This window comes from Strongylocentrotus purpuratus, unplaced genomic scaffold, assembly GCF_000002235.5.
Source record: "Strongylocentrotus purpuratus isolate Spur 01 unplaced genomic scaffold, Spur_5.0 spur5_scaffold_14, whole genome shotgun sequence".
In the NCBI taxonomy this organism is placed as follows: Eukaryota; Metazoa; Echinodermata; class Echinoidea; order Camarodonta; family Strongylocentrotidae; genus Strongylocentrotus; species Strongylocentrotus purpuratus.
The window spans coordinates 23,914,959-24,036,072 of record NW_022145599.1 but is presented as its reverse complement, the minus strand read 5'-3'; the positions used below and the strand labels follow the sequence as shown (position 1 = coordinate 24,036,072).

General features: G+C 38.2%; 8 protein-coding genes and 1 long non-coding RNA gene across 11 annotated transcripts; 6 read left to right on the top strand and 3 right to left on the bottom strand.

Annotated features, from left to right (window-relative positions):
• Positions 1–20,948: 20,948 nt before the first annotated feature.
• On the top strand, positions 20,949–22,549 carry LOC115923755 (fascin-like). The gene has a single exon (XM_030985051.1). The coding sequence runs from the start codon at positions 21,424–21,426 to the stop codon at positions 22,282–22,284; it is 861 nt and encodes a 286-aa protein (XP_030840911.1). The 5' UTR covers positions 20,949–21,423; the 3' UTR covers positions 22,285–22,549.
• On the top strand, positions 22,299–31,654 carry LOC575894. Its single transcript, XM_030985155.1, has 4 exons — positions 22,299–22,314; positions 22,703–22,889; positions 29,243–29,544; positions 29,836–31,654. The coding sequence occupies exons 1-4, from the start codon at positions 22,299–22,301 to the stop codon at positions 30,066–30,068; spliced, it is 738 nt and encodes a 245-aa protein (XP_030841015.1). The 3' UTR covers positions 30,069–31,654.
• Positions 31,655–37,274: 5,620 nt separating this feature from the next.
• On the top strand, positions 37,275–40,443 carry LOC575828 (lisH domain-containing protein FOPNL). The gene is made up of 5 exons (XM_776201.4): positions 37,275–37,365; positions 38,115–38,312; positions 38,874–38,958; positions 39,328–39,485; positions 40,040–40,443. Exons 1-5 carry the CDS (start codon positions 37,278–37,280, stop codon positions 40,102–40,104), a joined length of 594 nt encoding a protein of 197 aa, XP_781294.3. The 5' UTR covers positions 37,275–37,277; the 3' UTR covers positions 40,105–40,443.
• A 2,471-nt stretch (positions 40,444–42,914) lies between these two features.
• On the bottom strand, positions 42,915–55,337 carry LOC575758 (3-oxoacyl-[acyl-carrier-protein] reductase FabG). 2 transcript variants are annotated; one of them, XM_030984520.1, is made up of 9 exons: positions 55,262–55,337; positions 52,620–52,759; positions 51,453–51,545; positions 50,320–50,461; positions 49,849–49,889; positions 48,329–48,401; positions 45,750–45,786; positions 44,991–45,054; positions 42,915–43,184 (listed from the first exon to the last, which is right to left on the bottom strand). In XM_030984520.1, exons 2-9 carry the CDS (start codon positions 52,644–52,646, stop codon positions 43,035–43,037), a joined length of 627 nt encoding a protein of 208 aa, XP_030840380.1. In that variant the 5' UTR covers positions 52,647–52,759; positions 55,262–55,337; the 3' UTR covers positions 42,915–43,034. The 2 variants fall into 2 exon arrangements, with proteins under 2 accessions (XP_030840380.1, XP_781228.3); XM_776135.5 differs by lacking the exon at positions 55,262–55,337 and adding an exon at positions 54,949–55,055.
• Positions 55,338–55,939: 602 nt separating this feature from the next.
• On the top strand, positions 55,940–58,967 carry LOC115923557. The gene is made up of 4 exons (XR_004063966.1): positions 55,940–56,219; positions 57,695–57,788; positions 58,232–58,370; positions 58,928–58,967. It is a non-coding gene; the product is annotated as an uncharacterized LOC115923557 (long non-coding RNA).
• Positions 58,968–62,752: 3,785 nt separating this feature from the next.
• Positions 62,753–75,697, top strand: LOC575691 (mitochondrial glycine transporter B). 2 transcript variants are annotated; one of them, XM_030984516.1, is made up of 10 exons: positions 62,753–62,934; positions 66,502–66,639; positions 67,454–67,675; positions 67,992–68,062; positions 68,820–68,925; positions 69,870–69,939; positions 70,664–70,762; positions 71,477–71,637; positions 73,843–73,935; positions 74,793–75,697. In XM_030984516.1, exons 2-10 carry the CDS (start codon positions 66,568–66,570, stop codon positions 74,817–74,819), a joined length of 921 nt encoding a protein of 306 aa, XP_030840376.1. In that variant the 5' UTR covers positions 62,753–62,934; positions 66,502–66,567; the 3' UTR covers positions 74,820–75,697. The 2 variants fall into 2 exon arrangements, with proteins under 2 accessions (XP_030840376.1, XP_030840379.1); XM_030984519.1 differs by having other exon boundaries at positions 62,753–62,938.
• A 4,409-nt stretch (positions 75,698–80,106) lies between these two features.
• Positions 80,107–88,413, bottom strand: LOC575632 (ribosome biogenesis regulatory protein homolog). The gene is made up of 11 exons (XM_776018.5): positions 88,189–88,413; positions 87,279–87,351; positions 86,805–86,843; positions 86,222–86,260; positions 85,500–85,601; positions 84,831–84,909; positions 84,229–84,336; positions 83,483–83,595; positions 83,004–83,045; positions 82,291–82,389; positions 80,107–81,408 (listed from the first exon to the last, which is right to left on the bottom strand). Exons 1-11 carry the CDS (start codon positions 88,344–88,346, stop codon positions 81,253–81,255), a joined length of 1,008 nt encoding a protein of 335 aa, XP_781111.1. The 5' UTR covers positions 88,347–88,413; the 3' UTR covers positions 80,107–81,252.
• LOC373246 (60S ribosomal protein L18) lies at positions 88,410–94,358 on the top strand. The gene is made up of 6 exons (XM_030984515.1): positions 88,410–88,512; positions 88,637–88,723; positions 91,191–91,298; positions 91,682–91,904; positions 93,443–93,512; positions 94,180–94,358. The coding sequence occupies exons 1-6, from the start codon at positions 88,510–88,512 to the stop codon at positions 94,253–94,255; spliced, it is 567 nt and encodes a 188-aa protein (XP_030840375.1). The 5' UTR covers positions 88,410–88,509; the 3' UTR covers positions 94,256–94,358.
• Positions 94,359–98,294: 3,936 nt separating this feature from the next.
• Positions 98,295–101,476, bottom strand: LOC105443689. Its single transcript, XM_011677177.2, has 3 exons — positions 100,787–101,476; positions 100,261–100,342; positions 98,295–99,364 (listed from the first exon to the last, which is right to left on the bottom strand). The coding sequence occupies exons 1-3, from the start codon at positions 101,049–101,051 to the stop codon at positions 99,013–99,015; spliced, it is 699 nt and encodes a 232-aa protein (XP_011675479.2). The 5' UTR covers positions 101,052–101,476; the 3' UTR covers positions 98,295–99,012.
• Between the last annotated feature and the right edge of the window lie 19,638 nt (positions 101,477–121,114).

Sequence of the window (121,114 nt, the reverse complement as noted above, 5' to 3'; positions counted from 1 at the left end):
ATGGTCTGTGAGAGATATAGGGTAGTCCCATATACATCTTTCTGTGTATAGTGCTTGTAACTTTACGAAGAATTGGCCAAATTTCTTATCATTTTGATGATTCCAGAACCTTGCAGATGCTAGATGCTAGATGATCAACCTTTTCTGATCAATTCCACAACGTTTCTTTCACAATGCAATCGCAACCTTTAAGCATTACTTTGATTGTTGAGTCCATGATTCAAAGGCCCCAACCTGCGATAATAGGAGGTTGGAAGTATAGTGTGTTCTGACCAGGGACCTTTAAAGTGTTGATTGACAAATGTAGAAATTAATTCAAAAGTCCTCGGTAAGTCAATGTGAACTTCAATCATGACACCTTAGTTGAACTGAAGGTTTAGTATACACCTACGTGCCCCTACATAACAAAAAACTGTATGCTATTGTGTTTTGTATAATAATTGTAAATGCTCTTGAACTGATACAAATCAAGGGGCGTATGAGGCGAAGCCGCTGAGTGACGACAAATAGCAAACGTTTCTACAAAACGCATGTAATTGATCAATTATCAAGCTTAGAGCGTTTGGCAATCTCATTCGTGTTTACTTGGCATGACCAATAATAGTATGATTGTTTAAAGTGCAGAGGCAATTTAGTACAATACAAGTCAACTGGTAGTAAATAGATAATCTATATGACTTGATAACAATTTGAGCAGTAAAGATAATTCTTTTTCAGCGCAAACGAAGTGATTTCTGTAGTAGTCATGTAAGCATCCATCTTTGTACTTCTGAGGGGTACCTTGATTGTGTCTTACAACTAATCAAAGAAAATACACATTTGGAGTAGATTATCGCCAATTATTCTTATCTATATTATGGAACATGAAATGACATAAATATAAAAATGAGAAGTGTGCCTTCAGAGTATAGGATTTGGTGAGCTGAGCACCACTTAAAGGTACTATGTCCCATTTGCAGGCCAAAAAATGAAAAAGTTAAATTCCAACTGCATTTGAAAGATAATACTAATTTAGAACCTCCCTAAAAAAGATAGGGCTTAAAGATGTCTTCAAGTGGGAAAAAAAATGACTATTAGTTTTCAAACCGAATTTAGGGCTATAGAGCCCAAAAGTAATAGTCTTGATTTTCAGACAATTGTACTGAATGGTCATAAGTTTTATGCTGCGCAAAGATTCAATCAGCTTAATCTTGGCCATCACAAGAAGTGGGTTATTGATGTAGACAAATGCTCATGTACCCTTTACAACTCTTTTCATGCATGTTATTACCAAAGAAGAAAAAAGGCCAATCAGTCACTCTATAGTTTCTGACAGTGAAGTCTAGCAAGTAAACGGGTTTCCTTGCATAATTTGAATATGAGGACACTGCTAACATTTAAATTTCACAGATAGGACATACATGACATATTCATAATTCCTGCAAAGTTCTACAGAATTTGAGGTTGGCTGCAAAAGGGACATAGTACCTTTAAGAACGATGCCCTCAACCCATGATACCAGTGCCCCCCCCCCCCCACACCTGATATCTGGACCTACGCCAACATAACATTCACGAGAATGAACAACCGAAGTTCTTATCTCGTCAAAAATCACCATGTTCACAATCCTATGCTGTTAGACGACACTCCATCTGGAAAACCATCGGATAGTTCTATTAAATGTTCACGTGAGGTTAATATACCGGAAGTAACAGGTTACACATAGCGACTTCCTCCTAAGTGCCACGCCCATTTTGTGTTCTTCCCAAAAGATCTGAGTGTTAAGCCATCCGGCTTTTACTGTTCCTGAGCAAATGTTGACAATGTCTCTTGAGTTTAATGTTTTATGGACTTCCTGGTCTCACCAAACCTTCCAAAATTTAAAAAGAGGATATATTATTTTGTTCAGCACAAAGAATGCACCGACATTGGACGATATTAAGACTGGGCAGCAAGTTAAGATTAACAGGATTTATCAGTGTTACCCTTTCTAAAAAAATAGCACCCTTTTTAAGAATTTGAGAAAAACATCTATCATCGCACCAAAATTGATATGAAAACATTTAGTGTTGTTCTGTGTTTCTCTTTGGAATCGTTCATAACTAACACCGAATCCCTCTCTGTGTAAAAATAAAAAGACTGCCTCTCCATGCATTCTGATTCTGTGACAATTACGTGCGTCGTTTTTCACGGTTGGCCTCGCAGATCTTTTGTTCAAAACCAAGCCATTTCATTCTCCCATTCCAACCCTTTTGTCAAAGGGCTTCCAGGGTGCCCGTTTGCTTAATGTTACACCCCATGAAATCTGAAAGGACTTCTATTCTTATGCAAAATAGCTTTTTGGGTTCCCCGCCAGCTCGCCATTTGAGAAGAGAAATCACAACGGTAGTCGGGCTCCCATATTACTCATTCAAGAGAGCAAGGTACAAACCAACGTTCATAGCAGTACAGTGAACAAAACCAGGGGCGTTAACTTTGCAGCCCGACAATGCCTTTAAGTTCAATCGGTTTCTAATTAACAAATACTTAGTCCTTTACATAATCATTACCTATTTCAAAGACAATGAAGTATTAAAGGACGGAGGGATCAAGCATTCCCCTCTTCCAAATCAAAATAGACGATGTGACAACTATCAAATATGAATAAGAAAAAGAGTATGTTTAACTATATGTGCATATTAACACAATCACATTATAAAGGCATACGTAGAAGACAAAGATCTACTTTGCTGCCCTGGAATAATTAATCACCGCATTGTTTATCATCAATCTCTACAAATAACTATGAGATTACTGATCAAATAATAAGTAACAGTTGAATAAATAATAGATCAACAGAATGATCATCCTCTTTACTATGTCACTGCAAAATAAAATGTTGATGTAGGCATATATTATGTTGGAATGCCAATTACATGAAAAAAACCTCTACGTTATAATAGTAGTGAATGGTATTTCCAAGACAGAAAGGTGAAAGCTTTACAGGGCCATCTTAGAAAGCAGATTTATGAACTGAAGAGACTACCCTGTATAACGAGCCCCGAGTAATAAATAATTCAATAAAAGGGAAAGGAGCTGAACTATTAGGGGATACTGCATCAACACTATCGTATGTCCCTGGGTTGAAGCAAAGAGTTTTTTAGAAGAAAAAAATGAGTGAGGTGAAGGGGGAAACAACTGAAGACATTGGTTGTTGATTGACTTGGCACGTGGTAAAACCATACCAGGAAAGGAAAATATTTGTAATAAGATATCAACATAGTCACAGGGAAATAACAACACTTCCATGAGGATGTTTGTTATCAATAAATACAGCATAAACTCAAGATAATGATATCCTTTGTCACGTGGAGCAATATGTTTCATTTTCATTCCAGGGATACCGGGATAAAATATATGCCTTATTGATAAAAAGATTATATTACGCTAAATATAGTTCTGATGTGGCCCTTTAAACAAACCAGACAAAGCATGAATGTCTCCCCCAGACAGGCTTACACCACCATGGACCTACTACACAAACTAGGAGATTTCATCCATGCTAACCACAGCTAATAATTCACGCAAATATAGCGAAGGTCTTCACCTACAGCAAGCAGGTCGGCCATTTTAAAGGGAATATTGGAAACTCCTGCTTAAAGCGAAATACTTGATCAATTACTGAATGATTTCAACAACTCCGAAACTCATTATACATATTCATGTCCGAATTTCCATGACAGCAACATTATTCAAGCATAACATGTCACTGAGCAAAATAAGTCCCCCCCCCCCCCACCCCCTGCCTCTTCCACATATATTCGTAGTATTGATATAGCCTTGAGTACTATCATTACGTTCATTAGTTATCAGCCAGAGCGGAGTGATTATGCTAATCACTTCGAATACTGGGATTAAATGATGTTCATTTCGAGGGAGGGGTATAAAAAAAAACTTGTTTGGCCATATACCCCTCGCAAAAGTGCAAGCTATAGTGATAAACATCATCGTGCGAGGCAGATGGCACACTTTTAAAAGCGTTCTAGTCACGGGTATCCTCATTTAATGACTTTCATTTTGTGGAAGGGCATTTAGACCTCGTAAACTTTATAGGCGCAGACATCAGAATTTTACTTTGTTTACAATAATGCTGGTATGTTAAAGGTTATTAGAGTATAAATGTATAAATTACGAATAGATCCGGCATGGACATGCACCCTCGATTCCAAGAATGTTATTATACATCCAACATGAGAAGGGCACCAATCGACTGTATTATCATTCAATTAATAAGATTTACTCGATGATACTGCATATCGAATCGGCATAACGGTTTTTATATTGTGAATAGTCTGTTTTGTTGTTAATTATCCCCTTGAAATAATATTGCGTCGTCTATTTTTACTAAATACAGATATCATTTTTTTGATAATAATGAGTGCTCGAATAGCAAAACGTTGAATTTAAACGTTGAATTTGACCGATGATAGAACGTACAATACCGTCAGGATAAGGCCATTTAAAAATATATACATGTTTAGCGTCCCCGCCCGCTTCCTTTTTGGGGGCCGCTTCTATTTTCATTTTTTTTTTTTGTTGAAATTTTTGAAATTTTTTGAAATTTTGAAAAATAGCCAGACTGTCGGGAAAAATGTACCGAGCATTTTTTTTTTGCGCGGCCATTTTGAGCGGCCATTTTGAAAGAAGAAAAAAAAGGGCCTCCTCCTTCCTATTTTTCGAAAAAACAGGACGCTAAACATTTTTTTTTTAATTTGGCCTAAACGAGTACGCAATCCGACCATCCCTAACTGCAAAGGGGAATAGGAACAAGCTATAAAGTATAAACAAACAAAAATATAATAAATATTCAAGAAAAACTTCCCATATAGATACAGGATCATATGGCATATAAAAGAGAACCCAAATCTCACAATCATTATAATGTGGTAACTTCCCTGGTGGAGAAATACTACAGAACTGCTGATCCACGTTGATAAAGGAACAGGATGGCGAAATTTTGAGAGAGATCGGACCAGTAATATTAGACAGTTATATATGTTTGAAATATGAGATCTCTACCGCTATGCGATTATCTCAAATTTGCAATTTTGTCAGTGGGTTGTGACGTAGTGACGGACATCACTCCCGTTTACAAATACATCACGAATGTGTGTTTTTCTCCCATGTACATTCACCCTTAAGGCAATACTCAAAAAATTATGGAGAGTATATTATTACCTGTCTTCTATACAAAAACACATCTTTCTAGAGTCATAAATATGGAAAGAATAATAAAATGTTAGTCATTTTTTGTGTTAGAATAAATGGGCTTTCCTCTGAAGCATTTCCCTTTAAATTTTATAAAAGTTGGGTTGCACTTGGATTGCAATAATAATGAGTGGAAAGCTGAAACAGGTCCGGATTCAATAATTATGGTCACCGCACACATCTACATGACTTCATCTAACTCCAGGCTATCCACATACGCGCTCGTAACCGCGCTTGTAATCTCGTAGCCAGTGGTTGCCATGGTAATTGATACTTTAAGCAGACGACACATGCGCTGCTAATCTTGCGAACTCCTCACTCTCTTTTTACATTATTCGACAGCGCATGTCTACGAGCTTACGCGCTCCAATGAGAATCATGTGTCTGATGAGTAGGGAGTAATGTGTTTTCCAGGACGTTTCGCTTTGTAAGTATTGTGGGTTTCGGATCATAATTTCAGACAAAGAGTGACTAGCCCATATTTGCTAAAGATGGATATCAAACTGAAAGTTGAATAATGAGGGAATTTTTTTGGGTCAATCTCGGCCTTGAGTCTTCTCTGTGTAGTTGTACATTTATGTAGGCCTGTTAGTTCTAGATATTCACTCTGACATGTTTGATTTTTACAAGTGTAATTAATTTCTTAACAATATACAGAACACTGTATAGGCCCCTATATATTGTTGATCTGTACACGGTTCCACACTAAATTTAAGTAGAGCATAAACATAGTTAATGTTGTATCAAGACTTTTTGCGAAATAACAAATTTCTAAAATTCATCAGTTTATTACCCATAACTTTAATACATTTTGATTCAATAAACAAGCATCACAACTTCCTGAACCCCAATTTGGAAGGAAGCTTGAACGACTTTGAATGGATCACCTATTAGTATCATGAAGAACATTAATACCCATCCCCATCAAGGAGTTGGACAATCGGTTACTGAGAAGAAAATAAGTTGTAATTCCCAAATAATTCTGAATATCAGGAAAGAAAGAAAGCAAATAATTACTACATCATACATGATGTATGTTGAAGCTATAACTGAGCAGCGTCCATAGCTGGCATGCACTAGATAACATACAGCATGTTACGTGCACTGTAATGTGTAAAATGTATTTGTAGTCACAGTAGCACAGCTGGATTACGTAACAGGCGAGACGGGCGCGTACCGGAACACGCACCGTTCAATTCAAGATGAATAACGGGATAACATGGTTTCAATTATTGAACGGAGCGGCATGGCACACACACACGTCCATGATTATCGATATTGATTATATCAAACGGCTTGACAATAATACAGCACTCACACGAGTCACGATACACTCGCCAAGCATAATTAACAAGGCTCTTTCAAATTCAAAATGCCAGTAATTGCAATGCCATAGTTTGAAAGCCATTCAAACATTCAAACGAAACAGTGCATGAGACGAACCTCAAACTCAAAGGCTAGATTAACTATCGCTAAGAAGTAGTCACATTTTCGTACATCTGTAAATACTATGAATTACGTTAATTCGTGTACAATATATTTTCACTCAACAGAATTACACATTAACATACAACACATCTGCATACTTTCTCACAATATTATTGTCGATGGCAACTACGGATCCAGCAATTTGTGAAAACACCTGTTCGAAGTCAAGTCCCCCTTACTACACACAGAAGCCAAGTCAACTCTCTCCTGTGCTGTACATTGAAAGTAAAATTTTAAATGATTAATGGTAGAGGTACACGATTCTTGTCTTACCTGTAAAACAATGTTGTTTTGGTATCAGTCGATTTTAACCACTTTCAAGTTTAATGTAAGCTCCAAACGGCTAAGCCAACGTCAACGGTATCCTTAACTTGAGTTTCGGCTTGAAATTCCAATGTAACTATATAGTCCTCCGTCTCAATCTCCGCGCTGCCAAGACGCTAATGTACACGAATTGTATGTGTGCGTGCGGTACACACTTCCAATCGCGGTGGTTCGGCGGACACTACGCCAATATAATATGGCTATGGGGCTGTATAATTTGCAAAAGTAGGTGTGTTCGCTCTGCGTCGTGCGTCTAACAATTGTAGAAGAAATGGGCGGGGCGCCGGTATCGTCACGTGATCTAACTTATCGACGAGTCACTTTTCTTGAGTTTTTTTTGTAGAGAAAGAGATTTTTTTTTTTTAATAGAGGCGTGTACACATATACATAGGCCTATCGGAAAGAAGTATAACTGTGTGGTATGTTCTATTGCCAAATCATGTGATCTTTGAGGAAGTTCTTTTCCGATAATAGATCTCTTAGTGTGGACTATTTGTGCTTAATTGCCTTTTCCAAAACAAGAGCCCTCCTTCAATCTTTGTGTATATTATGCGTTGTATTTCAAGTTGATTTCACTGAGCCTTGACAAACTAATTCACAACTAAATTTTCTGGTCCTTATATACCCCCTGAATTCTTGTTATTTTTTTATTATTTGTTTATTCGTTCCTCCGTCGTCGGCCAGTAAGCGTTCCATATAAGGCAAGAACTCCGAAATGAATGAGTCAGTCACTAACCATGTAATTCACCTCCAGACATATTTTCAGTCCTAGATTACTCCGAAACCACCAATTATTACAATTATCCTTGACTTACAATCCGTTCCGAAAAGAGAGAAAATAATCTGACCCGGACGCAAACTTTTTACAAAAATAGAGCCCCTATTCATCAGCGATGACGTCATCGTGCGGCGCCCGGGAGCAACTGTTGAATGGGGAGGATTTGGGAGCCCCTATGGACATTATAACGTAATTCCGAAAGAATGTTAAAGTTGAAAAGGAGTGTCATGACCGTCTGACAGTGCTTGGTTAAAAGTCGTGAATTTTTCACTCAGCACCCGTGAAATGACTTGACATAATTTCGCCACCGCCGCGACTACACGATCAAAATTTGGGTGAATGCCCATTGGCGCAATGACGGCACGGGGGCATTTTCATCCCCCAGTCAGAGTATTTTCTTCCCCACCAATTCATCCCTGTTCAAGTGTCTTTGGAGATTCTTGCTCGTTTCTTAACATTATTTGTTGTTTGTTTGTTCGGAGAAGAAAATAAATCTACCTATTTTGTTTTAAAAACATAACACAATATACTTTGTCATCACGTCTGCAATATAGTTTCATCGTCTGTTTTCAATTTATTCGTTATTTCTATGTACGATGCAAGAAGAAGATATCCAGTGACTATATGTCCCTCATGGGCTATTACTAACAATGGCAAAACCAGAAATTGATTAAAAGAATGGGGCGGAATTGTATTTGGGCAACGTGCAACAGACTCATTGAGAGTTGTATTAATTTTTTTTTTCCTGGGAAATGGGAGGGGCGTACTTTAGCTTCCTCTTAGGCTGGATACGCCTGAAACCACAAAAGAAACAAAAATAAATCCTTTACCGAAGAGCGATGTAGGCCTATAAAATAATTAATTGTAAATAAGCCGCCGAAATCACACCAAAATGCGCATTCCTACACCAATTTGGGTAATGGAATATCATATTTCCAAACAGCAATCAACTCTTAATTTGAAACTAGATCCTCATTCGCATCTAGGGGGGAAACCAAGCATTCTATCAATACCACTCCAAAGCTCGTTCGTTGGATATCCCCTTACCATACCAGGCGAGCAATATTCATTAGTGTGGTAATATGTATTAATGGAGTAGACCTTGATCGTGCATTACCATCGTTTGGAAAAATCTAATTAAAAGTGACGAGATTAAAAACAGTGCTAAACGGATGCTCTTTTTCTTGTTGGTATATTATATATCGTGTGTATCCTGTGATATATAATTCAGATTATTTCGAGGTCAGGTACTGCCTAATAACAGTCGGAAAGAGATTATGACAGCGCATAAGGGGTGGGGTGAGAGACTGGGAATTTATAGATAAATAGAAAGCCACGATAGAGAGTATGGTTTGCTAAATTTACGCATTTACTTTAGGAGGAATGAGATATAATGCTAAGAAACGGATCATATTATATCGGGTTATCAGGTTCTCCTTTTGTTTTCACCCTCTCTCTCTCTCTCTCTCTCTCTCCCTCTCCCTCTTTCTCTCTCCCTCTCTCTCTGTCTCTCTAACTCTTCCTCAAACCCACCCTCCCCCTCTTTCTTTCTCTTACCCACCCCCCCCCCCTTCTCTCTTTTTCTGCCTATCCCCAACACAAAATGCAACCTTTATTTACAGGTACCTCTCTTCCTTTCAAAATATGAAACCCATGCAAACTGCATACCGCACTTACTAGATAATTCAGATTTTTAAACTTTACGAATGACTCTATAAATATCACAAACGGTATATGGGCTCTTTTCTTATCAGAAAAACCTCAATATTTGACCCTTTAATTGCATTGTAAACATACGCATGTATACATTTGGACACACCATCGAACAAACGCCAGTATGACGAAACAACAAGACGTCAACAACAAGTCGTCAACAACAAGTATAATATTGAGCATGACCAAATAAGGAATCGGCAAGGGACTACCGATTTGGGTCAGAACACAAAGAAGCTGAGATTTACTTAAACCTTTGTGATACCTTTGACTGTGTCAAGCGAACCGATTAAAGCTTGAAGAATAGAAAACCCGTCACAACCTAAGCTGCCATTTTGTGTTTTTTTTTCTCTATTACAAAGGCGGGGAGGGTGGAATAGGCACGTTGTCTGCATCGATTGTCGTTTAAACTAATACAGGTCGATGGACCTTATGATAGTTGCAGTGACAGGTGGCTTTAGGGGGAGGGGCACAACGCGCCCGTGTTCCCCGAAAAAAGAATTCGTTTCAAACAGTTTCTTCGTGTGATTATCGCTGACAAATAAATAAGTCCCATGTTTTAATAGGCTTACTCTGTAGGGAGATAAGCGCATGTACCTCTATATAGTGCTACGCAGGAATAGGCCCACACAATGATATCATAAGAATACTAGTACTCCAAATTGTATGGTTTACGGAGAACCGTGGGGTTGTAAATTAGAATATATTATTGCTAATCGTATGTTGGTGTTCCTATACAGGCTGGTACACGAGGGTAAAACAGCCCATCTGTTATATTCCTTATTTATAAATGAAATACATACCATGCCTTGGATTCAAAAGATTACAGGGCATCTTGATAATCTGAGTTTTACCAATACTAAGATCAATCAAGCAGAGAATATAACGATGTCCAATTTCAAGACAATCATGACACAGAGGTTGTTTGATGTTAGTAATGAAGATTGGCACAATGAGCCGAATTCTTACTCAGAGTCACAGTGCATATTATATGATATTTCAACACGAGTAATACTTGATTCATTTAATTCCTACTGACAGGAGCTTTTGTCGAATAAGGCACTGTCCCACGGTCACATGGCGTTACTCGAAGGCGCCAAGAGATGAAAGAAATAATCTGTGAAGATTGTTCTTAAGCTCAGGTTGGGGATGAGTTCCATAACTTGTTCCATTGTCCGCTCTATATGCAATTAAAGAGCATCTTTGGAGAAACCCAAATGTATTCAGAATGGATTCACTCTTTAACTATACTTCTTCAGAGGCATTTTAAAGGTTGGCCGAATTCTACAAGGTCATTGTTCAATATTTCGATAAATAGCACAAATTATTCTTGCCATGGAACACTTTACACGAAGAAACATGGACTAAATTCATAAGTATCCATCTTTGTATATGTTACTCCAACTTACTGTATTAATATTTATATGAATTTATATGTAAATAGTTCACAAACCCAATGAAGGCGATGTCTGTAACCTATTTGTACGTTTATAATTTACCTACATCGTGAAATGACATGTTCTTATCTTCACATTTTACTGTTTCTCTCATTTGATTAGAATCTACGATTGAGTTGTATAAAGTACTTTAAGGACTTTTGTCGATAACATTGTTACGTTCAAACCTGTCTCAGTGACCGCCTGTCTTTAGTGGCCATGTATTTTGTCTCCCTCTTTGTTTCAATTGCTTGGCCTTAACAGACTGGTTTGATGACGTTAATATTCATATTAAATAGTACATCACTGATGGTTCTTCATAATCACGAACAGTAACTTCCCACTCCGATATTTCCAATACATCAACATCCTTCAACAAATAACCAGCAGGCCATTTTATTTCTATCAGCCTCCGTGTTGATTCCAGATTACAATGCAATCAGTATCCTGAAGCGGGATGTGATATGGAAATTATATCTTAAAATGAGAAATATCGGTGAAATACAAGATTTGTTGTTTTCCTTTCTGGTATCGGTCTCGTTTGTTTTAAAGTAAAATAGTAAGTGATATAAGACATGCATGTATACGTCTGACAGCCATACGAATACAAGAATACATGTTTTCATTTATCTGTTCATGTTTGCTTATGATGAAGTGCAAGATGTTTTTCTTTCTTTTTGAATAAAAGTTACAGTAAGAATAGACATTGCAGCAATATACAAATGATTTTGTTTCCATTTATTTATTTATGTTTAAAACTAGCTGATTATTTACTTATACATGTATAAGAGAGGAATGCAAAATGTGTTTTGTTGTTGTAATTATTTGTGAAAGGCAGCAGTGAGTGACATTAGACAATAATGTATAACGCCTAACCATTTTTTTTTTTCGTTTCCATTTATCTTGTTAATTTTTCATCTTTAATCGCTACATATTTACACTGCATAGTTCATAAAGTGCAAATTGTTATTCCAAGAAAGCAGCTTTAAAATGTGGCATTATTCAGCAGCGATTATGATCACAATGTACTTCCTCGTTATTTTGGTATTTATAAGTACTAAACGTTAACGGTTATGGAAACAGGGGCGTAGAGAGACCATTATGAGTGGGAAGGTGTGTCGGACCTAATTTACCGACGAGGTAGCTGGACATTTTCAACAAAATGGAAGAAAAGAATAATTAAAAAAGAAGGGGAAAAACACACAACGAACTGAATGTTCATCAAATTCTGAGATTTGCAGACTGGTTTTTGTTAGTAGTAAGGCGGGGGATGGGGGTGGGTGGGTGGGGTCATATTCCCCATGCACTCCTAACCCGGGAGACGAGACGCTCTTGGTTGGAAAGCTGCGACAGACTATACCAAATTTCAATAACATCCTTCATTCATCCATTTCTATATACACATACCATCAATTCATTATGGTAATCAACCGTGAAACCACTGACAAGCATGTAAAGGCATACCCCCCCCCCCCCAAAAAAAAAGGAAAAACAGTTCATGCATAACATGTTTCAAAGGAGAACCTTTCATGCCGGTTTTCATGTCGATGGCAAAGCAATTGAGTGACATCAATTTGGCATTTACTTTATGATTATATTATACAGTCACGATTTTGTTCAATACAGATTTTTCTACACTCAACTAAAGGTTCACAAGGTATAGCTCATATGAGGTTATAGACAAGCGAACATAATGGACGATGGTGGAGTAATTGTGCAATACCTGTTGATATGAGCTTATTCATTATTCTAAAAAAAGCCCTCTCCAAAAAAGACAAATCAGTTCGACTTGCAGTGGGTCTGCATGCGGGGCTGCCGGAGGGAAATATAGATACCTTCCACCCCACCATCCCATCCAGAGAAGATTCCGCCCCTTTCTATAAAGTCTAAGAATAATGAATGGTGGTGAATATTCTCTACTGATTTAAGTCTATAATGTCATGTCTATCCCACATAATATTAATTATTTAGGGCGCCTCAAAATTGCTATCATTACCCATACCCCATTTTATAGCCCATCTAGGCAGCTACCCGAAGGCGCTGACAGCATTAACCAAATTACTTCCTCTATGTACTCCACACCCTCAAATGATACGAAATATAACCTTACAGTTACTTTGCAATAATAGTGATAATAGGGTCTGATTTATAATTTCAAGGCAATTTCGAAATACCTTTGAAATCTATAGAATTTAGGGTATTCAAACTCGCATCTTTTTAGCGCTCGTAGAAATATAAATACAGAATAATGCCATAATGGTTATTATTCTCAAGAATGAGAAAATATAAAAGAAAAGGAACTGAAGAAATTGGACTTTTCAATTATTCCACATCTCTTGTGATGCGTTGTCATGAAAACAGGCCACTTATAACAGCATGGTACGACAGAAGAGAATGATAACGATGTATTGTTGGAGTATCATTATTTTGTGAGATAAGATAGAAGCATTCTAGACAGTGTAACGAGTGTCATTATACATTACTAACGGGCGTCATTATGGCGTAGTGCGTGGATCCAGCCATTAGGGGACACCGGTGTAATACGTTAGGGGGCATAAGTCTTGAATGAGAAAGAGCATGACCTTAGTAGCTACGCCTCTACTAAAAAGGTTATAAATCCAAGTATATAATAAATAGACATGTTAACTTAACAACCCAAGTGTAGGATGGATTTTTAAAATGATTTTAGTTCATAGTCATATTTCGGTATAATAGTGTAATAGAGCAATAATGTGCAGTACATTTCATCTAATGGAGGTGCGATTTAGTTTAAGTAATAAAAAAAAAAAGTTTTAATCATAAATAAATTAAACAGGAAAAAAAAGACATTTAGACGGCCCATTAAATAAAAATGTAAATTTCCCTCGTCTGTGAAGATTATTAATTTCCTAATCGCTTCACAGGTCAATTTGTACAAACGTAATACATTTGCCCAGGATGATTAAGGTACAATCAAAATTCTAACTGTCTAATAGTATCTCACGAAACCGCTTCATATTGGATGATTACAAATTTCTCATTTAAAATTATAGACCATAACAAGCAATCGGTTTTAATACGACTTTTGACCTCTCCCTCATCCATTCCATGGAGTTACTAGCCTTAGTAAGTAACTCCATGTCCATTCTAATCCAAGATATTCAGTATTGGAGTCGGGAGCCGATAGACGCCGCCACGATCACAGGCAGGCGCGTACGCAGGGGGGGGGGGTGTTTGGGGGGGTTAAACCCCCCCCTTTGGTATTTTTATGTGTGTAAACCCCCCTAAAAAATCCCTAAAACCCCCCCCCCCCCCTTGGATTTTTTTTTTTTTTTTTTTTTTTTAATTATTAAAAAAAAAAATTAAAAAAAAAAAATTACCCCCATGGCTGACCTAAGAAAGGTGACCTTACCCCCCCCCCCTAACGGAGCAAAATGTCAAATTTTCAAATTTCGAGACCAAAAAAAAAAAAAAAAGTGTCCTCTTACCCCCCCCCCCCCCCCCCCCCCCCCCCCCCCCCCCCCCCACTGAGCGACTTTTTGGCCGGCGCGATTTTCAAATTTTCCTGAGTCGTTGCGAAATTCTGGACCCGATTTTAAACCCCCCCCCCCCCCCTTGAAAAAATCCTGCGTACGCCACTGTATCACAGGTAACGTGTGAGCCCCGACGAGAAAGGTGACATGATATATTACCAGTTCATTCTAAATCCAGCTGAGCCTTTTACCTTCTTGCATTTCGTCTTTCGGGATAATTTTTATGCACTCGGGCTTTTTATTTGTTTTCACACTTCTTGGTCGGCACACTGCCTTGAAATAGCTCAAATTCGAGTTACTGTTAAATGAACTGGAAGCACGTAGATTTTTATAGTGGCGGCGCTATACAAGTTAAAGGTCATACATCATTTTTTACCAAATCTGATATATTCTTATTTGTAATCGGATTTTTGTTCAAACTTTCACTGACCCGTTTCTCTCATTTTCTGCTTCTATTAAAACCAACTTCATATCAGGATACACTTACCCTTTAAGTCCTTAACCCTATATCTTGTATGTTAAAGTCAAATGCACAGTATGTAGATTCCGGAGAAATTAATGGGTAGGATTAAAAACGAATAACTTGACCTTTACACGAATTTGCAACGGCCATGATTTATACTGGTATAACGGTCTCAGGAAAAAAGATATCTCATGAGCACTTGGGTTATATCTCCATATGATATCTCCATGGTTATAGGACATACACCATTAATGATACAGTGATATTATTTCATTCTTTGCTTTCGAGTTTGTTCTCGGATCAGATTGACCAATAACACCAACTCGTTTTTTTTTGTTGGAGATGTTTATTAGAATGGTGAAAAGGATTTCATTATAATCAAGACAGCAAGGTGATGATGAAGAGGATGATGATGATGATGATGATGATGATGATGATGATGATGATGATGATGAAGATGATGATGATGATGATGAAGATGAAGATGATAATGATGATGATGATGATGATGATGATGAAGATGATGATGATGATGATGATAATGATGATGATGATGATGAAGATGATGATGATGATAATGATGAAGAAGAAGAAGATGATGACGATGATGACGATGATGATGATGATGATGATGATGAAATAAGCTTTCTGTATAAATATATACAAAATTTATATATTCGTTCATTATTACCACGTTGATTTGATGGGAGGGGGCGAAGCAGACAATAGAGGGTGCGACGCTGGTGAGGAAAGAGAAGGAAAAAAAACGGTAATACAAGAGATCTCCAAAAGAAGGAGAAATAAAGGGAAAGAAAGGGGCGATCGGGAGAACCATGGATACTAATAGAACACTAGAATGTGGAATATTATGACAGTTTGGGAAAGAGTGAGTGAGTGAGTGAGAGAGGGGAAGTGCAGAGAGAGAGAGAGAGAGAGAGAGAGAGAGAGGGGGGCAGAGTATGAGAAATAGGATGACGCCCAGTAAAAATGTAGTAAAAGCTTTCCGTTATAATTTATAAAGACTCCTTTCCTAAACATCTGGAGATGTATATCTCTCTGTTTTCGATAATGTACCAGCTGGTAATAATTGCGGCAGTCGTTTTATGCGGGATTCAAGGTGTCTGGATTAATTTGAGAGGTGTTAATTCGTTATCATCTGAGCCAAATGAGCGAAAGATAAAACCATTTAGTTAAATCGACCATTCAAGAAATACGAGACGGAAAGGGCGTTTATGTTTTATGATAAATATGAGCACGGGCGACGTACGCAAGAGGGAACGTTGGGGTGAGCGCATCTTTGCCCCCCCCCCCCCCCTTTTTTAATTTGGCTTTGATTTGTTGGAATCACCCTAATTGTTGTCGGCAAGTTTTAAAATCCATCTGAGTGCTCCTGAGGACCCCATCACAAACCCCTCTTGCATTTTTTTAGGGACCTTCAGCCCTTTATAAGAGGCTAAATAATTCAACTGTAAGGCACTCATGATTACATCAATGTGATACAAGAAGTAAAAGTGGTTTGAACCTGAATCTGATTCTGTTTCTTGTCGGAAAGTTTCAGTTCTCAAATGGGGGGGGGGGGGGGGGGGGGGGGGCTTATTGGATTTTTTTTTTTTTGGGGGGGAGGGGGGAGATAATAGGTACATTTTCCCTTCAACACTCCCTCTCCTCTCTTCAAAATGATCTACCGACGCCTCAGAAGGGGGTTTGAAAGAGGCATGGCAAACATGATACGAAGTGTCAGGAAATTAGAGAACAATTATTTTTTTCTAAAATAAGGCTTTGCTACTCTCCCGTATAAACATAAAATGCCACCATTGTAAATAAACAAAACGCCATGAATTGAGGAAAGGGTATATCATATTGGTGGACAATGGTACAAGATGAATTTAATAGATAATGGTTGTATCTTTTAGAGTCTTTTCCTTTTGTGTATAAAGCATCATTTTCCAACAAAATCTGCTAAATGAATAACAGACCTTATCCCAGAAAATATTCTATATGATTGTAAACATTCAAAGAAAAAGTTGTGTGTTTCTGCTGTTTGGCAGTTTCTTTTTCTTTTCCAGTAAACTATTATGAATGCATGAATGCAACGTTATACAATAAAGACTCAATCTTTTTTCTCCTTAGTCAATGTTTCAAGGAATATGCAAAATGTTGTTTAATATCTATATCGTGAAAGAAATAATAAAAATTAAAAGGTTTATTCACGTTTATAGGCATGGAACTTCAAGAAGTATGCATTTAGCAAATTGGTCATAATTTAAGCATCTTTAAATGACAATCGTCATGTTTGAAAGTGTTTGAAATGTTTCTTTATTTAATGAAAAAAACATTCACCTACTTTAACATGAATAAATGATTATGAAATATAATTCATTCATTAGATAGGCCTATTTGGTAAATTGCGAAAAATATAACATTTAAAAAATAAACCAAAAAATATTTGAAATTAAGGCTATTCGAAATTTCAACGAAACTAAAACAAAAACAACAACAGTATATCTACAACTTCTGTGTATCGAAGGTAAATTTTTATGGAACATTTCATGAATCAAAAGATATTTCATCTCCCATATTGTAATTGGCAGACATTTTGGTAGTTGTGTTAATAGATATTTTCATAACAGCCAATTGTAACATGGTTGTCCATACCCCCGTCCTCTCCCTATCGCCCTATACAACCACTTTGATTACGTTCTTGATAATCATAGATTTTATTTTCAGTCTCGCGCCATCACTCGGCTAGAATTAAGAAGTATTTCAACGAGATATAGGCTAGTTTCGTCACGAACTAAAAATCTATGCTACTTCGATAAAAGAGCATGAAGCAGATTAGAAGAAGGAAAAAAATAAAATCGGTCACATGGTAAATGTGAAAACAAACAAACAAACGAAGAGAGAGAGATAGAGAGATGGAGAGAGAGAGAGAGAGAGAGAGAGAGAGAGAGAGAGAGAAGGATGATCCCGAGATGATTTTCAAGGAGTAGGAAAGTAATCGACTTCTCCACTCAGCAAGGTCTCTAATGGATAACGAGCATTGTGGAAGTCGATGAGAGCGTAGTGGTAGTCGAAGAAGACGTTGATGAAGATGGGATAGGATGACCACGGTGCGACGTCTTATCTCGCGACTTTCACTTCGCCTCAAAGCTAATCATCCACTTCGGTTCTCAAGTAAGAAGTCATCCGAACTGAACGCCACTGGCCATGGTGGCATGGACTCGATCTCGAGACATGCAGGACGATGACCAAGGCAAAGACGAGGAGGTGATTGAGCAAGGCAAGATGACATGTCAGGACTCGGTGGTCATCGGAAAGCCACATAGAGTCAGTCGATACAGGACCGTGAGATATGTGTCAAGAGATTCCCATCTTAACTTAAAAAGATGCTGAATATATATAATTCATATCAATATTTTGAATGGACTTGCAATTTCAAAGTCCATGCAGAGCGACCTATTATAATTTTGATATAAACTGAGATCATTCATTAAGTTCATAGTTCTTGCTGATTGTTTTATTTAGTAATTGATGATGGTGATGAGATGACGATGATGCAAATGATGATGTTGATAATGCTTGATAATCTGATGATTGTGAGACGGAGAGAATGGAAAGAGGGGGATGAGACTAAAGAGGAGAGAGAGGGGAGAGGGGAGAGAGAGTGAGAGTGAGGGAGAGAGGGAGAGAGAGAGAGAGATAGGGTGAGAGAGAGAGAGAGAGAGAGAGAGAGAGAAGCATTATACGGGGAGCTCGGTTATCCAAATTGGAAAATGAAGCTCGACTCCATCAACAATGACAACTGAAAGCTTTCAGACTGCAGGTCCCTGAACTAGGTAATTTGTTAATTAGCTTAATGCTTTATTTAATAATAATTTATTAAAATAAAGCTATAGCGATTGACCTTCATACCACTTAAACAGTCCTTGCCCACTATACATTGGAAAGACGCGGCGGTTTTAATGGACCTAATTCACCATTGATGAGTGAATGAGGTTCGATTGATGTGAAGATATTTGTTAAAACACATGGCTACAGATTTAGCTCGACAGTCAGTATCCATGTCATGTTTCGTTTAAATAAGGGAAGTTGGGCTGGAAATACTGTTTATTTTGCATTGAAAATGAAAATAAATAAAGTGATATAAATAGCAAGAATGGCTTGAAAATGAAATTAATATAATGTATAAAATACACAACTAACAGAAAAGCTGGGTGAAATATGTTAGGAAAGAGACAGAGAGAGATGAATTTTTGGACCCTTTTTGTTTGTAATTGTAAAAGAAACTTTATTCGTTGAAACATACTTCAGTTCAGTTCAGTTCAGTTCAGTTATGATTAATATCATCATTTCGCAGCCTCGGCTGAATTGCATGACAATACAAAACAATTCATATTCTTTCACAAATGTTTCAAATAAACCAGTTAAAATACAATAAGATTAAGGAAGACAATGTCCCCCCCCCCCCGTCCCCCGGGATCGCCGCCCCTGCTTGACTGTACAATAACATAGGCCTATGCAATGTCATTTTGTGAGGAGATTACTTGTAGTCTGACGGTATTCATCTAAAGTGTATGTTCTCAAACTTGAATATTTTAATTATTTATCGATTAATCAGACTGGTACTATTTCTCAAAACCCATTCAATACTTTTATATTCTTATCCACTCGTTTACTGAATCCATATGCCATACTCTTCCGCGATTGTTGAATACTGTAATATTATACGTGCTGCTATGAAAAGCATGTTGACAGACATTGGCAAGAGCATGGAATATTCATCGCGTTTAATTATATTAGTCTGAACACGAATCATCAATATCATTTATTCATGTAATATACCCAGACACCTTGCGAAAATAGGCGGCTCATACTCGGCTTAGCCTTTTGACAACGATTCAATTAATGTAATTGATTCGAGGGAGAGCAGGGGTATGGGTACATTGTAGGTGCTGAACAAATACATACAATGAAATACCCCGCTTCTCTTGGTCGAATGCAAGGTCTTGGGGCTTTTCAATCACTGTAATTCCACACACAAATATCGTTTGTTATTCAGCGGCGTATCCAGTATCCAGGGGTCCGCCAAAATATTGTAAAGTCGTGTAGGGAAAGAAATATCGCCTCAAATAATACAAGAGTAAAAACATGTCTTGTAGTACAAAACAATCTCGTTCATGTGAACTTCAAAATAATTTTGAGGATTATAGTAGAAAGGCGTTTGCTATACAGTATTCTATTCGTGATTGAAAGTTCAGGACAAAATGAACATTTATAGAATCCTGCGTAATGGAATGATGAAACCAATAGAGAGGGGAGAGGGAGGAGGGGGAGGAGGAGGAGGAGGAGGAGGAGGGGGAGGAGGAGGAGAGCGAGAGAGAGAGAGAGAGAGAGAGGGGGGGGGGGGAGAAGTTGGTAAACAGATACACAAACCGAGGAGGGGATGCCCTCTCACAAAAAGAAAAATCTCTAATATACCCCTTTTTTGTTAATTTGCTCATATTAATCCAGAATGGAATGATCGAATACAACATCAACTGTACTTTTGAAGAGGAAAAAAAGGTTTATGAGAGTTATCGTGTAGGTGGACATATAGAAGAAGTGAAAAGAGGAAATGAAAAGGAGGAGAATGAGAGAAATTTGAAGAGAGTGTGTTCGTTAGACTAAAGGAAAAATGGAGGGAGAAAGAGATAGAGTGGGTGTGTGTCAGTGTGTATGTACGTGCAGTTTATGAGACTGAGAAGGAGGGAAAGAGAGAGTCAGTCCCGATATTTTGTTGTTGAATAATAATTAATTTACACTTCTAAGCACCACGCGATCTGGCTCGACGCGGATGAACGCTTTTCATTGTTGATCCGAGTCCACATCCCGTTGCCATGACAACATAATACTGCATCAATTGGTACAGGAAGAATGAGAGGAGAATGCGCATACTCATGGGCATAACGCACTATTCATTTTTTATAGGCAACGGGATCAAAAAGACTCCGAAGGATAAATTGATTTAGCGCTCTCAAAATTGCATATTTGCATGGAGACGTGCTGCATGAAATCATTACATTTGGGCAGCTTCACGTAAAGGGTCCAGCTCTGTGTTGAAAGAAGTTTAGCCTGTAGTTAGGTATGGTCGATCTTATCTTAATCGTCGAGATAGTTTCATTGGAAAGCTAACCTTCAACCAAAGAAACTTGAAATGTGACTTCTCTTCTTCATAATTTGACAATGTTCTCCCTCTAGCCTGAAACGGATTAGGAAGGACAGTAGCATGCGATATTAATCGTGAACCTTTTTTAAAACTTTAATAATCAAATTTCCATAATCTTTGCGTATCGAGGCCGGTTCTTTCCTCGTTTGGAGGGCGGTAGAAAGCAGTAGCTGTACCAGTCAGATTTTGAGCAGTTTCAGTTGCATTCATCCGCTCAACATCCTCACAGTCGGTGATATTTCAGTTGGCTGAATAAAAGGATAATAACCGACAGAGTTATGGCTTGCCAATTCGGACTCTTGTCTTCTTCTGGTAAATACTTGACCTCGGACTTTGATGGTAAGATCAGTGTTAGTCCTCTGGATGCATCGGTGAACAAACTGATCAAAGGACAGCTCTGGAGTTTAGAAAGCGACTCCAATGATCAACAGGTACAGTCCGAAGATGACTCACAAATATACGCACTCTATTCTACGAATGGTCATTACCTTTCCGTCGATAAGTCGGGTAAGGTGACTGCAGATGCCGAGGAAATCGGCGAGGAACAACGGTTCGAGGTGGACGCAGGCAGCGGCGGTAACGGCGCTTGGGTTATCCGTAGTGTCGCCCATGATACCTACATGGGTATCAAGAGCAAGAAGGTCCTCTGCAAAATGCGTGAATCGTCGTCTTCGGACCAACGTTGGTACGTGCGACTCTCCATTCACCCACATTGCTGCTTGCTCAGCGTCAAGGCGGAGAAGTTTGCACACGTGCCGCAGTCAGGGCGCTATTTGACGTTCGACGCAACGGTTCCTTGGCGGTCAGATACCCTTCTGCAACTCAAGTACAGCGAGGGCTATGGTTGCTTTAAGACAGCCACCGGAAGATATATCACCCGGGAAGGGAACTTTGTTCCTTCGCTCATCCCAGACTGTCTCTTCGTTCTCCAAGTTACTGGTGATCAAATCGATCTCAAAGACTACAAAGGACTCTACATGTCTGTCAACACGAGGGGAAGGTTGTTGTGTACAACTTGTAAAGATAGAGCTTCGTTTACACTGAAACCAAGCTACCCTCATGTCACCTTCCACACAAAAGTCAAAGGAACTTGGATGAAACTATTTGCCAAAGAAGGTAAGTTTTGGTCCAAGCTTTAAAATAAAATCTCTGTATGACTCCCGTCTCAAGTAAATGTCATAAGTTTGAGTCCGTACATGCAGACATTGCCATTAAACACACTTATGAAGATTACAAACTAACAAATAAACTAACAAACTAACAAAGTTTAAATAGGATGTGCACGAACAGTTATCATCAGGCGTCATTTCGTTTGCCAGAATCACGACTATAAAATCACGCGTCTCTATTTCAACGCAAAAAGCTTTTCATTTTGGAGTCATTTTTTAAACGATGTCATCACCCTCACACGGCGAGTCACAGACGGCGCCAGTCACTAATGCAATCCTACGTCTAAAAATGGCACCTCGTATTCAACGGGTTAAATCTATATGTCTTCATGTTGTCATATGAAATTTAATCATTCGTAAATGTCATGGTGATCTTATTGTTCAATAGGTTCCAGTGAACTTACAACCATCGAATCCACGAAGACCGACGAACACGAAGACGAGGTGGTCTTCGAGCTATCTCCCCTCTGTGCCTCGACCACGCCCAACTCCAAGTGGGCCCTCGTCACGGCTGATAATCGTTGCGTCAATGTAGATCCCGAGAGTCGGCTATGCGTCTCGTCTAAAGCAACGCAGTAAGTGGGCGTGTTTGAATTTGACTTCCTTTCTATTTGATTTGAATGATTACTGCCCACTGCACACGAGGCGTCATTTGCCTGATGTAAGATGGCGTCACTCACCGGTGCCCTAGCTCTTTAAAGAACATATCGTTTTAAACAAAAACTCAATGCACTTTGCAAATAGCTGGTATATGGGCTTGTTGACTTGTCCTGCTTTGATTAGCGCAGGCATTGAAATGACGCTCCTTGTGTAATGGGCATTATTTACACACTTAGGAAATTCAATTTTGCTTAGCCTATAAAGCCACCAGTCGGAGATTATTATGCCGAATCGGCAACAGGTTAACGGGCTTTCGCACGACTAGACTAACTTTATGATATCTAATGTTCATTGCAGACGATGCGTCAATTGCCTGGCGTAGTACTGCTTCAGCGACTGCTGCCGTCTTTGACGCGCCATATGAGGGTGGCATCGTAAGGAAAATTATGTAAAATGAACAGCGCGAACATTGCTTGGAATTACTAGCTTATATACCCAAATTGTCTAAAGAAAAGGCAATTCAAATTACACCTCGTAAGCGAATAGTATATTTTATCAGTTTCTGTGCATTGTTTTGAATTCAGAGGCTTACATGGTCGATATTTTTCGTGATAGGCCTAATGTTTACTACTGGGATTGTCCATTAAAAGCGGTTCACAGTGAATTCATTCAGATTCTGGAATGAGAACATTAAATTAACGATTGATTATTCTTCTATGTTTAACCTTTAAAAAGAAATCCAATCATTTGTATTAACCAGGAACATGTCCCAGGTGCTTGAATGATAATCCCTGACAATATAATCGAATCCCTGGCCAGTAGCGTACGTAGTGTGTGTCCTGCCATTTATGGGGTAATGTCACTATTGGGGAGATGGGAGGGGGGCATCGATTAGGTGGGAGGATATTGGACGATTCATGATCATCCTCTTTCACGTTCAAACTCCCATCTCTCTGATTCTCTCTTTTCCCCACCACTTCCTCCCCCTTCATCATTTGATTTGGGATTTTGAACGAGCCCCATGTGCCCCAAATGCAATCTATAGCCACGCAATCTAAAATTGTATTCCAAATTTAATCTCCGAGGAATGGCTCGCGTAACATGCGTCACGAGGCAGAATTCGCTTTTATGAGAAAAGAAAATCCAATTATGCTTCAATAGATGATTACTTTAGAACAAATGTACCCCTGATAGAAATAGATCATAAACAGTGGGAGAGAATACGAAACCTGATTAGTTTGTGTAATGTATGTATATTGGTAAGATTATATGCAGTTAATGCTTCTAGTGACCTGATTAAATGAATATGTGATGAATAATCGCGATGCAGGCTAATTTGAAGTCAACATAAGCAGATCATTAATAATTAGGGATGTATGGGGAAGGTAACGCTCTACTGGCAGCCTTGTGATCTATAGACAAAACAGCAGACAAAAATGTATGATACCTTTTAAAATACGAAACGATATATTGGACGCTAAGCAGCACTAAACAAATTTGATTGGGCTATTTAGAATTCAAGATACATGGACCGCTGAATAATGTATTTTCTTTAATTATATAATATGTTGGTATACCCGATAGTGCTGTCCAATATTTGCAAGTGCCCACAAAGATATTTAGTTGCCTTCCATGAAAATAATCCGGATAATCATGATAATACCACGGTCTGTGTATTATACTGCAGTACTAAAGAATGATAAAGTGTGTGTTTGTTTCTATGTCGTGTCATTTTTTTCCCCGAATTTAATATAATTCTTTCAGTTATTCCTTTTTTTTCTTCGAAATTCAAAGAAACTTAGCGAGAAAATAATGATGCCGTGCAAGAGTTGCCAGTAGTATCCCTATTATGGTCATTTTTTTAATAATAAGAAAAAGAGTGGTGCGCTTGAAGTTGCTACATAAATATTGTCCCCCTCCTCTGCTCATATTTTAGAGCCAATATTTGGAAGCGACTACAATAATTATCGCACGTACAAAAATTTGATAATGATGACTTATTAATTGCATTATCATAGGACTAAAGATCAGGCTAGACATTGTCTGCTTATTGATTTAATTATCTCTTGGTCGATTAGCGAGTCTAAATTCATATCATCATACCGTCGCCGAATCGCTTTACAAAATTATACAAACAATGGAAAGATTAATAACACTCACAGAGGTGGGTTTCATCGATGGTATTCGGAAATGAAGGAGGTTTAAAAGATGAATAGAGGCTACTCAGAAACTAAAATATTAACTTTGAGGTTAATTTTCCCTCTTTAAATGTATAAGTTTGTGGACGACTTTGAATAAAGGAGACGGTACGACGCAATAAGAACGTCGTCTGACTCTCATGGATTTTCGTTGTGCGCCGCTTGGAGTCGAGTCCCGCGCACAGCAGACAAAAATGAAATTTAAAAAATATTGTAGCTGCGTCATGTTTAAGTGCACCCTCCCCTCTGTTCTCGATGCAGGCTCATATTCAAGGAGTAACACTCCGTTTCTCGGATAGGACGTTAACTGGAAGCCCCGTGCATATATGGTGTTACCATGGTTGCACGTTAATACGCTTCACTTCTCGCAAAGAGTATAGGTGTCAACCCGGTGTTTAGTGTGCCTGGATATACACAACCGGTAATCTACATACAGCAGATCTTCGTGATAGGCTGCATAGCCTTTGAAAATTAACAAGAGAAGAAAGAAGGGAAGAAGAAAAAAAGAAAGAAAGAAAATCTATTAGTCTAAGAGTCATGACCATTTCAATTTAAACATGAGGTAGTAAGATCGACTTGTTTTCGTCTGTTCAATTCTAATCTTTGTAATGAGTGTATAATAGATCAACCAGCAAGGACAAGGCTTTTAGGACTGATGATTAATCATCACGACTCAACGAGTTTATCCCCCTCAATATCAAATAAAAGTGTATTTTGCCTATTCAGCCGAACTGCTTTAATAGGAAAGAATTTCAATCAAATATTTAGATTCAATTGATCAAAGTATACAACAATAATGATATATGATATATGTATACAGCAGTACACCGTCTCTGTCTGCTGCGTTAATCATGTGGCCAAATCGGCTTTACGCCCCTCCCCCCCCCCCCCCTCGTTTGAATGGCGCCCCATAATTAATCAATCCAAATGCGGGAATGCCAATATATATTACACCCCAGGACCTGCCCCCTTTTCAAAATAAATGTCTGGATACGCCTCTGCTATTATGTACATCAATCTAAAATTCAAAAGTACAATGCATGCCAATTTGCCAAACGTACATTCCCATGCATTTCAATAATCTTTTAATAACAATTGAATTCGACCATTGTTATTTCTCTATACTCGTAATGAATACACTATGCATAATCGATAACCCCCATTTTCGTCATACCCAAGCGCAACGATTGGATTGATTAAATATGACAAACTGTATGTCGTTATTCGGAAAAAAGTGAGTCTTGATTGAATGGGGGGGGGGGGGCTGTTAAAAACAGCGGAATCCATCTAATCACGCATTGTAGAGGTAACGTTCGTTCTGAATAATGATAAATAATGATAATTGCCTAAAATAAAAAAAAATTAGGCAATTAATCGTAAAAAAACCCAATTATTCCATAAGCCTTATATACATCTGTTATACCACTGTATACTGTAAATCGATGAAGCAAGTGTGAATAAGCTATTATGTCAGTGTTCATGTGTTCATATGATTTAATGAGGTAACAAATTGTCTGCAATATCTGATAGTGTAGGATATCAGTCTGGTTCGCTGTACTATTTTACATTACGTCATGGTCGTAAAACAATGGAGCGAAAAAATAAAAACAGCATCATGGAGATTGCCTGGTGCATCTCCATGGAGATACTATTTTGGCTGGTGATATAACACGATTTATTTTGATTCTAGGAAAAGGAGTGGACTAAATTAATATTTGATAAAGATTATAATACATAACGCTCAATTTATTAAAAAAAATGTTTATTCCACGGTTCGTCGGTTAGGCCTATAGATCTAGAATATTAATATAAAGATTATAATAAGTGGCCATATTTTAATGAACATCTGGTACAAAAGATGTGTTGTTTTATGGAATGTAACCAAGCAGGACTCCTTATTTTCCAGTTGACAATAATGTAATTGCCAATACTGACGTGTAATCCGCACTGGTTGTTTGTCTACGGTAGTGGTACAATGGTTTTAATTGACAACTTTAGGGTTCGAATCCTTGCCCTGTAAGATGTACTGACAAGTCAGTTTGATATCCACTAGTTTCTCTTATACAGGTAGTATATTCGTGGGTACACTGAAGCACACTTTCCATACATTAACAGCTGTCTGTGCTCATAATTCCATAGCACTTTGGGAGCCCATAGAAGCAGCACATTACATTAATTTGATTAATGAGTGTCTCCCTCTCCATTGTTAATACAACGTTGGCATGGTAACGATGGGAACGCTTCGGTGGTTATGGAGGTTATTGTGGCATCTGAAATGTCAATATAACAAAATGAACATAAAAAAGCTCGTTAAGGCCAAATATAAAAAAAAAACAGGTTTAGCGTCCTGCCTTTTTGAAAAATTGGAAGGAGGAGGCCCTTTTTTTTGCTTTCAAAATGGCCGCTCAAAATGGCCGCTTGGTACATTTTCCCTGATAGTCGAGCTCTTTTTCAAGACGGCCGCCGGCATTTTTTTTTTTTTTTAAATCAGAAATAGATCCATTTTAGCAGTGTTTTTCATGTATTTTTTCCATTACAAAAAAATAAATTACAAAACATTACACAAAAAAAGGGAGGCGGCCCCCAAAAAGGAAGCGGGCGGGGACGCTAAAAATGTATATTTTTTAAATGGCCTTATACTGCTATCATCATCACCACCACCACCATCACTATCACTTCATCATCATCATCATCGTCAACATCATAGTCCTTTTTCCCTTCTTCTTCTTCTTCTTCTTCTTCTTCTTCTTCTTCTTCTTCTTCTTCTTCTTCTCTTCTTCTTCTTCTTCTTCTTCTTCTTCTTCTTCTTCTTTCTTCTTCTTCTTCTTCTTCTTCTTCTTTTTCTTCTACTTCTTCTTCTTCTTCTTCTTCTTCTTCTTCTCATTCTGCTTCTTCATCCTTTTTTTCTTATTCAAACCAGGGAATATTTTCCATTCCTGGGGACGGATGAAAGATTGAATAATCAGTATTATTACAATATATAAAATATAAAAATGACTTATAAAACATTACGCCATCCCATTACGAAATATACTAAAATCATATTTGCTCCGGTGTACAGAGGCGGAATGAAATATAATTTGTCTGTAATTGCTCTCATTCAATTATCATTATGCCGGAGATCCGCCATTTCTTCCACCGAGCACCAAGCGATCTCATCAATAACCTCCACCATTTTTGTTTGTACTGCGGGAAAATTTAGCCAAATTATATTTAGGCATTGAGCAGCGTTCGGGGAGGCCTCGGGCAGTTGATAAAAACTGAGGCATAGTCATGGCGACACAATTTACAATTCATTTACACTATGTTTTTTTTTCTTTGTTCTCATTCCCCTCTTCTTCTTTCGCCTCCTTCCTTTCCTTTCAGTGTGTTCATCGTAGGTATTTTCTTTTTGCATATATTTTGTATACCTCTTCTTCTCCTTCCCTCCTCCTTTTCATTTCTCACTTCTCCACTCTTTGTTGTTTCTTACTCATAACGCTCCCCAAAATATAGTTCCAAGTTATTACTGGCGACTGCCCCCCCCCCCCCTCCTCTTGCAAAAAGGATGGACGCTGTTTTTTTTGGTTAAAGATAGTGACACAATGGTCGCCGGTCAGATTATTCCGTATTAAAACCTTCCCCATAACACTGACCCTGATGGTGATTAGACTGTACTAGCCATGATGTAAGCTACAGTTAACACGACCGCATACGACGCAAAGACTTTCGAGAAAAAAGAGCAATTTCCTTTATAGCCCTATTAAGGTAAATCTACCGTTGTTTATCTCATAGAAATCGTGTTCACATTACGTTTATATGTCAGTGTAATCATGTTGTTTGCATATTAGAATGTACGTTACTGGACAAGCCTGTTAATGTTAATTATTTGTTAAGTCTTTGCGGTCGTATTTGGTTCATTCTTCGACGTCGCCGATAGACGTGTCACGTCGTTAACAATAAACGTCTAAACCTGTTGTCGATAACATAATAAAATTCATGCTGTAAAAACCCCGCTTTCTATTTCCCGCTTTTCGCATATAGCCTGTCCTTTATATACGGTACTTTTGAAGGGACTTTTGACCTGATTTAGTGATTATTTAAAAGGTATTCTAGAATATCATAAATTATTTTCATTTACCATTTTTTAGCACGGCAAAGCAGTTTGAATTCGAGTTCATCAATAACTCGTTCGCCCTCCGCCACTCAAACTCCAACCAATATGTCACCGTCGACGCCTCTGGCCAACTATCCCTGACAGCCAACATCAACGACATCGCAGGCAAGATCGGCGTCCAGCTCGTCAACCGCACGTCGCTCATTCTCCAAGGGGAATTCGGGTTCGTCAAGCGGGAGACCGGGGGCAGGAACAACAAGGTCAAATGCAACTCGGCCGAGTACGACGAATTGAGTTTGACCTATGAACCGGAAACGAATACCTATCGGATTAAAGGTTAGAATATAAATTGTTTTTATACTTTATTGCACGGACATAACAGTTTCATAATATTTAATAACATATTTTTGTTTGTATTGAAATATAGCGATAACCATTAGGGAATAGCTCAACTGTCTCAAACATATTCGTCTTTCAAATGGTTTAAGTAGATAGTTGTTGACTGTTTTGTGGGCAGTCATTTCGTTTATCAGTTAGTCTCAGACTGCACATACATAGATCCATGGTCTCTATAGGCTGATAGATGCTAAACTTATTCTTTTCACTATCGTTTGATTTTACCTTTAGATCCGGATGGGAACCCGTGGTGCATGGACTCCTTGAAGGAACATGTGACCGCCCCCTCCATGGGCCAGCCAACCTCTTTCATCCTCGAGGTTCACGCAACACTCGGTAGAGCAAAGCTGGCTATACGTCCCCTACATCCAGACAACGACTATTTCCTCAAAGGCTACAAGAATGGCGCCCTCACTGCAACTGGTGAAACCCTGGCTAAGGAAACCTTGTGGACATTTATCTAAATCAAAGTGCAGGGCTTACCCTTTTTAGAGAACGGGGGAAGCATCATTGCATAAATGGTCAATTTAGATCCGGAGAACTAAATTCTCGAAAAAATATACTAATGCATTCCAATGCAAAGTAGAAATTTCACGGTTCAGCGGATACGTCACCGGTCAATGGATCATTATGGTTGGCGGTTCAAGTCCGGCTGCGGCACTAACGTCTTTTGGCAAAACAATAATCTACGTTTGCCACTCTCCATCCAGGTGTAGTGAAAGGGTTCCTGTCAGGAATGTATTTCTTGCGTGCTTTGAGCACATGACAGCAGATGCGCTAGAGTCAGTGCAGTAATGATACTCTGTATGCGCCTTGAGCATCCCCTTGGATGGATATGTCATCATGTATAAAACATAATGTAACTATTGTTATTACTAATTTCCGTAGACGCAGGTTGGTCCAAAGCTGACTGATTGATCATTTTATGATAATAATATATTTATATATATATATATAGCGCATTTTCCATAATGTTCAAATGCGATTTTATATTGTAAACAGGAGGTATTTAGAGATTAATTGCTGGTTACGAAGAGATATGGGTAGGTTATTCCACAATTTGGGAGCAGAAGTTGTGCAAGCTCTGTCACAACGTGTGGGTAGCATCTTGGGGATCGATGGATGGTTCAGCGTGATGCCTTAAAGGAGCGAACGAAGGGAGTAGCGGGATAGTTTCCTGATAGTTTGAGTTCATATTGGTAGGGAGGAGCAAGACCGTCGGTGTATTTGAGGATGAGAAGAAGTATTTTATATTGAATCTGGGACATGATGGGTAGTCAGTTCAATTGACGAAGGATAGGTTTCATGGGACAGAACTTGTGGCAGTTCTGGCGGCAACATTTTGAATTCAGTGTAGTTGTTCAATGTGGGTTGCAGTGGCACCATAGAGTAGACCATTGCAGTAATCCAAGCGGCTGGTGATGAAGGAATATAGGAGTGAGTAATGACCTCTGGTCTAGATACTTACGAATTCGACGGATATTGTGTAGATTGAAGAAGGCTGCCTTTCATGACTGTCATCAGGACATGTCGATCTATGGTCATGTTCGAATCAAACATGCAACCCGAAGTTCTTGACATGAGATGCAGGTATATATCAGCATTGCCGATCCTGATAAAGGGGATGTTGATCTTCTGACAGTTGATGACGTGTGCCAAGGATGAGGAACTCTGTCTTATCATCCTTGATCAGCAATCTATTCTTTATCATCTATTTTTTATATCAGCAATTCATTCATTATCACTGCATTTGCAGTGGACCTCCAGTTTTACACTCGATTCGAGGGACTATATGTCATGCATGGAGAGACCCAGGGCACTATAGTGCAATGGCAAGAAGGAAGATGGAACACTAATGAGTTATTGTGCAATAGCCAAATTTTGGGAAAGATGGTTCTTATATCTTCTTTATTTGGGATATTTGAAATCACGAATCAGTAAATACACACCAAATAATGCATGAAGGTTATAGGTAGCATATAAAATAAATTGTTTGTATATTTATTTATAATAATAATAATGAAGATAAAGATGATGAAGATAATAATAATAATGATAATAATAATAATAGTAATAATGATAACGATAATAATAACAACAATATTAATAATGATGATAACGATAATGATAGCAATAATAATTACATTGATATTGATAATACTAAAATTATTTAAATTCTGGGTTCTTGTAGAGAGCTGATGTCTGTCAGACTTGACACTCCTGGCGCTCCACAACTGTTTAAAATTAATTAAACTATCGATTTCGATCTATTTATTCATATATTTATTCATTCATTCATTTGTGCTCTTATATTTTATTTTAATTCATTAGATTGCTTAACGTCAATTTGTAAAACAATGGTTTAAAATTGTAAGCGAGAAAAGGGTGATTTTTCCCCTCGTTTTGATTAAGCTTATATCATTGTATGTTTTCAATAAAAAGAAATCAAACTCTATGTGAATTACAATGTAAAGCTTTTAAAGAGTGAATTCCTTTTATTTTTCTGCTTGTATAGATTTTGTAATTTGTTACTCATCGTTTAACCATAAAAAACGACGAAAATGATAATGATGAAGAGAAAAAGAGTGTTTGGAATAGCGTCTTTTACTTGCAGCTTTAAAGAATTAATGCGCTTCAAAACTGCTCCACTAAGTACTGTTGTGAACAATTGAAAAAGATAATATAGGCTACTTATGGAAATAGGTATAGTTTAAACCTATGGCCATGCTAGATTCCGACGGCGGACGAATTGTGGTATTGGCAGGGGCGGCGATCCCGGGGGACGGGGGGGGGGGGACACGTCCCCCCTCAATTTTTTTTTAGGGGGATTGTCCCCCCCCCCCCTGAAAGATTGAAAAAGTGCAAAAAAATAAGTGTATAGCAAATACTGACTAAAGATTGCAACAAACTTTAAGGCTCTGGAAGGCCCTGGAAGGCCCTGGAAGGCAGCGTTTAGACAAATAAAAATGCAAAAATCTTCTCGCTCGGGATCTACGCTCCCTCGCATAATATTCTTCAGAATGTACAAGTAAATATTGCAGTGTGAAAAAGGTATATTGCTTGTTTTTATACTATTGTTTTGTTAAGGAATGTAATTGGTTAATACATCAAAGCTTCAAAAACCTGTGAGGGGATAGTCACTTCCGTCACCGTCAATCCTCTCGTTCACTATGCTCCCTTGCCAGGCGCGGATCCAGGATTTCTTAGGGGGGGCCCACTTTTTTTGGGGGGTCCGAAAAAAAATCGTTACGACTCAGCCAGCCGTTAAATAACCGGGGGGGGGGGGGGAGAGGACACTTTTTTTTTTGGTCTCGAAATTTGAAAATTTGACATTTTGTTCCGTTGGGGGGGGGGTGAGGTCACCTTTTTTAGGTCAGCCATTGGCATATTTGTTTATATATTTTTTTTTAATTAAAAAAAAAAAAAAAAAAAATCACAGAAAAGGGGGGAGGGGGGGGGGGTTCCTCCAAAATACACACATAAAAACCGAAGGAGGGAGGTTAAACCCCCTAACCCCCTCCCCCACTTCCGTACGTGCCTACTCGTCTGAAAATAGTTTTTCTCCTCCCACGTGAAGCGCGGAAGCTTTTACGTTTCATTAAATCATTAGAAAAAGAAGACGATTCGTTGTACAGCTTTTTACTCCTAATCCTCGTCTTAATTCATTCCCCTCTCCCGCGCAAAGCTTGGAAGCTTTTACGTTTCATTAAATCATTAGAGAAAAAAAGACGATTCGTTGTACCGTTCTCGACTCTTAATCCTCATCTGAATTCAGTTTTCCCCTCCTCCCTCCCGCGCGAAGCGCGGAAGCTTGTACGTTTCATTAAATCATTAGAAAAAGAAGACGATTCGTTGTACCGTTCTCGAAAATAATCCTCGTCTGAATACAGCTTTTACGTTTCATTAAATCATTAGCGAAATAAGACGATTCGTTGTACCGTTATGACTTTTAATCCTTGTCTAAATTCAGTTTCCCCCCTCCCACGTGAAGCGCGGAAGCTTTTACGTTTCATTAAATCATTAGAAAAAGAAGACGATTCGTTGTACAGTTTTTTACTCCTAATCCTCGTCTTAATTCATTCCCCTCTCCCGCGCAAAGCTTGGAAGCTTTTACGTTTCATTAAATCATTAGAGAAAAAAAGACGATTCGTTGTACCGTTCTCGACTCTTAATCCTCATCTGAATTCAGTTTTCCCCTCCTCCCTCCCGCGCGAAGCGCGGAAGCTTGTACGTTTCATTAAATCATTAGAAAAAGAAGACGATTCGTTGTACCGTTCTCGAAAATAATCCTCGTCTGAATACAGCTTTTACGTTTCATTAAATCATTAGCGAAATAAGACGATTCGTTGTACCGTTATGACTTTTAATCCTTGTCTAAATTCAGTTTCCCCCCTCCCACGCGAAGCGCGGAAGCTTTTACGTTTCATTAAATCATTAAAGAAAGAAGACGATTCGTTGAACTGTTCTCGACTCTTAATCCTTGTCTAAATTCAGTTTTCCCCCCGCTTCGACGTTTCATTAAATTTTTAGAGAATGAGGACGATTCGTTGTTCCGCTCTCGAAAATAATTTAGTTTCCCCCACCCGCGCGAAGCGCGGAAGCTTTTACTTTTCATTAAATCATTAGAGGAAGATTCGTCGTACCGTTCTCGACTCTTAATCCTTGTCTAAATCAATTTCCCCCCCCCCTTCCGCGCGAAGCGCGGATGCTTCGAAGTTTCATTAAATTATTATAGAAAGAAGACGATTCGTTGTACCGTTCCCGAAAATTATCCTCGTCTGAATTAAGTTCCCCTGCCCTCCCCCGCGCGTAGCGCGGAAGCTTTGACGTTTCATTAATTCATTAGAGAAAGAAGACGATTCGTTGTACCGTTCTCGACTCTTAATCCTTGTCTGAATTTCAAATTTGTCTTTGTCTATTCCCTTTTCTTTCTACGTCCTCTTCCTTTACACTCCTCTCTTTTTTGGCCGGCGTTTATTGGGGGACCACCCCACCGCCCCCTGGCTACGCGCATGCTGTCAGATGAACATTATTATGTTGATACCTTGTCCGCCCCGAAAGCTCAGGGGTTTAAGGTTTTAATTTACGGTCAGATTAGCATTCAGGGGTCCGCCTTAGCGCCCTAGACGGGGTCCAGGGGGCAGAGCCCCGGAAGTTCAGGAGTTTAGGCATTTAATTACGGTCAGATGAGCATTATTTTGATACCTAATTGTTACAATGGCAGGTCACTAATTGGCTTGGGGTTCAGGGGGCGGAGCCCTGGAATCTCAAGGGTTTTAGGCACTCAATTACGGTCAGATGAATTTCGAGGGGCCCGCCTAAGGGCTCTTGGTTTGGTCCAGGGGTCAGAGCCCCAGAAGCTCAGGGGTTTTAGGCGTTTAATTACGGTCAGATGAGCATTTTTGATACCTTATTATTTGTGACACTAGCAGGACAGTATTTGGCGTGGGGTCCAGGGGGCAGAGCCCCCAGAAATCAGGGGTTTTAGGCATTAAATGACCGTCATATGAGCATCTAAGGGCCCGCCTTAGGGCCCTAGGTGGAATGCAGGGGGCAGAGCCCTTAGGATTTTAGGCATTAATTTGAATCATGGTCAGATGAGCATATTTTGATACCCTATTATAATGTGACACTGGCAGTTAACTATTTTTTCTTTCTCGCTCTTTCTTTCTATTTCTCTTTAATATACTTTTTCAAAGAAAGTGTGGGGGAGGGGCTCGAGGATCCCGATCCCCGCCGTTCCGCGGGCCCTGATATGTAGGCATCTCAAGAAGTATTTTCTTGCCTGGCTGTAAATTTAGGAATTTGTCATTTTCCAACAAACGCATGAAGTGAGGAAAATTATCTCATTTCAGCATTATTTGTTAACCACCGTTATGGAATTATAAATAAACCACGTTTGAATTCTATTTCTCCAACCCCCCCTCCTCCCCTATCAGTATGCCAGTGCCCCCCCCCCCCCTCCGATCTACACCTTGTTGGCGGGAAAATTGCAACTGATATCCCTTACCTTTCTTCATTCTCTTTTTTTTCCTTTTCCTTTCTCTCCTCTTTCACTTTCCCTTCCCTTCCTTATCTCTCTTTTAGGTTTGCTGGGGGGGGGGGGGGGGGAGGGGCACGGTCATTTTGGTCCCCAACCCGCTCCACACATTGTTGGCGGGATTAACCGCAACTGATCTTCGCTTCTTTTCTCCCTTTTCTTTTTTTCTTCCTCTTTTTGTTTCCTTTTAGCTCTCCTTTTTTCCTTTTCCTTCCTTCTCTCTTTTTTTAGCGGGGACGGGGGGGGGGGGGGGGGGGGGAGGTTAGGGTCTTTTGCCCCCCCCCCTCGATCCACAACTTGTTGGCGGGAAAATTGCAACTGATATACCCCTTCTTTTCTTTCCTTCCCTTTATCTCCTCTTTATCTTTTTTCTTTCCCTTTCCTTCCTTCTCTTTTATTTTTTTTATTGGGGGGGGGGGGGGAAGGGGGGAGGCAAGTCCTTCCCCCCGATCTCATTCTTCCCTCTTTTCTTTTCTTCTTCCTCTTTCTTTTTTTCCCTTTCTCTCCTCTTTCCCTTCTTTTCCTTCTCTCTCTCTCTCCTTTTTTTTTTTTTTTTTTTTTTTTTTTGCGGGGGGGGGGGGGGGGGGGCCAAGGCACGCTCAGCCCCCCTGGATCCGTGCCTGTCCCTTGCACTTGTGTAATGATGGCTTGGGGGCAGTTGCCCCCCCCCCCCCTCCGAATAAAATATAAGAGTGGTTTATTTCTAATTCGATACCAGTGATTTACAAATGTTGCTGAAATATCATGGTTTTTCCCTGAACTTCCGGGGGCTCTGCCCCTTGGGCCCCACCAAGGGCCCTAAGGCGTGCCCCTGGTTGCTCATCTGACCTTAATTATATGCCTGAAGACCTTGAGCTTCCAGGGGCTCCGCCCGCTGGACCCCAACATAGGCCCTAAGGCGGGCCCCGGATGCTCATCTATCCGTTATTAAATGCCTAAAACCCCGCCCAACGACCCCCGCCGGGGCTTTGCCCCTTGACCTCAAGCCAATTAACGCTCCATTTACTTCGCTCGCTTTGCTCTACCTGACCTGACCTGAAAACATTTTAGCCCCCCCCCCCCCCTTGAAAAACTTTCAGCGGGGCCTGCATGTACCATGTAAAAATGGGGGAGATGCGGATTTTTTTTCTGCCCCCCCCCCAAAAAAAAACAACATTTTTTGCTCATTGCTACACTGCTCCCCGTCCCTAGCATTTCGTCCCCCCGGTCATGAAAAGAAATCGCCGCCCCTGGGTATCGGATAAGGATATAAAAGGGGAGATGGAGTGAGAGAGAGGGAGAGAGAAATAGAGAGAGAGAGAGAGAGAGAGAGAGAGAGAGAAAGAGAGAGAGAGAGAAAGATTGGAGAAACAGAGAGATATAGCCTACCGTATTAAGCAGGCAGATGGAGTGGCCTGGTAAAAATGGATTTGATTTCTGATAGGCCTAGATCCCTTAAAAAAGAAGAAGTTGTATTTGTCTGTTGAAAAAAAAAAGAAGTTGTATTATAATTAATGGGTATGCCACCTTCCCCTTGAGGCCTTGACCCTCCTCCCCCCCCCCCCCCCCCTATAGATTGGCGCGTCTGCTCGCTGAGGAAAATATAGGAGTAGTCTACATGTAGGTCCCCTATTATCTTTTTAAAATTGTCCCCATGCCCAGCAGCGTTCCATACTTAAATTATTTCAGCCGGTATGTTCGAAATTCTACCAAAATGGCCCAAGCACAGGAATTAAAAGCAGGTAATTTCCTCTTTCTCTTTGCTATTTAAAATGTGAAAATATTCTTTATTCGAAATTTGTTAAAAGTATTGTTGATATGTAAATTCTCTCTTTAAAATCGGAAAAGTTCAAATTGCAATGAATTTGACTGCCCATGTGTTCATATTGGTGTCAGTTAATGTGCAGTGAGTTTGATCTTGAAACGTACGAAGCTAAGCCTAAGCTAAAAATATGATGGACACTCCTGATTAACTTACTCCTGTGCAAGTTTACGCTAACTCAATGTCAGGCGGCATTCGGTTTGTAAGACTAACGTATGACTGGCCTGTCTCTATGATTCCATGGATGTAGGTCTAGATCCATTATTTGTTGATCTAGGGCTAAGCTAGATTATAACTCGGCTCAGTAACTCGATCAACTGTTGAAGTCTGAGATTGAGAATGAGTGAAAACGCATCTTCAAGTTCAATTAACTCTGATTAAAAAAACAGAGGGGCAAGGTTTGTCACTGGGTATAGTAATATAGATTTTAGACAGATCAAACCTTTATTCTAACTTTTCTTTAAAAGAGGGATTTGCTGGAGCCTGAATGACATCTAAAATCAAATACACTTTTTATTTAAAAATTGAATCTCAATCTTATTTTCAATTAACTTGCATTCAAACAATGACATAGGGATATTGTGACCCCGCCCTCCCAAGTAATACTTACTGCAGTAGATCTACTGCACTATCCTTCACTTCAGTAGTGTTTGAAATCCTTTTCTTCAGTTGTGAAGGAGACATTGGAGAACAATGGTGTCCTGGGAGAGATCAAGGCCAGGGTTCGAGCTGAGGTCTTTCACGCCTTGGATGACCCAAACCAGAGGAAACCACAGCTAAGCAATGAGAACATGCTCATCAATGAGCTCATCAGAGAGTATCTAGAGTTCAACCGTTATAAATACACATCATCTGTACTCCTAGCAGGTATGTTGAGTAGACCTCGCAGTAGTAAAAACATTACTAGATACAAAACCTTTAATTACCCAAGGCATTCCAGAACAATATAGGCCTACAGTCATGTTTGGTTCTTGATCCACCTTCATTGGGGGGGGGGGGGGGATCTCTTTCTTCATCTTTTACTTTATATTTTCTGATTTTTCTCTGTATTTTTAAAATTATTATTCTTACCAGGTATTCCTTCTAATTTTAAAAATTCCTATCTCTGTTTGTTCTTCCCCTTATTTTGTCTTTGGCCCTTTTTCTTCTACTCTCTCTCTCTCTCTCTTTATGATTAACATGCACATCCTCCCCTTCTTCCTGTTCTTTCTTTGATGTTTCTAGACATGAAGCATATATCTTTTCAACACTAAGCTTATTAAAAGAACAATATAGCAGAAGAAAAAAAATCCTGCATTGTGTGTGTGCGGTAAATATTATCTTACCACCAAATGGTAATTATAAAAGTCTGGTTTTCTATCCCATATATGTCTGTTTATTTGTTGATTAAAAAAATGTGTTGAAATTCTTTTATTTAATATCTTTCAGAGTCTGGACAGCCCACCACACCTTTAGATCGTGAATTCTTAGCAAGTGAGCTCAACCTAGTGGAAGATAGGAATACAGCTGGCATGTAAGTAAATGTACAGTTAATCAAAGTACATGTATTCGATTGGGTATTGTTCTTAAACTTTTAAATTCATCATACATGATTTAACACATAGTATGTATGTTTTGATGGTATCTAAAAGATTTTGTCACCTCTCATTTGTTTCCTCCTCATTTTACTTGAGGATGAAAAATATTCACAGCACCTTAGTACTGCTAGTATCTTCCTATATATCACCTACTATCAAACAAATATGATGAAAACTACTCACCAAAACTGTACATGACTTTTAAGGTACAAAGAATTGGGACCAGCAAAATGACCTGGTTAAGAGGAGAGGTTGCTATAACTGTTCGTTTGTTTACAACAATGTTTCATTGTATATTTGTTCAGCCCTATGTTGTATGGGATACTATCACACTTCATCCATGGCCAAGGCAAAGGTTCCTCCCTGAATCCCAACCACCAATCATCATCATCTTCATCAGTAGATCCGTCTCACTTGAGATCCCTTCCAGTCAGGACAGACAGTCACAGAACAACAAGATCAGGTGAGATTCTCATTAGGCCCCTTTTCCCTTGTAACTGGTCAGGGGTAAACCTACAGCTTCGCCTTTTAAAAATCTTTTCTTGAACTAAGTCAAATTGAAATTCAGCATCAGAGTCAGTTAGATGTTTAAAGAAAAACGCCCCGAGAGTCAATATTTGAAAAAATATTGCGTCAGAAATGTACACTATATGTCAACTCATAGAGTATTTGGGCATAGTAATAAAAATGTGAGTTCTCTTTTTTAATGATAAACACAATCCACAATTCAATTGTGTTTCTCTTGTAGTCATTTTCAAATATTGAAAACAATGTGTTGTCTTTATACTGTTTTGATGATGGTGGAGTGGGTGGGTGGGGGGGGGGGGAGAGGTTTGCTCCTTCAAGGTCTACAGGGGCTAGTTCAGTAGTACTGTAATCATGTCAATTTTTGCATACATGTAGTTGAATACAAATTACAGAGACATGGAAGAATTTCACTTTGGGGATAACTTGATGATCTTCCATTTACAGGATCATTTTAATTTCTTTATTTCTTTGTTTCCTGCATTGATACAGATATCCTTCATCATTCTGACGTGAGAGTAGGAGAGGCATTCACCTTTAGCAACAAGCACAGATGATGTGAACTGGTCTCACAGAATGTCACCTTAGATCAAAAGACAGTTTTTGTATTGGTCTGTAGATGAACATAACACACTCCTGATGATCGGAGCTCTTCACATCAATCAGTGACATGGAATGAAAGACTTTTCCTGCTGATTTTACCAATCAGCTTTACCATTCCCATGCCAGATAATCAGAGTCGTCGGTGAAGATTATCCTTCTTCAGATGTGCCACTATGCCCAAGAAATTTTTTCATGCCATTTAAAGGTAAAGATAAGTTCCGGTCATGCGATTGCATTGTGAAAGAAGCGTTGTGGAATCGATCAGAAAAGGTTGATCATCTGGCATATAAGTATTGGTGTGTACTGCAAGGTTCTGAAATCGTCAAAATGATAAGAAATTTGGCCCAGTCTCGGTAAAGCTACAATCACTATACACAGAAAGATGTATATGGGACTACGCGACACAAGCGTGACACGTGCGTGATATCTATCAGGTCCAGGTATCAGTAATTTACCAAATATATATCAATTAGTAGGCGGTTTCCCGGCAAAATTTGTATCATCATGTATTAGTCAAAACGTATTCTTTCACATGATTGGTAATAAGAGCTTTCATTTCATTTTTTGAGAGGGGGGCATTCCAAAATTGGTCCTTACCTTTAAAGCACAATGTCAAATGCTTGGTGAACATCAAATGATACATTGGAATCTTGTAGCTTGGCGATGGGGCACATTTTATTCATCAGATAAGTTCCCCATATTATACTGAGTTCCTTTCTGTGTTCGTATGAAAAAATTAGATTGAAATATGGAATATCATCTTAGCCCCCCCCCCCCCCCCCCCCCCCCCCCCCACCCCCCCCCCCCCCCCCCACCCCCCTCAAAATTAGATATAATGCTATGGAATTCAGTATGAAACATTTGTACTCGTTAAACTAAGTGGTGTCGTGGTCTGGGGATACAGGTACATCTTTTAACATCTTTTGTTGCAGTCAAACTTTGGCTCAAATCTGTTTTGATCTGCTTTGAAGGTTGAGGAGGATCTAATATGTATAATATAACACATGAAAAGTATAACTGGATGTTGCAGATCACTTGTTTGACAACATGTCCACCAAGAGGTTTGATGTTAGATCCTAAACAAATGAGTTTGTTAAAGGTACGATGCTCTGATTCATGAAACTCAAATATCTGAGTTGCACCATCTTTCAATGGCATCACAGCTTTCCAAACAAATCCCCTCATACCTCAATACAATAATGATAATAAAACGGTGCTTATAAAGCGCTTTCTACCAAAGTCTCTAATGGTAATGATCATGTTCGCTACACCCCAGTGTTACCTGTTAAAAGAAAAAAGGATGTGAGGCTGTGTTGTGAGAAAACACTCTGTAAGCGAGTAGTTCACTGAGGTTACAAGAAATGTATTGCTACATTTCTTAGTGTCTTTCTCTTATTTTTATTATTTTCATGGGTGTCTTTCATGAATCTTTATATCCAATAGAATCTCAGGAAAGGTTTGGCAATTACGATCAATTCTAGTAATGTAATTTATCAGATGGACAAAAACAAATTTATGTCGGATTAAAAGTCGCACAATCCTCACATTCATAATTGCTTGCATGCCGGGCTGTAAAATTGTTTTATTAGAATTTCGAAATCAATTTTGGCTGCATCAATCCTTGTACATATTTGTATATTTTGACAATTATCAGTTATAAAAAGAGAAACATAAACATTCAAGTTGAGTCATAATTTGAATTGTCTGCATAATAGTTTAATGAGAGCAATACCAAGCACATTTTGTATGTATTAAAAGTAAAAGAAAATGATATTGATAGAGAGGGAGAGAATGGTGACTCAAGCCTCTCAAGGTGTATGTGTGTGTGTGTGTGTGTGAGAGCAAGAGAGAGAGAGAGAGAGAGAGAGAGAGAGGGAAGGAGAGAGAGAGAGAGAGAGAGCGAGAGAGAGAGGTGGGGAGGGGGGAGTGAAGGAAGGAGGGAAAGATGGAGTGGTACATGTACATGTAAGTGGAGCGAGGGGGGGGGGGAGGGAGAATCTAAAAACTTGTGAGACAGTTCACTCCAAAAATAACTTACCTTCAATAGAAGCAGAAAAATCAAACAAACCAATCAAAATAAGTTTGAGCAAAATCAGATATCTAATGAATTTTTGAAAAACATTACGTCTGACCCTCGTAGCTCGCAAACCCGAGTAAATGGCCACCTCTCTCGGACTCTGTTTCTTTCAGGCTGCTTCCTTCAGTTTATCTCCCCTCTCCTTTCTATCTATCTCTCCCTTCCCTAGTTCTCTGTCTCTCCCACAATCCCTCTCTCCTCATGTTTATATATCTCTGTCTCTCTCCCGCTCTCTCAGAAATGTTAATTCTCTCTCTCTCTCTCTCTCTCTCCGACTTTGTTTCTTTCAGGCAGCCTCCTTCAGTCTCTCTCCCCTCTCCTTTCTATCAGGCTATCTCTCCCTTCCCTAGTTCTCTGTCTCTCCCACCTCTCTCTCTCAATCCCTCTCTCCGACTCTGTTTCTTTCAGGCAGCCTCCTTCAGTCTCTCTCCCCTCTCCTTTCTATCAGGCTATCTCTCCCTTCCCTAGTTCTCTGTCTCTCCCACCTCTCTCTCTCAATCCCTCTCTCCTCATGTTTATATATCTCTGACTTAGGGATCAGTGGTTCTTGGCAGCCTCCCAATACCTCCATCCAAGCAAGGAACAAGGAGGTATTTCAATTTTGCTATGAGGACTTTACGAGATGAATTACATTGTCATAATTTGATTCCTTGTAGAATGAAAGACGAATTGCATTTACCAAACAAATAGCTACAATTCAATTTTTAATTTTGTACCTCAAAATATAACATCTACACCCATTTAAAAAAAATACGAAACAAAATTCAAGATATTCAAGAATTGAGAAAATCATGGGCCAAATGGTTATTATCGTGCACATCCAACGTGTCTGCCGCCATCTATTGACAGTGTTTCTCCAGTGATGAAGGACGCCACGTTGGATGCAAGGAACTTGATGGCAGGTGCCACCTCATTCGATTCTCCTGCTCTGCCCATTGGGTGAGTCTTACTTGCTCGCTGCAAAACAAAAGATGGAGGGGAAAGTGTCACAAATCTTATGAATATTCATAAATATGTTAATGTGTGATCACGTGCAGTGAATTTGGTGAATGGGAGTGAAATCAAGTACACTAAGCATGAAAACAGATCACAGCCTTGCTTTAGATTGCACATTTTGAGTTGTTGTTTCTGGGTTTGTTGGGTGAGAGGGGGAGAGGGGGGGGGGGGGGGGGGGGGGAGAGATAATAGCTAGAAAGGGGTTAACATGAGGAGGGGCATATTTTGATGATGCAGGAGTTAATTGACCACTATAAGTGAACTTTCAGAATACCTACCAATTTGGAGGTATATGAGCACTTGATTCACTCAAGGAATTAATTAGAATGTCACCGTAAGTGAGCTTTCAGACCACAAACGCCTTACATGAAAAACAGAACAGTTTTCGTAGATTGGTGAACTTTAACCCATAAGCAATGGGCACCGGATGGCTCCTCTACCGGTGTAAAAGATTCAAAGGTCCACGGGTTAACCCATTGGCTATGGGAACAGGGTGGCTCCTGTATTAAGCCTATGGGAACAAGATACTTCAGTAGTCCAAGGGTTAACCCATTGGCTATGGGAACAGGGTGGCTCCTGTATTAAGCCTATAGAAACAAGATACTTCAGTAGTCCAAGGGTTAACCCATTGGCTATGGGAACAGGGTGGCTCCTGTATTAAGCCTATGGGAACAAGATACTTCAGTAGTCCAAGGGTTAACCCATTGGCTATGGGAACAGGGTGGCTCCTGTATAAAGCCTATAGAAACAAGATACTTCAGTAGTCCAAGGGTTAACCCATTGGCTATGGGAACAGGGTGGCTCCTGTATTAAGCCTATAGAAACAAGATACTTCAGTAGTCCAAGGGTTAACCCATTGGCTATGGGAACAGGGTGGCTCCTGTATTAAGCCTATAGAAACAAGATACTTCAGTAGTCCAAGGGTTAACCCATTGGCTATGGGAACAGGGTGGCTCCTGTATTAAGCCTATAGAAACAAGATACTTCAGTAGTCCAAGGGTTAACCCATTGGCTATGGGAACAGGGTGGCTCCTGTATTAAGCCTATAGAAACAAGATACTTCAGTAGTTCAAGGGTTAACCCATTGGCTATGGGAACAGGGTGGCTCCTGTATAAAGCCTATAGAAACAAGATACTTCAGTAGTCCAAGGGTTAACCCATTGGCTATGGGAACAGGGTGGCTCCTGTATTAAGCCTATAGAAACAAGATACTTCAGTAGTCCAAGGGTTAACCCATTGGCTATGGGAACAGGGTGGCTCCTGTATTAAGCCTATAGAAACAAGATACTTCAGTAGTCCAAGGGTTAACCCATTGGCTATGGGAACAGGGTGGCTCCTGTATTAAGCCTATAGAAACAAGATACTTCAGTAGTTCAAGGGTTAACCATTGGCTATGGGAACAGGGTGGCTCCTGTATAAAGCCTATAGAAACAAGATACTTCAGTAGTCCAAGGGTTAACCCATTGGCTATGGGAACAGGGTGGCTCCTGTATTAAGCCTATAGAAACAAGATACTTCAGTAGTCCAAGGGTTAACCCATTGGCTATGGGAACAGGGTGGCTCCTGTATTAAGCCTATAGAAACAAGATACTTCAGTAGTCCAAGGGTTAACCCATTGGCTATGGGAACAGGGTGGCTCCTGTATAAAGCCTATAGAAACAAGATACTTCAGTAGTCCAAGGGTTAACCCATTGGCTATGGGAACAGGTTGGCTCCTGTATTAAGCCTATGGAAATGAGAGAATTCAGTAAACAGGTTTAAACTCACCTCACGAACTTCCTCCTCTGATTTTCCATACTTCAGCTTAATAGGGGTCATAATAGTACCAGGGCTGTAAAAGATGGTTGAAATTACCATTACAAAACAAAACATAACAAATAAAAAAAAGCATAACCATTGATTTAATATAATTGTAATAATAATAAGAATGATTATGTTCTTATATGGCACACAAATCTGCCTGAAATAGGCACTCTATGTATTAGAAATAATGAATTATGAATTTGAAAGAAATCTGTCACAAAATGTTGCAGTAAGACTGCACACTAGAGTGCACAAAAGACATCTATCAAAATATGACGGAACACTGGAGGCAGCATCACTAAAGATTATACCAAGATACACCTTTGTTCAAAATTTGAACAAAATCCCTTGAGAAATGTGGCCTATAAAGCGCACACAAACCATTCACAAAATATGGCCTTTTACCCTACAGAAGACAGAACACTTGGGGCAGCATATAGATGTGTGGATTATACCAAGATACACCTCCATACAAAATTTGAAATAAATTCGTCAAGGAATGATGCAGTTAGAGCACATACAAATCCAAAGTATCCTCTGGCATACTGCCGGGGGATACAATAAGATAAAGATGAATGATGATTTGCTGGATGTTTTCCTTTGTTAAAGGTTAACAGCTTTACATGTCATTTAATTTTGCTGAGGTAAGAGGGAAAACCAGAGAAGCTTTAGTGATCAAATTAAAGTTTCCCCTCCCAGGCACAGGTGATGCCAAATACTTACTTTACTGCATTCACTCGAACTCCCTTGGAAGCCAATTCTATGGAAAAAAAAGAAAAAAAGAAAACTTTATCCAACATAAAACACCATCAGTTTTAGATCAAGCCAAGCACCTCCAGTTAAAACTCAGACGAGTATTTTGGAGGACCAACCAACCAACCAAGAACCAAGAACCAAGATATAAGCAAGTGAGAGGGGAAGAAAGTAAGCAGATTAATTTTGTGTTTTATAACTTTCTGAAACGACAGCTTCCAAGATTTCTCCCTTTTAAATTTGTTGTTTATGGCTACCCACTGTAAAATTGCAGAAAATATGCAGGTCATCAGAAAGTATTTGTTTTAGAAGGCTAAGGGTGTTTGTCAGTGAAAAAAGAAGATAGCCCTTTAGCTTTGGAAATGTCCAAAAATAGTTCTGGCAAACTGAAAAAGAGCTATATACATGTAACAATCAAATACTTAAAGTAGATATTCATTGATTTTAAAAACTAACTTTACTTTCATTATTGCATAGTTGAAACTTTGATTCGACAAGGTTATCAAAATTCAATGCTTAGAAACATTCAAAGTACCGTAATTAACGGTGTATTAACCGCACCTTTTTGCCTCCGAAAAAAATTCAAAGTCGGGGGTGCGGCTTATACACTGTACACCCATTTTTTTTTTTTTTTTTTTTTTTTTTTTTTTTTTTAAAGTTTCGATTTATGCCCCTCCACCTGACGCTATGCCTGGCAATGTCTCCCGGCTCGGTAATCGGTGTGTTGACTCACCACTCAGAAATTAGAACACTACTCAAGTTTGTCTGTCATCTTGGTTTGAAAGTAATCTTTCTGATAGATCTCTATATGTAGTTTATAATAATAATTCCTCCAATTTTTCTTCTATTTACATGGTGTACCATAAGGTTCTATCCTAGGTCCCCTACTTTTTTTGAATTTACATCAATGATCTTACACACAATTTTTTTTTTTTTTTAAGGGCGAAAAAGAGGGGTGGAGTTAATACACAAGGGCGGTTTATACAATGTTAGTTACGGTAATGATTATTATAAATTATAAAACGCTTAAATACAGCCCCGGCATAGCACCTGAAGAGCTCTCCAAACGTCGCTAAGATATGTGAGATCACAGGATGGACATGATTTGCACAAGCAGACGATGTTCCATGACATCTCACACATTTTCAGTGCCTGTTTTTTTCATCTTCTCTTTAGTTCTTTCTCGTACTTCAGTACCGTCAGGCTAAATGTATAATCTATTGCCTCACTCTAAACCCTGCACATGGTTTTTATTTTGATGACAAATGCAGCAATACAAAAATAAAGGAATCTGTCGCTTGTAAACAAAATAAGATGCCATTGTATATTCAGCTGCACACACCGCGGTATGTTCAGCATTTCAAGCGGGAACAAATGCCGTCCTTAATATCTTTCCGGGGATTTTCAATTTGAAAGTCTGGTTTCTTTGATTGTTAATTAACCCCTATCCTGTGTATCTACAAACAAAAGATTTTAGTTATCAGAATCGGTTTCATATCCCCTTTTGAATGGTTTGAAATGGCATCACATTTATATACATCAAACTCATTGTAATTTGAGAAATAATAGCTTTGCAATTGTGTTCATTCTTTATGGGATGTCGTCTGCTTGGGCAGTATTGGTCCATTATGTGACGTCATTAAAACATTGTTATTTTTCTGGCGAATCTCTCGTATATCCCAGATGCTATGGAGATGGTTGTATTTGTATTTTTTATAAATCACCCGTTATGTAGTTGACCTAAAACTTGTACGATGGCCATCTGTTAGCATACCAGTTTCTAGTGATATATTAGTTGACATATTTGTGATTTTCTTTGAAATTGCACTTTAAATATTGCTCTCGGGAAATCACACATGGAGGTAGTTCTGGTCGTGGTGGTCGTGGTGGTCGTGGTGATGATAATTATAATAACAACTAGAGGGAACTTCGACTGCACGCAGTTGATAATGAAGCCTCGATCATGGAGTGATTTTACAAACCAAAACAAAAGCAATTTTTACAATTTTTTTTATTGTAATCCATTAACAGGTACACAGAATATTGTGATTACAAGCGATTTTTCATATACATGTATGACCCTTTGAACTTCGACCTTATAAACCTAATATCTAATCAGTTCATTGGCTCTGTAAGATAAATACATGTCCCGAGTTTGATAGTAATCCATCTCTTAGTACGGACAATGCGGTTCACAAGCTATGATACATAATGAGCCCTATGGTCGACCTTTGACTTCTTAAACTCCAAAATCTAATCACTCCATAAGCTCTGCAAGATGCATGACCCAAATTTGGTGGTAATCCATAAATCGGTTCTTGGGATAACGCGATCACGAGATCGAACGGGACGTACAGACGTACGAACGGACAACCAGAAAACATAATGCCTCCAGCTCCTTTGTAGCGGAGGCATAAAAATAGTAATAGTAATAATTATAATATTTAAATGATAATGATAATAATAACAACAACAACAACAACTTTACACGCAAGTTCTGCAGTAATATAAGGTTTGTAATTAAATAAAGTTTAAATAAAATTACTTGCCTAAAGCAGCACATCTAGTGAACTGGTCAACGGCAGCCTTTGATATGTTGTAAGGCAGTAACATTCCGGCCATCTGAAATTCAAACAATTTTTTAAAAAATTATTTAAAAAATCCTCAATAATGAAGTTCATCTCACCACATAACTAAAAAAGAAACATATAATAGAGGAAACTTAGCAAGGGAAACGCTCTCGGCGGTCTCGCCTGCATTACGCAATTCGACATGATGAAAAATTGAGGTTGGAACATTATTAATAGGCAGGGTGGCCCGTTAGCAGGCCCCACAAAATGAAGTCCTCTGAATATAATCAGCATTTTGAAATGAATACTGACCAAGAATCATCAGAAGAATTATTTACTATAAATTGTACCTCGATCGATAACTTGAATGAAATATGAACAAATTAATTTTAAAAAATGATTTATTAATTCTCATATTAAGTTGTGAAAACATAATCCAAGTCTACTGACCTAAAATGATCTTTGACCTTGTGACCTGGAATTTGTGTCATATGATTTGTGATACTTGATAACCTTGGGTACAAGTTTCATGGAATTTGAACAAACAATTTTGAAAATATTGTAACGAACCAGTCAGTTACAATTTAGTTATCTTGCAGAAAACACAGAGGGCTCAGTAAGCTTTTGGAGCGTAGGGGCTCAGAGCGCGATTACGGACGCACAGAGGCAAGGGACAGGCCAGCCCTCCAGCACCCAGGACCCGTTCGGGGATGGAGGGCCGTAACAATATGCTAAAAATTCAAAAACTTGATGCTGATGCGACAACAAAGTCTAAGTTTGTTGACCTAAAATAACTATGACGTTAACTTAGTGACCTAAAATACTGGTAACATGATTGGGGATACTTGATCACCCTACAGTCCAAGTTTCATTGACTAAACTTAAACTAAACTAAACTTAAACGTTCAAAATTTGATGATGATGCCACAACATAGTCCAAGTCTGTTGACCTGAAATGACATTTGACCTTGACTCTGTGACCTGAAATTCTACTCACATGATTGGGGATACTTGATATTCCTATAGTCTAAGTTTCATTGACTAAGAACTTATACTTTCAAAATTATATCAAAAATTAAAAAACCTAACCTTAGGTTAAGTTTTTGATGTTGACGCCGCCGCCGTCGCCACCGTCACCGGAAAAGCGGCGCCTATGTCTAGCCTTTTTGCTACGCAGGCGAGACAAAAGTGACAGATAACATATTAAAAATGCCACATTTAGAATATTTAGGCATTTGGAGAGCAATGCTGTTCAGGGAACATTTTTAATCTGATGCTCTTCCGCACATGCATAACAACAATGATAATTACACTCACAAAATAATTTTTTAGTTCTTCCCCGAACTCAACCTTCTCTTTAAACTACACGATAATTGTTACTTTGAATGTTTCCCAGCAGGGTGTTTTGATAATCTTGTTTGATCTAGTCATCCCTTATGCAATGCACCTCTACTTTAGTACCGATACTTATATGTATAATATCTTACTACCGTACATACCACTCTCTTTCCACAAACACTGGAAACATTCACCACAGATCCTGAAAAGAAAAAAGTAGATATGACAGTGAAACTATCCTTAATATAATAGTAATAAAATAGTAAGCTGCATGAATAGATTTATTATTTCCCCTGCTTCTATTGTTTATTTATTCATTTATTTAACTACCGTAATATGTAACTTCAAAGTGTTTTTAGCCTTGGGGGATGGCCGCCTGGATTTTAAGTTGGTTTTAATAAAATTAGAACAATGGAGAAACAGATCAGTGAAAAAGCAGACAGCAAGAAACTGTGTAAATAATCAATTGGCTTGAGAAAGCCCACAGGAGTGGAAAAAGGCTTGCCTACTAAATTTCATGATTGGTAGAAGCTTAAACCCGTTAGATCAGTACAAATTTGAGCAAAATCAGATTGAAATTAGAGAGTTATTTAATTTTTAAGTTGAAATCAATCAAATAGAAAAAGACAAACCTTTGGATGCAATCAAATGAGTCGTCGCTAGGTTGGTAAGTTGGATGACAGACCTTACATTGAGCTTCACTATGCGATCATAATTCTTCATTAAGTCTTCACTTGTGAGGAAACATGGAATCGATCCTCCTGCATTATTGACCTTTATAAAATGGGTTCAAGAACGTAGCAAATAAGAAGCGTCCAAATGGATCACGTGACTGTGTACTATTTTTTACTATATGCACGGTACCATTTGCATGGGGTGCATTTTGGTGATAACATCCATGGATGAAGGTTGCTAAGTAAGACTGTTGACCCATTTTATGAAACAAATAATACACAGGTATTTATTGCACCATAGTGAATACCCTCATGCGCAGCGCTGCATCGACCATAACGCACTTACACCTGTGGATTATTTGTATATTGTACATCACCAGGTATTTTTAAGTTTGGAAAACGACTGAAAGGGGGGGGGGGGCGGTAGAAATTTAAACAAAGAAAGAAAATTACTAAACTATAAATTTATGATAATGATAGATATGATAACAGCAAAAATAATATTCACAATAATTGTATAATATGAGAATGATGGTATACATGTAGATGGTGATTATAACAATGACAAAAACAGTGTGTGTGTGGGGAGGGGAGGGGGGGGGGGAGAAATTCATCTTACTAGGAGGAACTAAAATGGAGAAGAAAGAGAGGCAGACCAACTATGAATGGACTGATAACATCAAGCAGTGAATAGGAATGCCATTTGACCTGCTAACCATAACAGTTTTTGTTTTTTTACCCAACTGCTAGAAAAGCATGTCTATGCTGGTAAGTAGGCAAAAAGAGGACCGACATCTTTAAGTCTTCTCCAAGTGACTTGGTAAAGAGGATTAATGCCATACCAAAGGGCACTAGCACATTGACTTGGTTTCGAACCTGGGACCTCCTGGTTATGAGACCACTGCTCTACCAGTTAACCATCTTGCAACTGCATCTTAGGTTAGGTTTGGAGTTTAGGTAAGAGCTAGATATGGTGTTTGGTCCAGCGGTGAAGTAAAGAATTGGAGAGTGTAGGATATTGACATGGAGCGACTGACCAAGGAGCGGGATTGTATGCTCTCTTGACTGTTGGAATATAAAACAAGACTCACCAAGACATCAAGTCTCCCAAAGTGTGTGATAGTTGATTCCACAATCCTCTTCACATCGTCTTCTACACACATGTCTGCCTTGATTGTAAGAACCTGTCGAAACAGAAAAGGAACAGTCTCAGTTATATAATCATTGTTTGATTGTTTGTTTATAACTATTCCATCAAAGTGTGTGATAGTTGATTCCATGATCCTTTTCACATCATCTTCTACACAAACATCTGCCTTGATTGTAAAAACCTGTCAAAATAGAAGAGGTAGTTTGAGTTATGTTACAAGCTCTTATGAGTCGGACTGTAGTCACATTAGCTATGGTATGTTTGCTTAGATCTATAGACACTCATCAAAACTGAGTCATGAGCTTGCAAATACCCTTAATTTTATATCAAAAATAATATATAAAACAAAAAAATCGTGGTTCAATACATACAGTATATCACCTCCGAATTTAGAATTCCCCTTGTACATATACACACCCTGCCATTTTGGTGAAATACAATATCACTGGGAAATTCTGGATTTGTCAGTTCATATTCTTAAAGATTTAAACAAATATTTTCTAGGTTTCTCAATTCAGGGTCTCTTTCACTATACTCTTTTAAGAAATTCAAGGTTTTCTGAGTTGAAAAACAAAATTTTGAATGAAAATTATTTTCCCCTTCCTCCTGTACATTTACATGTATCTAATCCAGATGTCATTCAGTGACAGTCGTTAATGAATGATGATGGCATGGTAAAAGCTATTAATTTTTTTAGCATGGCTCCACAGTCCAATAGACCAGTTTACTAACATATTCAAATTTAGGGATGTTTCTTTCCTGGGGACCTACATGTAGTAACAAGGCAAATGAACCTCAATACTTGGAATCCAGTCTGCATTATGTATGTGTTGCCATGTCGGGCAACCATGGGGAAAGGTTTCAGGTTGTCAAGAACAACCCTTCTTTAAACAGTATTATGCTTAAAATTTGAATAAGTTAGTAAACTGGTATTCTGCTGGCACATTCGCCCATGCCTTTCCCCTTTAAACCCAAATAGCATATCTTTCAAAGTATACTTTCTCTTTCGCTTGTCATCACTTTTTTTCTTCAATAGTGTGCCTCCTAACTTACAAGATCCTGCATCACTGCCCCCAACCCCAAGAGAAAAATTGATAGTAATTTTCACCTTATCCTTTGCTAGGCCTTTAACCATGCAGTCCTTGGCAGACTTTTCAAGTCTCCCTTCATCACGACCCACTAAGGCAAGACCTGCTCCTTCTGCAGCAAAGTGGAGAGCTGTCTCAGCTCCAATTCCTGAACTCGCTCCTGTCAAGTAAATATTAAAGAAAATTAAAGAATTAAATGATGGTGATGATGGTATTGGTGGTGATGGTACACAGCATTCTATACCATACTAGGGAGGCCAATACCCGGGCGTAAGGCTTCTACGCCCACGATTTGTGCGCTCGTCGTCCAATGCAGAAAATTGCCAGAAAGAAAAATACAAAATAAAAATATCTATTGAATAAAATATATAACAAAAATACAATTATACACTCCACAATATGCCTATAGGCTATAATCACGGATCTGTAACAGTCTTTCACCATTTGTTGACGATCTTGCAGATTTTGACGGGTTTGAATCCATTAATTGTTGTATCAGACGAACATGACGCGCACACAAGAAAAACCTAGAGGGCGCAGAGGTTTGATCACTAAAATCCTTCTCATTGGCAGACCGTAGACCCTAAAAATATGGGATCCAATTTAAGTCAAAGAACTTTTGATAGAGATTAACATTTCAGATGTGCACAAATGCCACTTCTAACAACTAGAAAATATAAAACAAAAAAGATTATACCCTTTTAATGTAAATACAGATTTTTACAAACTGCACATTCAAAGGTAGAGTATGATGTTTATGTCAATCTTGCGTTGGTTTGAGCCCCATAGCTACATCCATCTCAAAATGAGAAGGAAAACTGAACAGTGACGTCATTGTTCGAGCCAAGAATAGAGGTCATTGCGACACAATATATGAATATGTATGAGCTCCGGTCAGATCACGCGCCAAACAAATATAGCGTAGTCTCACCCATAGTACATTATTCTCACAGCACTAGACACCAGTGTCATGCAGTAATGTATGAGAAGTGTTCAAAGATATTTCAGTAAAAAAAAAGTCTATGTGAGCAGTCTATACTCCAATTGAGAAGTTGGAATGGAAAGCCATGATTCGAAGATGTGTGCTTAGTGTATGATACATGGTTATAGTGAGTGCAAAGAGATTTGGTGAGTGTTACGTAATATTTAGAGAGAGAGAGAGAGAGATAAATAATACACGTGTGCGTACGTTGCAGTCCAATATAGTGGTGAAGTGTGGCATATCATCAAAAATCTATTTTTAGAATTTCTCAATTTTTTCTACATTTTCCGAAAGAGCATCAAAAATAATGTCCAAATGTTGAAAACCAATTGAATATGTTAAGTATTAATTGGCTGAGATATACCATCTGAATAAATATTCTCCCCATTATAGGAACTCAGTGTTATTTGCTCTGGCTCCTAACCATTCGAAGCCAGAGCAACACTGAGTTCCCATAGGCAATCTTTTTGATGTCACAGCTTCGGTACTCTAACGTTGATTCCGGATTGTGTTCGCAGCAAGATGGATGAAAGCTTTACTCCTGAGGTAATACTATTGGAATACAACTGAAATCTACGGTAATTATTAATTTTAATCACTTTTGGGGTTTATATCGATTGACTACAATCACCGTTGGATTTCTCTCTGAATTGTCCCTTCATGGCTCGATTTCAGGATTGCGGCTTGTCTGTGTCGGTGTGTATTGCGACCGATTCAAGGCTAGCCGCTGACGAGTGACTATACTTTCATGCAAAGTTTTAAATTTAATTTTGGACTTTGTCCTTGGGCCTGTCTAATTATAAACGTAATTTCGCAACATGAAATATGATTATTTCAAGGCTCTTACGGACGGATTAGCGTATATAGAAGGAACCCTCAACTTTGGAGCTAAATATCTCCTATTTTATGATGCTTCTGGAGTCGGCAGATGGGTGCAGTTGTCTTAGATAAAGAAATTACTTCCTTGAAACTTTGTTTTATTATAAATATATGAGTAGGCCTAATTAAAAAGTTAGATTTGGGCATTGGCCGCCCTACAGTAAGGGTTTTACTTAGATTTTGTCTTACGTAAGTCTTAGTATACTATAAGTCTAAAATGCGATTTGAATATGAGATACTTAGCCATTTACTTAGTAAATTTCTTACTTCTATGCTAGCTAAGTATTAATGTGAATACCGGCCAGGGCTTCCTGGAGTTAACTTGCCTGTAAAGTCAATTGGGAGGTACATGCATGGTGGAACTAATGAGCCGAGCCGCTTGTTCAGAAACCTAACCGCAACTTATAGACATGTGAATGGGCAGTGGCTTACTTATTTCACGAGAATGTCACGTTGGCCATTACAAAATAATTATGATCAGAACTTACCAGTGATTAGAACCACTTTCCCATTGAATTCTCCCATTTTCGGCTCAGTTTCGGAGGGCTATACGTATCGCTAGGGTCACGGGCCCGAGGCCGAGGCAGCAATTCCACCAGCACTGGCAGCAGATTCACTCGTACTTGTTGGAGTCTACGTTAGCGCAGTAGCGGTCCCTGGATATCACCCTCACCCGGACCGCGACCGGTCGGTAGTCTGATTTGAGCGAGCCAGTTTTTCAAGTCCTAGCTAACACTAGACCTATATTAGAATTGACCTTTTTTAAAAAACTAGTTATCACACCACAATTCGATGACTTACCTATAAACAAACTCCCCCATATCACAAAGCCCAGCCCACTCAAGCTAGTGCCCTGTCATGTCTCGTCTTAGACCGAATTTTTCTGTCTCTTTCGTTCGTTAGCCTCTGATTTGGGTAGGTCGGCTCTCTCTTTAGAGACAGAACAGCCCCATACGCTGTAGTGGCCGCGCGTTTGTACTAAGAAACGTTACACAAAACTTGGCCAAACTTAATCCCTAATTTTGATATTTTACCGGATGCGTATCCGATGCATTTAAAGTCCTAAATTAGCTAAATACTTAACTACTTCGGTTCCACTTACCAACTTGACTGGAATAATCCGTTTAATGGTCCATTTTTAGGAAATTATGGGTCAAGTCGACATCCATGAAGAAAATGCCATACCAAAGGGCACTAGCACATTGACTTGGTTTCGAACCTGGGACCTCCTGGTTATGAGACCACTGCTTATAACGGAAAAACTGTGCACGAGCTACGAGTTCGTAATGACACGCACAGTTTTTCCGTTATAATCATTTTGCCTTCGGCGTAGACTAGAAAGAATGAGACTCCGGTAAAATATCAAAATTAGGGATTAAGTTTGGCCAAGTTTTGTGTAACGTTTCTTAGTACAAACGCGCGGCCACTACAGCGTATGGGGCTGTTCTGTCTCTAAAGAGCTAGAGAGAGCCGACCAAAGACGTTTAAATATAATTACTAGACGGAAAGCAGCACGCGCGGAAACCATGCAGACGAATGGGATTAGGCTCCGCCTCTTTTGGATCATTTGAAGACAAAATAAGCTACCGAGGCGGCTTTTTGATTGGATATGAGCCTCATGAATATGTATTTTATCGATAGTATCGTTTAAGAAACCGGATAATATATTTGACCTCATTGCGTCACTTTAATTATGCAGATTTATGCACGACGCTACTACACTCGCACAAACTGAGAAGAGTTAGTTCATTGAGAATGGGTGAGTAATTGATTGAAATATGAGTAGATTAAGTGAATTTAGTCATCAATTTTGAAAAAGCTGCAATAGTCTTCGTGATGTACGGTAATTTCGTTACATTTGGAGACAGTTCTCAACAGATTTTTGGGGAAAAGACTAGTAAAATATTGCTCTTGAAATTGCACTTTGATTTTCATCGTCATGAAGTAGTTTGACTGCGGCTTGCTGTCATTTCACCCTAGTACTCCAGTTAGGGCCCCGAGGGGTTCCGGCAGGCCCACTCCGGGGAATTTCGGTGCTCATTTGCATCAAGATCAAACTTTCTAATCAAGTTTTATTTGAGATTTGATCGTCATCATGAATCTATAATTCACCAATCACCGATTTAATTTAAATCTAGATTTAACGTTATACCTTAAAGTAATCTACGAAGCATGATTTTTTTTGATAATCCAAGTGGATTAATTCTTGTTAAAATCTTTCTAGATCTAGGTCTAACAAAGTTAGATGTGGACTTGTGGCTTTACTTATCAATATCGGTGCCATCCGTTCGCTCAGTTGCATACGCGGTGCGTGTCAACTTTATTTAGACCAAAATTATCTGTGACCATTGATAATCAAACAACTCCAAATCCTATTCATTTAGATGTAAACCTGAAACTTATTCTAATAAAATATAGACTAGATCTAGACCTAGACCTATTTAAAAAACATCAACACTAGGATTTGTTTATTTAATATTTAGATTTTGTGTGGGTCCAGCGTGCTTGTCAAGTTGTCTAGAGCCTATAGATCTAGACCCTAGCTATCAGTGGCGTACGCAGGATTTTTTCAAGGGGGGGGGGGGGGGGTTTAACATTTTGAAATCGGGCCAAAAACTTTGCAACAACTCAGCCAGCCGCTGAATAAGGGGGGGGGGGGGAGTCATCTTTTTTAGGTCATCCATTAGGATTTTTTTTTTTTTTTATTAAAAAAAAATCAACACTAAAAATAAAAGGGGGGGGGGGGTTCCAGAAAAAACATACATATAAAAAAAGCTCAAGGGGGGGGGGGTTAACCCCAACCCCCCCCCCCCTGCATACGCACCTGACCCCTATTAGTTCTTTTAATGTATTAGAGAGATTTTTTCTTCTCCAAGTTGTGCAGTTCATGTTGATAAATCTATTTGTTTGTGTAAGAGAAGACCCCTACTAGTCCACGATTATGTTTACTTATGTAGTCCAATTCTTCTTGTCTTAATAAACCAATTTTACTTAAGACTACTTTATATGTATAGGCCATATAAAGCACTTTTTGAAGCACAAGTTTAATCTTCCATTTAATTTTAATTTGTACTGTGGTCCATTAAATTGGAATGTTGATTTCCACACCATATTAAAATTAAGGCCAACCATGACATGAAAAATAGTTAATATGCTAGATCTATTTTATTTTGTTATGGAGAAAGGGACGCCTTGATTGTCATATCGATTTTTTTTAAATTTTTGTTCCAACAGAATGAAACTGATGAAGATCTGGAAGGAGTTAACTGATGAGTGGACATTAAAACATTTCTTATATTTGCAAGATGAAGCAGAAAGTCCCATGCAGGTAAAATGTTCAGGCTATTTAGCACACAAATATTAAATGACCACCTATTAATTCACTAAAAAGGAAATGGAACTAAGTTTTTGTTGACAGCGTATATTGTGGAGGTATATTTTATTCTAGTTCTGCACTTAGCACACAAATATTGATATCTTTCCTTTCTTTGTTTACAAAGGAAATTTGTCCTTATTTACAGGAGGTCCTGTGTGTAAAAGAACCATATCTAATGCACATTCAAAGCACTACATGATTATACATGTAGGGTATACACAGAACCCCTCATCACTTTTTTTTGTAAGTGGTCCTTTCACTTCTTGAGCAATTAAGATGACGAAGAACACAAAATAAAATTAAAGAAAGTCTGTTAATAGGATGTATTATGGTTGATGTATATCCATTATTATCGCTTTTAAATTGAAGTACCTACATTGTTTTCTCTCATGTAGGATGATGCTTCTCTACAGTGGACGATGAAGGCATGCTGGTTTACAAACTCAGGAGAGGAACAAAGAACAGATATCGAAGGATCATATCTAGAAATGCGGGCCTACTACACTTCATACAAGCAAGTGTGCTAATATACATGTAGGTACCCCAAATAAACTATTTTGGAACAAATATCATGCAGAAAGTTATAGATCTGACAAATATATTTTTCATTGTCCGTTGACTTGTAAAAGAATACTTGACTGAATATCACAATTGTGATTTAGATTAAAAATAAAATGTCAATATAGATGAAATAAAAGTCTACATAATGTATGTTGCAGTTGCATTATTTCCAGTACATTCTCTGTTCCAAGTTGTTTGGTCATTTTATGTCCCATACTTAACTGAGTATTATTCAATTATGAGCACAAGTTTACATTACAAGTACATTGTACATGTATTACTTATTTCATACCTTGTCTGATCCAAGCTCTAGCAGGCCTATCGTCTTAATGGAATCATCAGAAATAATCTAACATGAGCAGTAACTAGTCTTGTAGGAAAAATAGTTTAGGTTTGCCCACTAGAACTCCAAGTGAATTTTAGTCCTTCCTCTTTTTTGTCAGGGCAGGTATCAGGGTGTATGTTATTATTTATTAATCATTGTTGATTTTCTTATACACTGTATCTTATTTTATTTTTCCATTCAACAGACTTGGGTTATCATTACAGCCCTTTCTTCTGAAAACTAGGCTACAACTTTATTGATGAATGCAGAAGACATCTACATGGGACTACCTCTTAAAGATGCCACCCTCATATAATGAAAGAAGACAGTAGAGATGGGTTTAAACTTGAACATTTACATACTATTTATTTGTTACTTGTATTATATGTTTGTAGAATACCACATACAAAACTAATGAATTTATCACCTTGTCAACATTCAAATAATTAAAGATAAACTAATCATCAGTGAATAAACATTAACATTTTAACAATGTCAACTACCATCTTATAGGATGAAACTGAGGACTGGGCAGAAAGAAATTTCCTTGAAAATTGAGTGATAAAGATCAGTCTAAATCAAAGATTGAATTAATCAATGATATTTTAATTGTAATTATACATGTTTAAATTCATTTACCTCTATGGACTTCTGTATTAGAAGTTTTTTAGATTATTATATTATTGCTGCTTCAAGTATTGTATGTAAGAAGGTTTGAAAGACAACCCTCTAAATGCACTAAATATGAAAACTGCTAATCATCCATGACTTTCGTATCCAAACTGCTAATTTTAATAGAATCATGTTTTTATACTTCCTAGCTAAAGAAAAAACATGGGGGGGGGGGGCTTGCTATCCTCTTGTTGTTTCTACATGGACCATGTAACAGGTTGCAAAAGTGTAAACAATATTATGTTTGTTATATGTTTATATTAGAAGGATTTAGAAAATAAAAACTTTTGAATTATAGAATTACTGTTGCTAGAAGTAATGGCAGTATTGATTTTTAAGGGAAGGGGGTAGTTTTCCAGAGAAATTAACGGTATACCAATGTAAAATGAATACAAAAGAGAAAACTATTCTTAAAAATAAAATTAGAAAGGACATGGGCCTCCTAACTAAAACCCTGGATACACTTCTGGGTCTTTTTTTTTTTTTTCAAATTCGAAATTTCCAGTGTTAAATTCCATTGTCTTACAAAAAAAATTATGTCAAGATGTTGAAATCAAACAATGTTTCACTTTCCAAGTTAACAAAATTGAATAAAATAATTAACATACTTTCCGGTCTCTCTGGTCTCTAAATTAAAAATGTTCAAAGCTCCTGCAAAGGTTGCAAAAAGGAAAAGTGAAGAGAATCCAATTGAAATGTGGACAGTAATGGAGTGAATATGGAATGGTTGATCATAGTTGATAACGAGTGCATGTAAATGAGTGGTAATAACAAGTACGACTAAAAGTGAGACGGAAAAGAACTGCAACAGGTTATTTAGTCAAGACAACAAACCTTCAGTTGCAGAAGATAATTTACGAAAGATAGAGAAAGAGAGAGAAAGGGAATCATTAAGGTACTACGATGAGAGTGGGTGGGGAAAAAACATCCACTGTGCCACATAATTTGTTTGTCTAAAATAAGGAAACTTTATACATCAGCATATTAAAAATGTAAAATCATAGCCAGAGAATGTGTTGTTATATGGCTTATAGCATGTTTGATTTAATAAACAAAAACAGACCCAGTTATTGATAGACTAAAAAGGGAATAGATCGACACAGTATTTCTTATTCAATGAAGTTAAGGCCACTCCCCCATATCGCGATGCATCCTGGGTATGAGGGGTGGAGCTTAGCAAGCCTGAGATCTGTGAAACTGGATGGTTATTATTATTTTTTGGACAATAAAGAGATTTTCAGAAAAATTTATGCTGGAATAATAATAAGTAGAGGTGTAATGATGTTTTCAAAGGCTACTTAGTTTGCGTAAATATTCAGAAATGAATTATACACGCCATTAAAACCTTTAAAAAAAAAAAAAACACCCAACAACGAGTGGAACTTTAAGGTCCACTTCCCGATGCATCCTGGGTACACCAGCTTTTATACTGGTGATCGATAATACAAGTTCGAGCGCGTATTTCATCTAACGGTGATCGCATCAGAATATTCCACGCTGGTTCGCTGAATCACTTGCGTTGCTAGCGCGCAGCGTGATGAATAAATTACCCATAATTCCGTACAGTAGATTATTTGACCTCTCTTATTACGCTGATACGCGCATTGTCTTTTACCATGTAGTGAACATCATTCCAGTACACTTTTCGCGGGGAGCATCCTACAGAATGCATAATTCATAAGGCTCATGAATTATGCAAGGTAGCTTATTTTGGCTTCTAATGGATCCGGACAAAATGGCGGAGCTTGGGGGGCCTGGAGCCGACCTACCCAAATCAGAGGCTAACGAACGAAAGAGACAGAAAAATTCGGTCGATCTAGTCTCGTCTCAAACCGAGAATCCGCTAGGCCGACGTTAATCAAAGATCGTACCTATAACAGATATATTACTTTTTGACAACGTATAGTTAACGGGGGGCACCATAATGCAAAACTTTAAAAGTAATAAATCTCTTGTAAGCATATTGTATCACACGTGTTATCTTGGATTGCTGGTATCTCTATGGTGGGAGGCGCCGTGTGTAAGTGTAATAATATGGGCGTGGCTGGCTGGCTGAAGTGACTGCATGGAAGCCAAATTTAAAAAGGGCATCGATCAGCACTTGGGATTATGTTACGCACAGCCAAAATTCCACTCTTACTTAATCCCCACTGCAATATTGTTTATATTTAGATCTAAATGTGTTTTGTTTTGTGTTTTTATATATGTGATTTTGTGAACGAGAGTGGAATAAAAAAAACTGAATAAGCCCTAGCTGCCCATACCATCGTGGTGGTAGTGATGAAAGTTTCATGAAAGCCCATGAAAGTGAATTTGCAATATTTCTGTGGAATTTCGAAAACATGAAAACTAAGTTATATTTTATGTCGGATTGAAAGTCACACAATCCCCACATTTTTGCTTTCATGGCTGCAAAATTGTTTTATTGGAATCTTGATATTAATTTTTACCGCATCAATCCTTGTACATATTTGTATATTTTGACAATAATCAGTTATAAAAATAGAAACATAAACATTCCAGTTGAGTCATAATTTGAATCGTCTGCATGGTTTATTAATTGAACAATTAATGCCAAGCACAGTCATATCGTATGTATTAAAAGTAAAAGAAAATGATATTGATAGAGAGGGGGGTGACTCAAGGTGTGTGTGTGTGTGTGTGTGTGTGTGTGTGAGAGAGATAGAGAGATACACACAGAGAGAGAGAAGAGAGAGAGAGAGAGAGAGAGAGAGAGAGAGGGAGGGGTAATGGGTAGGAAAGGAGGAAAAGAGTCGAAGAGAGGTAGAGTGTTAACGTAGTGGAGCGAGGTGGGGGAGGGAGAATCTAAAAACTTGGGAAACTGAATTAATGGAGCCTAGATTCAATGTCAACATTTTGGTGGTTATGGATGTCTATGGTAATAAATAGGATAACCAGTTGTATATATCTCTATGTGCATGATGCATATAATTATAACGAGGAGGTAAGATATAACAACGATAACAACGATATATGAGACTAGGCTCTTCAATGGACACTTACAAATTCCCCAGGACTGGGACTGGGACGAGCTACCTCAAACCATAGTAGAACTGCCTTCTTTGGAGCAGTTCAAGGTGGCTCTTGAAACAATTTAGTTCCCTTTTCAGGAACTGTACTGCATAGAGCTGTATAAAACAACTCTATACTTTACCATCATCTAGATGCTGAACAGGCGTTGATGAGCATAGAAGTAGAAGTAGAAGTCATACGTCGCTGTTTTCACGAAGTGACGGTAGTGAAAACAAAATTGCATTCACTTTGCGTTACGATTTTCCTCACTACCGTCACTTCGTGAAAATAGTTATGGTGTACGTGTACGTGTGATGCATGGCGCAATAACTGGCAGCACAGTAGCCGCGAGATGGCGCTAATGAAGCTGGATGAGATACACATGGCTGACACGACGGGTCGAGTCCTGAGCTGAGAGATGACTTGAAAAGTTTGTTTTTGACGCTATTCGACAATATATCTGCATCAGACCATAATTCTGCTTAATCAAAACGGAGTCATTTTACGGTAGGTATTTGCCATCTTTTCATTGATCACTCCCACATGTATTTGTATTTTTTTTCGGAGGGAGGGGAGGGAGGAGGAGACCACCGGTGGGAGTGGGACTGGGAGTCTGGCCCTGGCCACACGTAGGTGCATTTAGATGATTTACTATCCTGGCTGTACATTAAGCTGTGCTATTGATTCTCAACATTTTAAACACCACTGTACAAAACTCAACTGATTTCACTCAAAATCGGTAGTTTAGTGACGATTGATGTCACCTAAATAGCAGTAAAATACAATTGTTTCAACTTTCCGATGTTAGAAAAAATAATTTAAAAGTTCAAATTGTGAGTCCACTGTTAAACTTGCCGATCAGCATATATGCGTGCATATGTGTGTTAGGAGTGTTTGACTAACCATGTATTCAAATGCTGCCTATTAACACGTAGTGCAGTGCTAGAGATCAATACGCATTAGGGTTGACTCTCTATGCTTTGCTGGATTGGCCCTGGCCTGGCCTGGGACCCGCAAGCAGTTAGCATGATCTGATGCTCGGCTTGGATTGTGTCGCGAATTCACTGCTGCAGTGTAGGCCTAGGCTATATAAACACCAAAACATTGCTGGGAGCAGGTTTTGATTTACTAACATTTGCTAGTTTACCTGACTCAGGGAATGTCAATAGATCTAACTTAAAGTAGATAGAGTGTCAGTCTATATTTCTACTAAACTTTGCTAGCTTCAATCAACAACAAACCTTAGGAAAAGTTCATTAATGAATATGATATTCATATTGATATCACCTTGCCTCAATTGGCTCCTTTTACTAGGACATACTAGCAGGGCTCAAATTAATTTTTTGTCCACGGGGGCTCTTCCCCCGAAAAAAGAGCCCCCGTGAGCCTTCTCACTGGGAGAAGAAGCTATGTCACGTTAAGAAATCATAAAGATCAGTTGTATTATGCGTATATACATATGATACCAGAACAAATGTTGATTATTAGAATGTCATTTTGGAATACCTCTATACAAATACCACATTGTCTTTAGCCCGTATCAGTATTAGTATGATCCAATATAAAGCTATTATTCTTTATTTAATTCAGTATAATGCTTTTCCTCAAAAATAGTTTTGCTATTTTTTTAGGGTTGAGACGCTAAGAAATGGTTTAAAATGTACATTACACGAACCCTGAACCATTGCAAAATGATGGTGGTTCTCTCTCTCTCTCTCTCTCTCTCTCTCTTTATTTTAATCATGCATTATCAACTACATATAAAGCAGCAACCAAAAACTTAGGGTTATCTGAGATAGGTGAAAGTAAGAGTTAAAAAGAAAGTCATGCTAAAACAGCGCTTCACTTCCCCCCGCCCCCTGAAAAAAATAAAATAGATTAGTAGTCCTCTCCAGAATCCCCCCCCCCCCCCCCCCCCCCCCCCCGCTTTAATATCACATTTTCACTTGGCAGCCCAAGGGGGCCGGGGGGTGGGTGGGGGGGGGGGGGTGAGAGGAGGGGGTTAAACGTTTAGACTAATAAAATTGCACCCTACCCCCCCCCCCCCTGCCGTAGATCTGCCCATGTTACCATATCATTCCACGCAGGGGCGGCGATCCGGGGGGGACGGGGGGGACACGTCCCCCCCCCCCCTCAATTTTTTTAGGGGGGGATCGTCCCCCCCCCCCCCCTGGAAATTTGAAAAAGTGCAAAACAAATTGTATAGCATATACTGAATAATGACTGCAACACACTTTTAGGCTCTGGAAGGCCCAAGAGTGCAGCGTTTAGACTAATAAAATTGCAAAAAAAATCTCGCTCGGTCGCCACGCTCCCTCGCATAACATCCTCGTAAAAAAAAAAAAATCGCATTTCGTCCCCCCCGGTCATGAACAAAAATCGCCGCCCCTGATTCCACAACATTTTGGTCTTCCTCTTCTCCTCAAAAGGGACTTTTATATTTGCGTGGACGTGGACGTGGACGTGGACGTGTTACGTCCTTTTAAGGCACTGGCAATCACATGTGACGTCCTTTTAAGCACTGGCAGTGCCTTAAAAGGAGGTCACACGTTGCAGTCCACGTTCTCATTGTGCAAATCTAAAAGTCCCTAATATTGATTTACTGGTCGAGGTTCATTATTTGCTGACAACGAAAAACTTCTCCAGGCCATGACCATGTTTCTGCCCTTGCCCGATCGCCTCCAGCTCCAGCAGACATGGTGCGGCAGCGTGCACACGCACCGCTACTAACGGCGCAGTAGGCCTATAACCACTGCTGACGGCGGCACTGCACTGCGAGCTGAATCGGTAATAATAGGCCTACTCATAAAACGAGAAATCTTGCACGCTAATCTTAGTTCCATTTCATTGGTTTAAGGTTTGAAAATTGAAACTCAATATTGTGTTAAAGTTATAACAGAAAAGATTATCTTTATTTTATAATTCCACCGGGGCGATTTTTAATTTTGCAATCGCCCCCGTGAGCAACCTGACGGGGGCGATTTTGTAGCTCACGGGGGCGAATCGCCCACCGCTCCCGTGTATTTTGAGCGCTGCATACTATTCATAGGCCATACCCCTGCTTCAAGAGTGATGTAGACAAAATCTAAAATGCGTACGTAATCACCCCTCCCTCGCCGCACCCGATGGACCTTACACATGCACTGCAACTGGCTTCGGAGTTCGCTAGCTAGTGGATTAGCGGGTCACTCTTCTTTTTTCTCATACTATGAGAACAAAGAAGAGTGACCCGCTACTGAGTCATAGTACAAAGCTGTTTGAAATTGATTAAGAATTAATCCCAAAAATGTGAAATTTTGATACCAGAGCAGAGAGATAAATTTGCATTTTGTTCCACGTGCTCCTGGTGATAATGAGCTATCAAACTTCAAAGTATATACATTACATAAACTACTAGACTATGACCTTTTATGAGAATTTGCAATGAATGTTGGTTCTGTCCGAAATGCAAATGTACGTACAAAACTGTTTTTGTGTTGCCAATTTAAACAGGCACGTGCATGCACAGAGTTTAAACTCTGCGTGTGTGCCTTTACTATATAGGCCTACTAAACTAATCCGATAATTAAGGATTAATGTTGTTTTTGTAATGCAAATAGCATGTTTCTGTTAGAGAAAAACAGAAATTAATGATATTTCTGCATATGACGAATGGGAAAGTTGTCCATGACTTCATCACAATCCGCTGACCTAATTGCCAATTTGCATAGATTTAGTGATCTCAAGTTTCAACATTTTTACCTGTCATATATGTATTTTAGACTTTTGCCATTCTGTTTCTCTTTTTTCTCTGTATTTATACAAATGAAAAAAGGTTAGATTCCCCTAAAAAAATGAAATTGACTATAAGTATAAGTAGTAAAGTTTTCCTCTCCTCTGTATGATTTACCATCTGCACTGGACCTATCTCTGATGATACACACTACACCTATGGGAGCCAATTCTACACATAATGTGCAGGAGTACAAGGTTATCTCTAATCTATTTGTTCATGTACAAAGTGGGCAGGGACATCCAGAGATAAGGCATTCCTTTTCTTCTTTATACATCGTATTTCCTTTTCTTTTACTGCAGGTAACTATCAGCCTCTATGACAGCATTTCTCTAGACAGAGGAAGAAGCAACAACTTCAAAGGTCAAATGTCCGACAGGGTGTCGGGTCATGGCCCAGAGGATAATACAACAGTGTCCTTCTCAACTAAGCTGCTAGATGTAAGTCCTCCTGGATCTTGTTACTCACCCAAGGTTTTGTGTTTATATAGTCTTCTATTGATAGACATATTGTTTGTTGATAAGTCCCTTTTATTTTGGAGGTCACATATCTTGGCTTGATTAGAAAGAGGATATGACACTGGACTTTAGACCTTGGTTCTGATATACAGTACATGTAGCCCTAATGTTCTAATTTGCCAATAAACCTAATTTACTTATTTTATGCATACTGTTTTAACATATGTTTCTCTTGACAACTAAACCGAATTTGCCAGATGCTTGCTGTGCCGATCATAGCAACACCTAATTGTATGCAAAGTGAATTCCATCAATGGAGATGCCATTTTGCCTAGACAGTGAATCAAATAGTTGGAAAGCAATGGCTCAGAAGAGAAACATGCATAGATTGACATATATTTATAGTAAACAGGTCTGTTAGATGATTTAAATATTTTACTCTGATACTAGATAAAGGGGAAGAATTTTTTTATTTGATTTTGCCATTTGTGTTATCATCATGTGGTACACAGGGAGTGAATATGGTGCAGATAAAAGAGGATTTATTTTAGCACTTTATACATTCATTTTTTCAATATTCTTCTACTTCATCTTCTTCTTTTTTCCCTTCTCCTTCTCCTTCTATTTCTATTTCTCCTTCTTCTTCTTTGTTGTCTCCTTTGTTGTCTTCTTCTTCTTCTTCTCCTTCCTCTTCTCCTCCTCCTCCTCCTCCTCCTTTGTCCTCTGAATTAAAAAAGAGATTTTCAATAGGATCATCTTGATTTTTTACTACACTTCTGTTTTACTTAACCCACAGAGTCCATCAGTGAAGTCCTTTCTTGGTGGGGTCATAAGCAGTACCAGTTCCTGTATCCTCCTGCAGCCATTAGACCTGGTCAAGACTCGCATCCAGTCCGCCCGTACCGCAGCACATCGTCATCGGGGGCCCACCACACCCCGCCCCAAAGGTCTGCTTGCTACTACTGTCGATGTGGCGAAGAATGAGAGGGTCTTTGGCCTGTGGCAGGGATTATCACCTGTAAGTTTGCTAGATATTTTTACTCTAAGGAGAGTTGGAGACCATTTTCTGAGTTTGTGTATTTAAAGGTAGTGTGATTCTTATCAAGTTCATCAAAGCAAATTTGCAACGTCTTCTGGTTTTTAGAGTAGACAACTACATCATATCTCGATATTGCTATTGGTACCTTACACCAACACCAATTTTGTACTGTGAGTATAGGAGGAAACTTTGCCTTAGTTACCATAAAGAAAATTGTAAAAAATAAAATAATGCTGCCTTTTAGAATTTATTGTCAAGTTGATTCCATTTGTTGCAATTATTTGTTTTCAAATAGTCACTGTTGAGAACTGTGCCTGGAGTTGGACTTTATTTCTTATCTTTACACACCATTCAGACAACGCTTGGGTAAGTGCAACTTTGAGATTACAGTTAACCATGGGTTCTCATGGGGATTTTGACACCAGTTTCAGATAAGTGTTAATTTACAAATAATACACAGCAGTGAGGGCATTAGTCAGAATTACCCACAAGGTACATTTGGAACAGTCTAACACGCCTGAGGCGATAGCTGAGGGCGTTTGGACTGTTTCAGTGTACCAAGTGTGGGTAGTTTCACTAATGCCCGAACAAAATGATGTGTATTATTTGTTTCTTAAGATGATGTCTTATTTGTTTTGACTGGTCATTAGTAAAATTACATGTTAGGCTAAATAAATGCCTGGTTACGTGTACGCTCTCAACCAATCATTTGATTAGGATCCGCTTCATCTTTTTATAACAGATGTTATTCGCCAGGAGTGCCTTTCACTTTTATGACCAACATGTCTTTATGTAATGCTCTGCCATTTCCATCAATTATCCCATAAAAAAGTCATCATCATAGCTTTCCCTCACCCCTAAAACTATCCGAGAGACTGTGGGGGTATGTCCCATTCTCTCACTCTCACCCTCCTCCCGTCCCCCGTCTCTAGAGTTTCACCACCCCTCTCTCATTTCATTTTCTTAAATATTTAGTCTGACATTCCACATGCCTTTATTGTGGCGTACAACAATGCTACGAATTAGGCAACATGACGGAGCATGTATTGTGTATAAATTAACCGAAAAATAGGTGTGTAGCAAAATACACAAACTAACTTCTTATCTAATATTTAATTTCAAGATGGACTGAACTGAGTGCTTCACAAGGCTTGCTCGTAGGTGCTCTGGCAAGGTGCATTGTGGGTACTGCCTTACTACCTGTGACTGTGGTAAAGACAAGATTTGAGGTAAACAAACAGCTTCCTGTTTATAATGCAGGGGTAAAACTGCTGTAAAACTATTGTGTACTTTAGTCTCAGAATTTGAGTTACACGAAGTAGAATTGGAATGCTAAATATATTACTCATTGCGGATGTAGTATCTAAAATAATATCGCAAGTGATATTCGTTTGTCTCGCAATGTATGGTCAACAAGGATCTAAAATATCCCAAATTTTGGATGCGTACTCCCCGTCCAGCTGGCCCGCATCGAGCCAGCTGTCGTTGATTGGTTGAGCACGCTATTGTTCTCGGCTGAACCAGCGGGGCCCGTCAATTGGTTGAGCACCCGTGTGCTTCAGCAATTGTCCGTTATTGTTTTAATTATTGATCAAATTATTTGACCGACGGTCTGCTCGTGAGTATAAAACACGCTTGCTAACATTATATTTTATCACCTGACGAAGTGTTGCAGCAGCGCACGAAACGTTGTGATCTTTTAGATCCTTGTGACAATACATTGCGAGACAAACGAATATCACTAGCGATATTATTTTCGATAGAATTGGAATGTGCACATCTACCGGTATGTATTCTATTTCTATACCAGCTCACTATATTGTGAAAATAAATCTTGTAATTGCTTAGTATTGCCAAGATGCTCCCTACATGTATAGTGATGAGCCTTGGAAGAACAAATAAATATTCATTTATATAAATTATTCATTAGTTATATATTTTCTATTGATATATTTATTTTCTCAAAATAGTCAAAGTTGAAAATGTAATAGATACGAATCTGTCTGTAGAAGTGATGTTTTTATTTCAGAGTTACCATGAACTATCCCAAGTAATAGATCCTTGTTTATTCTAAATGAAAACAAGCTAATGTAGTCCAAAGACATTTGTATGAACTTGCTGTCCTATCTCTATTGACTTACTATGGTTCTCTATCTGTTGTTTGATGGAACAGAGCAAACAGTATTTTTACAGAGGGATTGCAAGTGCACTTAGGAATATACACAAGCATGAAGGATACAAAGGTTAGTTTGGGGTCATGTTTTAATTTCCCTAGCATTGGTGATTTCTCTGTACAATGCAAAGTGATAGACCTACATGGAAATTGCTATGGATTTGAAGTAGCAATGAAAGAAAAAAAAAAGAGATAGAAAACGTTAGATTTAATTATTTGTTTATAAAGATATTTCTATATGTTCACAAGAATAAACCATATGTTCCTTAAATTTGTTGACCCTAAAATGGCAGGGTTATTTTGATGCTCTCCCTTAGCTGGAGGAGGGTGGATTCCACACTCCATCTCAGCCATGGAGTGACAACAAATTCTTAAATTAGGCATTTATATCATACATATTCTCATGAATAAGCTGAGGAGGTTTCATATCTATATCTCAATCCGTTTTGGCATTATTGCTTATTAATTATTTTCATGTTTGTATATTAACCAATCTCTATTATGTACTGTACATATAGTTTATAGAGAAATGTATGATACCCATAGTTGAAATTGTGTTTAAATTTGGTAAGAAAAGAGGGGAGGTTGTTATCTGCCCCCCCCCCCCCTCCCCTCAACATTTTCCGGCCACCTATTCTTTTGGGAAACTTATATTTCCAAGGTACGTACAGATTTGTTCTGCACCGACAGGATCCCATGTAGTACTGTCCAGATGCACTAAGGCGTGATTCTCATCAAAACAAATGAATCGTGTATCAAACTTAACACCAATGTATGTCCATTTGATTGTGCAGGTCTGTACAGCGGGCTGTCAGCTACTCTCCTTCGCGATGCTCCTTTCTCCGGTCTTTATCTGGCTTTCTACACCCAAGCCAAGCTTCTTGTACATTCAGGTAACTAATTTTCAATACTCCAGTCACACTGGCAGACTAACCCCTAGTATCAGACCAATTCTAACCAATATCTATCAAACCATTGGCCCTGTCAGGTAATGTAACTATTGATCAATTGTTGGTCTGGTGTCCGCCTTGTCAGTGTTATTTGAGTATGATATAAATGCCATTATAAGTACAATGCTCAGTGGTTAGAGGAAGGGTCTTGGAAACCGAGTGTCTGGATCAAAATTCACACAAGAATATTTTTTTAAATCTAACATTAAAAAACATCCATGATATGAATTGTATTATCAAGAAGAAAATTATGCAAATCAATGTTGGATGAGTGTTTTCTCTAAAAATATGACAAATGGTGGTGATGACACTTTTGGATGAGGCTCAGTGGTAGAGCAGTGGTCTCGTAATCAGGTTCTCAAGTTCCAGGTTCGAAACCTTCGTAATGCAGCAATCTTCATTACCAAAAGTCACTCGGAGAGAAGGCTTTTTCCGTGTTGGTCCCCTTGTTACTTACAAGCATACACATGCTTTCTTAGCAGTCCGGTAAAAACAAACCATCAACCCAACCAACCGACTTACAAAAGACACTCTCAAAAACAATGATTTTACAAAAAGTATGTTGATATGTTTACTGATGCTATCCTTTTGAAAATCATTTCTATTCGTTGATATCATCATGATAATTATCATTATACTTTGATTGTGCAATCCAAGCTTCCAGCCAGGTGACGATTCCTCTTCACTTTGCCTGTGGTGTAGCTGCCGGTATTCTTGCCTCTTCCGTCACTCAACCTTTTGACCTCGTCAAGACAAACATGCAGCTGAATCCTTACAAGTACCCGACCTTTAGGTCCACTTTCAAGGCAATTATCAAGGCAAGTCTTTCTCCTTTTTAACCTTTAGTAATAAGGATAATGAAGAAGAAGAAGAAGAAGGAGAAGTAGAAGGAAAATAAGGAGAAGGAGATGGAGAAGAACAAGAAGAAGGAAAAGGAGAAGAACAAGAAGAACTTGCACTTCAAGGGGAAGTCAATAGTATAGTATTAATGACTGCTTTGAGAGAAATAGTTGTTTTATTACGCTCAAGGGAAGGTTAGAATTGTGCTATTCCCCGAGGCTTGCCGAGGGGAATAGCCCAATTGTAACCTTCCCGAGAGCGTATGAAAACAACTATTTCTCGAATATTAAAGCAGTCATTAATACTTTTATATGCCGAAAAAAAATAGACTAAAAAATAAAAAATAAAAAATCCTTTTTTTTTTTGTCGAAGGTGAGAGTCGAACTCTTGCGTATAATGAGTGATGAATTTTACACCAACGCCTTACACCACTCGGCCATCGCGCGCTGTTCACATGCTTGGCAGTTTTGTACAATATATACATTAAAATGGATTGAAACCGGCTTCGGCGTGATGAATGCTTCGCAAAAGCACCCTTCTTTTACTTTTGCAATGCATATTGGCACGAACTTAGATCAAGATCTATCGGCAGATGTTGTTTTTTGTTTTTGGAAGTTTATTTTCGTCTTCATGTCAACAATGCAAGATAAAATTGTCGGTAAGATCGATCGAGATTCAATTGTATTGAAATTACCGACCAATCCTTCGCACACATACGGTATCCTCGATCGCTCAAACCATTTTTTAACATGTAAACCTATGGGGTAACCATGGAGGCTGACCTATTTTTTTAATAACCATGGTTATTAAAAATATTAAATGTTTTATGCATGGTTACCGGGAATTTTACAGGAACAGTTGAAGTTTATGAATGCAATTCGACCAATCAGATGGCTGGATTTCTTAAGTGAGGTATATAATTAGTTTTAATAGAAGCAGAAAATACAATAACTCTTACATCCTACTGGGTACCTATTTAACACCTGAGTGGAGAGAAGCAATGTAGATAAAATGCCAAGCCATAGGTGGTTTTAACCCTCTAAATTTCTTCTCTTTTTTTTCTTTTTTTTTAATAGTCAAAGAAAATATAGTTATTATGCCTCCGCTACAAAGTAGCCGGAGGCATTATGTTTTCTGGTTGTCCGTATGTCTGCACAAATAGCTTGTGATCGCATTATCATGAGAACCAAAAGACAGACTCGATCTCAAGACATGTATTGCAGAGCCAATGAACTGATTAGATTTTAGGGTCATCAGGTCAAAGGTCACCGGGCCCAGTAAGGATGCCTATAAGTAGCTTGTGAATGCATTATTAAAGACGACAGATGGATTACAATCAAACTTGAATTTTAAAAATTGCTTCTGATCTGTAAAATTGCTCTATGGCGGAGGCATCATTTTCGACTGCGCACAGTCGAAGTTCCATCTAGTTTTCCTTGATATTCGAACTTGTTAAATGTATTGTAATGTTACATTAGATGCATGGAGGGCTGGTTTTGTCAATATTACAGTTAGAAAATATTGTTTACCAACATTTGAACAGTAAATACTATTTATAACAGATACTATTTATAACAGTTGCATGGGGTGGCACAATACAGATTATTGTTGTATGCAGCGCTCAAAATACCCGGGGGCGATGGGCGATTCGCCCCCGTGAGCTACATAATCGCCTCCGTCAGGTTGCTCGCGTGAGAAGGCTCACGGGGGCTCTTTTTTTTTTTGAAGAGCCCCCGTGGGCAAAAAATTAATTTGAGCCTTGGTTGTGTGTATACTACACTGATCATTGAACAACTATCTGGACTATCAGCTACTCACATATATATTTATAACAAAAATGATTGCTGTAAGGGGAACTAGAAGGGCACAGAGATTTGTACCATGGCCAGCAATGTTATCTAATCATTTTATTTGTTAGAATATTAATGATTTGGTTTAACAAATGTAAAGAGTTTGGGCATAGGTGGTGGGGAAGGGTGATGTTGTGGTATGGTCATGAGTCATTTGAGATAGAGAGGATGTTAATTTCCGCTCAAACACCAACGCCTCTGGCAAGAAATTGATCTGCATCACCCACTTCAGATCTTAATGCAAGTAGTACTCACAGTTGATATGTTCAATTGCCCACCAGAAGGTTTTAGCATGACCTGGGGTTTGACCTTTTGCATCTTTAATTGTTTCAGAACCAGGGTGTGACAGGCTTGTTTGCTGGCATGGTCCCAAGATGCATCAGGAGAACTCTAATGGCTGCAGTCACATGGACAGTCTATGAAGAGGTTAGATTAACATATTGTATCAGACATTTGAAAGAGGAGGAAGTCAAGTTCCTTTATGAGTTAATATCAGGCCTGATAAAAACCCAATTTAAATCGGTTTCCCGATTTTTATTTATTTTTCCTGATTTTTTTCCCGATTTTTTTTTCTTCCCGATTAAAAAAAAAAAAATCCAGATTTTTTTTTTTTTCTTTTTTTTTTTTTTACAATTTTTATTTTCTTCCCCATTTTATCCTGATTTTCCTGATTTCCCTCTTATTTTCTCTATTCTTCCCTATTTTGCCCTATTTTCCCAAATTTTCCCAAATTTTCTTACTCGAAAGGGGGGGGGGAATGCTGTTAGATGCCATTTTTTCCCCGCGAATCCTCTTCTTTTTTTTTTCTCAAGGGGGGCGTGGTTGAGGGGAAAACAAAAAACCTATTTTTTTTTTAGTGCTCACTATCACCCCTGCAATATTATCACATACAGATCTTTTTGTGTATTACAGGCCCAAAGACATTTTCTTGAATCGTTGCTTTGGTGATCGACATGCAGGCCACTCCACGCTTGAGTAGTCTACTCTCAAATTGATTTTGCGTATTTTAACTTGCAAAATGTCTTTACAGAAGTAATATTTGAAGCTCATATTTTCAATATTGGAACAGCTAACATGTGACATTTTTGTTGATTGGTACACTTACAATATTCACTCTCTCTCTCTCTCTCTCTCTCTGTCTCTATCTCTATCTCTATCTCTATCTCTATCTCTATCTCTATCTCTATCTCTATCTCTATCTCTATCTCTATCTCTATCTCTATCTCTATCTCTATCTCTATCTCTCTCTCTCTCTCTCACTCATTCATGTTTTTTTCACACAGATGAAGGTCAGGCTGAATCTGAAATGAGATGTCAGAAAAGAAGCCCCCACAAATTTTGCTGAAATGACTTCAGGAACTGATACAATGTGTGTGACGGTCATAAGAGATGTATGTACATATTTTAAAGAGCATTTAATTGGAAATAACGTGGAGACAGTAGAAAATGCTATGTCCAAAAAGCACAGTGCGGCATCGTTAGCTGCAAATAATGAATGAAATTAGTACATTTATTTGTTCATTGTTTCTATTTCAGCTTTCAGTTACTTTTCATGATACTATTTTATTGTGAAGTTGTAATTGAATGTAAACTAACCTACTTTGGGAATTGATAATTTAGTTAGTTTAGATTATTGGACATTGAACAATTCTCGCTGGAACATGAGTTGTACAACTAGTGAATGATCCAATTCATTATTTTGCTGAATAGTACAGTTTGTACTTTCATTTTCATTGTGGTACATGATAATCAAAGCTATATTTTTTATATTCTAATTGCTATACATTTAATTGTGATTTGAATGATCAAGAGGGTCAGTTTGTACTGTATGTTACAATAGTTTTGCCAGGGTTCAATAACCAGTATCTGTTAATGACTCAGTTACTCAACTGTGTTTATTAGTGACCACCTGTATCACATGATTTAGTGTCCTTGAAGCACACATTTGTTTTTGGTTTCCCTGAACAGCATTTGCAGTAAAACCTGTGTATTAAGTAAACTGTACATAAAGACCACCTGCTTGAAAGACCACATATTTTGTCCCACTGAGCAGTCTTTATTCACAGGTTTCACAGTAAAAGTAATTGGTTGAATTTAATGATTAGTAACAAGCCACCTTCAAATAGTATCAATATAGGTCCATGATCATTATGCAGTGCTTGACCATTATTATTTGTAATCATATGCTTGCATACCTGCCAACCACTCCGATTTAGGCGGAGTTACTCCGCTTTTTTCATACCCACTCCGAATTCCGATTGCATGCCTCAAAACTCCGATTTTTTGTAATTTTAAAATATTTTTAAAACAAACGACTGTTGCATAAGACTAAAGCATAACACAGCACTGATAACCAGATCACGCCTTACGGGGAAACGATAAACAAAAGTACTTTATACAGCGAATGCCGCCTCACATAGCCTCCGCACACAGCGCTGCATGTCGCACGCATTCACTCATAGGTTCACTGAATTTGACTACACTGGATAGACACTTTCGCGCACATGGTCCGTCCGCCGCCATCTTGTTTAATTCCAAAACAACACGGCCGCTACGTATGCTACGTGCGTTCGTGCCTTTTGAGGGGAGTATGGGGGTAGATGATCGTGCGCATGGCGCCCGCATTATAGTAGCGAAGACTTCGGTGATTCAGCGGGCGCATTGCAAGTGCAGTGCGGTATACGGTGTGTTGTTGTTCATGAACGCCGGGCCTAGCGGCCTGGGCTGTATGGTGTGTCTGTGGTACTGGTGAGTGTACGTGTGCGTGTGTAGAATACGAGCTCTGCCATTTGACTGTGGATTCGAATTTGCCATTCGACGCTTGAACGAGGTGTTTTCTTCCTGAATATTATCATGGATTCACTCAAAAGAGCGAGTACCCGAGAAGGAGATCCTTTGACTGGAAACAGATTTTTAAAAACGTTTTTATGCACATCTTTATTTTGGACTTGAATGTGGTAGGTTCGAAATGCAGTAAGAGTGATTGGGTGTTTGTGTACGTTTTGCGCGAAAATTATGCTGCGGTGTCTTGCGTTACGGAAAGACCCCCATTTTTTACGGACAAATATGGTAAATGTTACTGACAGCCATCCTATAGGGTTGGCATCTCTGCCCCCCCCCCCCCCCCCCCCCAATCTACGGGCTACTAGTACTACCCCAATCCTTCGGTGGTTCGCGACCTCGTAGTCCATCCAGAAAAATTTACTCCTAATTTCTCTTGTCTCAGGTTGGCAGGTATGTGCTTGGGTAAACAGTACCGGTAAGTACCGGTAAACGTACATTGTATTATGTGCATGATGAACGTTGCTTTTAGTAGGTTGTTTATTATGTTAATTATGGCTTTTGTGTCTCTCTAGGAACCTGCCGTTTATCAAACAGCCTTATGCCAATTGTAAACAGATCAACTGGATTTATTTATATTACTACAAGTTACATTGTTATGTATCATTAGTTATGTTCTGTTTATTAGCATGTGTGTTAATAATAAAGTGCCTTTACAAATATTTCATCAGCTAATACATGTATCTCAGCAGTTGATGTTTTATGTAATGGTCTTAGGGTTCATCTACAAAAAAAAATGTCAACTGTGACAGTTTACATTTGTTTGTATGTGCCTAGGAATTGCAAGTCGCAAGGTAGTTTACATTTTTTAAATGTGCACATGAATGGCAAGTCAGGATGAAAAGAGTTAATGCATGTGTTTGCCTTATAGATGCTTACTTACTTATATTACCCGTGTATATAGAAATGTCAAGTTAACTACGGTATGAAGGCTTTATATTGCAAACAGTAATCATTTAAAGAAATAAATATTAATCATAACGATGCTACATGTGATCACCATCTTGATTGGTTTTGTTTATGAGGAATGAGGATAGAGGTAATTGTGTTAAAGTGGATGAAGGCCAGCTTTCCTTCTTTCTAGAAATCATTTTGTGCAATTTGTTATGTACGGTATGTGAAGAAGTATTTTTGATGTACATATGAATGAAAGAAAATGAAATAACCAAATGATCTAGAGGCAACTCACAAGATGTAATGCTTCATATCTGCTGTAAATTTTACAGTAAATTTAATAAAGAAATAAAGATTACAAGTTGCATATATGATTATTTTTTACTGTCTTGTAAAATATTCATGGTTACCCCGTCTCACAACATGCTTGAAAACCAAGGTTGTCAAAACATTATCAGTATACCGTGTGAGTCAAAAAAAGTTTACACCTAGAAAGTTGCTAATTATTTTTAAAAAAATCATCTATGAACAGTAAAGTATTATGCATCTTATGAAAGAGTGTTTTATCCCAAATCATTTGGTATCATTTTTGTGTGGTATGTGTTCATGCTTGGATGAACATGAGGCATTGTTTGCGAGAGTACAAAAATCGACTTGCGCCAAAGTGATGCGGATTAACGCAGTGAGAGAATGAATTGAATGTATCAAATGAAATGCATTGGATATGCTTTTTGCAGAAGAAAATTCACACACACACACACACAAATGTACATTGATATTCGATAATGGATTTGTGTGGCATGATTAATTTTGTTAGGGTTGTTATTTGGATCTACAAAGACCGTATTAATACCCAAATCCCAATTGTTTTTTTCAAACCTCACACAAGCAACTTTGGCACAAATCGATTTTTGTACTCTCGCAAACAATGCCTCCTGTTCATCCAAGTGTGAACACATACCACACAAAAATGATACCAAACGATTCGGGATAAAACACTCTTTCATAAAATGTATTAATCATTTACTGTTCATAGATGATTTTTTTTTAATAATTAGCAGTTTTCTAGGTGTAAACTTTTTTTTGACTCGCACTGTAGAATAGGCACTAAAAGGGATTATCCATTCAATGAAAAGAGAAATCAGAGATGTTTAAATTATAGCAAGTGTGATTCATTAAAGGTACTATGTCCCTTTTGCAGCCAACCTCAAATTCTGTAGAACTTTGCAGGAACTATGAATATGTCATGTATGTCCTATCTGTGAAATTTAAACGTTAGCAGTGTCCTCATATTCAAATTATGCAAGGAAACCTGTTTACTTGCTAGACTTCACTGTCAGACACTATTGAGTGACTCACTGGCTTTTTTTTCTTCTTTGGTAATAACATACATGAAAAGAGTTGTAAAGGGTCCATGAACATTTGTCTACATCAATAACCCACTTCTTGTGATGGCCAAGATTAAACTGATTGAATCTTTGCGCAGCATAAAACGTATGACCATCCGGTACAATTGTCTGAAAATCAAGACTATTACTTTTGGGCTCTATAGCCCTAAAGTCGATTTGACAACTAATAGTCATTATTTTCCCACTTGAAAATATTTTCAAGCCCCAACCTTTTTTAGGGAAGTTCTAAATAAGTATTATCTTTCAAATGCAGTTGGAATTTAACTTTTTCATTTTTTGGCCTGCAAATAGGACTTAGTACCTGTAATGCTGATTATGGTGATGTATATGTGTGCCTGTGCTATTTTCTCTTTCTCTCCAAGTACTGCTCACTCTTTTCTCAACCCCTCTTCTCTTTCTCTGCTCCCATTCTTTATCACTCGATTCATTAATGCTGATAATGTTGATGTGTATGTGTGCCTGTGCTACTTTCTCTTTCTCTCCAAGTACTGCTCACTCTTCGATATCCCCCTTTCTTTTCTCCCCCCCCCCCCACCCCCTCTCTCTCTCTCTCTCTCTCTCTCTCTCTCCATCCCACCCCAAACCCTCTCTATCTTCTTCTCTCTCTTTCATTCTCCCTCTCTCTCCTTATCTCACAATCTTTGAGATCAGCACAAAAGGAAGTAGATAACTTGTTCTGTCATGATAACATATCAATTTCATTCAGTACATATATGTATATGTATAATGAAAGGGAAAGAAAAAAATGATTATACTCTGTGTGGCTGCAGAAGCATAAAAAATATAACTAAACATAACCCCACTATTTTTTTTTCTTCTTTCATTTTGTTAGAAAGCCCAATTTCCATTTCTTGGGACAGTCTAAAAAGGGAAATTCTAAGATTGAATCGAACATGATGATATTAATTTTTATCATTGTATGCTCAGTAAATTTACAAAAATTTGACAATTAAAGATAAAGTTGAGTTCTAGTCATGCGATCGCATTGTGAAAGAAAAGGTGTGGAATGGATCAGAAAAAGTTGATCATGTAGCATGTAAGTATTGGTGTGTACTGCAAGGTTCTGGAGTCATCAAAATCATAATAAATTTGACCCGGTCTTGGTAAAGTAACAAGCACTGTACACAGAAAGATGTATATGTGACTACACAAATTGTGTCGGGCTACTACTGTAACCTTGATTTCATTATCTTTCTATGCTCATTACTCAGTCAGTATACATTTTCTACCAAAATTGTTTGGCAAATGACATTTATTTGTAATCTTGAACATTCAGTGTAAGTTTCGTTTGATTCTGTGAGAAATCATTTTCTTTTTTTACCAGAACTCAAGTTTATCTTTAACTACTCTCGGTAAAAAGAAACATGATAAATATATTAATCATATAATGACACAGCTTACACAATACAGCATATCAGTAAAAGGAGCCAAATTGTTCCAATGAATACAGATATAAGAAGGAGGTTCAGGGTGATTTTATCTATAAAAACTCTTTGGAGGGCCCTTTAAGAACAATTTCTGTCAATGTATTGTAATCCTTTAAAGTCACTGAACATGGTCATCATACTCGTAGCAATGGCCAATTTTGCTTTGAAAAGAAAATTTAAAAGGGATTTCAATTACAGTAGCATGACTCACCTAACACAAATGTATAATTAACATGGAAGACGTATTCTTTTGTGGCCCCTTTCATTGATTTGGATAATACTCATTCTCTTGACCAGTTTAAGTCCTTACTGAAAACGCACCTTTTTAATTCATGAATGCTATTATGCAGTTGTGAGTCAGTCAAAGGAGGTGCACACCATCTTATTCTTTGTTTGTTTGATATTTTGTTTGATCTTATGTATGACCTTATGTTTGATCTCATTTTTATTTTTGTTATTATATATGCATGATTTATTGAATAAAAAACATTTATATTTTTTGTGTTTATTACAAGTTTTAGTTGGTAATTTTAAGTCAGACAATGGTGCACTTAGAAACACCTGTATTAAGCGCCTGATAAATTTTATTTTAAGGAAAAGGCGCTATATCAAATATCTTTTGGATTGGATTGGATTATCTAGATATATGTTTATAACTGGTTTACTTATGAGCTAGTCCAAAGTATTTTGTCCCACAAGTTACAGACTACATCAAAGATTTTAGTCCATTTCATAAATTTATAAATTTGATAGCACTACTATAGCTTGGAGGAGAGAAAGGATTATGTATTCAATGTTTATTATATTTGATAACTTATGATACTTGGTAACTCATAGTACACAGAGCAACTATAAATACAATGGACTTGCCCTTATCAAAGTGTAAGGCATTGAAATAAATCTCTCCTGAGAAAATTGATTTGAACAATGACTATTGGAGACGCCAATTCATATCGATACATTACGTAGACATCACTGCTTCTCTCTTCTTCACTTATTAATCTACACAAATCTTGAAATGCATTTCCTGTATAGTCGCTTTCAAAACGTATGAAGAGTAGTGGATCCTGCTGACCGTTGTGAATGACTTCACAAAAACCTAACGATGAGTATTATACAAGTAGTCCATGAGTTCAAGAGCATTGTATTCTGAAGAAGGTGCGTGAGGAACCTCATCGCTTCTTGCCCCGCGCTCCTCCTTTGGTCCTTTTCCTTCCAGCAGTCTTGGGCGCGGCTTTCCTCGACCCCTTTCCTTTTCCGCCCTTCCGTCCCTCTCTCTTCTCAGCCGCCGCACTCTGTTGCTCCTCCCTGATCTGTCTGTTCACAGCCTGGATGGTGATAAAAGAAGAACGAACAACAAAGATTACTACAGTGAGTCTATCTGGTTGTCTGCATTATTAGAGGTAAAGACCAGTATTGGAAACGCCCCAATTTCAAAAAATGAAACGGAAGCTCTTATTACCAATCATGTGAAAGAATATGTCTTGACCAATACATGATGATAACAATTTTGCAGGGAAACCGCCTACTAATTGATATATTTGGTAAATTAGTTTATCTATTGGTATGTGAGAGATAAACGCACGTGTCGTGCACGTGTGCGTAGTCCCATATACATCTTTCTGTGTACAGTGCTTGTAACTTTACCAAGACTGGGCCAAATTTCTTATCATTTTGATGATTCCAGAACCTTGCAGTACACACCAATACTTATATGCTAGATGATCAACCTTTTCTGATCGATTCTACAACATTTCTTTCACAAGGCAATCGCATGACCATAACTGGTCTTTATCTTTAAGCACCAAAGAGTATTTGCTGGAAGACATCTAACCTCACAATGTAAATATCAAGGCTGACAGCACAAACTGATCAAGGATGTTCAATGAAAGTTTACTTAATGAAACAATGTAACACAACTACAGCCTTTTCACAAGAAAGCCAGTTGGCATGGAGACCAAACATCAATTGTAATCTGTCATATAACAGGTTTAATGACCCCTATCAATTCTACAAGAAATGGCTCTCCAAAATAAATGTATTTAATGATTTTTTCCCCCTGGATAAAGGAACACAGATCCATCAGGTGCATCACGCTTGTTGTCCTTCTCGATTATGATTGAAAACAAAAATTTAGCTATATGCATTTAGGCATGTAGTATCAAGAGAGGTGATCTCTACATTTCAAGACTTTTAACGGAACAACGTACCTTAGTGACATTCATCTCAGGTCTGTTTCTTGAAAGTCCATCTAAAATGTTTTTCTGAAGATCCTGTTCCTTCTTCAAGGAACCCATGACAGGTTCAAACTAAGGTGACAGAAAAAGAATACAATCATCATCATACGATCAATCCTCATTACCAAGTCTCTTGGATAGGCTTTAAAGCTACTGGTCCCCTGATTGCTCACTTACAAGCATACACATACTTTCTTTAATAGCAGTCAGGTAAAATAAACAAACCAACCAACCAATGGGAACAGATCAGCACATTGCTCCAGAAACACACTCTTGAATTCAAAAGAAAATTTCCTTTCAGGAGAGTTTATACATTTTTTGAAGGACCGATAGCACGGTTACATCTGTCATTGTTAACTTCTATCTTCTGCATAAGTCAAATGGTACATAGATGATTGCATAGTCTGCTAGATGGATGAACTAGTGTGGTTACTCCAAGCAATGGCCCTCCAGGCCTTCCTTTCTAGGCAATGATACAGAATGATATAGTAGCTATACTTTCCTTTATAAGCTTGTGAAGTGGTATTGTGGGGGGGGGGGGGGGCTGAAAAGCTTTGGTCAGAGTGAACACATTTAGTTAGCTCATGATATTTTCTTGCCTGAAAAGAGGTCTTAGATGTTATCAAACAATCTGTAAGCCATACAATGTGAAACTTCAAACAAACAGGTAAAGAAGAGTACATTACCTTTCGTCTTTTACCAAGATTCTTGATCAGTGGTTCCTTGGGCTGTTGGGAGACAAAAGGAAGTGAACGAGGAAAACAAAACAATTGCGACATCAAAACACAATTTTGGAACTTCACACAAATTCCTTACTCAAGTCTACTTTAAAACCACAAACTCACATTTCCTGAAACTTTCACAAATTGCAAATTGTATATATTCAGTGTAGTTATTTAATGATTTCATGATATGAAAGTGAGTTAACTTGACGAATTCAAGCAAACACTAATGCAAGTGAGATATCCATATCTAAGAGCATCCTGTTCTTTTGATGTTATTAACAAAACCAGCTGCATATAAAGAAATATTTGCTTGGGGATTTGGATGCCTGTTAGCACATATCTTTCCAATTAACCAAAACTGCTTGACTAATAAACATTATGAAGTGTCATCAAGAGCTTATAATCGACCTACATATCTTACCACAATGTATGTCACTTACCAGTTTGTTTTCAAACTTTCCTATCGATGCTGTAGAATGCTTGGATAAATGGATGGCCTTATTGACCATGGTTTTGTCTGGTTTCTCTGTTGGAGTGAGCCCCACTCCTGGAACTGAATTGATAAGATTGCAAACAAAAAATAGAACACTGTCACAAACACAGAAATGTTGGTATTTGAGTCCCAATCGGTGGACTAGATTTTCACCCTCTAGCTTGCTCCAATATTGGAATGTAGAGTAATAGCATAACAAAAATATGTAGCAAAGCTCTCATTTAGAGGTGGATGATTGCAAGAACAGTTGACATTCATGGCTTCAGAAATCGGTCCTTTGCCTGACCATCAAGGATAGCGACATGGCTCAGTGGTAGAACAGTGGTCTTGTGACCGGGAGGTCCCAGGTTTGAAACCAAGACGATGCGCTAGTGCCCATTGGTAAGGCATTGATCCTCATTACCAAGTCTCTCAGAAAGGGACTTACAAGTAAACAAATGCTTCCTTAGCAGTCAGGTACAACAATCAATGAAAACATTAATCTGTGTAATAAGTACTTTTTAGAACCTAGCAAGGCTCAGCGAGGACCTAACAAAACGACAATAGCTCTGGCCTTTATTTCGTCAAAGATACAGGTTTAGGATAGGATTGGGTTGCAATTGGATTTAAGGTTAGCTTTAGGGTGAGGTGTAGTGTTTGATGTGGTCTATAAGGCGGGAGCAGGTGTTGTAAAAATACCAAAAGATGTCTCACCTTTTCTTTTTTTTGCTCTGGCGATGTTCCGAAGCCTCTGAAGCTCATTCTTGGCTACTCTCTCCTGCTTGGCTTTCTTCTTCTTGGAAAATTGGTCCTCCATGGGATCTGGTATCAAATATCACACATCATTAATATCACATAAATATAGACTACTCAGAGGGTTAACAATCTTCCCCCACTAGTGGACTACCAAGGGTAGAAGTGTTGCATCTTAAATAAATCTTGAGAGGAGCCATAAAGTTTCAAGTTTCAACTCAGACCAGTTGAAATTTGATCTTCCCTTATTCCAATTTTTACTTAAAAGAATGATGAAGAACACTAGAGTGGGTATAACAGAGACAAGCAGTCCCATTGGCACAGCCCACAATCTCAAATCTCTGTGATATATATACATATATATCTAACTTGCCTTCAGATATTGTGTATCTACTCAAGAAAAAGTCAATTATTAAACTATTTTTATTTCCCTTTTTTCTCCAAATGACACCCATGCTAGTAGTATATTACATCAAATCATAGCCTACGCACTTAGATACTTCCTTTCATGGAATCATCCGATAGGAAAAAAAATATGTAAGCTTATCATTTAAACAACTTACCTGCATTGGCTGGTACTTCAAGAAGCCAATCTTTTTTTAGGTCATTCTTGCTCTTGTACCCAAATCTAGGAATCCATTTCTGCAACAAAACAAATTATTGCATAAATAGTGACATATGTACATAAAGAAAAAAAATTGTTTACATTTTATTCTTAATCATAATATTTTTTGAGGGGGGGGGGGGGGGGGGGGGGGGGGGAGGCGTTAAGAGGAGGAGAAATAACATGCTTCAAAATTGTTTTTGATGATTAACTTACTCTGTTCACATTAATGTATATTTCATATGTATTGTAATTTGTAGGTTTATTTGTAATTTTTTGTTTTGTTTAATATGTAATTTTTTATCATTGTACTTTGTTTGTTATAGACCTTCGGCACCACTTCGGTGGTAAGTGCTCTATGCACCGTTATTATTATATATTATTATTGTTTCAGGGAATGACTACTTGGGCATTCAGACTGATGAAAAAGAAAACAAATATACAGATGTTATGAGAAGACACGGATGCCTTGCCGTTTAGCTTTGTCATTTTAACTCATTGGATAAGATTTGATTTCAATAAATACACACACTTTATACACACTCCAGCCATATCTCAGGTATTACAGGTTAATAGTACATATATATGCCAGATTATAAAAAAAGAAAAGAAAAATCAAATTGGTTACCTCTTCCTCCTCACTCCAGACTTTGGTGCTCTTTTTTTTATTCATGATTCCTTTCTGCTTGGCGTATTTTTCCCATTTGGTAGCTGGCCTGTCCTTCGGTACCTGTATATATCAACAAGGTAGAATCAAGCTGGGATGAATGTCTCTCATTCTATCATGCATACTCAGGGGTCTATTTTCCTGGAGTAGTCTAATCTTTCACTTTAATCCTGGACCCAACACTAACCTCAACCCTAAACCTTACCCAAAAAATAATCACTACCCTGGCTTATCCTAATTTCTTGAGGAAAAAAAGAAGCCCTAAGCAAATGTTGCTGAAACATACATGTTAGGTCACCACGCTTACACGCGCTCACTGGAATGTCAATATTTTTCTTTAAAAGTTAACTAACATACCATTACTTGTAATTATCAATCCATAATATTATTGGAAGCAAGTTCTCATGGGTTTCTTTTGGAAATTACTCCTTTGGCCAGATGATATTTATGAGTTTAGAATTGATTTCATGGTACTCATTGAAAATCAACATTTCATTCAGCAGTGTCTTTCACAGGATCAATCACTTGTTACAGGATAGTCGTGAGCAGGATATAATGCTAGTAGTGATACAAGACCTTGCAATATTGGTTACTTGGCGACTTCTTGTGCTCACTTGTAAACTACCTAAAGCTCATTACCAAACTGTAAAATCCATTCAAACAAAACCTAAATTACAACTCACTCTCTTTTCTCTTGGCAGGACTGTAGTTGGTTCTGGTAGCTGTGATTGAAATAATGATGAAAAGTATACAGTAGAAATGCTTGTTGGTACAGTATAGTAAAAGTGCATGTATTCCAGTATGTTCATGAGTATTGGGAAGGAAACACTCAGAGCTCATAAAGCACATGGACTTTGTTGAGCTTGCCAGTGCTTTAGATAACTGAATGGATGTGGCAGTTTTAGTTTACTTTCATTCTATCATATCCTTTGAATGATGATGATGATGATGATGATAATAAAATACAACACACATATATTGCAGGTAAATGCATGCACCACCCATCTAGTAAACTTATAATGATCCACATTGTGAAACAACATGTAATACTAAGGAAAGAAATACAACTTTGAACAGACTTTTTAGTAAAATGTCTTTTCCATAACTATTATTTACAGTTAATTGTACAACTATTTTCAGACTGGATTCGGATACCCCTTTTTTATTTTTTGAATCTCAAGTTTACTATGTCTGAATAGATAATACAATATGACACTCCCGTAAGCTTGTGATCACTATAGACCATCATGAATAAAAGGTACTGACCTTGACAGTAATGGCATCCTCAACTCTGTGCACAGGAAGCTGAATTAAGATTGCAATAATTGGAATAGAAAAGAAGGAAAAAATTGTTTCAAATGAGGATAAAACACATTTTCTGATGACCCAAATAGACATTTCATTGATAATTTTACTGTTAGGAAATGAACTCAACAAATTACAATAATCTCATTCAGACTTGGTAGAAAGGCAATTGCACAAAATCAAACTAAAATCTACTACATGTTGGAAGATGTCAATACCCTTTACCTAATTGGAACTTCTGTTATGATTATGACACAACATATGTTAGAAGGAAACCAAATTCTCTGATGGTGCAAAAAAAGGGATTTCAATTTATTTCCAATTCAATTCATATTGAAGAAGTAAAAAAAAACAAACACCTTGAACATTTGATTTTAAAATAATTCAGTGCCTCACAATTCTCATACATTATTATAATTATCATTATTAACTCACCTTCCAGAGCTGGTTGAATAAGAGTTGTGTGGCATCCCTAGCAATAGATGAGAGATAATCTCCTTTATTGACTCTGGTGATAGAAAGTAGAAACACATACAAAAATAAATCACATGAGGATAATGACAATGACATGGAGTTATGGACAGAGTATGTGCAGTCAGGATACATTTTAACCACTGAATCTGATTTCCGATCAGTTGATCAATAGCTTTTGAACAGTCATCTTATCTTAAATAATTATGAACAAAAATCAACCATGTTCTTATGAATGAGTTCATCATTGAAGGTTTTAATTCTCATAACGTGAAAGTCTCTGTACAAAGTCAATGTGAAATGCATCAAGAAAACCATTGCAGAATCTGTTTTTGCATAGCTCGAATCGGAAGTATGAATCGTTCGTGAAAATGTATTTTATATTTGCAGACGCGTCTGTCCACGTTTACAAAGCCGATCCTTATTCTAGGACCAGCACCCCTGCCCTTCTAGTTTGTTCACGTACCTACTAACATAGACCCTAGTCAATATCATACTAGACTAATAGACAAATGTCAATCTTTTAAAAAAGGTGTCCCAACTCCCAAATCCTGTACATTCTGTGACTGTGGTGTGGAAATAAGCCACCACTAGCTGCCACTGCACCAAGCAGTAAGCCAGTATTTTCTAAAGTTAAACGATCACAAGAATTCCCAAGTTGTTGTTTACAGTTAATATTCTTTAACATGATAAATTGCCACGGTACACTCACACTGCCCAGGTCATGCTGACGGGAAATGTTACTTGATATTGCCAGTGCTATGCATCGACCATTCGACCACACACTCAAATATGTTTTCTACAGTCCCATCTACCTGTTTTTGTGTTTGCAAAGGTAGGTCTATATTGAAAGGTAAACAAAAATTATCCTCACCTATATTTCTTTAAATCTAATGCATTTGGGTCACAGGCCAGCAAATTCCCTAAGTCGATTTCTACTTCTACATCTCGCTGTACTTCTATAGACTTGTACTTCTTCTCTTCCTCCGCAGCATTCCTCAACACTTTGTCCACAATTTCAGAAGTGTCCATTTTTTTTCCTTGCGTACGTATCGTACAGTGTAATTTCCCTCTAACTTCATGCGGCACATGTACTGTGCACAATCCAGTACACGTGTGTGATCTCGAGATCCATGCATAGTCGGAACAACAGAGGGCGCACTCTTTAATGTCTCTTTGGTCGTAAACAGGCAAAATGGTATGACGATGAAAATTTTTGAGCCGATAAAATCACGAAAAATCACATTAATCCTACACTACTTGCATTATGATTAATAATTATTATAATAATAATACGTTACTTTCTTATATTTACGTTACAGGGTATCGATATCGACCACTCCAAGCTGCGGAAAGTCCACAGAACTGAACCCAAGAGTGAGGATATCTACCTCCGACTGTTGGTGAAGGTGCGTTATTTCGTGTAGATATCTAGTGTATAATGTGATGGTGAATGAATGGCGAAGTAAACGTCCTCGTTCTTATTTATTTCGTTACAAAAAGAGCATGTAGAATTCTAGATCTATAGATGTAACATAGCCTACAGTTTGTTAATCGACCGTTTCTCAGAAAACCAGAATGACATTTACCAAAAAGGCTAAAATATGCTAAAATATATTACCCCATCCCATTCACTCGGCAAAACAGGGATGATGTGTATTGTGTATGACTATGAGACTGACCATGCTGAGTATAATCCGAGTTGGATCTAACTCCAGGAAGCTCCGATGCCGAAGGCGTCGGAGCTTCTGCAGGTGCATCGGAAAAATTAAATTAGCGGGTTGGGTAACAATATCTCAAAATATGCAAAGGGAGTAATTACAATTTTGACTTCCTAAGTTGCTCGACTCCTCTCTGGGCATCTGGCTGGCCACTTAAATTTATAATTTGAAGAAGTCTTTGATGGGGAAAAGGGGAGTGATTCTTCGTCCTACCCCAACAATTCTTCCATGTTGTATTGTTGATTCAACCGGCGAAGAGAAAGTATGCATGCACGGTAGTGTGTACTTTCTCCTCGCCAGTTGAGTCGACGATACAACATGGACGAATCGTCAGGGTCGGACGATAGACAGCGCATAGATAGCCTATATTCCTTAGGACAATATCGATCGATATGACACCTCATTTATTGAGTATCACCTTCAGGATCACAAAGAAAGGTTTGAATCTCGATTTGAACAAAAAAAATTGACCAATTTTGCATGGTCGCGCATAGACCGAATTTTCCGTCTCTTTCGTTCGTTAGCCTCTTATTGGGGTAGGGTCGGCTCTCTCTTTAGAGACGGAAGCCGTTTATACACATGTCCTTGCTAACGCCACGGCCAGTCCTGGTCGTAGCGTTTTGCCCCCAAAATCCCCCAAAATGTCATTTTACCTCGAGCATGTTATATTGTAAATTAGGCCTAGGCTATAATAAATCAGTTCCACTTACCAACTTGACTGAAATAATCAGTTTAATAGTCCCTTTTTAGGAAATTATGGGTCAAAATCGGAATCCATGTTGAAAAAGATTTTCAAAATGGATTTCGATTTTGACCCATAATTTCCTAAAAAGGGACTATTAAACTGATTATTTCAGTCAAGTTGGTAAGTGGAACTGATTTATTATAGCCTAGGCCTAATTTACAATATAACATGCTCGAGGTAAAATGACATTTTGGGGGATTTTGGGGGCAAAACGCTACGACCAGAACTGGCCGTGGCGTTAGCAAGGACATGTGTATAAACGGCTTCCGTCTCTAAAGAGAGAGCCGACCCTACCCCAATAAGAGGCTAACGAACGAAAGAGACGGAAAATTCGGTCTAGGTCGCGCAATGCACATAGACTGCATAGCCATAGGGATGCGTGCAATCTCTATGGGAAGAATTTTAACACACAACATCGGGTGCGCGATCAGACGCCCTACTAATGTCATGATAACTAAGGTTAAGACCTACAATATAGGGTGCATTTATGCTTGATTTTGAAGGTAGAATGAGCGATCTGAAACGCTCATCGTAATCGCAGTTCCACGGTGTACTGTTTATGCTCACTTCTCTGGCTCCTCCAGGCAAATCTGGCCGGGTGGTCTTGCAGCTGGATTCGCAAACCTGCACTGCGCATGCTACGTAGACCCACTAGAGGTCAGAGCGTTGACCCTATTGAAACGCGTTTACAAATGATTGTGCGTTTATGCTTCCCAGAATCGCCGATTTTGCAGCATTGCCGATCATAAACGCACCTTTTTGTGAGTTTACGATCAGCGATCGTGATCGCCGTTTTTCACTGATTCTACAAAAATGAGAAAAGACAACTGTGTTTTAAACTAAACGTGTAACAAATGCCTGATTCTGGCCAGAAAAAGTTGAGCATAAACACGCCCTTAGACTACTACAAATTTGGAGGGCAAAACTCAATTATATTTTTGGAGGGTCAGTCAACTCAGAGATTATGGGCTTTGTAAGCATCACATTGGAAATCTCTTGGCTATACATTACTTATTTCGATGTGTTGCTTCTTAAACATGAAGTAAGCCACTATATAAACATTTTGTAATATGGGATAGGGTTTTTTTTATTTTTTATTTTAAGGCCGTCTGTACTAGTTTGGCTAGGAGGGATTAGACCACCCACGGTGACAGTGGTCACTGACAAGTGGCTATCTCATTAACTCGGCTCTCAATTAATACAAGAAAAAGAGGATCATGGGGGACCAATGGTCACCAATGAGGCATTGTTTTCTATAAAGAGGGAAAGAATTGTCCAAATAGCAGGAAGCAGGAAATAAATCTTTTATTTGAATTATGATGCAAAAAAGATGCAAGGTTAGATACTCTATACATGATGTAACTTATTGTTTCCCATGCTTATACATGAATTATGATTTTCCAACTGCAGCTCTACAGGTTTCTGGCCAGGCGTACAAATGCCAAGTTCAACAACATCGTCCTCAAGAGGCTGTTTATGAGCCGCAGCAACAAGGCTGCCATGTCTCTCGCACGTGTGGTAAGTTATATCAAATAGAGGAACATAATGAAATTTATTCATATTTATGTTTTTGACAGAATTTCATCATGGGTCTTAGACTAGGAGGAGGTGGGGGGGGGGGGGGGGGGGGTGGGAGATACGTTATTTAGGACACAGATACAGTTGATTATACTGATGAGGTGGAAATACAGATACAGTTGGAGACTCGGTCTGGTAGAAATATTGGTTCTCCATGTATGTCAATGCATATTGATCCTTAATTCTACATGTACATATTAAGCTGAAGATTTGCGATAAATGTAACATGATTTAGTTGGGGACAACTGTCTTGATCATTCATTAAAACAGTTACAAAGACCGGAATTACTTATATTGCATGATCTGTGTTTTCTTTACCCAAGGTTCGCTTCATGAACAAGGATGGCCGTGAGGGCAAGACTGCCGTCGTCGTTGGATGCATCACTGATGACGTGCGTATCCACAAGCTGCCCAAGCTGAAGATCTGTGCCCTGAGGGTGACTGCCCGTGCTAGGGCTAGGATCATCAAGGCTGGAGGAGAGATCATCACCTTCGATCAGCTCGCCCTCCAATCCCCCAAGGGACAGAACACAGTGCTCATGCAAGGTGAGTTGGATATGACATCAATCAATCCACCTTTATGATGTTAACAGGGAGGCCAGTTATAAAGCTATTGCTTAATTTCAGGATTTTTCTTCGTGGTGGTTTGACATATATGCTCCATTGACATTTGCTTCTGGGTTTGTTTCATCAAAGATGTAGGGTCAGTGTCTGGGTTTTTCAATGAGGTTTAGGGTTATGATAGGGTAATATTTTCCCTTGAATTTAACATAGGGTGTACATAAAAGTTTGCTTGAGCACGTCAGGAATATTCAATATTGCTACAATTTAATTTTGAATTAAAAGACAATCTAGTCCTTGTGTTTGGAATCTGGGATTATTCTGATTTGTTTAAGATCAACATGCATTTACATGCATAGCACTGCTTTGTACAAATCAAGTTTTGTATGCTATTGATTGATAAGATTTGGGGTTTTCCCTGTAATTTCAAGATGTGGTCTGCACTAACCCTGTAAACGATCATCGGATCGGCCGCCGATACCGATCCGATCAGGGGTGATCGGGGAAAAAATTTCCGATCGCCGATCAATTAAAATGATCGGAAAAAATCGGCATTTTTTTTTTTTTTTTTTTTTTAATGACGAAAATTTTCAAGTTTTTGGCTGTCAAATGCTCAAAAAAAGTTCATGGCTGGGATTATTTTGTCATTTGGAGTTGTTGTAGACAATGATTGGTAATATTTAGTGCCTTTTCATGACTTTGAAATTAATAATATTGGTCTAAGAGCAGAGGCAAAACATGCGGGCCGCCATCTTGGATTATAGTGTAGGTTTTTGGGGGTTTTTTTAATGACGAAAATTTTCAAGTTTTTGGCTATCAAATGCTAAAAAAAAGTTCATGGCTGGGATTATTTTGTCATTTGGAGTTGTTGTAGACCATGTTTGTTGATATTTAGTGCCTTTTCATGACTTTGAAATTAATAATATTGGTCTAAGAGCAGAGGCAAAACATGCGGGCCGCCATCTTGGATTATAATGCATACCTACAGGGTTAGTCTGCACACTATCGTCTCATGTCATTCACTGATACTGTTACTTACTTGTCCAGACAAGGAGTAATGACAATCGTGGTTCTTCATGTGCTAAGTTTGTGATTTTTATGAAAGCAGGCCCCGGTACATGTAAAAATGATTGTGACAATGAAAACAGAGCTACTCAAATTTTATGGGGGGGGGGGGGGGTGGTGTCTGCTGAATGCTAGATGAGCATTAACAAACAAAACTCTCTGTTGATAAACGCCCTTCTGGATGTGCAGATGATAGTCTGAAGCATTACAGATGATGACACAGAAACAAGCAAAGTGATTTAGTCATTTTTAAGGAATAGATTAGATAATATCTGTAGACTTCTATTGAAGGAATGTTGTGGATCAGAAACAATTTTTCACGTACCGGGTACATGTATGGACAGATATACCACAGAAGTTTTGTTGAGAGGAGCACCTTCTCTGCCTCTAGCTGACTACTACAGACCTCTGAAGTGAAAGCACTTTAGAATAAATATACTTTCTTTTGTATATTTTAGGATGCCGAACCCATCGCAAGGTGTACAGACATTTCGGAAGGGCCCCAGGAACCCCAAGTGCACACACTGCGTAAGTATTTTGTACTTTTCAGTGTAACTATTTATGGGAGTAACTATTGTGCATTTTGTGCAATGTAATCTTCACCGGTCACCCAGGGTTACCAACAACATTAAAGTATAGCTTCACAGTAATTCTCATAGCCGCCTCCTTCTTTTTTCATCTCCTTCTCCTTACCCCTTTTCTCCTCTTCCTCTTCCTAATTCATTTTCTTCTTCTTTCTCTTCTTTCACTTCCTCTTCTGCTTACTCTTTTTTTCTCTCCTTGTCTTCTTCTTTTTCACGTTCTAATTCTTCTTCCTCGCCTTTCTCATCTTCTTCTCCATCTCCTTCTCCTTCTTACCTTCTTCTCCTCCATATTCCTACCAGGTTTTCAATGTGATTATTTATGTTTCCCATGGTCATTTTTCAAGAGGTGCCATCAACAGAAGGGGGTCCTTAATCTTCAATACTTGGAAGGCATTTCCATTTTTGGTAGTGCTATTTGATTCCTGAAATATTTCTCTTTTTGAAGCAAACGTGCATTGAGTTAGATTATAGTAGTTGCTAATTAGATTCTTTGTCTTCTTTTCGAAAGTTTTATTTCACATCCATAGGAAAATATGAAATCAACAAAAAACTCTTCTCCATGCTTTGCATGCTGATGAATTACCCAAACTTTTTTCTCTGTCTTCTTTCAGACCATACGTACGCGCTGTTGGCCGCAAGTTCGAGACAGCTCGAGGTCGCCGCAACCGATGTGGATTCAAGAACTAAAACACGAGGATACCCAGGGCTGCCTGCCCAAAACCGCCAGTGTCATCTCCATAAGACTATATTACTGTTCATAGCGTGAATAAACAACATCACAGATACTGGACACAGTGATTCAAGTGCAGTGTGTTATGTGTGCTTGTGCTTGAGTAATACTAAATAGGCAGATTGGGAGATAGAGGGGAGTCGGAGAATGAAGAACATGGAAAGATGGTAGAGAGAGAGAGAGAGAGAGAGGGGGGGGGGATATTTGTTTGGATAATATTATATACCAATATAGAGATTTATAAACTAGAGAGATTGTCCAAGAGTCTTGGGTTGGACGAGAGAGGGTACGGTGATGATGATCTGACATCTGCTCTAGCAACATTTTTAAAGGATCTGTTTCATATGAATGATAGAGTTTATGGGAAATCCGACCTTAATCTCAAACTAATCTCATAGAAAGAAAAATCAGAGAAGCACACTGGTAAGAGTAAGAACAAAATCAAATAAAAAAAGATATTAACTTTTTGAAAGTTGCTTATCAGCTATACTATGGAAAATTCAAAAATGCTTAAAACAAGCGTCAAACAATTTTCCCATTTGTTCCAAAATGTAAGACTCGGGAGGGTCTTATCTTTCCAAAGGACTTGTAATAATATGCTTATCCATGATTTATTTTGAGTAGTGCCACAAGGGAGAATCATTATCATTATCACAAGGGGAAAAGGGAGAATGCGCACTGGAGAAAGATATTAATGATACTTTTGTACACAAACGGGAGAGTTGTCCATGAATATGTCATAATCCATTGACAATATTGCCAATTTGAGATTCGCATAGCTTTTTAAGGTTCAGTGATGTCACATTTCAATCATTAATAACTCTAATAAGTCTGTTTTATTTCAAACTTTCACCATTCTGTTTCTCTGATTTTTCTGCTTTTGAATGAACGTTACAAAAGGTTGGATTGAAAGAAACGCGAGAAATGGAGATGGAAGGAAAGTACTGGGTAGTGAGGGGCAGTGAGATGCTAGAAAGGAGAGTAAGAAAAGAAGAAAAGTGATACCGAAAGAGAGGCGAGATGGAATAGTAAATTTGCACATGAAGAGCGTCGGAGGGAAAGTGAGATAGAGGTACAGAAATGAGAGAATAGGAGATTGTCATACAGAGAGAAACCACATTGCCCGTCCTGAATGAATCACTCCTAGTTAGCCCCTAAGTTTTGACCCTTGAAAGTTGTTATGTACTCTTACTTAAGGTACACAGATGAATACTCAAGACAGATAATAGCACACGTTTGATACTCATGGTATAAGATTCCAAAGCAAGTTTATTGCGCCAGGCGCATGCGCAGCTTTATAATTGTGGGTCATCGTATGACGTCATCAATATATAACAAAAGTAATTTTGACCATCAAAGTCATCAGCAAAAATGTTGTCGGCCTGACCGTAGCAGTTGGATTTACTCCTCAGAGCCCCTAAAGAAGACCTCCATAGATCAATTTGTTGTCAGTAGGAAGTAAAATGACCACATTTTGCCTAGTGTAACCCACTGACCAAAATCCGACAGGGAAAAAAAAACATGTAATGGCTGCACATCACAAATTATAAAAAACTGAATACTTTTTTGTTTGCCCAGATAAAATACCAAAGTGCTCTGGATGTGATTATAAAAAATAACGTCTTCCAACCTTAATAGGTAAAAGTGTGCTATTCAATCAGATCAGTGTTGCACAACGTAAATGATTCATTTTAATTCTGTTGAGGTACAACTGGTTATCAAAATAGAGGCCGTTACATCACATTTTCCTTCCTAGTAGTACCCCTTTCCCTTATATGTGCTCCTTTTCACCTCTAATGATCACCCCTTTAACTTAAAGGTAAAGACCAGTATTGGTAACGCCCCAATTTCAAAAAATGAAATGGAAGCTCTCATTACCAATCATGTGAAAGAATATGTTTTGACTAATACATGATGATAAAAAATTTGCCGGGAAACCGCCTACTAATTCATATATTTGGTAAATTTATTTCTCTCATGGTCGTGTGAGAGAGATAGGGTAGTCCCATATACATCTTTCTGTGTATAGTGCTTGTAACTTTACGAAGAATGGGCCAAATTTCTTATCATTTTGATGATTCCAGAACCTTGCAGATGCTAGATGCTAGATGATCAACCTTTTCTGATCGATTCCACAACGTTTCTTTCACAATGCAATCGCATGACCATTACTGGTCTTTACCTTTAACCCAATTTTACTTCGCAAAGTGCCCATTTCCTTACGAACTAGTGTCCTTTCCCCTTCGGAGTATGTAGGTCAAAGGTGAAAGGTCATAGCTCATTAAATAGGCAAAAACACCTAAATATATATGTGAAAATGTGGTTAACTTCCTTGCCTATTAATATAATAGTATAGTCCAATGGAGGTTACTTGTTCTGATGTATATAGGCCATTTGTACCCTGCGAGGGGATGCTACACTTTGTGTTGACTTGTTTCAGATTCCTATTCCAGCCATTAAAAGAAGAATGCAAATAAAAATGAAAGAATAGCAGCGGCAAATCAGAGAACATTAAAAATATCAGCTGACTGGAAACCTTTATTTCAGAATAAATGACATCTATCTATTCATAGCCAAATGTTAATAAGGTCAGTGTATGATTTATCATTAAAAAAAGTCATATCTTTGCTCGACAAAATTGTTAACTAAATCTTGTCGTTGGCTAGATTGTAGGAACATATAGATGATTGAAGTTTAGTTCAATCATCTATATGTTCCTACCAAGCTATAAAAATGCAAGAGAACAGAACATACAGCAATAAGTGGTAGTACAGAATTTACAGATTAAATACACATACTGTGTGAGTCAAAAAAAAGTTTACACCTAGAGAATTGCTAATTATTTTAAAAAAATCATCTATGAACAGTTAAGTATTATACATCTTATGAAAGAGTGTTTTATCCCAAATCAGTTGGTATCATTTTTGTGTGGTATTTGATCACGCTTGGATGAAAATGAGGCATTGTTTGCGAGAGTGCAAAAATCAACTTGCGCCAAAGTGATGCCTACACATACCACACAAAAATGATACCAAATGATTTGGGATAAAACACTCTTTCATAAGATGTATAATCATTTACTGTTCATAGATGATTTTTTAAATAATTAGCAATTTTCTAGGTGTAAACTTTTTTTTGACTCACACTGTATTTCGGACGTCTTTTTATATTTCATTTATAATACATAATATTAATTCCTAATGATGCACAGTAAAGGAATTCACTTTTCTACAAGCCATAATAGGCCATAATGCGCCAAAGTGATGCCTACAGCATGTATTATGTTGGGATTAGCAAGAGTGAGAGTGAGAGAATGAATTGAATGTATCAAATGAATGCATTGGATATGCTTTTTGCAGAAGCAAAGTCACACACACGCACAAATTAATGTACGTTGATATTTGATATTCGATATTTGATATGTGTGGAATGATTAAATTTGTTAGGGATGTTATTTGGATCTGCAAAGACCGAATTAATACCCAAATCCCAATTGTTTTATTCAAACATCACACAAGCAACTTTGGCGCAAATCAATTTTTGCACTCTATCAAACAATGCCTCGTGTTCATCCAAGCGTGAACACATACCACACAAAAAGATACCAAATGATTTGGGATAAAACACTCTTTCATAAGATGTATAATCATTTACTGTTCATTGATGATTTTTAAAATAATTAGCAATTTTCTAGGTGTAAACTTTTTTTTTACTCACACTGTATCCCAAAATCCCAATTGTTTTATTCAAACATCACACAAGCAACTTTGGCGCAAATCGATTTTTGCACTCTATCAAACAATGCCTCGTGTTCATCCAAGTGCGAACACATACCACACAAAAAGATACCAAATGATTTGGGATAAAACACTCTTTCATAAGATGTATAATCATTTACTGTTCATTGATGATTTTTAAAATAATTAGCAATTTTCTAGGTGTAAACTTTTTTTTGACTCACACTGTATTTCAGACTTTTTTATATTTCATTTATAATACATAATATTAATTCCTAATGATGCACAGTAAAGGAATTCACTTTTCTACCAGCCATAATAGGGATCACTTCCTTTGGAGTTGAGACCACACCACATAGAGTGAAATCCAGTCCAAAGTAGTGAGTGAAGAGGCCTTTTTCGTTATGTAACCAAATTTATGCATATGCCTTTGTGAAGCGCCTCAATACGAAAGATTTCATTCATCCGTAACAAATAAATGTATCTCAAGAGTCAGAATTAAAATTACATACATTAGTTGTTTCTAGGTAGGACAATTTCCCAATTCTACACTTCCAAGTTATTTTACAGCAGGTGTTACTCTGATATTTTACTTCATTTATAAACAATGGCCCATTGGGTCCAAGACTCAAAGAATACTTTGTCACTTGTCCCAACTTAGATAACATGAATGCAAAATTACTTTAAGAGAAATGTACCTTGGGCAAGTTCAATAGACTTGTCCATCACTTTTTGAAACCTGCTAACAGCACAATGGCTTCTTATGTAATCAACCTAAACATCATTGATATGTATATACAAAAGGGTACTGATATTTCATTTGAGTAGATTCCTCGAAACTCTTTGCAATCAAGTGTAAAACATTTAAGATATACCGCATCTCGTTTGCATATTTTGTCACTTAATCTTTGCACACAAAGTCAAGGCAGTAAAAAGGGCACTGGTCCATTGACTCCATTTGAAGTTCACTTTGGTCGTTATAAATGATATTCCTCCTTGACCCGAATGAGTCGTGCTTTCTGCAAAGCTTGTCCAAGTTTTGCTCTTTGCTCGGATGGCTCTATCTTTTCCCTCCAGTTAAAGAGCATCTCAATGGTACCGGCCGCGGTCACTTCTCCTGTTACGTAGTTCATTGCTTTGTATTTCTTGAGATCCGCATACTGAACGCCCAGAGCGCTTGAGAGTTCGTCCACGCCGGTAAAGAGGCGTTTGCCGAGTTTTCTGAGGGTTTCGTCGTCGATGCCCCTGTCGTCGCCGGGCTGGGCAGGCTGAGCGGGCTGAGCAGGCTGGACGGGCTGAGCTGGCGGGAGATCTTGAGCTGGCAGGTGTCTGGAACATAAACAGATCCGGATATGAAACCGATTACTGATAGCACTAATGTGAACAAGTTGGCATTTAATTCTTATTACATAACATACTTCAGAAGTAAAATTTTGTACAACAAACACAGGAAAAATACCGAGTGTAAATACAAATATGCATGCAGGTTCATTGTTCAAGAGCAGTTATGAAGATCAAATAATAAGGGACCATAGAGTTAGTATGAATTACTTCAACGAAAATTGTTCGTAATATTTATGTCGGCCTACTTGTACCACACAGTGTGTTCGGACCGAACCGGGGGTGGGGGGGGGGGGGGGGGGCCTGGGGGGATTTTTTTTTAAATTTATTTGTTCAGAAATGTATGTTTTCAAAAAATATTCGGGGCCACGTGTCGCCCCCCCCCCCCCCATAGCTACGCCACAGCCGTGGGGGTTTCCCCCATCCAATATTTTCCTAGCTTATCATTTTGTTTGCTCATTTAATTTTTACCCTCTTCTCGTATTATGAATAGCAACCCTCATTCTGCATTATGAATAGCGACCCTCTCCTCGTATTATATGAATAGCAACCCTCTTCTGTATCATGAATAGCATTCCTTAACTTCCTTGTGAATAGCGACCCTCTTCTTCGATTAGGAACAGCAGTCCTTATGAATAGCGACCCTCTTCTCATATTATGATTAGCGACCCTCTTCTCATATTATGAATAGCGACCCTCTTCTTTGATTATGAATAGCGTTCCTTAACTTCCTTATGAATAATGACCCTTATGAATGATGACCCTTTTCTCAAATTATGAAAAGCCGTCCTTAAATAGCAAGCAGACCCGAATTTTAATACCCTTAACAGGGATTATATCTTGCATGGTATTACTATTAGACACCTTTATCATTACAAACTCACCGTTTTGTATCAGCCGTAAACAGTTTTGTTTCAGCAGACGCACTTGGTCCTTGTTTGTTTTCCTTCAGTTGTCCTGTTTTACCTTGTCAAGAGATTATAAGTTAAAGTAGTAAGAAACAGTTATTGAAGTTTGTTCATCAGAAATCCTATTGTGAATACCCTCTCTTTTTGTCTGCAAAGGACAGTAGAGACCGAGTTTTCAAACGAATGATTTTGTGTTGGTCGAGTCATATGGAATAACTACAGTGTCCTCTTGAATTAATGGCCAATATATAATAATAAATTAATAATAGTGGGTTCTTGCGATTTCAACCTCAGCACTAGTTATACTTTTTTTTTTAAATATAATCATAGGTCAGTGAAATGAAATGCTATATACACTATCTAACAGGGGTTTATTTAGGACATATTACTTGTCTTGAAACTGTCAGAATTGAATTGTTTCTTTACAATCCTCTGCTCTGCATGCATGCTGCGCGTGTTACGCACAGAATATATGATTTTGTATGTTATTACGAATACATACCTGCCAGAATCTGATCACAGACACTCCCCAAACCAGTTTTAGTCAAAGCTTCTTTCAACCTCTCTATCGATCCATCTTTGTCAGTCCAAGATCTCAACATTTGGAAGGTTCCGTTCATATTAAATGAATCTTGCTCATTTTCCTTCCGAAAAGTCTCAATTTCGAAATGATTGAATTCCAGAAACACTCCCAGTTTGGATAAAGTACCATCGGGGATCAACTTACAAATGTTGATCAGATCGTTGTGTTTTAGAGTCCGATCCATTCGGATTAAGATCCCTTTAAAATTGCAAGAGAATGAGTATTGGAAGGTGTACAATTAGTTGAGTTCAACTGCAATTGTGTCAATGATAGAATACTTATTTGTAGTACTATAGTAGACTTTCACGCTGTAATTCATAGTAGATCACCCGTATCCTTGTGGTACGGCACCCTCAGCATACCATGGCCACTGTACTGCACTGTACTGTACGTGTATACAGTACAGACCTACATACGATAGCTTCCTAGTGCAAAGTCCGTGCACGCAGCGCTCATCATGCATGCTCATAGGGGACATCATGGGGGAATCCCCCTTTGATCTGTCTGCATGACGTAAATCATAGTTGTTTTTGTTGCTGTTGCTGTTGTTGTTGTTGTCGTTGTTGTTTTTGTTAAGTACCCTCTATTTTCATTCACTCAGAATATTGACGCCTGTGTACTACTGAAATTAAAGACGCAAGGAACGCAGCGTGACATAGTCACAACCAGGCGCGTACGCAGGGGGGGGTGTTTGGGGGGGGGTTAACCCCCCCCCCCCCGCCTTTGGTAGTTTTATGTGTATAAACCTCCCCTAAAAAAAACCCAACCCCCCCCCTTTGGCTGACCTCAAAAAGGAAACCTTACCCCCCCCCCCCCCCCCCCCAACGGAGCAAAATGTCAAATTTTCAAATTTCGAGACCAAAAAAAAAAAAAAAGTGTCCTCTTACCCACCCCCCCCCCCCCCGCTTATTCAGCGGCTTGCTGAGTCGATGCGAAATTTTCGGCCCGATTCAAAAATGTTAACCCCCCCCCCCCTTCAAAAAATCCTGCGTACGCGCCTGATATCAACAGATGTGACCGGACTCGGACAGGTTGGTTATCTGGACAATACTTGATGAATAAAATAGCAATTTGAAGAAATTTACACGCAATATTTCATGAATTTGTAGAGAAATATTATAATAACAATGACGCCATTTGATACATATTTTTCATTTAATCGAAAGCCATGTAAGATAAGAGGAGGATAGAGGTGCACGTGCCAGGGGTGCTAAATTCTCAAAGGCGCGCAAAGGAAGAAGAACAAAAACACACTAAAGATCTGAAAGGGTAATCGGAGAAAATGGAAGAAAAGTCCAGGCGTATACGATTCTTATCTTAAGGATTATTTCGCCCCCAATACGAAGGGTAAATATAGTTTTTAGGGTATAATATTCGAACATACGTTCACGGTCGCTCAGTGCAGTGCTCCCTGGTATGTATTGATCAAGGATGTCGTGATTTTGCGCCTCGATAGCTTTTTAAAACGTATAATTCGCGTTGCTTTATTCCATATTGCACCAAATATACTGCCATGTAAAAAAAAAAGGGACATTGTGGAGGTTCAGTATTTGAAAGAAAAGGGCTTAGTTTTACTATATACCTGCAGTGAACTCGTTAATTTTGCACCCCAGTTGAAGAAGAACTGATTAGGAGGACGCTTGTGTTCATAATTATCAACTCCTCTGCTCTGTTGCAGTTATAAACGTACGAGGCGGAGTGGGGTGGGGGGCTACGGGCTAGAGGTGCCCCCGAGGAATTTTAGATTTCCAATATTTGAGCAACTATCGGCTCATATTTTATTGTGCATGCATGCCAAATTCGGGCAGAGCGCTGTCCGAACAACCCCACCTTTGGGTAAATAAATCGCATTGGGATAGCAAGGGCCCGAATATATTTAAAATAAAATCTTAGCTAGAGACTTTTGTTGATGAAATAGCAGTTTGAAGAAATTTGTTGCCGCTTCACTGATTCACTCCTTCACAAAATTTAAAAATCTTTTGATGACGAAGTAATGGAATGAAAGTGTCTTTTTTCTCCCTACTCGCTCACTTCGTTCGCTCGTAACAGTGTTTGTGGATGATAAGTTTGGTCAATTTCATTGCTTGCCCCGGGTGCCGAAATACTCCGATCGTCCCGTATATTGAACCTACCTGGGATGCTATTTTGTCCAGACCTGTATTTCAGTATTGTTGGTTATACTGGAATGTAGTATATTGGAACATTACACGACAAATGGATATGATAATAATCGCACAATGATGATACAATAATGAGACTAATTAGCCAAATTATGATGAGGATGCATAATGTCAACAAACTTATATTCTACACAATTGTATTTGGGAATGGTATTTCACAGTCTAATGGAAAGAACACTTGATTTATCCACATTTTCTATTAGAGCAGAATTACTCATTTGCTTAAAAACAAATCTTTTTGCCTGACAAGGACGAGAAAATGTACTAATAATGTGTCATATGCCTAAAAAATATTCCATTGTAAATATTATTATTTTCCATATGTTCATTCATGAAAATGGACGTAGTAAGTTTCCTTTTTTCCTTCTTTTACTTTCTTATTGTTCTTCTTCTTTGTCATCTTACTCTTTTACATCCAATCCCTCTTCTTCTCTGATATCCTCATTCCGCCATCACCGTTTTCCTCATTATTCTTTTCAGAACACTACTCTAGGAGTCTAGGTACTGTTATTTGTAATAGAGAGACCAACATTCAGTTAATTGTGCTTCGTCATTGTAAGTGGAATAGCGCCAGCTACAGTTGATGTGTGTGTGTCTCGTTGACGCTGTCATGACTGCCAGCGGCCAGCGGCCAGCGCGACAGATGGCATGAGCAGGTGTGCATGTGAAGTCTCAACAAAGCCCGCTTTTTCACTTGACGGAAGGGAAATAACAACAAGAAAGAAAAGGAATATAACTTCTTGAATGTTGTGTTTGAAATGACAATTTAACAATAATATTTCTCACTCTCTCTATCTCTCTCTCTCTTTTGTACTCCTCTCTCGTCCAGTTTGTCTGTCGTTGTCTCATCAATTATGAGTTGCTCTTATACTCTTCCATTGCGGTTCTCTTTCTCTCCCCCTTATCCATTGATCTTTTCGTAAGTAGATCATCCATATATTTATCCACTCACTGTATATTTTTCTGTACCCCTACATGCCTGCCTTTCTGTGTCCTTGCACACGCCATCTCCCCATGCTTCCCGTTCAAGCAAAACAAAATCGTGACATGGGCATAACAACAATGAGTTATCAGTACCTCCTCTGGCAAAATACTTCTCAAATTTGGCTGGGGATTATTTTCCCTTTCGACTCTTACCAACTCAATGCATTATCTTCATTTTGTGATCGTGTTCTGTTCCAGGCTTTATTTTGCGAAATACATATCGCTAAGGGTGGGTTCCCATTTAGATACGGGACACGGGATAAAGTTCAGAATTTGGTAAGTGTACCATAATTGATGGCCGAGTTTAGACCATTGTCATACAACTCATCATTTAACCCAGGGGCATGATGATAGTCTGTAGCAGCCCACATTCCCGAACATTCCCTTTCACCCGTCATTAGACCATGATTAGACTCACACTATGCATCTCAATTTCTTCCTCATGACTCACCTACGTCATGGAGCTCTGCAAGTACGTTACCATAGCAACCACACCTGCAGTTCTTTGATTGACTCCTCCCAGGTAACACGGAGTAGTCGTACCATTGCAGACCCGACCATGCTAACATTTGGGGGTAGGAAAGTGTTCATCTCGTTCAAGCGGTGAATAACAAAATGAAGCACAGATCTTGTTGCTTGTTTGCCTTGGTAGAAAAAACAAACACGAAACTTTATATTTTTACGAGCTTGAATCTTAAATTCTGCTTCTGTATTTATAAACGCTGACCCGAGAGTGTAAATGACTGCACGATATTTTCTAATAATAGTAGACCTGTTTAATAATATCATAGACCTATACCTACTACCATTATGCACGTTACTCTCCTGAACCTCTGCATACCGACTATTTGGGTTCACCTCCCGTAATGGCATCTCTATGGATGAAATTCACTTAGAATACATTTGCTCTTGCTATGCGTGGCAAGCCTCTAGCAAGCTTTTGAGTTGTCTGGAGAAACTTTTGTTTAAGAAGTGTGCATGGAATTGGTGCACAGGTGTGTTTGCAATATTTTTTTCTTTCCCTTTGATAGATGGAATTAAGCAAAGTTTTTGTTGACATTCCAAAGAATAATGTGCAAACAAGATATGAAAATTAGTTTAGACCATAATAATGAGCCCTATCAAAAGCTTACCTTTTCTTTGCTAGGGGTGCCAGAAAATGGAAAGACCCCCTTTCCATGAAAAGGAAAGATTACAGCTGTAAAAACAAACACGAAAAACCCAGTTTGTTAATAAGGTGGCGGGGGGCTTATACGCCCAAGAATCTTTCAACATTTTGTTGTTTTGTTTTTCTTGTCAAACCGTCCATGAACAAAGCATGGATAAGACACGGGGCATTCCTGAAATCTTATTTTCCCAGGAGAAAAAATTATATCTGGAGACAAATTCACGCCCCCCCCCCTCTTTTCTTTCAGAGAATCCTGGATCCGCCCTTCTATATACCAAAAATGTTAAAAACACAACTATTCGAAACAGACCATGAAGGTCATACCACTTTACCACTCCTTTTAGAAACTAGCAAAGGTCAAAGACAGACACAATTCTTCAAGGTTCAACTTTCAGGTTATCGGTCTAATATTCACGATATAGGCCTAACATAATACCTAGTAGTTGGTCGATTGTTAAACAATTTTGTGCGAAATTTGAAAGCAGGCTATTATTGCAATTTTCGATGGAAGTAGTTTGTTCCGGGAGTTTGTTTTCAACTACTGGAAATATTTTTTGGAAAGGTTTATGGATAGCCCCCCCCCCCCCCCCTTGAAATTAGCAATAGGCCTATGCAGATTTGAGCAACCGCTATACCTCATAGTCGGTCAGCAAGGTTCGGTCTATTGACATTAACGGTCTATTAAGATAAATTTCACTCTTAATAATAAACTTTTTGCTTTCTCGCTTTTCATGATCGCAAAATGTAAATTCTGCCAAACTGTTCTTGTGGAATGATACTATGCACATTACACCCACGATCGTCATTGCGCACTTACGATTATGGGCCTACTCATTAGCTTTCTATAGCCTATGGGTGTGGATTAAAAGTTCGTATTGGGGGACTTTGGAACGTCTCCAGAAGAACCTTGCGCACCGTCCAAACCGCGAGGTTATCTCGCAATCGAGACTTGTATGTGGTTTACAGTGGAACGATGTGTTGGCTAGCCTCACCCTGTATAAATTAGGCTTTTTTCTTCTTTTTAGTTTTCTAACTCCGTCTCTCCATCTCTCTCCCTCTCTAGTGGTCTCTCTCTGACCCCTGTTACACATACGTCTGAAAGTGGACTGAGGCCGGCCCCGGAGTCGGCTCGACGTATGTGTAACACCAACTTTTTTCGAAAAGCCGGACTGAGGCCAGGTGGACTCAGTCCACCTCGGGATGTGGTTTGAGGCCGGCCTCAGTCCCGCAATCGGTATGTGTAACACCAAAAGTGGACTCGGGCCGGCTTATAAGCGGAAGTGACGTAACCTGTATTCTTTGTTTTTATCATTCTATCACTCTCTCTTTCTGTCTTTCCTTATGTTATTCTTTTTTTTTATAGTTCTATCACTTTCTCTTTCTGTCTTTCCTTATGTGAAATGTTTTTATCATTCTATCCTTTTTTCTTTCTGTCTTTCCTTATGTTATTCTTTGTTTTTATCATTCTATCGCTTTCTCTTTCTGTCTTTCCTTATGTTATTCTTTGTTTCTTCCTTCTATAACCTTCTCTTTCTGTCTTTCCTTATGTTATTCTTTGTGTTTATCATTCTATCACTTTCTCTTTCTGTCTTTCCTTATGTTATTCTTTGTTTCTTCCTTCTTTCATCTTCTCTTATGTTATTCTTTGTTTTTATCATTCTATATATCACTCTCTTTTTCTGTCTTTCCTTATCTTATTCTTTGTTTTTATCATTCTATCACTTTCTCTTTCTGTCTTTCCTTATGTTATTCTTTGTTTCTCCCTTCTATTACCTTCTCTTATGTTATTCTTTGTTTTTATCATTCTATCACTTTCTCTTTCTGTCTTTCTGGAGTCCGCCCCAACATCAGCTCGTGAAAAGGCGACGTGAGGCCGGCCTATGTGTAGACGCAAAATTGCGGGCCCGAGATCATGTGTAACAGGGGTTTGATGATCTCGAGGCGGCTTCAAATTGCCGGTGTGAGGCCGCCTCCGGGGCCCGCTTTAAAAGCCGACGCATGTGTAACAGGGGTCTATGTCTCTCTCTCTCTCTGTCTCTCTCTAGTGGTCTGTCCCCTCTGTCTCTCTCTCTCTCTCTCTCTCTCTCTCTCCCTCTTCCTCTCAAACTAGCCCTATCTCTGTCTCTTTCTGTGTCTGTTTCTTCCTCTTTCTATGTCGCTCTCCCACTTCTTCACTACTCTCATTCTCTATTTCTCAGCCTCTTTCTCCATATTTCTGTCTGTCTCGGTCTCCCAATTTCTCTGTTTGTCTCCCTTGTAATCACTACTGCATCATTATGAAAGAATTAGATGGCGGTTTGAAAGGCCGAATTTCAGTCAGGGTGGCCTTAGGTTTATTAATAAAATTTACATGTCATTCCTGACTTTCCCAGAATAATTGAAACGGGAAATAAAGGTTACCTTTTAGGGATCCAAACAAGGATACCGAAATGTTATCCCTATATTCTCAAGTAGAAGTGTCGTAGTCCAGTTGATACGTCGCTCGACTGTGAATCACATCGTTCGCGGTTCGAGTCCTGCTGCGGCACCAATCGCATTTGGCAAGGTATTAATCTACGTTTGCAACTCTCCACATAGTAAATGGGTACCCGTTAGGAAGATTTACTAAATGCTTGAGCGCCTGATAGTAGCTCGGCTAAAGCCGGGGTAAATAATATGAATATAGTGCCCTCAGGGAGAACAGTATTAATGTTGATGAAGCTATAAACAAGATTATAGTTATTATGTGAAATGCTCTGTTTTCCGCACTCACACACGATGATCAGTACGCAGTGTCATTGTCTTGATTGTCGGCAAAATAAGTTGTTTTTAAATACACCGTATCAGTGTCTTTGCTGGGTTTTTTAGAGGGGGGTTGAGGGCGAGGGGCCCATGCTCCCTTGTAAAACCCTATAGGGCCCTTCTGATTGCCATCTAGCACCACCCCTTCACCTCCATCATTAAGCTACTTACAAATATGATACACTTTTTTGCTTGTTTGCCTGTCACATAAAAAAAATCTTTCTTAATTTTTCTTTTGGTATTCAATATTATTTCCAGATTTCTATAAAAAAAATCCATCACTATATTTGATACTATATTTGATAACTCCCGTGAACTTATATAAGTTTTCTGTATCAGACATATTCAAATCAACATACTTTCATTTTCATTTTCATCATTATCATTATTAAAAATATCCTGACGTGGGGATAACCGTACTTGGGGATTTTAATCATCTAAGTTTTCAAGAAATTTTAAGAGACGATAGTTTTAGACAAGTAGTCAACAAACCAATAAGGGGATGTAATATACTTGATAAGATTTTTACAAACTTTTCCGAATTTTATGCAAATATTAAATTCTTCCTCCAATTGGTAGAAGTGATCACAATTGTATTATTTGGCATTCAACTATTGGTTCAAAAAATACTTCTAATAAAAAGACCAGGATTGTTCGTCCTTTGAAGGACAGTGGATTACGATTATTTGGTCAATGGTTGACTGCACGAACTTGGGAAGAAGTATTTTTAGATACCTCTGATTTATCATTAACGTGTAATAGGTTAATTGACACCATTAAATGTCACCTTGATCTATACTGACCTTCGCGTGAAGTGAAAGTGAGTAGTACTGACAAACCTTGGGTAACTCCATTTATCAAATCACTTATTCGAGACCGACAAAAAGCTTTTAAAAAAGGAAACGATACTCTTTGGAGGCATTTAAGAAATAAAGTTGCTCAAGCTATTTCTGTTGCAAAAAAGAATTATTATAATACTCGTATTAAAAAGGAAAAGTTGAATAATCCTTCAGCCTGGTATAGACATATAAAGATACTTACAAATGGTAACCAGGACCATATACCGATAATTATTCCTGATATTGATGTTCAAAGTACGCAGTATCCTAAACAAACAGCTAATGCAATTAATGCCTTTTTTTTGTCTATTGCTTCTGATCTTTCTCCTTTAAACAGGAAATCATTACCAGCCTTTTTACCTTCTCAGTGTGAAAGTCCAGAGATTAGTTGTTGGGCAGTTTATTGTAAACTGCGTAAAATGCAGTTACATAAAGCATCTGTTAGAGACGATCTTCCTATTCGCATACTTAGAGAATTTGCATGTGAATTGAGTGTACCGATTACTAGGATCCTTAATATATCTTTTAGACAAGGAGTTGTCCCTTCACAGTGGAGATCCGCTCAAGTAACTCCTATTCCAAAATCGCACCCACCTTGTATTAATAATCTGCGTCCTATAGCTTTGACCTCACATTTTTCTAAGTTAGCTGAATCTTTTATGGCTCAATGGTTATTGAAAGATATTGAGAAACTCATTGATATACATCAGTTTGGTAACAGACCAGGGTTATCTACTACACATTATCTTGTTGGCCTTTTACATCATCTTTATAAACATGCTGTAAACAACAGGTCTATATCAACTATTGTATGTACATATTTTAAACAGGCTTTTGATCGCTTGGATCACAACATTCTAATTGAAAAAATGGTTAATATGCACATAAGACCTTGGATAATAAGTTGGATCATAAGTTTTTTAGAATGTCGTAAACAAAGTACATTATATAATGGAACTCTGTCTGATATTAAATATTGTCATGCCGGTGTTTCCCAAGGGACACGCCTTGGCCCAATTCTGTTCTCAATTATGGTTAATGATTTATGTGAAAATATTCCTATACATTTCTTCAAATATGTTGATGATTTATCTTTAGTACCATGTCGTAAATCAACAGACGTTTCACAATTACAACCCATACTTAACTCTGTGCAATACTGGTCTCAATCAAACAATATGTCACTCAATCCTTTGAAGTGTTTTACCCTGCAAGTTACTTTTATGAAAAATCCTGCTCCTCCTGAAGTTCTTTCCATTAATGACTCTACTCTATGCAATGTACAAACTCTCAAAATTCTTGGATTTATTATACAATCTGATTTAAAATGGAATTTACATGTTAATGATTTAGTCAAAAGGTGCAAAAGAAAACTGTACATGTTGAGGAAACTTAAGAAATTCAATTTACCTTTTAAGGATTTAGTGACAATATACGTAGGTTATATACGACCAATCTTAGAATATTGTGCTCCAGCGTTCTATAGCAGTCTTACAATAGAACAAAATAATAATCTTGAAAAAATACAACGTAGAGTATGTAAGATTATTTTAGGGCCTAGTTACATTATCTATTCTAATGCATGTCAAGTATGCAATTTACCAACTCTTGAGGAGAGGAGACTAGCACTTTGTAGAAAATTCGCAAAATCCCTTTCAAATCACTCTATTTGTCAGACCTGGTTACCTAAGAAAAAAACACACTAATATCACTCTTCGCCGTATTCCCATTTATCAACAATTTCAATTCAAAACAAAAAGATTTAAAAATAGCCCACTGTCGTTTCTAGTTGACATACTCAATAAAAGTTGAAGAAAAAAAAATTGTTTTATTTTGTACTTTTATCGTTATTGCAGGTATACTAAGTGCTTGTCTCCTCCCCTCAGCAGGCTGTTTTAATGTACCTATTTTAATCTTTTTACCATGCTTGTATTGACTTTTATAGGACATTTGTAAACAATTACAGCTGTATTTCTGGAAACTCGTGCAATGTGTTTATGGATTTTAGTTACAGAATCTAAGTCTTATTTTTGATATTGCTAGTTTTTTACATGTATATATTTAAAAGTGTTATCTATTGTGCCGAACATGTAAACATGAATATTCCAGCCAAGGCTGTCCTTCATGTAAAATTGGATTTGTATGAACCATGTTTCTGCTATAATAAAAACCATTTTTGAATTTGAATTTAATTGAAAATGATCATCAACATCAAAACCATCTTCATCATCATCATCACCATTAAAAAAAAATCGTTCATGCATTAATTCTGAATTATGATTCCTCCTTCCTCTTCCCACACGTTTCCCTGACACTTTAATTATTTATTTTTTAATCTTCATGTAATTCAAACATCGTGCTGGTAACCATGGAAGCGAAGGCCTGGAAAATCTAAAAAGAGAAAAGACACTCATCCATACCGCCTCCTGTAAACCGCAATGACAGCTGATGACACCATACAGATCAACATTAAATTTATCGACAGTCTTCCTTTATTATAAGATTGCATTAAAATCTCATTCACAAACCACAGTATACGTCATAAATATGAAAAAACACTAGTATTATGGTCCAAGCAAGATTCATCTTAAGGAGCTGCAATAATTCATGAAATTCGTATGCTCTACCATTATCTTGTATGTGTATTTGAAATAGGCCTACCGTATATTGCCATGGACCCCCCCCCCCCCAACAACAACAAAAAAAACTGGCAGTTTCATGGAGAGATGGGGGAGAGAGAGGGGCACAGGAAGGGAGAAAGAGATAGCAGAGAGAGAGAGAGAGAGAGAGAGAGAAAGAGTGAGAGGGGGGAGGGAGGAGGGCCGAGGGCTTCATTTAATATTCAATCCTTTTGAATCATAATGTTATATCCACTCTCTTGAGCGTGTCTAGTATGAAAGCTGATTAAGAATAGGCGAAGGCGAGAAGGGATCAGCGCCAATGAGAAGAATTTTAATTATTTTTTTTCCTGTCTAAAAATTGACCAACAGATTATTTGTAATGCTTTGCATAGGAATTTATTGATACATGGTAAACGCGTTTTAGAGGGCTATCGGTTTTGGAACGTGAAATTTCCCTGGTTCAACGGTACCGATATTGTGGTCCGTTATAGAGCACCAAGATCGCTTTTCATTTGTCCTTAACGCGGCATATATTATTGACACTATTTCTTTCCGAGTTGATGATTCTATTCCTGGCTATGGATTCAATACCCCCTCCCCCATTTTCAAAATGAAACAAGTCCATGTTGACATTGTGATCAAACGAAAAATACCATCATGACTACAGAGTATAGGGGCTTTATGCTCTGTGAAAAGTAATCAGTGTGAAGTAGTCAGAAGTTCTAGACTCATATTGCATTCAACCTCACTTTGGTGTGGGAGATGTGTGAGTAGGCGTATGCGGGAGCGTGAGAAAAGCATTATCTGTGGCAATGGTTCATTTCCCTATATCACTGGTCCCTTTAAGGGGGCACACACAGCTCTAGCTGCTTCCCTTTAAAATCAAATCTGTCATTTCATAAGTACATACACACATTTTTATTATGACTATTATTATTTTCTTTCAATTTCTAATTCTATATGTATTTTATTGATATTTCAAAACATATAATTAGTTATAATTATAATGGTCATCATTGCATGTCAAAAGGAGAATTCAGTCAATATATCATAATACTAAGAATTCTATTTTAACCTTAGTAGTAATCATTTAAACTCCATAGATATACTAACTAAAGGAGCAAAAAGGTTGGATATATAATCTTTATTCACTAGGTAATATACCTGTCAACTAATTCCATGCATACCTCTTGTACAAAAGTTTCCCTTAACATCTCAAAAACTTGCAAGAGGTTTGCCGGATGTAGCAACATTCTTGAGAGAAACATGCGACGTATTACTGTACAGTACAGGCTTCATCCTTCGTACGCCCTCCTAGCTCCTTCAGCGAGTATATCTGATGTCTTGCTACGCCGCTGCTTACTGTACCCATATGACCTTTAAATGGGCCAGATATTTTCACCACTCTATATCTTTGGCACAATGATAGCTACAATTCATCTTGATAATGTGCCAATTCATGCAGCTATCTCAACAATGATTGCTCTTTGTAATGAGGCCATCCGCCATTTTGTTTTCTTCATTTAGAGTATACTTAATGATGATCACCAACATTACCAGCGGCGTCTCTGGGGCATTTTGTATGAAGGAGGAGGAGGATGGGGGGGGGGGGGGGGAGGGGTGCCGATAAGCTTGATGACATGAAAGAAAGTGATAAGGAAAATATAGGAAATCAATAAGACTAAAGATTAAGGGTAAACACGGTAATATCATCTGTTTGGGGGCAAAAGGAAAGGCGTTAACTCATATACTCGATCAGAGACTTACCGTCGGATTGGCTCTGAACAAGACGATTAATTATATTTTCACACCATTCTATCTATAGGAAGGTGCATGCTCGATATCAGATGTCGTAATCAAGAGAGATATATTTTAAGAAGATTCATTGTCTCCTTTGCTGTTCTGTCTGGCTTTCAATCCGGTATACTCTTGATATAGCTCTTAGTGCTTTTTTTTAAAAGCAAAGTCTTTCAAGAAAGACATACGGACTTGATCCTGTTTTGTGGAATAATAATGACAGTGATAATATTAATAAATATAACAAAGGTCTGCATGGGCCTCCCCTCAGAGTGACTCTGTAACATTGTTTAAGGCTGTTGAAAAAACTGTGTAATTTTTGTACGAAATGATACTTATTATATTCCTTCTACTGTACTAACCCTCTAACCTGCAAAAAATCCTGAAAAAATCCCAAATTATCAAGATATTTATGGTTTTCTTTGAAGGTGTCACTGTGCGAAACCCTCTAACAGTAAATTCTCCCGACCATTTTTGAATTTTCCCAACCGTTTTTCGCATGAAAGTAAGACATAAGACAGACTTTAAAAAAAAAATCAACACTTGAATGTCTGGAATGGTATATAGAGCCAATTCATTGCTTTGTGACGATTTACATTCACCTAAAGTGTAATCATATTGTAATTTATAGTTGAGAGAATTAAGGAATCGATCAGATCGGTTTTTCCCAATTTATATCATTAATAATGGTCAGTTTTCACTCAAATTTGCAGGTTATCTTTAATTGTACATCTATCATTGAAGTCACTACCTAAGCACCATTTTCTCTCATCTGAACAATGTTACCCAGTCCCTTTAAGCTTGAAGCATTCTACGCTACTCTAACTTATTCGATCGAAATGTGCTCAGGGTGTTCACCTGAAACCGAAAAACAGAACATTGAGTAACCTTTCCCTCTCCTTCACATAGCAAGTCATGTTCATCCATGCCGTTTATCCCCGAAATCCTTTAAATAGGTGACGTCACTGCCTCAATGTATGTGCCCTGCAAACAATAGGCCAGCCTTGGGTATGACGTCATAACCTATTTGCCGAATATTTCGATCTCGATCAGCAGAGTTTTGTTTTCGCCTCTCGCGCGTTTCCTTTTTATAAATAGTAAGGACTTCAGTCCCTAATGTGAGGACTGAATAAATATGTGAAAATATTGATAACAGCTTCAGTTATTTCTAGAACAACTTTTCTCTCCATGCAGGATCGAAAAAAACTACTGATCCAGATGTTCCTCGAAAAAAAATATAGCCAAAATTAATGAATGGGCTTGGTTATTTGTTTGAAACCGGACGTCTGATGAATTATGTTTTTCTGAAGGTTGAATATCATTATTTGTTGTGAATTTACGCTTTTCTAGGCAGCTTCCATTTTCATACACATTCCTGTCATGTACAGGGGGGTGGGAGGGTGGGGAACGTATTGAAAATACTAATAATACAAACAACCACAAGAGCAGGTGTTTTGGCTTATTGTCAATGCCAAAAAGGATGCATTTCAAGCCACCCTATGCCCTTGAATAATAATTTCATATTCCAACTGGAAAAGACAAACATGTTGTAGACGTAAATGTAAACATGACGATATTTGAAAGGGGTAAATACGTGATTATTTTTTAGAGAAACACAACTCTTATATATCTTTATGTAACAAAATATTTAACGTAACAAATTATTAATCATTTCGCCATTTAGACCTTTTACTGGAAGGTAGAGAGAGAGAGAGGAGAATAGATGGGGTCTTGACTGGGGAGGGGGCAATGCATTCTGGCCAAATGTTTTATTTCTTACCATTGGCGTATTAAGGGGAAGCCCCCCCCCCCTCCCCCTCTCCCCCACACGCTCACACATGACAAAGCCCATTCTGGTATACCTGAAGTACACTAAAATTCTAATTTTAACTCAAAAGAGCCACTCTTAAATGATTAGTGTTTTCATCCATGTATCTAGATTAATAAACTTGGTCGTAATTAGTCATCATTTTTATATTACGTACTTACTTCTTTACTTTGGATTCACATTTTGCAAGTACCTCCAAGTCAACTCTCCAATACTGAGCGGAACTCGGTATGCTAGTTTCTGCTTTGACAACCGATTAACTGATGAGCATGTGACGTCAGTATGACGTATGTGAACTTGTCTTGATTGATGGATTTTCAATCGTTCACAAGCTACTGGTCGTGCTGATCGTACTGGTTAGAAATGCATATGATAAGGTCTGACATTTTGTTTGCACTTTTAAACAAACAAAAGTAGTGAGAGAACATTTTAGAAATATAATTATTATAAATAAAAAAATAAAATAGATCGGTTATAAAATTTGATAGAAAGAGTACAGAAAGATATAGAAAATAAGTAAAATTGAGGATCATGGAGTTGGGAGGAAGATAGATACAAAAATAGCTACCATAATGATGGCCAACTTGAGAACTTTGATTTCCCCTGTTTCGTTTAAATACATGTAATAACGAATGTGAGCCAAGGATCCGTTTCGCCCTTAACTTTCAAAGAGAACACATAAACATTTGTGCTATTTTCACGAGCGGACCCAGGAGGCAAGGGGGCATCACCCCCATTAAACGAAAGAAATGGGCAGGCCGCGCCCCCTCCAAGTGATGGGAGGGCTTGTTAATTTGGGGGGACTTATGAAGTTCATCATGCGTTCATATTCCGGGAAAGTACTGGCTCACCCGAAAGACAATTTCTGCCCCCCCCCCCTCTTTTCCCCTTCTACCCCCTTTTTGACAATCCTATATCCGCCCCCGCTGTTTAACACTTCGGACGGTCATGGGAAATCAAGAAAGCGGGAATAGACAGCGTGGAATCATTTATGGATGCTATGTTAAGACTCCATCGGGAATGGGTCTCGAGAAAAATCTCAAAGTCATAATGTGCAAAGGTCGCAGGACCTATAACAAGTACTAGGTGTCTGTTTTCAGCATAGCCTGTCTGCGCCAGAAACTACTTTCCCCCTTTTTGAAGAAGATAAAAAGAGAAATAGATGCATTTATTAGCCTCTTTGTATCTTGAGAGCTCTCTTCATTGACAGAAAAACATCATTTAGTGACAATTCTAGAGACATAATTAAGTGAAGTCATTTGCATAATATATGCAAATACAAAGCAATGATTGTACTATAATTGTGGACCCCTCAAATAATAGTTAGGAATAATGGGTAATTAAATAAACAAATTCGTTACTAGAAATGGGAACTAGAAATAAGAAAAAATGGGATGCCAACAGAGACGAGAACGGGACAAGAGAGTTAGAAGTGAAGATCGGGGGTACACAACAATAATACACACAGATGAGCTGCATGTGGGATTGAGAACTAGATGGGGAGGGAGATTTGCATGAGAGGGCACAAGATAATACTTATATCATATTAAATTTTAGGCCACACCGTATTTTGTTTTACAATATAGTATGGATTCGAATACAGCTTTGCTCAAATCCCGCTGTCATATAAACCCCACTCCGAAAAAGTCTAGCATGTGGTCTGCCCGACGTGTAACTAACTGAATCACACTATCATAATTATCCTCATAGTTTTACTGCACTGACCGCAGAATATTCTATGAACGAAAAGGAACATTAAGGGTCACCAATAACCGACTATCATTTCCTTAATCATGTTCGTTGATGAATATCAATTCAACCCTTGGCATCTTTTATTCAGGCCAATTTCCATTACAGATTAGAGCGGAAAAGGGTGATGTAATAGGGACGACTTCATCATCTTCAGAGTATATCGTGGGGGGAAAAGACTGACGACAACACAAAAAAGCCATCTAAGCAAGGTCTCCATTATAACCGACATGATTGCAAAGTGCCCCTCAAAGCTTCGCTGCTCCAAAGAAGCAATTTCAACAAAAAAGGAAAGAACATCGTGACTAATTATTACTTGAAAACTTCAAGGATAACTTGGAATAATAACAGTGCTCAACATGTTCAAGGGAAAATTCAAGAAGTCGTTAATGATATTACAAATCAATTTCCTCTTAAGTTCAAGTTTTTCAGTTCCAAATCATATAAGACATTTACATTGTCTTCTATAGTAATGGGAGCAGAACAAAGATTTCTTCTGTAGCCTCAAGTCACTGCATGGTGCTGTTATGTTCTTGACATGGAGAGGGGTCAGGATCGCCAAATTTAAAATTTCTTTTTAGAAGAATGTGTTTAATAAGACTAATGAAAAGGTATAAACATGATAAACACATCGGTATTATTCAAATAGACGTGACGTGACAGGGGGAAATGAATAGATAATGAAGCGTGCAGATTGACTTTATCCTCATGTCCTTGCATTGGGTGGGCGGGTGTATGGATACGCCGTTTTGATCAAGACTTTGTTGTATTATTATCAGCATCAATAGTTATAGAACCATTAAGGAATTCCATTCTTAGAAATCGAATATTGTTCACACATGAAGAAAAGGAGAGGATTTATGAGACCTACTCCTTACCGAATACGGCGGAATGGGTGAATTGAAAGATGTAGTTGGCAGAATAATAATCGTCATGCTCGCGCGTTTAATAGGCGCATGGCGGGTGCATTGAGGCGCCATTTTGGTCAGGGTTTAAATAAAATAACTTTATTATGCATAGAGCTAGTAGAGCATTTTATTCCTGGTAACTAATAATTAGTCCAATTTGGAGAAGCAATGACAGATTACTCGGCCCTATCAACAACTAATCACTATTGATCCCCGACAGTGACTGTCGCCTCCGCCCGCCCGCCTGTAGTCACGTGGTACGGTGAATGGCGGAACGCGGAGGATGCACGTGATTGGTAAGAGGCGCCATTCTAAGAAATGCTTGTATGTGTTGAAGGCATGTGTCAACCAATTTGGAGTCACGCGGAAGATAATGTAAACACAAATTAAAAAAAACCTCTTACATGCAGTAAGCCCAATTTACTAACATCAATCCACCCCCTTCCACGGGGAAAATAGAATTACCATGACTACAGGTGTATTTATCCACCACTAGAGTATTTTCAGGGTTCCGGAAGATTAAGGTATAGACAAAACCTGATTTGGTCATTATCATGATGAAGGATGGATGCTGTGTACAATATGATTTTTATAGACGGTCTCGGACATTTTCATATTATCCTAGCATGTAAAAACTGATTGCTGAGCGCATTGTCATAATGTGAATGTAATATTTGTCCTGTCTTGAGAGATTATTCAAAGTCGAATGCTCAAGGATTACAAAAGGAAAAGATTCGCGAAGAACGAAAAGGAAAATTACTAGCTAAGCGTGAAGAGGAAAGCATTAAAAGAAGGCATGTTTATGCTATCCCATCTATGTAATAAGATAAAAACGGAGTTCACCATTATTATCATAATTTTTACTTCGGTTATTTTTTAAACATATAATTATATTTATGATTGTTTGCAGGAAGTTTTACTTGAATCACTAATATTCTTCCCTTTCCTACCACACGCTCTTTCTCTCTTATTTCTGATTTCTTAAATTTTCTCCGTACTTTGATATTTGTTTCGGACAGACATTATTTTCATAGTCAAGATTTCTTTCTTACTGTCTGAATTAACGTACTTTGAGAGCAAATTTTTAAGGGAACATCAAAGAATGAACTCATGTGGCAGCGTGTTTGTAGGCTGTATAGGAAAAAAGAAACACTTAGCCTTTGTGGAAAGGTGCTTCGAGGCTGGCAAATGTTGACTTGTGACAAATGTACGTATACGTGCAATCTGTTACACGATTTGCGCGCGAGAAAATAAATGCCTTGTCTTTAAAAAGCGACACAAACAAGAACGTTCGCACGCGCGTATTTTCCCGCCTTTTTTGGACAAAAAAGGGGAAACATTTTGCTGTTTTAGCGTCTGGTTACAATCGGATTTGTATAATGATCAGTTCATAAACCGAGAAAGGAACGAAGAAGCCTATTAATATCCAATGAATCTTTACGCGGACTTCCCCCGCGCCTCATGAAAATTAATTGGACTCCGCAAGCCAACACGCGCCGGGAAATTAGGGGGATAAAAGGAGTAGAGGGTTATTGTTAGAGCCGTACCGTGCGTCGCGGGGCGGGTGCACGTGCAACAGCTAAACCCCCCTGAATGGTTCGTCACGCTCCCCGTAGTTTCGGGGACACGTGCCACTGCTAACCGGCTCATAGGGTTTGTTAATCTCCACAGCAGCTGGGGCGTTACAACTTCACAATGCTCAAGCGCATTTGGGTGTTTTCCCTCACCCCTAGCTTCCCTGCTGTAACCGTCATTTTACCCTCTCGCGCTCGAAGGAAACGTATTTGTAGCAAACTAATTAGCACAAGTCTTAGCAAAAACATGAACAACTGTGTTTAGTAACTATTTTCTTTGTCCTGTTTGTTCCCCAATTCCCACAAGCCTGGCAGTATATACCGGCTACACTTCTGTCAACAGCACCATTCGCTGAAGTTTTTTTGAAGAATTTATTGCAATAACATTCTTCAAAATATGTGATGCCATCTTAGATCTATTTCTGCAAAAATATACATGTATACTTATTCTCATTGATTGTTTGACTTACGTGACTGATATCTGTAATAGCCTATACGTAATTAGCCCTGTGGGGGCAATCATTATTCCAAACTAAAATAACTCTAAAATAGGAAAATTCTATAAAAAAAAAATAATGCATTAGAATGAAAAGTTATAGAGACCTATCAATTTGTTCCGATTACTGTGAATCTTAAGTTTTTCTTTGAATTTACCCCTTCATAATTTGCTTTTGCATTTGATAGCGGCATTTTTTTGTATCTCTTTTAATAGAAAACTACAGAGTATTTCGTAAATCCCTTTAGCCGACTTGAGGATCATAGAAGTTGTATTCTTTTTTAATCCTCAATGTGTAATCTGAGAATTGTCTATTGCTCATCGTTCTATAGGTTTGGGCTATCTTGTCGTCAAATTTGTTCCGCCCCGCCCCTTCGATATAATAACCTTACTGAAGAAAGCATATAAACACTGAGATGCCGATACAAACTAAATCTTTTTTATAGTAAGATGAAAGTAATTAAATCTTCAATTATTACGTTAAACCATGTCTTATGCGGACTTTTAAAGATTCTGATAAATTTGGTAATCTATTCTTTGATTATAGTTCACTAATCTGTACATAAGTTTAATTATTGAATGATGAAATATCAAATTTATTATTTGTTTAGTTCCGCTTCTATGCCCTTTTGGTCTGGTAGCCTATATTTTATTCTTTTCAGGGGCACTGATAATGTTTCGTGGACTATCATTATTCATTATTGAAAGGTGATGACAGTTACTGTTGAAAATTAAAATAAATCTATTGAACTAGTATTCATGTATAAGCATGGGTGTCGATCCTTACGTAATACCTATTCATCAGGAGGGGATGAATGAATAGATCATCCCCCCTGATGAATAGGTATCAGTTACAGATCGACACCCATGTGTATAAATATTATCCAGGTTATAAATAAAATCGTTTCTCTATCAGTCACATACTTGAAGATTTGTTTCTTCCCGGAAAATAGACAGAGTATTGAACTTCAAGCTTTCCAAGTATGTATTGACATGATTATGGACAATCCTGCTTAGCTTAAACATGTTAACAGCTTCCTCGTAAATCTAGATAAGTTTGTATTCTTTGGGGATTTTAAGAGCATCAACGATTTTTTTCATTTCCAAGTACGCGGCCCATGAATACACCCCATTCATTATCTGTATAGATAAGCCATATCAAAGCGATTGTGTAAAGTGCTCGTTATACGTAGAAAACTGTAAACCGTTGAACGAGTTCTCAGAAACAAAACAATAGTAGCCTTTTCTACAAACGCGTATTCAAGTGCAAACTCAACTATTATGTCAAAAAAGGATTTGCATATTAGACCCGGTCCCTCCCC

Coding starts and splice junctions, on each gene's coding strand:
- LOC575758 (XM_776135.5), bottom strand. CDS start 54,985: ATGGGAGAATTCAATGGGAAAGTGGTTCTAATCACTG. Junction 49,890..50,319: donor TCATTTGATTGCATCCAAAG/GTTTGTCTTTTT, acceptor TTTTCTTTTCAG/GATCTGTGGTGAATGTTTCC. Junction 45,787..48,328: donor CACTAGATGTGCTGCTTTAG/GCAAGTAATTTT, acceptor TTTTTTCCATAG/AATTGGCTTCCAAGGGAGTT.
- LOC575828 (XM_776201.4), top strand. CDS start 37,278: ATGCCCAGCAGCGTTCCATACTTAAATTATTTCAGCCGGTATGTTCGA. Junction 37,366..38,114: donor AGCACAGGAATTAAAAGCAG/GTAATTTCCTCT, acceptor CCTTTTCTTCAG/TTGTGAAGGAGACATTGGAG. Junction 39,486..40,039: donor TCACAGAACAACAAGATCAG/GTGAGATTCTCA, acceptor GCATTGATACAG/ATATCCTTCATCATTCTGAC.
- LOC115923755 (XM_030985051.1), top strand. CDS start 21,424: ATGGCTTGCCAATTCGGACTCTTGTCTTCTTCTGGTAAATACTTGACC.
- LOC575632 (XM_776018.5), bottom strand. CDS start 88,346: ATGGACACTTCTGAAATTGTGGACAAAGTGTTGAGGAATGCTGCGGAG. Junction 85,602..86,221: donor TCCTGCCAAGAGAAAAGAGA/GTGAGTTGTAAT, acceptor TGATATATACAG/GTACCGAAGGACAGGCCAGC. Junction 81,409..82,290: donor CTGAGATGAATGTCACTAAG/GTACGTTGTTCC, acceptor ATCACCATCCAG/GCTGTGAACAGACAGATCAG.
- LOC575691 (XM_030984516.1), top strand. CDS start 66,568: ATGTCCGACAGGGTGTCGGGTCATGGCCCAGAGGATAATACAACAGTG. Junction 71,638..73,842: donor CTTTCAAGGCAATTATCAAG/GCAAGTCTTTCT, acceptor TAATTGTTTCAG/AACCAGGGTGTGACAGGCTT. Junction 73,936..74,792: donor CATGGACAGTCTATGAAGAG/GTTAGATTAACA, acceptor TTTTTCACACAG/ATGAAGGTCAGGCTGAATCT.
- LOC575894 (XM_030985155.1), top strand. Junction 22,890..29,242: donor GTCTCGTCTAAAGCAACGCA/GTAAGTGGGCGT, acceptor ACCATTTTTTAG/CACGGCAAAGCAGTTTGAAT. Junction 29,545..29,835: donor GAATACCTATCGGATTAAAG/GTTAGAATATAA, acceptor TTTTACCTTTAG/ATCCGGATGGGAACCCGTGG.
- LOC373246 (XM_030984515.1), top strand. Junction 91,299..91,681: donor CCATGTCTCTCGCACGTGTG/GTAAGTTATATC, acceptor TCTTTACCCAAG/GTTCGCTTCATGAACAAGGA. Junction 91,905..93,442: donor GAACACAGTGCTCATGCAAG/GTGAGTTGGATA, acceptor TGTATATTTTAG/GATGCCGAACCCATCGCAAG.
- LOC105443689 (XM_011677177.2), bottom strand. CDS start 101,051: ATGGATCGGACTCTAAAACACAACGATCTGATCAACATTTGTAAGTTG. Junction 100,343..100,786: donor CTGTGATCAGATTCTGGCAG/GTATGTATTCGT, acceptor TCTCTTGACAAG/GTAAAACAGGACAACTGAAG. Junction 99,365..100,260: donor TTTACGGCTGATACAAAACG/GTGAGTTTGTAA, acceptor TTTATGTTCCAG/ACACCTGCCAGCTCAAGATC.